The sequence below is a fragment of the Oncorhynchus keta genome, chromosome 34 (assembly GCF_023373465.1).
Source record: "Oncorhynchus keta strain PuntledgeMale-10-30-2019 chromosome 34, Oket_V2, whole genome shotgun sequence".
Classification (NCBI taxonomy): domain Eukaryota; kingdom Metazoa; phylum Chordata; class Actinopteri; order Salmoniformes; family Salmonidae; genus Oncorhynchus; species Oncorhynchus keta.
The window spans coordinates 41,698,125-41,820,020 of NC_068454.1; the positions used below are offsets into that span (position 1 = coordinate 41,698,125).

General features: G+C 41.4%; 6 protein-coding genes across 10 annotated transcripts; 2 read left to right on the forward strand and 4 right to left on the reverse strand.

The window, feature by feature from the left end:
- The first annotated feature begins 18,993 nt into the window (after positions 1–18,993).
- On the forward strand, positions 18,994–26,227 carry si:ch1073-416j23.1 (rac GTPase-activating protein 1). 2 transcript variants are annotated; one of them, XM_035750232.2, is made up of 18 exons: positions 18,994–19,034; positions 19,217–19,320; positions 19,436–19,527; positions 19,913–20,115; positions 20,374–20,510; positions 20,596–20,668; positions 20,805–20,858; positions 20,940–21,038; positions 22,165–22,309; positions 22,399–22,565; positions 22,688–22,843; positions 22,943–23,038; positions 23,139–23,337; positions 24,692–24,797; positions 25,064–25,196; positions 25,421–25,547; positions 25,727–25,829; positions 25,988–26,227. In XM_035750232.2, exons 2-18 carry the CDS (start codon positions 19,259–19,261, stop codon positions 26,040–26,042), a joined length of 2,007 nt encoding a protein of 668 aa, XP_035606125.1. In that variant the 5' UTR covers positions 18,994–19,034; positions 19,217–19,258; the 3' UTR covers positions 26,043–26,227. The 2 variants fall into 2 exon arrangements, with proteins under 2 accessions (XP_035606125.1, XP_035606127.1); XM_035750234.2 differs by lacking the exon at positions 18,994–19,034 and having other exon boundaries at positions 19,146–19,320.
- A 561-nt stretch (positions 26,228–26,788) lies between these two features.
- Positions 26,789–34,539, reverse strand: LOC118367148 (mannose-1-phosphate guanyltransferase alpha-A-like). Of its 3 annotated transcripts, XM_035750237.2 has the most exons (14): positions 34,377–34,539; positions 34,118–34,242; positions 33,521–33,618; positions 33,337–33,440; positions 32,805–32,997; positions 32,603–32,662; positions 29,908–30,038; positions 29,712–29,726; positions 28,809–28,949; positions 28,624–28,721; positions 28,501–28,547; positions 28,324–28,416; positions 27,985–28,153; positions 26,789–27,638 (listed from the first exon to the last, which is right to left on the reverse strand). In XM_035750237.2, exons 2-14 carry the CDS (start codon positions 34,155–34,157, stop codon positions 27,538–27,540), a joined length of 1,290 nt encoding a protein of 429 aa, XP_035606130.1. In that variant the 5' UTR covers positions 34,158–34,242; positions 34,377–34,539; the 3' UTR covers positions 26,789–27,537. The 3 variants fall into 3 exon arrangements, with proteins under 3 accessions (XP_035606130.1, XP_035606132.1, XP_035606131.1); XM_035750239.2 differs by lacking the exons at positions 28,501–28,547; positions 34,377–34,539 and having other exon boundaries at positions 28,324–28,394; positions 34,118–34,280; XM_035750238.2 differs by lacking the exons at positions 29,712–29,726; positions 34,377–34,539 and having other exon boundaries at positions 34,118–34,277.
- Positions 34,540–45,575: 11,036 nt separating this feature from the next.
- Positions 45,576–55,465, reverse strand: pnkd (PNKD metallo-beta-lactamase domain containing). Its single transcript, XM_035750240.2, has 9 exons — positions 55,272–55,465; positions 54,970–55,085; positions 54,740–54,852; positions 54,014–54,072; positions 53,648–53,740; positions 51,131–51,294; positions 50,841–50,927; positions 50,580–50,695; positions 45,576–46,784 (listed from the first exon to the last, which is right to left on the reverse strand). The coding sequence occupies exons 1-9, from the start codon at positions 55,427–55,429 to the stop codon at positions 46,611–46,613; spliced, it is 1,080 nt and encodes a 359-aa protein (XP_035606133.1). The 5' UTR covers positions 55,430–55,465; the 3' UTR covers positions 45,576–46,610.
- Positions 55,466–56,652: 1,187 nt separating this feature from the next.
- LOC118367150 (protein lifeguard 3-like) lies at positions 56,653–65,035 on the forward strand. 2 transcript variants are annotated; one of them, XM_035750243.2, is made up of 12 exons: positions 56,653–57,945; positions 59,218–59,403; positions 59,531–59,601; positions 59,705–59,769; positions 59,896–59,949; positions 60,073–60,123; positions 60,224–60,263; positions 61,857–61,894; positions 62,017–62,104; positions 64,426–64,521; positions 64,662–64,715; positions 64,836–65,035. In XM_035750243.2, the coding sequence occupies exons 2-12, from the start codon at positions 59,361–59,363 to the stop codon at positions 64,983–64,985; spliced, it is 750 nt and encodes a 249-aa protein (XP_035606136.1). In that variant the 5' UTR covers positions 56,653–57,945; positions 59,218–59,360; the 3' UTR covers positions 64,986–65,035. The 2 variants fall into 2 exon arrangements, with proteins under 2 accessions (XP_035606136.1, XP_035606134.1); XM_035750241.2 differs by having other exon boundaries at positions 56,654–57,945; positions 59,172–59,403.
- A 1,275-nt stretch (positions 65,036–66,310) lies between these two features.
- LOC118367151 (aspartate--tRNA ligase, cytoplasmic-like) lies at positions 66,311–98,721 on the reverse strand. The gene is made up of 18 exons (XM_035750244.2): positions 98,553–98,721; positions 89,322–89,424; positions 85,934–85,963; positions 85,690–85,747; positions 84,246–84,338; positions 83,024–83,126; positions 77,735–77,837; positions 77,370–77,450; positions 76,286–76,345; positions 70,570–70,681; positions 69,797–69,931; positions 68,922–69,069; positions 68,116–68,262; positions 67,794–67,836; positions 67,593–67,673; positions 67,353–67,464; positions 67,091–67,162; positions 66,311–66,909 (listed from the first exon to the last, which is right to left on the reverse strand). Exons 1-18 carry the CDS (start codon positions 98,573–98,575, stop codon positions 66,818–66,820), a joined length of 1,596 nt encoding a protein of 531 aa, XP_035606137.1. The 5' UTR covers positions 98,576–98,721; the 3' UTR covers positions 66,311–66,817.
- A 10,447-nt stretch (positions 98,722–109,168) lies between these two features.
- On the reverse strand, positions 109,169–111,243 carry LOC118367152 (C-X-C chemokine receptor type 4-like). The gene is made up of 2 exons (XM_035750245.2): positions 111,093–111,243; positions 109,169–110,768 (listed from the first exon to the last, which is right to left on the reverse strand). The coding sequence occupies exons 1-2, from the start codon at positions 111,114–111,116 to the stop codon at positions 109,704–109,706; spliced, it is 1,089 nt and encodes a 362-aa protein (XP_035606138.1). The 5' UTR covers positions 111,117–111,243; the 3' UTR covers positions 109,169–109,703.
- Positions 111,244–121,896: the final 10,653 nt, after the last annotated feature.

Consider the following 121,896-nt stretch of genomic DNA (forward strand, 5'->3'; position numbering starts at 1 on the left):
ATGCATGTGTATACTTCTTGTCTGATTCAGAGCAAACAGCAAACACTACATAATGCATATAATGCAAGCAACAAACAACTGCTGGGCCTACAAGCAGCCGCCCAGCTGGGAGACTATCCTCAGAAGTCATTATGACACAATTCCACTTGTGTCTTCATTCATTCGACAACCAAACAAAGAGGCATTCGAATCAACGCAACATGAATAAAGAATAAACGGGCTTCCTGCGATTGTAGAACAGAGATTCCTTCATTACGCCTGGTTTACTTTCAGTCCATTCCTGAATTCACTGTTTCCTCTTGTACCACTCTCTCCCTCCCGATTCACTCTGAATTCATATGGGCCCTGTTTTCACACTAATTGTGTGTGTGTGTGTGTGTGTGTGTTTTTGCAAGAAAAATTATGGTTGCTCTCGGGAGAAACATCATGAATGAAGAAAATAACTTGTAATAAATGAAACGAACATGTCCGATGGGAGCTGAGGGATGCCTCTCAACATTAAAAGTAATTTGACAGTCTTACTAAGTGAGCAGCTGCAGCGGGATGTGATGTTCAAATAGAAGATTTGGGAAACTGTGACATTTCCACTAAATCGACAAATGAAGTGCTCGGCCAAGTGTTCTATTTAAAGCTTGTCAGTAGTTCAACATGCTTGCTGATTCAACTAACATATCAGAGCATATAGTGTGGTTTGAAGTCACATAAAACATGACAAAAAAAAATCTAATTGGGACACTTAATTTCGCTAATACCAAACATCTCGGGAAGGCTTATGGGAAGCCTATGCTAGCGTCCTTTAGTTGAATGGAATGGCAACCAAAAGGTCAAATAGTGACATTTGTACTGAACATCTCCTACTCACTGGAAATAGCCAATGGAGAAAACCATTTTAAAAGGGCTGCGTATGAGACGGAACAAGATTTGCGTGTTCAAAGTTGACATTTCGCCCCCCCATTGTATGTTACCTTTCAAGCTTCCTTAGAATACATTAAAACATGGCAAAAAACCTCCTCTGTTGACAAACATTCCAATAATTTGCATCTATACAAAACCCATGAATTAATTTATGCATTGCTTTGCCACAGTCCAGTGAATAGTCACCTTTCATTGGCTTAACTGAGACAGAAACACACCTCAACAACTGTTTGAAGCTATCAGTATGCCACAAAGTATTTGGGGTCTTATTCTGACAACTAGCAACAAAAAAAAAGACCCAGGTTTAAATACTACTTGAAATCGTTCAAATACTTAGCCTCCCCAAGTCTGCCTGGAGTGTCATAACTCAGGCGATTATTCTATTGGTTCTATTAAGCCAGGCAAGCTCAATCAACCACAGATAAGTATTTGAAATAGTATTTAAACCCATGTCCTCCTGAGACATGGGCCGCCAGATTGTCAATTCCGAATGTCCACTCTCTGACCACTGCAGCTGACTGACATGCTTGTAAGCTGAGCATACTCAAAACCCCACTCTCGTTTTCATCGGATTCCAATGTCAACGATCCAATGTCTTGAATGCTTTCTACACTAAAGAACTGCTTCAATCGCTCTCCTTTGCCTTCTTATTGACAGTCCCAATGTCTCCCGCAGCTTTTTTTTTTAAAACAGCACTTGTAAACTTACCTGCTCCGACCTCCCCTGAGTGCAGTCTGTTAGTGGCCCATTTAAAACAAATTAATTATTCAAAGGTATTATTTTCAACATTGAATCTATTCCCTGCATCAGCGATTGCTGATAATGGATCCCAGAGGATCCCTTGTTTAGTACACACCTTGACCTTCATAACAGCACCACAGACAAAAATGCTACACACTAAAAATCAATGTTTCAGCAGCAGGCCCCGGCAGTGTTTAAGCAAAGTACGCCACTAAGTGAATGTTCTATCCGTAGCAGAGTGGCGGCTCTCGGTGTAGATGGCGTCATTCCAGTTGAAGAGATTTGACGTAGACTCTGGGGTGACCTCCGTTCCAGATTGACACAAGCAGGCCCGTCAGCTGCAGGCTTCAGTATCAAACAGTGATACTTCTTCTGATGGTAAAAAAAACTAAGACATTTACAGTACATAGCCTACCCGTGACCATGGACAAGAACCAATTGTCTTCGACTCAATGGATGCTTGCATAACAACCTTACTTAAGACATAAGACCTCAACCTAATACTACTCAACATGCGTCAGTCGTCTTGGCTAACCCTGAACTTGAACAAAATTATATTTTGTGCTAACAAAACTGCCTAGTGTAAGTGCATTGCCACTGATAGCTACTGGCTAAGAAGACAAAACAATATAGCACAAATTGATATATGAAAGGTATAATTTCCTTACAGATGGTTGAGATTGTGTTCATGTCTAGCCTTTAACGCTTCATCATACGAGATTCTATTAGGGACATATTCTTCCTTTTATTTAGACTCGTTGTGCTTTGGACTAGATGTGAAACCAGTTTAAATGAATTATGAGGACTCTGAGTGAGACAGAGGAGGTCAAGACTGTAGAATCACTGAGGCGAGAAACAGAAGCTGCCCAAATGGACTCTCATTACAAAAATCATCTTTAAAATGCGCAAGTGGCATCTTTTATTTTATTATATTTTTCGCCTTTATTTAACCACTTAGGCCACATAAATAGGCCATTGTGGCGAAATAATTACAATTTAGCAATTAAACACTGGAGTGATAGATGTGCAGAAGATGAATGTGCAAGTAGAGCTACTGGGGTGCAAAGGAGCAAAAAAAGAAATAACAATATGGGGATGAGGTAGTTGGGTGGGCTATTTACAGATGGGCTGTGTACAGGTGCAATAACCAGCTAGTGGCCGTACCGAGACTACAGAGTAGAGTAAAAATGGAAGCTAAACACGTGGCTCATTCTGAATACATTTGGGTTGATTTTTAGATGGTCATTTCAACTAAGTTTCATCTGTGTATAGTTTGTTACATAGTACATTTACATTGACATAGCATCCCTGATGTCCAATTTATACATTTGGCAGAAACCAATCAACAATAGTGGAACTCATACCACAATAGAAAACTAAGCTTTAAATGGTATGCTTATGATGACGCAAAAAAAACAATTTTCTCTCTACAAACATTAACAGCAGTAATGTGTGTTAATCCAAGGAAAATCATTTGCAATGTCAATTTCCCCAACAAATGAAGGCTTTCATGAATCAAATGTCTTATTATCACCAATTGATTATTTTTAGGGTTTTTTAGGGAATATACTCCAGAGAATAACAGATTTTGCATTCAACACAACACTCCCTATCAGAATTAAATTTTTATCAACATGGCACTGGGAGAGCATTTAATTTAGAGACCAAAACTCAATTTCTAAAATCACACTGGAATTATATGCCTGGGGTGAAGAGAGGGGGGCACAGAGAGAATAAAAGTGTGTGAGAAAGAGGGGACGAAGATAGAGAGGTGGGTGAAAGAGAAAGTTTAATAGAAATTGCTTCATACAAAGGATTCATTAAAATACCTCTAGTCTATTCTCGTTCAAATAGACATAGTGCAACTAAAATAGGGTAAGGGTGTGGGAGCGATGGCTCACCTGCAAGATTACACATTATCTTTCTCCTAGATGTAGTGTACCATATTTGCATCACAGAGAGTCAAAATGTAGATCTAATACTGCACCCTTTCTAAAAAATGTTCTTAAAAACATGGCAAATTCAGATTTGCTCTGCACTCAGACTTGTGTTTAGTATTCAAAAACATTTACACATGCACTTCTGCTAAGCGTTAGCCATAATATGAAGTGCTTATTACATGAGTTGTAGCCAGTGTACTTTCCTTATTTTAATTATTTGGAATGTTTGTGTTACAACTAACAGGCCATACACATTCTTGTGTAACAACGGAAAGCTTAAATTCAAAGGTAAAATCTCTACCAGTGTCACATGAAGGATCCACTGTAATTTAACTTTCAATTACTTTCCAATCTGTCTAATAATAGTGATATTGACTTTCAGTCAATAATCAAAAATCAGTATGAGTAGGAAGCTAATTGTGTTCAAACTCATTAAGAGCTTAACAACAGTGTCTGTGCTTACCTCAGAATGAATAAACGCTCAAGGCGAAGAGTAAAATCACAGTTTCACACCTGTGTCTCAAACTTGGAGCTAACCAAGCAGTGTTGCTTGTGAACTCGCGTTAGACTCAAGTGCCTCATTTCACGTCAAAATATGGGTCTCGAATTCAAGTGATTCCGAGCCAGCTAGAACTACTGTTTGTGTAATAGAGGCATTTCAACACTGAGAAAAAAAGGACTAACACCTTTGATATCAGCAGGGAGCATATTTTTTTCTTGTGAGTAGAGTAAAGCCAAACAAACACAACAAAGCTTTGCTCAAACATGGTCCTAATCACTGAGGCCACACAACCACAAACTTAAACGAGGTACTGGCTACTGGCCATCCTACAATGAACATCCACAGTGCCCTCTACTGGGGGAAAAAAACAATATCCCATATCACCTTGACACTACAGGAGCAGTACGCAAGTGTTATGTATGGAGCTATGCAAACACCATCTGAGGCCATTGATTAAATTAAAATACCACAAGTTAGTCTGTATTATTAGTCAAACAATAAACTCTCCTGTGGCCTTCTAGACCTTACAGCGATTAAAATAGCAGATGGGTTTGATTTGGTTGTCTATACGCCAATGTAGAGAATCAACAAACAATGCAGAAAAGGCCTTTTTGGCCTGTAAAATGCACCGTCAATGGCCATTATGTCATCACCCAAGGCTATCCCATGCAATCATTAGAGTGGTTGGTTTGGTCCGGAGTCAATAAAAAGGCTATAAGTAACTGAGTCAACGTCAGACTAGCCGGGCACACATTTATCAAAATAGTACATTATGGTTTGTTAAAAAAATATATATACTATCTGCAACTATTTCAAATGGCTCTTAAAACAATTAGCCTCACCAGTTTGTCTGTCTAACCAGGCTTATGCAACATATTTTTGCAAACATTTCTTCTTCTTCTGTAGATGAGGTAGGCCTATGAACAGTCAGGGTATAGTAAAAATGTAATGGGCACATTGCTGAAGATGTTATCCAGACTCCATGATTTCCAGTAAAACCTGAAACGCGTTGCTTATTGATAAAAACGTTCACAACTGTTTGATTTTGAACGCACCCCTTCTACTCATTCAGCTGAGATTTTGTTAGTGAACATAACTACAGTTTGACAACACATCAATGTAACACGTATTATCATGCAGAGGCTGTCTGACAGCTGCTGCAAGCAAAGCCGTAAAAGACATCCCCCGGAATGCCAAGTCCCAGATACACTTTCATCTTAAATGTACCGAATGTGCAAATATTATGATTTTATGGAAATAATGAAAATAACCACACAGCCATCTCCTGTAAATAAGTGACAGCATTACTTTCTCCAATCAAATGAATGATGTACCTTCTTCAGAATAATGTGTGAATGCATTGCAGCAGCATTCATTAACATCACGATGCTTATGAGAACATCCACCCTCTGCTTTCTGGAAACTGACAGTGCTTGATTTGATTTGATTCGATTATGCTCTTTTTTTTAGTCCTCAAACATTCAAATGCAATTTCCAATCCGATCACACATTCACTGTTACAAACAGACATAATACACTGACATATTGACCAGATAGTCAATGTGTCGGTCTGAAAAGATAGATTGATCCCTTCATCTACCATAGTCCCACACAACCTTCCAATTTATTGTAGTTAAATGGTTTTAAAGTATTGTTTGACTTTTATATATTCAAAGGTTTCTGGTTTGCTCAGAGAAATCATTCAATTTCTTTACCGCTCTAAATCGAAATGTCCTTTTGCCTATTTCTCTTTTCTGTCAGGGTAACACATAGATGGGGGACAATCTATTCCTAGTATTTACAGAACGTCTGTCTCTTACCAACTAAATACTGTTGTGAATAGAATTTGACCATTTTAAATGGTGTGCATAGTGAAATAAAATAACCAAAAGCATGACTACAAGAGAAGAACCATATCTCCACCTTAAAACAATCCTTGCTGCTTTGTTCTGTGTAATCTCCAGCCTCCTAATTTCACTTGACCACAGAACGACAGTTCACCTGACTCCCGATTAAGAATCTTTCCAGGTAAATATTTAGCTATCCTTCTGATTATGCATGCTGTTTTAATATTTTTTTTTTTACATAGATTAGTTATTTGAGCTGACCATGATAAGCAGTTGTCGAGCTGCACTCCTAGTAGTTTGGTTTCTGCCACTTCCTCAATTTGTGCTATGGATATGGAAGGGACTAAAGCCTCACAATAAAATCAACCTTAGACAAGGCCTACTCATAGGCCTACAGAGGTTTTCACAGCCAACCTACATAACTCACCCCTATATTTTCTTGCACTGCAATAATGTACATTACATTATTCATGTAGGCCTAGTAATCAAAAACAATGTAGCCTAGACATATGTTTTTGCATATTTCAATTCAACCTCACCTGATTTGTTGGCAGAAGAGTAGCAAGGTGTTTGCGAGGTGAAAGGTTCGATAATTTTCAATCCCAACTAGGCTATGCAATAAATGTTTGCTATGGAAGCTTGTTCCCACCCACCCCAAAAAAAACGTTTAGTTATGAGATATGAAGTCATAATTATGAGATAGTAAATCCTTATTATGAGATAGTAAGTCATAATTATGAGATAGTTAATCATTATTATGAGATAGTAAGTCATAATTATGAGATAGTAAATCCTTATTATGAGATAGTAAGTCATAATTATGAGATAGTTAATCATTATTATGAGATAGTAAGTCCTAATTATGAGATAGCATGTCGTTATTTTGAGATTGTAAGTCAGTAGGTCATGAGGGCATGAGGTGTATATCCTATAGCCAATCACACATTGTGTGTGTGTGTGTGTGTGTGTGTGTGTGTGTGTGTGTGTGTGTGTGTGTGTGTGTGTGTGTGTGTGTGTGTGTGTGTGTGTGTGTGTGTGTGTGTGTGTGTGTGTGTGTGTGTGTGTGTGTGTGTGTGTGTGTGTGTGTGTGTGTGTGTGTGTGTGTGTGTGTGTGTGTGTGTTCAAGAGAGATTGTTTGTGGTGATATTGTTAATGGATTGGAGAGATTTGTTGAGCTGAGTTGTTGATGATCTGGTTGACATCAGATTGATTGATTCAGCTTGTTTAACTCCATTGTTTGTAAATGATGTAATTGTAGACAAACACAGTATACACTGTGACCTACTATCTCATAATTATGACTTCTAGGTGGTGGGCCGAAACCAAAAAACGATTCCTGTCTAGGGAGGAGCAGATTTTTTTTACCAAAAAATGTATTGGCAATTCTTGCACATTTTCTCATAAAAGTATATTTCAACACTGTTTCTCAGGCAAATTTGCCAAAGTGCTAAACTTGGAACCAATCAGAACTCCCGTAATACGCCTTGGGATGAAGGCAGCCAATGGCCGACTTCTATTTAAGATGTAAACACAGACAGACAGTCATTGAAACACAGCCTCACATGAAAACTCTGGCTGCTGTCTGTGTGTTATGATTGAAGTAACAAAAATATCTGTTTGAGTGTACTTGAAATATACAGCATGCAATGAAAATTGTCTTGATCATATGAAGAGGTAACTCTGTTGACCAGTTAGCCAATGTTACAGTTTGACTAGCCTAGCTATTATAAATGTCAATTTTCCTGATCAAGAAGCTAGTGTTTCATTAGCTAGCACTCTGTCTGTGAATTACATTTTTTAATAATGTATTGGCATGGTTACATGTCTAATTTCAATTAACTCGCTGCAGGCTTAAATAAACATTCAATCATATAATTTGCATAGAAACACAATTAAAAGCATGTACTGTAAATGGAAAGACATGTGGTGTGTCATGTATGCTAAAAATGGAGGTTTAAAAACCAACGTTACAGATGCAAATGCATATTATCCAACACGGCATATCCTACAGTGTTTAAAAAAGGCTGGGCAAACTGTATACAATGTGCTCTGCGATAAGATGACCAGAGTTTGATTTCTATACTAGATGAGTCCGCAGCTGCCCAATACCATGGTGGACATGCACAATGTTGAATGCATTAGAATATAAGGTCGGGAGAATGATAAAGATCTTCTAGGATTTTAGAAAAAGCAGTTGGGGAATGTTTTGAGTTTCAAATACTAAATGTTCAGGGAATGTGAATATATTTAGGTGGTTTAAATGATTAGGCTAACACGGAACCCACACCGGCTGCGCGCGTGTGCCATCGTGCATAAATGTCTTTTGTCCCCATACACCAAACGTGATCACGACACACAGGTTAAAATATCAAAACAAACTCTGAACCAATTACATTAATTTTGGGACAGGTCAAAAAGCATTAAACATTTATGGCTAGTTAGCTTGTTAGCTAATTTGTCCTATTTAGCTAGCTTGCTGTTGCTAGCTAATTTGTCCTGGGATATAAACTTTTTTTTTAACAAGGAAAGTCAGTTAAGAACAAATTCTTATTTTCAATGACGGCCTAGGAACACTGGGTTAACTGCCTTGTCAGCTCGGTGATTTGATCTTGAAACCTTTCGGTTACTAGTCGAATGCTCTAACCACTAGGCTACCTGCCACCCCAATTGTTATTTTACCTGAAATGCACATAAAACGGTCATCCGAATCGTTTCTAATCATCTCTCCTCCTTCCAGGCTTTTTCATCTTTGAACTTATATGGTGATTGGCATCTAAACTTTTATAGCATTGCCACGACGACCGGCAACACAGTTTGTCTTTCAATCACCCACCTGGGTATAACCAATGAGGAGATGGCATGTGGGTACCTGCTTCTATAAACCAATGAGGAGATGGGAGAGGCAGGACTTGCAGCGCGATCTGCGTCAGAAATAGAAAGGACTTATATTTTAGCCCTTGGCAACGCAGACGCTCCTTGAGCACGAGCAGTGTGGGTGCAATAATTGAATAACATAGATTTCTACATTTATTTTTCAAAGTCAGGGTAGAACTTTCCGACTAACCTTTTAAAAGTTCACGGCCCCAAATGCTTGCCAATCCATTATTCTACTACTAACTTTGACTGAGTGTGAGGGATGTTTTCCATAATGTACAGTGGGGAGAACAAGTATTTGATACACTGCCGATTTTGCAGGTTTCCCTACTTACAAAGCAATTATTAGAAAATGGAAGAAGTTCAAGATGACGGTCAATCACCATCGGTCTGGGGCTCCATGCAAGATCTCACCTCGTGGGATATCAATGATCATGAGGAAGGTGAGGGATCAGCCCAGAACTACACGGCAGGACCTGGTCAATGACCTGAAGCTCCACAGTCTCAAAGAAAACCATTAGTAACACACTATGCGGTCATGGATTAAAATCCTGCAAAATCGGCAGTGTATCAAATACTTGTTCTCCCCACTCTGTTTCATGCATATACAGTTGAAGTCGGAAGTTTACATATACCATAGCCAAATACATTTAAACTCAGTTTTTATTCCTGACATTTAATCCTAGTAAAAATTCCCTGTATTAGGTCAGTTAGGATCACACTTTATTTTAAGAATTTGAAATGTCAGATTGTTAGTAGAGAGAATGACTTATTTCAGCTTTATTTCCTCATGATGCCATCTATTTTGTGAAGTGCACCAGTCTCTCCTGCAGCAAAGCACCCCCACAACATGATACTGCCATGTTTCACAGTTGGGATGCTGTTCTTTGGCTTGCAAGCCTCCACCTTTTTTCTTCCAAACATAACGATGGTCATTCTAGACAAACAGTTCTATTTTTGTTTCATCAGACCAGAGGACATTTCTCCAAAAAGCACGATATTTGTCCCCTTGTGCAGTTGCAAACCGTAGTCTGGCTTTTTATTGGCAGTTTTGGAGCAGTGGCTTCTTCCTTCCTGAGTGGCCTTTCAGGTTATGTCGATATAGAACTTGTTTTACTGTGGATATAGATACTTTTGTACCTGTTTCCTCCAGCATCTTCCCAAGGTCCTTTGTTGTTGTTCTGTGATTGATTTGCACTTTTCGCACCAAAGTACGTTCATCTCTAGGAGGCAGAAAGCGTCTCCTTCCTGAGCGGAATGGTGGCTGCGTGGTCCCATGGTGTTTATACTTGCGTACTATTGTTTGTACATATGAACGTGGTACCTTCAGGCATTTGGAAATGTCTCCCAAGGATGAACCAGACTTGTGGAGGTCTACTATTTTTTTTCTGAGGTCTTGGCTGATTTCTTTGGATTTTCCCATGATGTCAAACAAAGAAGCACTGAGTTTGAAGGATCCATGAAATAGATCCACAGGTACACCTACAATTGACTGAAATTATGTCTATTAGCCTATCAGAAGCTTCTAAAGCCATGCCGTCATTTTCTGGAATTTTCCAAGCTGTTTAAAGGCACAGTCAACTTAGTGTATGTAGACTTCTGACCCACTGGAATTGTGAAACAGTGAGTTATAAGTGAAATAATCTGTCTGTAAACAATTTATGGAAAAATATCTTACAATGCTGCAGTACAGAAATGTGATCTTTTACCATCTACAGTGCCAGTCAAAAGTTTGGACACACCTACTCATTCAAGGGTTTTTCTTTATTTTTTACTATCTTCTACATTGTAGAATAATAGTGAAGGAATGAAAACTATGAAATAACACATATGGAATCATGTAGTAACCAAAAAAGTGTGAAACAAATCGAAATATATTTTATCTTTGAGATTCTTCAAAGTAGCCACCATTTGCCTTGATGACAGCTTTGCACACTCTTGGCATTCTCTCAACCAGCTTCATGAGGTAGTCAACTGGAATGCATTTAAATTAACAGGTGTGTCTTGTTAAAAGTTAATATGTGGAATTTCTTTACTTCTTAATGCATTTGAGCAATCAGTTGTGTTGTGACAAGGTAGGAGTGGTATACAGAAGATAGCCCTATTTGGTAAAAGACCAAGTCCATATTATGGCAAGAACAGCTCAAATAAGCAAAGAGAAATTACAGTCCATCATTACTTTAAGACATGAAGTGCAGTCGCAAAAACCATCATGTGCAATGATGAAACTGACTCTCATTAGGACTGCCACAGGAAAGGAAAACACAGAGTTACAGATAAGTTCATTAAAGTTACCAACCAACCTCAGTAATCGGCAATTATTTGCACCTCAAAGTTTAAGTAACAGACACATCTCAACGTCAACTGTTCAGAGGAGACTGCATGAATCAGGCCTTCATGGTCGAATTGCTGCAAGGAAACCACTACTAAAGGACACCAATAAGAAGAAGAGACTTCCTTTGTCCAAGAAGCACGAACAATGGACATTAGACCAGTGGAAATCTGAATGTGCAGGTGTGTCCGAACTTTTGACTGGTACTGTATATAAATATATACACACTACCGTTCAAAAGTTTGGGGTCACATAGAAATGTCCTTGTTTTTCAAAGAAAAGCAAAAACAAATTGTCCATTAAAATATCATCAAATTGATCAGAAATACAGTGTAGACATTGTTAATGTTATAAATGGCTATTGTAGGTGGAAACGGCTGGATTCTAATGGAATATCTACATAGGTGCACAGAGGCCCATTATAAGCAACCATCACTCCTGTGTTCAGTTAAGTTAATCCAAATGGATCATTTTAAAGGGCTAATTGATCATTAGAAAACACTTTTGCAATTATGTTAGCACAACTGGAAACAATTCGTTCTTAGACTCGTTGAGTATCTGGAGCATCAGCATTTGTGGGTTCGATTCAGGCTCAAAATGGCTAGAAACAAATAACTTTCTTCTGAGACTCGTCAGACTATTCTTGTCCTGAGAAATGAAGGCTATTCCATGCAAGAAATGTCCAACAAACTGAAGCTCTTGTTCAACGCTGTGTACTACTCTCTTTACAGATCATCGCAAACTGTCTCTAACCAGAATAAAAAGAGGAGTGGGAGGCCCCTGTGCACAACTGAGCAAGAGGACATGTACATTAGAGTGTCAACTTTGAGAAACAGATGCCTCACAAGTCCTCAACTGGCAGATTCATTAAATAGTACTCACAAAACACCAGTCAACAGTGAAGAGGTGCCTCCGGGATGTTGGCCTTCTATGCAAAGAAAAAGCCATATATCAGACTGGCCAATAAAAGTACAAGTTTAAGATGGGCAAAAGAACACAGACACTGGACAGCGGAAGATTGGACAAAGATGTTATTGACATACAAATCTAAGTTTGAGGTGTTCAAATGACAAAGAAGAACATTCATGAAACACATAAAAATTCAAAGATGCTGGAGGAGTGCTTGACGCCATCTGTCAAGCATGGTGGAGGCAATGTGATGGTCTGGGGGTGCTTTAGTGTTGGTAAAGTGGGAGATTTGTACAGGGTAAAAGGGATCTTGAAGATGGAAGGCTTTCACTCCATTTTGCACTGCCATGCCATACCCTGTGGACGGCTCTTAATTGGAGCCAATTCCCTCCTACAGCAGGACAATGACCCAAAACACAACGAGAACTATTTAGTGAAGAAGCAGTCAGCTGGTATCCTGTCTATAATGGAGTGGCAGGCACAGTCACCGGATCTCAACCCTATTGAGCTGTTATGGGATAAGCTTGACCTACATAAAAAGTGCCCATCAAGCCAATCCAATTTGTGGGAGGTGTTTCAGGAAGCATAGGCTGAAATCTCTTCAGATTACCTCAACAAATTGACAACTAGAATGCCAAAGGTCTGCAAGGCTGTAATTGCTGCAAATGGAGGATTCTTTGACATAAGCAAAGTTTGAAGGATACAATTATTATTTCAATTAAAAAATCATTATTTATGACCTTGTCAACGTCTTGACTATATTTCCTATTCATTTTGCAACACATTTTATGTATGTTTTCATGGAAAACAAGGACATTTGTATGTGACCCCGAACTTTGGAACGGTAGTGTATATATATTTTTCATATAGTGTTTTAATTAAATCTACTATATTCACTGAGCATGTCTGATGCTTTAAGCACAATGTTTGATGAAATAATTAAGACACAAATGACTCATCCTGCTCCCGCTGCACAGATTCCCCTTTGCCGGCACACTCCTGAAGTTGTCGGTAATAGGCTAGAACCAGAGGTCGTATACCTTTTTCATGACAATGACAGATCTACTGATCTGCATGCTGGTTATGAATTTCATGTGCACATTTTCATTGAACAGTTCATTTCAATTATAATAATGTATTTGTATCTCAAAATCATTGTCATGTTGGTAATCTAAATTCCCTAAATATAAATGAAAATGATTACAACTCTAAAACTGAAAATGTATCTAATGCAAGAGCGCCTCCCTCTGCCAAATGGACACATTGTATGATAGCCTACACCGTGAGCAAATGGCAGCTAAAGAACTTAGCACAGAATGCAGAGATAGGCTTATAAACGCAGAGGCTCTTTGATTATCGAAAGGGGAGAGAGCTGTAAAGATTTTATAAATACACTGAACAAAAATATAAACGCATCATGTGTTGGTCCCTTGTTTCATGAGCACATGTGTAATGATCATGCTGTTTAATCAGCTTCTTAATATGCCACACCTATCAGGTGGACGGATTATCTTGTCAAAGGAGACAATAAAAGGCCCCACTAAAATGTGCAGTTTTGTCACACAACACAATGCCACAGATGTCTCAAGTTTTGAGGGAGTGTCCAATTGGCATGCTGACTGCAGGGATTTCCACCAGAGCTGTTGCCAGAGAATAGAATGTTCATTTTTCTACCATAAACCGCCTCCAACATCGTTCCAGAGGATTTGGCCTCACAACCGCAATGGCCTCACAACCGCAGACCACGTGTAACCATGCCAGCCCAGGACTTCCACATTCAGCTTCTTCACCTACAGGATTGTCTGAGACCAGCCACCCGGACAGCCGAAGATCTGTGGGTTTGCACAACCAAATAACTTCTGCACAAACTGTCAGAAACTGTCTCAGGGAAACTCATCTGCATCCTTGTCGTCCACACCAGGGTCTTGACCTGAATGCAGTTTGGTGTCATAACTGACTTCAGTGGGCAACGGCTCTCCTTCGATGACCACTGGCATGCTGGAGAAGTGTGCACTTCACAGATGAATCCCGGTTTCAACTGTACCGGGAGATGGCAGATACCGTGTATGGTGTTGTGTGGGCGAGAGGTTTGCTGATGTTAATGTTGTGAACAAGAGTGCCCCATAATGGCGGTGGAGTTATGGTATGGGCAGGCATAAGCTACGGACAACGAACACAATGGCATTTTATCGATGGCAATTTGAATGCACAGAGATACCGTGACGAGATCCTGAGGCTCATTGTTGTGCCATTCATCCGCCACCATTACTTCACGTTTCAGCATGATAATGCACAGCCTCATGTTGCAAGGATCTGTACACAATTCCTGGAATGTCCCAGTTCTTTCATGGCCTACATACTCAAAAGACATCTCACCCATTGAGCATGTTTGGGATGCTCTGGATTTAAGTGTACAACAGCGTGTTCCAGTTCCTGCGAATATACAGAAACTTTGCACAGCCATTGAAGCGGAGTGGGACAACATTCCACAGGCCACAGCTAACAGCCTGATCAACTCTATGCGAAGGACATGTGTCTCGCTCCATGAGGCAAATGTTGGTCACACCAGATACTGACTGCTCTTCTGATTCATGCCCTTACCTTTTTTAAGGTATTTGTGACCAACAGATGCATATCTGTATTCCCAGTCATGTGAAATCCATAGATTAGGGTCTAATGAATGTGTATCAATTGACTGATTTCCTTATATGAACTGAAACTCAGTAAAATCTTTGACATTCTTGCATGTTGCGTTTTATATTTATGTTCAGTGTACTTTGAGGAACTAGTGTAATTTTCAGAAAGTATTCAGACCCCTCGACTTTTTCCACATTTTGTTATGTTACATCCTTATTCTAAAATGTATAAAAGTTTTTGTTTACCCTCTTCAATCTATACACAATATCCCATAATGACAAATCAAAATCAGTTTTTTAGAAACCTTTACAAATGTATTAAAAAAATTTAAAAAATACCTTGTTTACATAAGTATTCAGACCCTCTGCTATGAGACTCGAAATTGAGCTCAGGTGCTTCCTGTTTCTGTTTATCATCCTTGAGATTTTTCTACAACCTGATTGGAGTCCACCTGTGGTAAATTCAATTGATTGGACATAATTTGGAAAGGCACACACCTGTCTATATAAGGTCCCACAGTTGACAGTGTATGTCAGAGCAAAAACCAAGCCATGAGGTCAAAGGAATTGTCTGTATAGCTCCGAGACAGGATTGTGTCGAGGCACAGATCTGGGGAAGTTTACCAAAAAGTTTCTGCAACATTGAAGGTCCCCAAGAACACAGTGGCCTCCATCATGTATTAAATGGAAGAAGTTTGGAACCACTAAGACTCTTCCTAGGGCTGGCTGCCCGGCCAAACTGAGCAATCGGGGGAGAAGGGCCTTTGTCAGGGAGGTGCCCAAGAACCCGATGGTCACTCTGACAGAGCTCCAGAGTTCCACTGTGGAGATGGGAGAACCATTCAGAAGGACAACCATCTCTGCAGCACTCCACCAATCAGGCCTTTATGGTAGATTGATTGTCCTGGCGGAAGACACTCCTCAGTAAAAGGCACGTAAAGGAGAAACAAGATTCTCTGGTCTGATGAAACCAAGATTGAACTCTTTGGCCTGAATGCCAAGTGTCACATCTGGAGGAAACCTGGCACCATCCCGACAGTGAAACATAGTGGTGGCAGCATCATTTTGTGAGGATGTTTTTCAGCGGCAGGGACTGGGAGAGTAGTCATGATAGAGGGAAAGATGAACGGAGCAAAGCACAACGAGATCTTTAATGAAAACCTGCTCCAGAGCTCTCAGGACCTCAGATGGGGTCGAACGTTCACCTTCCAACTGGACAATGACCCTAAGCACAGCCAAGACGATGTTGGAGTGGCTTCGGAACAAGTCTCGGAATGTCCTTGAGTGGCCCAGCCAGAGCCCGGACTTGAACCCGATCAAGCAACTCTGGATAGACCTGAAAATGTGATTATTTATGAATACCTTTGAAACGAGGTCTACTTGCGACCGCAACTGGACTAGATTGTGAAGGACTCTTAGAGGAATGCAATTGCTTGGCAGCCGCAAGGGAGATGAGCCCCCCCCCAAATTATTAGTTCTCCAGTTTGAGTGCTAAGCAGAAGCAGGCTGTGTATGTTTTGGTTCTACAAAGCTGTGTCCATCGATAACATTCAATAATCAATTAATTGCATTCATTATTGCACCATGCAATCATTTATCAGTACTAAACATGCCCTTTTCCTCTCTATGCTGCCTGCATGCATGATCAAATTTTCTGCGTGCACATGATAGACAGGTGGAGCTGCTGAGCCGGAGGAGCATGTATTAATCCTCCTGTATAAATCATTACTGCAAGTCAAATGAATGACTAAAATTAATGAGTCACTCTGAAAAACAGATCATGACTCTCAAGTAAGTAAAAAGAGTTGTTCAAAAAGAACACATCGTTCGCAAACTGCACATCATTAAGGCCCCCCCCAATATTAGAAACAGGTCAATTTGACCCCCCCTTTAACATCCTACCATTATTAGTTTGATTGATTGGAGAGAGAAAAAATCCCCACTGCAAAGTGCCAGGAAGCTACTGGCATTATGTGGCATCGCACCGCAGTGATTCAGTTCCTCATTTTATGATTGTATCCCTCCACAGGCAAATATGCTTTTAGTTGCGCAGCATCGTGCACATGGCAGTAGGCCTATAGGCTTCGTACAAATGTTCCAAAATGCAATTAGCGGTAACACGCTGTTCTAAAAAGCACACTGCACATTCAGGCGGTTTCATGTGACAGAGAGGAAAATATCAGTTTAAAATTTAGAAAGAGGGGAGATCCAAAGATGCAACATACCACCCTGCATCCCACTGCTGGCTTGCCTCCCACTGATGGCTTGTCTTTGAAGCTAAGCAGGGTTGGTCTTGGTCTGTCCCTGGATGGGAGATCAGAAGCTGCTGGAAGTGTTGTTGGAGGGCCGGTAGGTGGAACTCTTTCCTCAGGTCAAAACATATATATTACATATATATTCCACTGCCCTGGAATATATATTCCAGGGCAGTGACTGGGGACATTGCCCTGTGTAAGGTACCGTCTTTCGGATTAGACATTAAACCGGTGACTCTTTGTGGTCACTAAAGATCCTATGGCACTTATTGTAAAAGGTGTCCTGGCTAAATTCCCAATCTGGCCCTCATACCGTCATGGCCACCTAATCATCCCCAGCTTCCAATTGGCTTATTCATCTCTCCCCTGTAACTATTCCCAAGGTTGTTGCTGTAAATGAGAATGTGTTCTCAGTCAACTTACCTGGTAAAATAAGGGTAAAATACATTTTAAAAAACAAGCATGGGTTGATAATATAACTAGGATTGTGTCTTTGGCTGCTGGACAATGAAAAAAAGTTCATTTGAAATCCAACAGAACATGAGAGAAATGTTGGTTTCAATGGCAAAAAGAAGTGTTTATGAAATAATTCCCTCAACTAGGTCTGATTTTGCATAGGCTACTTTAAAACAAGTTAAGACATGCCTCATAAAATGGCATAACACCTCCAGGATTTAAACAATTAAGTTTATGATTAAATAGTTTCAAAATGCTGACGGCTTCTGCTCAGATTGCAAGGTGGGTGATGTGTGCTGGCCTTTCTCTCCACTCTTGTGACCATTTGATCTGAACGAACTGTTCCTCGAGTATGTCAACAAAATCAAGCTGATGTTAATGTTAATATAATCCTACATTATATTTGTCAAAGATGACTGGCGTTTAGCCTAAATGTTTGTAATTAAAAGTTTGGCTACACTTTCTGGTTCCTCCCTCATATCAGCATCAATGTGTACATATATCCTAGGCTACACTTTGAAATGTAGGCTAATTATTTATGTACAGGTCGGCCTAACTGACAAAATAAAGGGAACACCAACATAGTGTCATAATAGGGCGTTGAGCCACCAGAACAGCTTCAATTTGTGTCCGGAACTCTATTGGAGAAATTCCATAATATGGTGTTTTGTTGATGGTGGTTGTCTCAGGCCCTGCTCCAGAATCTCCCATAAGTGTTCAATTGGGTTGAGATCTGGTGACTGAGATGCACGCATGCACACCCTTTTAAACCCCCTATGCTCCTTTGAGACCCCTGAGCTCTCTTCTTTTGCCATGGTAGACAAAATAATGGGCAACCTGGCATTTTTATATCCTACATGTACAAAACCCTAAGCATTATGGGATGTTAATTGCTTAATTAACTCAGGAACCACACCTGTGTGGAAGTACCTGCTTTCAATATACTTTGTATACCTCATTTACACAAGTGTTCCCTTTATTTTGTCAGTTACCTGTACATTTATGCGAAATAGACTTGAATATTATTACAATGTTGGCCTTTTTAGAGGTGAATTTCTGGCTTAGTTGACAGCCCCGTTTATCTATTTCAGTAATACTCTTATTAGCCTTTAAAATCACTGTGAATGACCTACTGTAGGTCCTACAGTAGACCCATGTTGGCATATCATGAAGTATTTTATTTTGGGAAGGTTAAAATTGCACTTTGGGATGGTAATAAAATAAATGGTGATTGGGGTACATTGACCAAATTATCAGGACATTTTTGGATGTATTTTGCCTTTTGACACTGGAACACATTGACCCATACCCCCCCAATATCCAAAACAAAGTTATGCCCTTGACATCACTACAGTCTAATGGGGAAATTAATGGTAGCAAACTGGGCTAGACAGGAGACTCGTCATTCATCGTTGCCTCCTATGCAAGACCTACTGGTTCAGCGCCGACAGTTTTTGTAAGTGTGTGATGTTACTAGCGTGTAGGATAAAATGTTAACATCAAATAACATTGTTAAGAAGTTACATTATATTGCCGACCTGTAGGCCAGGTCTACTAAACACCATTGCTGTTTGTTGGACAGGCAACCGGATCCCGCTGGTGGTCACGTCCACATATCCAGCAGCAGGTGCGCGCGCTTTGTAATTAGAATGTTCTATGTTTAGGTGTGTATTCCTATTTTAGTCCTCAAATGTTAATGTGATATTATATCCCAAATTGTCGTAATGTATTATTTATTGGCTATTGATTTTGAAACTAGTGATACGTATTGATTATCGATTGATTTATTCATTTAAATCCATGAAATAGCCTACCTGTTTCGGTGCAGTTTGGATTATCCCAGTGATAGGTATGGGCTTTTATTTGGCTCCCGGCAAGCACGTTCATTTGACACCCTGCGTCCTACCTGAAAGGTAAGGAGGAGCTGTAGTGTAGGCCTATTGATTGTTTTCGATTTTTAGGCCATTGCTCTATGCGTCTCTGAATTTAGTCTCAATGTATTTAGATGCAAACTATTCTATCCATCAGTAAAATGGGCGAAGCCTTTATCAGGGAGCTTCTTTCTCTGTGCCTTCAACGGATTGCTGTGGAGGAAAATGCAATGAACAACACTGAACTTGGTAAGAATGCAATCTGAATAGCCATTGTGAACTTCTGGCTCTACACTATACATTTTGGTTTTGGCCAGAGTGTCTGTTTCACAGACTTAGAAGTCCATTCTGCAATACCATATTCCTTTTCAGATGTTTACATTCCATGGGCTTACCTGGGACTTATATAAGTGAATGTCCAGTCAAATCCATTTTTTTGTGTGTACATATTTTGTTTTTTTTTTCCGTTCAGGAAGTGTTACGGCTCCTAAATGTGAACAGACTGTTGAATGGTACACTACAGTATAGTCTCAGACATGTGACTTGAGAACCTTTTTCAAGGTGTATTCCACTAAAAGCGTTCAAATTGGTATCTGACCTAAGCCTCGTCGCTTTCGTCTTCTCTTTCTGCCAGAGTTTATTGAGGTAGTAAATAACTATGATGCCACAAGGAAGAAATGGTTACATGCAGAGCTGGAGCTGAAGAGGCACAAGGCGCTACTGTTGAAGTCCGACATAGCCCAGGCTGCCCTGGAGGTCAAACTAAAACACTGTCGCAACCAGGTCGATGTGGAGATCAAGAAGCGCTACAAGGCTGAGGCAGACTTTCAATACCTGGTATGGCTCCTTTTAACCTTGTTGCACTGTCCTATTGGAACTCGTGATTTACACTGTTCGAAGTCCTTGACTTTCACAATGTCATGGTCGGTGTCCTATTCATGGAAAATGTTATATTATATTATAATTATATTTTGCGTAAAACTTGTGAACTTATCAGTGATGCATTTCAACATTCATAAATGAATGCATGGCTTGATTCGTAATGAAGGCCGGACATGTCCTCCCTATTAACTGTCATATTGTATTCCTACGCAGCAGCGGCAGATGCAACTGATGTGTGACATACTGGTCCACGACAGCAAGTCCAATGCCTGTCTGAATGACGAGCAGAGATCTCTGCTGGCCAACTTCAACCACAGGGGAGCCAACGTCACCCAGCACAAGAGCAAACGGTATCGCACGTACAGCCGTTACTTTTTAGGTGACTTCACATTGTTTTTTTGTGTTTTTATTTTGTTTCTTCTGCTCTCTCATTAGATTATCTGTCATCGATGAGTCTTCATTCCTGTCTCACTCTGATATTAGTTACGATAGAACTGATGATGACATGGTAGGTGTTTAAAAAATCATTTTTACATTTTTTTGGTATTTATGACTGAACATCCACATAATTAAATGTCAACGCTGGATGTGGCTTGTCCATGTGTCACCTTTTACCGTGAATATTTTGTTTTCAATATGAACAGGACCTGGATGTGACAGCCGTGAAACCACTTAAGTCGAGAGCAAGGGAAAAAAGGGTAAGTGCGGACCTCTTTGCGGTTGAAGCTATGATTACGATGGTGCTTTGACCTATGTTCTGCACTTTTGGGCATTACCAGCGCTCCTCCATGGGACCGACTGTCGGTGCGCACGCAGGGAAGAGGGGAAGAGTAGGTGGCCGTTCAGACGATCTCCTTGAAAGAAGACCAATGGAAAAGGTAAGCAAAGGCTAAATACGAGTAATTTTTGACCAAACATTCTTTTCATCAACCTAAGGCTGCAACGTGGAGGTCCATGAATTTGTTAACTTTAATAAGAGAAATTCACTAGGGTTTCAGTTTCAACCACACAAAATGGACTCCGAATTGTTCATGTTGCAAATCGATGCTTATTCCTTTCTTTAAAAGTGGACGCCCTCTGGTTTTACACAATCATCTGCTAAAATGTATTTGGCTTCACAATGCAATGGCAGTCTAGTTTTTCTGGAAGTTATTTGAATCAGCTGGAGTGGAACTAAGGCCTTTTCACCGGGGAGACAGTGACTTGGTTCAGCCAGTCTATCTTAAGCCCTAAGCACAAAAATATGAAACAATTTCTTTTTTTTTCTTTTTTTCAAACATATACATTCATTTTATCAGCAGGTCATTAGAGCTTGTGTCTTTTTGAAAATAAATCATTGAACATTTTGTGGGATAGAAAGAACCTTTGCTGGATTAACAGAGAATTGTTAATTTGCACCCATGATGGTTTAGAATACAGTTAAGACATTAGCCGTTCCTGGTCATTGGGTCCCTGGACCTACCCACTCGGCAAGAACTCTTTGAATCAACGTTTTTTCCATTTCATTTCAACCAGATATCTGTGACTGAATTCACATGGAAAACTGATTGGATTTGAATTGGTCACCGCAAGGGAATTTCATATTTTTAACTTAAATCCAATGACATGGTGACATTTTGTTTGTTTCATTCGCGCTAGTTGACAACTCGGTCAACTAGGTGTTGGACTGACGTCTGTGCCCAGTGGGTTGTCACTTGCTATTAGGTGGCTCATTCGTCAGTCTCCGGGCCCTCTGCTCGGTGTCATCCTTTCAGTGCACAGGTGAAAATGTCACCCTATTTTCTATGGTGTACTACTTCAGTATATAAGAAATAGTGACATTTGGGATGTAAGTCTTTGTCTACCTCGGTCACATTCCTTCTCCTCCCACATGCGCTTTAGAGACCACTTCACTCTGTGAACAAAGACAATTCAGCACCGACTAACTCCGTTAGCATGGCATGATCAGATTAGTTAATGAAATACAAATTGTGACAATGGCAAGTGTTTCGCACTCTTATTCAGGAAGTTGAGACTACGATTGTGACCGCGTCCGTCACAACCCCAGAGAGCGGAGGTCAAATTCACATGGTGATCGACATCACCCAGGACACACCTGAGAAACTACCCAGGACTTACCGGAAGGAGCACCAGATTTCATCTGTTGGCGGTAAGGGAGATGTACTCCACGGTCGCTGTGGCTCAAGCGACGTTTCCTAATTCCCATTCAAATAAATTGTCAACATTTCTGTTCTTCAGAGCAAACGTCCGTGTGGACTCCCAATGATGAAACCACTGTTGATCATGATACTACCGTGGAGCCGGACACCATGACAGAAATGGAGTCCACCACAGAGCCAAGATTTAACCAGGTGTTCACTCCCACTGTTAGCAAAACTTTGCGACACTACTTCCTGTCTAAAACGGTAAGAACTGTTTCATGGATTCCCGTCTCATGTTAAAGAATGTATGGACTCTTGAATAGGAATTGTTAGTACTATTTAGAATGTGAATGCAACTTCTAGCCATCTGGGTGGGCCCTTTTCAGGTGATTCGTCCAGAAATGTGTGTTCCATGTGGGAAGAGGATCCGGTTTGGGAAGATGGCTGTGAAGTGCAGGGACTGCCGTGTGGTAGCTCATCCCGAATGTAAACCGAAGTGCCTAGAAAGCTGCTCTGCCTCATGTGGAGCTCATGGAGCTGAGGTACAGCAACTCAATATTCCCTAAGGTTCCAACCTTGCTTTGTTCTGTTTGATATATATATATATATATCAATCTATTTACATTCACTTTCACTTGCAGGACACGTTAGAGAGCTATGCCCCACCTACCCAGCCTAGAATCCCTCAGATTATTGTTCAGTGCGTGAATGAAATTGAGAAAAGAGGATTGGAGGAGGTATGTTATTCTCAATCTGGAATACTTTCCATTCAGATGTTTTTATATTTGCCTAGTTATCAACATGTATAAGTTTGACTTCCTCCTCCCTCTGTTTCAGAAAGGCATCTACCGTGTTCCTGGAGGTGAGCGTATGGTGAAGGCGCTGAGGGAGAGATACATTAATGGGAAAAGGCCGCTCATGCTCAGTAGAGTGGATGAGATCCACGTTGTCTGTGGACTTCTCAAGGACTTCCTGAGGAAACTGAAGGAGCCTCTCATCACCTTCAGGCTGCATAGAACCTTCATGGAGGCCTGTGGTATGTGTTCCCTGGTCAACAGTTGTACAGCAGTGCACTATATAGGGTGCCATTTGGGACTACTCCACTGTCACGAAGATGTCACACCACCAAATGGAAGGGACACTTGGGCTGCGTGCGTCTACAGACAGACAAATTCAGATTTTTTTTTCCCTCACACATTTTGACCAATCGGGATGAGCTCTGAAAGAGTTGATGTGAAGAGCTGACATGATTGGTCAAAAGACCAGTTAGTGGAAAAAAAGATCAGAAGTGGTTTGCCTGTCTAAATGCAGCCATAGTTTCTCAAGTGGAGGGTATACAATAGTCATACTCTCGAGGTGGTCTAAATTGCCTGTTGAGCAGCTGTGATTACAATTGTATTGGATTATTAACACCGAAGAGCACGAGGTTATAACCACTGTGCAGAACCAATACAATAGTAGTCTGTCTGCAATAGATTTTCAGACTACATAAATGGTACCGTAGAGCTGTCGTGACACAACGGGATGCATTCGTTCCGGTGCTTTGTATAAATCATGATTTTTGCAGGTGTTGGCATCTTTCAAATTTCAGAAGTGACATTTTGGCCCATAGACTTCCCCGTAACTTGAAAAGAGAAGTTTTCTCTGAACGCGTGGACCCAGAACTTAAAAGCAGGATCTGAGTGAACTCAGACTTTGCGATTTGGCCTCTGGTTTTAAGCCACGCAAGAGTATCTGCTCTATGTAATCTACATAAATGGAATGCTTGATAGAATGCATTTGGCAGTAACTCATGGATGGACTTTTAATGATCTCAATATCGCCTTGGAAAGCTTTAGGTATAAAGTGCTAGAGAGATGGAATGTGTTTCCCTAAGTTCATCCATTTAGGGCAGATGGTTATTTCGTTGTGATTCCTGACCAGCTCCCTGATGACTGTAAAACAATCAACGCTCAATATTTCTCCCAGCCCAGTTTGTCTACTTTCAGCATATTCGCTTCAATCTTGTATATGATCTTGAGTGAAGGGTAAGTGGTAATTTGTGCCGGGAATTATCCAATCTAAATCAGTCTTTCTCGCTGCCTCTTAGAAAAGCCGATTTGACTTTAGGACATAGGACCTCTCTTTTGTCAATTGCGTTGACGTCTGAGGGAGTTCAGGGTTGCTTTTGTCTAATTTCCTTGGCAGCCAATAATAGATATATGCTACAGAGAACTCTAATTTCCACACTCTCGAGGCCTTCTCGGTCATAATGAAGTGAGCGAATCAGCTGAAAGATTACAATCCGCCGAGGGGTTATAGATTTGAGGTGTACTGTATCTCTCGGCATTGTTACCTTTATCTTACGGTGTCCCAAGGGCCTCGCTGATGGGGTTGTGTATCAATTACAGAGATTCCAGATGATGACAACAGCGCAGCAATAATGTACCGGGCCATAGGGGATCTGCCTAAGCCCAACAGAGAGACACTGGCTTTCCTCATGCTTCATCTGCAGAGGTAACACCTACGGGTGATGGGATACCTCTGGCTTTAGTGATTTTATTGGGTTTCTCTCCATGATCGGGCACTGATTTGTGACGTTGACCCATTTTTCTCAACTTGCAGTTCCATAAATGTCGAGTTCCATAAGTCGTCACGATAATTGTAGTTAAGCAAAATTGGACCACTCGGCTGCAGTTTATTGCATGAGTAAACAGGAAGTCTATATTCAATAAGAGGTTTGTCTTAATAAAAACTGCACACTGCCTTCCCTCTCACTGTAGAGTCATGCAGAGCCCCCTCTGTCAGATGGACAAGAACAATTTGTCCAGAGTGTTTGGACCAACCATTGTTGGACATGGAATGGCAGAGCCCTCCCCAATGACCATTATGAGGGACACAAACATTCAGCCAATGGTGGGCACTGTCTTGTGCATGAATGTAATGTAATTGATATCACTATTCCAGAATTTAGCAGTGTTCATGAAGGTAAAAAAAAAAAGGTTAAGTGCCACAGTATTTCCAGTGATTTGGTGCTGAAACACTTGCACTGTCAATGTCACCCATAGAGATGGTAATACAATTTGAATTCGGCATGATGCCTCTATTTGTGAAACTGGTTTGTTGATTTAATCTCTAAGGTCATAGGCAGAATGCTGTCGTTCCCTGCCGAGTACTGGAAACGCCTCATCATGGTGGCGAGGGACCAAGTTATATCATCAGTTGTCGACGCCAACATCAATAGCGAGAGCCGCAGTACAGACCGAGGTAATCGCACAACTTGCCAGCAACACTAAGCTGCTGTGCTATTACATTCCCCCCCCCATCAATGGGGACTCAACAGCCCTCACCCAAATGTCACCGGTGTTACTTGTGTACATGATGCTGGACTATGACAAATGCTAAATCATCATGGTGCCTCTAACATGCATGTACCACCTCTTCAGATCGTCTGTTTAAACCGCTGACTTCCCCTGAGCTGAGTAAATACCCCAAGACTCCTACCAGTGGCTCTCTTAAGGGCAGAATGAAGAATGCCTTCAACAATACGTAAGACCACTTGATTTTTTTTCTTAAGCAAATTACAAAAAATGTTTTAATTTAACTATTGTAGATAGTATGACAATGATGTGCTAGCTCTTCATTGTTTCTTGTGACAATCTTGTCACTTGTGGTGTTTTTGTTTTTATTTTTTTATTTTTTTTCAGTAACAGGGCAAAGACTGACCCGGGCAAAAATAAGTTCTTCACATCCCCCAACTGATATCATTGTGGCATAGACTGTTGGTATATTCATGAGTAACTAAAGCACTTCACATTTGGCTATCTTTTCAGTGTTAAATGTTGTTTTGTATCATAACATGGAGTATAAGGGTTAGAATGGTGTACATTTTAGGAACCACACTAATGCATGATAAACTTTAAATAAACTACATTATGAAACTGTTATACTGTTTCTAAATGGAGAGATCTGTGAAATGAAACATTTCTGCATGAACGTGAGAATCGACACCTTTTCTCCTATACTTGGCGCACAGACCATTGCAATTTAGTTAAACGGTGGTTTTGTGTTTTTTAAACAAGGAGCGCTTTATTTGAAGAAAATTAGGCATGCAGCAACAATTTTATACTGGGTAACAATCTCCCATTTGATTGTCACATGTACAGAATCAATGGCTACTCATTACAGGAAATCTCTCCTACAGCCCTGAATCTAAGTTCCCTGCCATGTTCAAATTTAAAGCAAACATTTCTTGATTGCAATTGGTACATTCATTTTTGGACAAACACTAGCCTCAAGGTTAAACTTTATCTCATGGTTGGTCAGTCCTTGCATCCCTAGCGCTGTCTATGAATTTGAAGTGGTACAGTTCAACAGCCCCATCCCTCAGCTATTTACCAAAACAGGCAAGGTTGCCACTTTTATTTGGAACTACTGCTTGCCCCTTTAACCAAAAACAACATGAGGCATTCATTTCTTTCAGAGAAAGTAAACGCTTGCAATTAATGTGCAATTAATGTTCATGTTTTAATCAAAGCACATGTAAAAAGGCCCCCAAATTACCCCTCCAAATTAAACAGCAAACCAATTCCTTTCATTTTGCAATCTTACTAAATCAGCTGCAGACTTTCACTTTTTTCCAAGATGACATTTCAGTAACTAGGCTAGCACCAATGAATGGTAAGTACTGCTACCAAACCCTATGCCAAAATAACTATTGTTTTAATTTCCCTTACATGGTAGTGAATCCAGAGCTAATCATAGGGATAGTGCAGAAATGTAAAATTAGAATCCTTAGTTCCTACATCCATTTGACTTAATTGTGTGCACACACCCTTCTGATTCTTGAAGATCAACTTATACCTAGTGCTTAGCTCAACTGTCGTACCCCATCAGAATCCAAAATAAAAGCTTGTTTTACACCAATGTTTAAACACTGTCTAGCCTCAACATGGTTGCATCCATAGCTCTGAAATTGAGTGGTTTACATTTCTCCAGACTCATTCCTCAGCGTTTTACCAAAACGCAGGCGGGCGGCTGCTCAAAGTTACGGGATGACATTCATGTCGAGGTAATCTAACCGACCCACTATCATCCTCCAAACCATCTCATTACATCCTTTAATTTTAAAGGCTAAAACCTACAATCTTTCCAACACCTAGTGTCATCTTCTATACAATAACCCAGTGACATTGTTCTTCAAGCTACAATCCTTAATTAGTTTGACACTAAATGAACACAGAACGCAACAAATTAACTACAGTATAATTTGGTTTTTGAAACTCCTGTTGAGGTCTTTGTGTGGCAGAACAATTGAGTTGAGTATGATCACCTCCGATGGGATAGTCACATTACAACCTGGGGGGGGAACAAGAGCATATTAAAACATTGCCAATCCTGTCACACACTAAATATTGAAAAAGCGTGGACGGCGAGAAACAGAATGATGCAGTTTGAGGCCATGTGGCAGAATGTGATGAGTGGGGGGCAAGTGGATCTGGGCAGGTGATGTATGTAGTTTAACTTTTGTATAAAATTATTTCACATGATCTAAACACATATCCAATATCTTTTTCACACTAACGTCAGACTGTGCTAGCTCTGATATTGTAGTTTCTGAAACCGTGCTGGAAAGGACTATGGTGTATGCGTAACCAAGCCAGCTCAACTCGGTGTTTTAAATGTGAAAGTATACAAAACTTACCAAGAATGGTGATTGATGGTGTGAGTTTTCCATCTCTGAAGAGTGTTTCACTGTCTATTTTTGCATAGGGGTCATTTGGATTTGGGTCACTGGGAGTTCCTTCAACTCTGGCCCACTTGCCAATAGTGCTGTCCCACCCCACTATACAGTTCAACACACAACTGTGATCCTAAAAGAACCATATGACAAGGGAATTGGGTCACTCGATTATAAATCCTACTTTAAAACACTGACATTATCGTAAAAATAAGAGCTATCAAGGGAAGAGCCATTTCAGCATTTTTCGCCTGGGGAACTGGCAAATTTAAACAATGACATTTGCCACTGGCAACTGCTTGCCTGTAGGGTAGCCCCGTGGAGGATGATGGACTCTCTCACACGCACCCCAGCCCCGATGGTCACTCCTGTGCCTATTGAGACGTTGGGACCCAACTATAGAAAAACATTATTAGGAATATGTTTTTGTGTCTTGTGCTGTATGTGTAAGTAGTAATACTGAGGAGAAGAAGCACTTACCACCGCAGTAGGGTCAATATTGGCTGTTGGGTGAATGTAAACATTTCCTGGGACACAACAAAACCAAATCACTGGTGTGAACAAACTAGAAACTGCAAGGCTAAGAGTACTGGATTAGTTTACCACTTATTCTAGGCCCTCCATCCTCAGTTGTAGCCAGTCTTTCAGGATGTGTTTTATGGTACTGGTTAAGGTACAACCGACTGGCGTATATTGCAGACCTGTTAACAAAAATGAGACACAGCCGATTCATGACAGTACACTATGCCGACGTCTTCAGGTTGCACAGATGGAGACTACTTACTCACCCTGCAGATTTGATCTGGCTCCAGAAGGCAGGTGTTTTGTAGACGTAGAGCTTGCCCTGCCCAGCCAGGGCTGTGAAAATGTCCTGTTCTAACCGAATGGCCTCAGCCCGATGCCAGCCGTTGCCATTGGTCTGCTCATCTCTGAGGAAGAGATCAATGTATGAGACTATTCTGTAGTAAAAGGTGTTTACCAAAGGTAGACCACAACTATTTATGATTGAATTTTGAAAGGCAACAAGACAGTTAAGGGCTGTAAACAAAAGTGAGTAGAGGATTCACAAGTGCTTAAGGATACATGGAGTGTTAAGTTGACAAGCTCAATAGAATTAAAATGGATTGTGACAGGAACATTTATTTGACAGAAGAGGCAACATGGTTGACTTGAGTAATGGTACACATACTCAAAGAATCTTATTTGTATATTATCACAACCCCTTTGAATGTGTCCAAATGTTATTGAAATGATTGTACATGTGATTAATAACCAATTGTATAGATCAACTTAGATTGAAAAGTGATGAGGATGTGCAGTGTGTGGAAAGTTTGACAAAACAAGCAATCTAAACTGCTGTGAAATATATTTTCAATAACCAAAAATATTGTATTTTCAGCTGTTTGAAGCTGGTGTACAAAACACTTAAGCACAGGCGGCATAGAAATAGTGCACATAGAACATCTACCGCTTCTTAGACTTGCTTTCCATGAGAATGAAAGATCTATAACTCACAATTCTGTGAATTGTCAGGTCGCCCAAAAAGTGCTATATTGCAGCTTTAAGAATGATCTACTGTCATCACCCCACGTGCTGGTATTGACTCCATGAAGAAACATCTTTTTGTGTGACGTATTTTACTAATGCCCAGCTCTACAACCACACTGTGCAGCCTAGCTGTACCGACTTACCCCTCATATGGATATCTGGTGATGGGAAACGGAATGATGGCAGGAAAGGGGAAAGGAAAAAAAAGACATGAAGGACAACCAAGGATAGGAATTGATAAAAATACACATGCACCACTCCCACGCACAGAAATCCTAGAATCTTTATAGGATCTCTATGCTCCCAAGATAGGGTCCCCGAGGGATTCCTCCCACTTACAACAGCATGTCCTGCTGGTTCTTCTGGAAGACTGCCCCAATGTGTTGGAAGATCTCCGGGGTAAACAGGTATATTCCACAGTTGATGATGTCACTAACAAAAGTGCTAGGCTTCTCCACATAATGTAAAACCTGAAATAAGAGCAGGAGATTACGTTCTGAATCAAGTAAGAACTGTCCAATGTTCATAGAAAGGCACCAACATGAAGTGGATGGCAAGTAATCTAGCAGTTAAGAGCGTTGGGCCAGTAACCAAAGGGTTGCTGGTTGAAATCCCTGAGCCAACTAGATGAAAAATCTGTCCATGTGCCCTTGAAAGGCACGTAACCCTAATTGTTCTGGATAAGCATGTCTGCTAAATGACTAAAATGTCAATGTAAAGTTCATAGGAGCATGTCAAATGAAAGGTAAGTCTACTTTAGAAAAAAAATACATTTTTCAACCATTACAAATAAGCAAAGGCTTTGATTTTAGGTCAGATGGATAAGAGGTCATAGAATACATCTAGGAGAAAAAGTCTTAAGGTTTTTACATCAAAACACAATCATGAAGTAAAGACCCCTGCCAACTAATATCAACACATATTTAGTTTGAGAATTTGTTCTGCCTTCTGTAGGTTTAAAAAACATTGCCTTAAAATTCCATTACCAAAAACCCATATCATTAAGATATTTTCCCATTTCTCTCCCTAAAAATGAAAGTTCACAGAAGGTAGACCTATCAAGTAGTTAGTAATGATATCAATTTTGTTTATGAACTATTACGTGATTAACTCAATTCCATTACCAAATCGGTTAATGGAATTTCTGGAGCCAGTTTGTGCTGTTCTGTGAAGGGAGTAGTACGAGATCTTCAGTTTCTTGGCATTTTCTCACACGGAATAGTCTTCATTTTCTCAGAACAAGAATAGACTGACCAGTTTCAGGAGAAAGTTATTTTGTTTCTGGCCATTGAGCCTGTAATCAAACCCACAATTGCTGATGCTCAACTAGTCTAAAGGTGGCCAGTTTTATTGCTTCTTTAATCAGAACAGTTTTCAGCTGTGCTAACATAATTGCAAAAGGGTTTTCTAATGATCAATTAGCCTTTTAAAATGATAAACCTGGATTAGCTAACACAACGTGCCATTGGAACACAGGAGGGATGATTGCTGATAATGGGCCTCTGCAAGCCTATGTAGATATTCCATTCAAAAACACTTAAAACATTAGCCGTTTCCAACTACAATAGTAATTTACAACATTAACAATGTCTACACTGTATTTCTGATCTATTTTATTTTATTGGACTATTGTTTTTCAAAAACAAGGAAATTTCTGACAACTTTTGAATGTAAATAATGTGTGTGTGTAAATAAAAATCATCAGAAACAGAATTTCTGCAAATGAATTGGCTACAGTGGGAAATCATAGTAGTCACAGACCAGTTGGGCTCACAAGTTGGGACAACCCAGTACAGTAAAGAAAACTATAGTGGAGTTCAGTACAATACACAGTAGAGCACACTAGAGTTGAGTACACTAATGTACTGTATGTTAAAGTACTCTACTGAACTACAGTGTACAAAACATTCGGAACACCCTCCTAATATTGAGTTGCACCCCCGTTTGCCCTCAGAACAGCCTCAAGTCATCAGGGCATGGGACTCTACAAGGTGTCGAAAGCGTTCAACAGGGATGCTGGCTCATGTTAACTCCAATGCTTCCCACAGTTGTGTCAAGTTGGCTGGATGTCTTTTGGGTGGTGGACCATTCTTGATACACACAGGTAACTGTTGAGCGTGAAAAACCTAGCAGCGTTGCAGTTCTTGACACACAAAGCGACGCGCCTGGCACCTACTACCATACCCCGTTCAAAGGCACTTAATCTTTTGTCTTGCCCATTTACCCTCTGAATGGCACACATACACAATCAATTGTCTCAAGGCTTAAAAATCCTTCTTCAACATGTCTTCTCCCCTTCATCTACACTTAGTGAAGTGTATTTAACAAGTGACATCAATAAGGGATCATAGCTTTCACGCGGTCAGTCGAATGTTCCTAACATTTTGTACATCAGTGTATATTTTACTGAACTGTACTGAGATCTGTGATGTCCAAACTTGTGAAACATAAATGTCTATAATTGGTTCAGGTTTGGCCAGTTTGGAGGCAGAGCTCATTAAAATAATAACCAGTGTGTTGAATAATACCCAAATATGCTAAGGGGATATTGCATATTTAAACCTTTGTGTACCTATTTAGGATACATCACCATGAAGAGAATGACGTTCGTATCCTTAATTATGCATTTCTGTGTAGTAAAGATCAAGGACCCATGATACAATTCCATTTACTGGGTGTAAATCCACTTCACTTACTGTAGCTCAATAACAAAATAGATTTTTTTCAATGTCAATGTGTCATGTCATAGCTGACACCCCATTCTTTATGCAGACGTTGTTGAATCTAAATTTGGAGCAGATATTACAGTTTTGAAGACATGGAGATTTTATAGAAATTCCGTTACCTAACTTTGCATCTGCAAAATGTTCAGTGTAAATTGTTAAAAAGTAGTCCTTGTGCATAGAGTTGTATGGTTTGTTAAACTTTGAAATCAATGGTTTTTGTTTGGCATACATAAAGTGAAAGATTGAGTCTCAGCGCAAATTCTGTTACTGTGGAATTGTCCATGACTAAAAATGTGTTGCATCATCACCTCATTTGTTTGCTGGTTTTCCACAATACAGCCATAATTCATGGACTGCTTTCTGTTTGCCTGCAAAACAAAGAAAAATAGAAAAATAATGAAAGTCAAAGGAATTATACCCCAATGTCCCCATCAAACATACTCCCAACAATTAATTGTTAACTTTTCCCTGTATTGGTCATAGCCATAGAAATCATGGATGTCTCCTCACAGTTGTCCCCATGATGACGAAACTGCTTGGCTCTCCGTGTTCTTTCTGGAAGTTGAGCATCTCTGGTAGAGGAAACTCAGAGCACACGTCAGCATTCATGATGAAAAATGCCTCTGGGCCACCTGATAGAATCTGATCTCTGAAGTGGTAGATTCCACCCCCAGTGCCCAAAGCAGCATACTCCTGCAAATACCTACAGAGGTTCAACAAGTTTATCAATGATCCATCTCATATGTATATACTGTACTCGATACCATCTACTGCATCTTGCCTATGCTGTTCTGTACCATCACTCATTCATATATCTTTATGTACATATTCTTTATCCCTTTAGACTTGTGTGTATAAGGTAGTAGTTTTGGAATTGTTAGGTTAGATTACTCGTTGGTTATTACTGCATTGTCAGAACTAGAAGCACAAGCATTTCGCTACGCTCGCATTAACATCTGCTAACCATGTGTATGTGACAAATACATTTGATTTCATGTGCTCTGTTTGTTTTATGACATTTCTGTAAGATCCTCTTGTTTACCTGATTAAGATTTTGAATTCCTGCTGTGCGCTACAAATGAATCTGGTAAGTTCTTCATTTGGCTGGTAAAAGCCAACAAGCAAAATCTCCTTCATATTTGGCACCTATGAGGAAAATTAAAACCATGTTTCTTTCTACCAATGAAGATGTAGAAATTGATCATTTTTAATCAGTGCTAACCGACCTTGGCACATGCTTCAATGTGATGCTGTAGCATGGGCACACCAGCAACTGGAAACAAGGGTTTTGGGACCTCAAATGACAACGGTCGAAACCGTGTCCCTGTATGACAATGAAAGTCACCTGCTCAGTTGATCACATAACATTTTCAGACGTTACCTTAGGAAAAGTACAAACTGATTATTCCATTCTAGATACTGATGTAGTAAAAAGCACTCTAACCTATTATATTCTAAAGGAGTTGAACGCACCCAACTCGTTCAATTAAGTCCAATGCAAGTACTGGTAGCTAGCACAGAAAGTTTATGCCAGGCTATCAACTATCTTGATGGTAAACTGTCAGCCCATGCAATCGTTTGTTTGCTTGCTTTTTCGACCAAATGCTTATTGCTAAAATGTTTAGATATGCAAACTACACCGGAGGGTTTCGATGATCACTCCACGTCATTCATTACAACTAACGTTAGCGAGCTATCAACAAGCTAGCTAGCCCTTTAGAGCAAGGCTAGCTAGCTAACGTTAGCAAGATACATGGCTATATAGCAGTACTGGAGAATGAACATGTAGGCATTTGTAAAATAGTGATTTATTTAACACTTACCTTTCTGCGGGCCTCCAATGAGAATCACAGCCTTCAGCATTTTGAATGTGTAGGTAGCTGTCTAACCTGGATCAAATATATTCTTCCTGAGTTGTTTGTTATGCTCAATACGTCACCGCGTAAAACTGAGGATTATGGGAATGTGAGTTATTTTGCGGGTCAGAAAGAGAATCTTAAAACCTCAGTCATAGAACAATAAGCAAGAGATTTCAACGGATGTATAAATGTGAAGCAACCGGTAGTCGTTTCCACTTCCTACCAAATATGGTGATGAGAGGAAGCCCAGTGGCCGGTAGTGAGAGAAGGTGGAGAGGGATGGATTTTGGCCGGCATTCTGTTAAACTTCTAACCATGAAGCTTTTGATCTCCATACCTGAAACAAACAGAGAGGAATGCGTTTTTGTAGACTTTACCCTTTGTTAAAGTTTCCAAAATGTGTGTTGTTCAGGAGTACATGGACGAATTGAGTTATTGCACACCAGCACTTCAAAGAGCAGGTATTTATTCCCTAAAGGAAATATGCAAATAATTGCTAGAACGAGCCCATTTGTTCTCCCTAGCTTCTGCTTGGCTCTGCCCGCCTCCTTTGCTTGTTCTGCCCACTGTGAGTCATTTGCTACTATTCAAAATGACGGTGCTGCTCTATCTTGCATTAATTATAAAAAATATTTGCCACAGTGGCGTGAATGAATCAGAATGAATGGGTTGTGACTAGATAGAGTACAGCTACGACCGGAAGTGACTTTTCGTAGCAGGTTAACAGAACATTTTAGGTAACCCTAACCCTTTTACTAACCTTAGCCTAAAAATAAACAAGAGTAGGTGTGTCCAAAAGTTTGCACACACCTACTCATTCAAAGGTGTTTCTTTATTTTTTACTATTTTGTACATTGTATAATAACAGTAAAGAAATCAAAACTATGAAATAACACATATGTAGTAACCAAAAAAGTGTTAAACAAATAAAAAATATATTTTAGGTTCTTCAAAGTAGCCAGCCTTGATGACAGCTTTGCACACTCTTGGCATTCTCTCAAACAGCTTCACGAGGGACACTTTTCCACCATTCTTGAAGGAGTTCCTACATATGCTGAGCTCCCTTTCCTTCACTCTGCAGTCCAACTCATCCCAAACCATCTCAATTGGGTTGAGGTCGGGTGATTGTGGAGGCCAGGTCATCTGATGCAGCACTCCATCATTATCCTTCTTGGTCGAATAGCCCTTACACAGCTTGGAGGTGTGTTGGGTCATTGTCCTGTTGAAAAACAAATGATTGTCCCACTGAGCGCAAACCAGATGGGGTGGCGTATCGCTGCAGAATGTCGTGGTAGCCATTATGGCTAAGTCTCTTCTTATTATTGGTGTTCTTTAGTCGTGGTTACTTTGCAGAAGTGTGACGATGAATTGTTGCAAAGTCTCCTCTGAACAGTTGATGTTGAGATGTGTCTGTTACAATGAACTCTGTGAAGCATTTATTTCGGATGCAATTTCTGAGGCTGGTAACTCTAATGAACTTATCCTCTACAGCAGAGGTAACTCTGGGTCTTCCTTTCCTGTGGCGGTCCTCATGAGAGCCAGTTTCATCATAGTGCTTGATGATTTTTGCGACTGCACTTGAAGAAAGTTTCAAAGTTCTCGACATTTTCCCCACCTTAAACTAATGGACTGTCCTTTATCTTTGCTTATTTGAGCTGTTCTCACCATAATATGGTCTTTTACCAAATAGGGCTATCTTCTGTATACCACCCCTACCTTCTCACAACACAACTGATTGGCTCAAACACATTAAGAAGGAAAGAAATTCCACAAATTAACTTAACAAGGCACACCTGTTCATTTAAATGCATTCCAGGTGACTACCTCATGAAGCTGGTTGAGAGAATGCCAAGTGTGTGCAAAGCTGTCATCATATATGTTTGATTTGTTTAACACTTTTCTGGTTACCAAATGTGTTATTTCATAGTTTTGATGTCTAAACTATTATTCTACAATGTAGAAAATAGTCAAAATATAGAAAAACCCTTGAATGAGTAGGTGTCCAAACCTTTGACTAGTACTGTATATTTATAGCTCTGGAAAAAGTTAAGAGACCACTGCAAATTATCAGTTTCTCTGGTTTTACTATTTATAGGTATGTGTTTGGGTAAAATTACAATTTCTGTTTCTATAAACTACTGACAACATTTCTCCCAAATTCTAAATAAAAATTTAGAGCATTTATTTGCAGAAAATGACAACTGGTCAAAATAACAAAAAAGATGCGGTGTTGTCAGACGCCGAATAATACAAAGAAAATAAGTTAATATTCATTTTTAAACAACACAATACTAATGTTTTTACTTTGGAAGAGTTCAATATTTGGAAGAAATCAATATTTGGTGGAATAACCCTGATTTTCAGTCACAGCTTTCATGCTTCTTGGCATGCTCCCCACCAGTCTTTCACATTGATGTTGGGTGACTTTATGCCACTCCTGGCGCATAAATTCAAGTAGCTCGGCTTTGTTTGATGGCTTGTGACCATCCATCTTCCTCTTGATCACATTCCAGAGGTTTTCAATGGGGTTCAGGTCTGGAGATTGGGCTGGCCATGCCAGAGTCTTGATCTGGTGTTCCTCCATCCACACCTTGATTGACCTGGCTGTCTGGCTTGGAGCATTGTCCTGCTGGAAAAAAACAATCCTCGGAGTTGAGGAACATTGTCAGAGCAGAAGGAAGCAAGTTTTCCTCCAGGACATCCTTGTATGTGGCTTGATTCATGTGTCCTTCGCAAAGACAAATCTGCCCGATTCCAGCCTTGCTGAAGCACCCCCTGTAATGCTCCGGGTGTTGTGGGTGTGGAGTCAAACGCAGGAGACAGAGAGTGCAATGCTGTGCGCCTTTAATAGCACCAACGCACCACAGGGTGCTCACAATAGTAACGGCCCCAAACACAGGGAATGAAAATGTACAACGGAAAAATCACGACCAGGCACTAACACATACCTCTACAACAGAGCCGAAGGTTACACTGAAATAATCCCGCACAACAACCAGGCGGGCCGGCTGTCTAATAAAGACAAACTAATCATACATAAACAGGTGCTACCAATAAACATACAAGGAGGAAAGGCAATCAGTGGCAGCTAATAGGCCGGTGACGACGACCGCCACTCGTGACACCCCCAGATCATCACCGATCCTCCATCAAATTTCACAGTGGGTGCGAGACACTGTGGCTTGTAGGCCTCCAGGTCTCGCACCCACTGTAAAAATTGGTGGAGGATCGGTGATGATCTGGGGGAGTCAAGCAGATTTTTCCAGAGCTGTATATGGCACATAATAACGGCACAATTGCCAACAAATTCACATTCATTTTTTTATATTCTTCCAAGTGTTGCTTGCACAGAGATTTAGAGATCCTCTGTAAAACTTTTATCACTCAAATTCTCCTGTCGGATTTATCTATAGTTATGAAAATGTGAAAACAGGATTTATTTACAATTATAAACTTGGCGGTGTGAACCCTGAATGCTGATTGGTTGAAAGCCATGGTATATTAGACGTGTACCACGGGAATGACGAAAACATGCTTTTTACTGTTCTAATTACATTGATAACCAGTTTATAATAGCGATAAGGCACCTCAGGGGTTTGTAGTATATGTCCAATATACCACAGCTAAGGCGTGTTCTTTGTGGTATATGTCCAAGATACCACGGCTAAGGGCTTATGCCCTAAGAACAGCTCTTAGCCGTGGTATATTGGACATACACCACACCTCCTCGGGCCTTATTGCTTAATCATAGCAGTCAAAACAACTGAAATTTACATCCATTGATGAAAATGATCTGGAGAGTTTAATAAGGGCGATTTATATTTTTTCTTGCGACATTCTTAAACTCGCAAGAATTGTTATTTTGATGGAAAACTGAATTTTGCATCGTAGCCTACGTCGTTAAAAACGACGTCACTTTATTGGTTAATGTGGCAACTCCTCTCTTGCTGCACAAAACATTATTTGGGCTAGTTTTCAGGCCTTGTGGGTGGGTTTTCAGAGGTCACTGGACTAGACATTTTAGCTAGACCTTGGAACCCTGCCTGCTACGAAAAAGTAACTTCTGCTAAATATATTTTACCTTAATCCTCCCTGAACGCTTGAACCCTCCCCTATACCCAAAATAATAATTAAAACATAAAGTGGATAGCAGAGAACCTGTCTACCATTTACCTTCACTTATTGGACAGACCAGAGCCTTAGATATGCAGTTTTAGACACTATACTGTAAACATTGCATGGCAATGCAGGAACTTCGATAGCGCACAGGGTTGCAGGCCAGAAGGTTGTGGGTTTGCCCACCACCATGGACAAGAGTAGGGGTGGAAAGATCTCCTTTATAAGTAAAAGCATTGCATGAATCTATCCTCGTGTTTGCAGGTGTCGTGGAAAATTGCGAGATTATGTTATAGTGCTTGTAAAATTATATTATAATCTTTGTATTGCATTAGAATGGTTGTTTTATTCTGTCGACTATTGTGTGTTCAGTGTTCCACTGAGGATGGACCTCTATGAGATAGCACTGACAGAGGAGATTTACGATGTCTTTTGCCAATAAAGCCTAAAGAGCATTCCAGATAGTGAGGTAACGTTTTTGTACTATGAAGTACCAGGAACGAGATTAGAACCTCGTCTTAGAGACCAAACGGAACGATAATTTATAGCTAATGCTATCTGGCTATGGGATACTCCTTTCTCAAGTAAAATGCCCTTTGTGAAGTTTCCTAAGATCTGTGGTTCGTCATGTAAGTTGAGAGGGGTGTATCTTTGCTACAAAAGATCTCAGTTGCCATTATGTTGAGGCTAGTGAATTGTGAATAGTTGAGAGTCAAATGCTATTGCAAAATCTTTATTATTATTAAAGGTGAAGTTTAAGTAGAACTCTGACTGGTGTGTGGTTTGTAACTCTCCTCATTTGGTAATACAGGAAATTGCCACGACATTTGGTGACAGATGGGATGTGAATCTTCACTCGGTGACCGCTCCTGACGACCTAGGTAAATCGTGCACGAGGGATCCCTTAAACTTGGGATCCCAGGGAAACCACTTCGGGAACGAAGCAGATGGACCCACCTTTGATCTGAGAGGCAGCGAGCCGAGTGGATACCACATCTCAAACGTAGTTTTTTTAAAGAAAGAGGTGAGCGAAGAAGTCAAGTTTTTAGAGTGTGTATTATTTTGTGAGGAGGATACCTTGGAGGCGTAAACAGGGCCGAGTCAGAGGAGAGTAATCTGAGAGTTTGCGGACTCAAAAATACTCTGCTATTGGTTGGTTGCGGGCGACCTAGAGCCGTTCTGACACTGAATTGATCACAGTGGGGATTGGTGCGGTCTGTGGGGGTCAGGGGCCAGGGTGACGATGTGTTCTGTGTGAAACATGGTACTTGGTGAAGCCCTATTGGAGAAGGACCTCGTTCTGGAAGTGTCTGTGTGACTGTCTAAGTGACCCTCAGAGGTGGTGAATTCCAATTATTTTAAATGTGCTAGCCAGGTATGCCCTGGGTTACTCTGTGTGAGTATTTTGTTATGGGATCACTAGGTAATCTTTGTAGGAGCGTTCTGTGTGAGCGGGGTAGGTTGACTCTGTGTGGGTAACCTTTTCATTATATTCTAATGTTCTGTGTGAACATCTGACCAGTTCTGTGTGAACATCGGACCAATCCTGTGTGGTTGATCCTTAAAGTTCTGTGTGAGTACCTAAGAATTTCTTACGTTTTATATGGATTCTGTGAATATAGGAAAACATGATCAATTGTATGTGTGTATAATCGATTACTAGAGATTTGATAAAGTAATGCTGAGAATATAATTAGATACAATTTAAACCACCCATTCGTAGACGTACGTAGGTTTTGAGTTGGTATCTTTGATGGATCATTTGATAAAGATTCAGTTTTAAGCACTATTAAACTAGTCTACAAAATCTGGGAATTTGAGCTCTAGAAACTGATTAGAGTGTGTCCACTTTTGGTTATCTTACCCTAACGATGTAACTATAAATGCTTATTGGATTATCTCCGTCTGGGTACAACATTTGAAATAAAACTGCCCTTAAGGTCTGAAATTGTTTTATTTTTCTTCCCAGTATGAGAGGAGTTGCGGGATTTATTGAATAAACCGTTTTCCATAAAGTTAGAGCGAATTAAAGAAGGATTCTCGACGTCATTTATAATGTCATACAAAGCCTAAGGTATCCATCAAACGAATTATCATTGCGTGATTAATGTGATGTAGTAAAGTAATTGAAATACGTTGCATGAGAAAACATAATCTACTTTTATTAAAAGGCGCAAGATCTGTTTCCTAGTCTATGAATGTCGATTTGACTCTTTAACTGCTAATCTATTCATTTGGCATGTGAGAATCATCGCCGGAGTAACGCTTGGACCTTTAAATTAGGGCTATTTTACGACTACAGACAATTGTAAAGTTTGTTTATTTGCGGGGAGTCTTACTCATTCAAGTAGCGTTGGTGGTATAGTAGTGAGCATAGCTGCCTTCCAAGCTGGGGACCTGAGTTCGGTTCCCAGCCAATGCACTGACTAAAATATTTTGACTAGAGTTTTTTGATTGCAATTCAACTATTGGTATGTTTTGCCTGGAAAGATACGGTCGCTAGTCGCTAAGATATAAACTGAAAGTTTTAATAGCTTGTTTGGCTCAAATTGAAAGAAGGGATGAATTGGACTTTTTAATAGATTGTTTCAAAATAATAGCGAAGCGAATTTTGATGCAAGACGGTGTCTGTTGCCTAAATGATCTGCTGGAATAACGTATTGAGAATGGATTGACTGACATATGTTAGAAATTTGGCGCTGTGCGTGTTATTTTTAAAGTCTTGTGAGGAAAGAGAAGAGAAAGTTGTATAGTTTGGTTTTAATCTTTTTTCTTTCTTTAAATTGTTTTTTTTACCCCCAATTTCGTGGTATCCAATTGTTAGTAGCTACTATCTTGTCTCATCGCTACAACTCCCGTACGGGCTCGGGAGAGACGAAGGTCGAAAGCCATGCGTCCCCCGAAACACAACCCAACCAAGCCACACTGCTTCTTAACACAGCGCGCATCCAACCTGGAAGCCAACCGCACCAATGTGTCGGAGGAAACACCGTGCCCGGCCTGGCCCGCCACAGGAGTCGCTGGTGCACGATGAGACAAGGATATCCCTACCGGCCAAACCCTCCCTAACCCGGACGACGCTAGGCCAATTGTGCATCGCCCCACGCAGCCGGTTGCGACAGAGCCTGGGCGCGAATCCAGAGTCTCTGGTGGCACAGCTATTTTGTTTTTTCCAATGGGCAGAAATATAACCCCTCTCCTCTCAACGTTTTGCCCTTAACCACTGCGCCACCCGGGAGGCCCGAGTTTGTTTTTAACCTTACGATAGAGGTAGGGAAGAACGTTGAGAGGGATTATATTTTTGCCCACTGGAAAAAAAAAAAATAGGATATGTTAAGCTGAAAGTGATTCAGGTGTGAATAAGGAAACATTGTGATAATGTATTCTGATGGTTATTGATTCTTGGTGTGATTGCTTAGGTAACACCAGTGAATTTGAGCAGGAAGAAATGTATTACAACATTGTAATCTGTTTCCATTACATGGAACAATGTCAGGTCATTAAAGTTGATTGCAGTTTGAGTAATTTTTATTTTTACAGGGACAGTGCACATTAATCACAGTTGTGTGTGTCTAATGGCAGGGTATTCCAGACATGGGAAGCTCTTACACTGAAAGCAGATTGACTAAAGGTACTTTTCTTTAAGGGAACTATACAGTCATCTCTCATGGTGGATCTGCTGCCATAAGGTTTGGGTTTTCTGCTTAACAAAAGTACTGAGTAGAGGGGGAGCCTGGACATTTAGAATCTTGAATACAAGATAGGCATCAGTGTATTGCATAAGATTTTTTCCAACTCAGTAGTTTATGCTTTCTATAGCTATTGGGTTTCCTGTCAATTACTTTGAGAGCCTGTTTGCAGACAGACTGAATGGGTTTTAATGTTGTAAAGCAAGCTTGGGCCAAACTAGTAAGGTAGTATGTTAAGTGGGGGAGCATCATAGATTTGAATTATAGTTTGGTTACCTCTGTAGTCAAAACAATGTCATATGTTTTGGAAAATTAGCTAGGTTGAATTTGGTTATTTTAGTTATTTTTTTAATTTTCTTTTTAAAAGTGAGGATGCAATCAAGTATGATGCCGTGGTACGTAAAATCAGATACCACCTGGAGCTTTTCCCCTGATACATAGACATCTGTCTCAGGGGCATCAGTTGTTTTCTTTGTGAGGAACATGCAGAGACTGTGTTTGTTTTTTAAAATTGAGATGCAAACATGAGTCTCTCAGCAATTTTGTCATCTGAACCATTACAGTAGTGAGTTCTTGTGTAGCTTGTTGTTTGCTATTTGCATGCATTTATCACTGTATCATCTGCATACATTGGGACTTCAGACCCTGTACAGACAGAAGGAAGATCATTAATGTACGAGCTGAACAGTATTGACCTTTGGGGAATGCAAACCTTGTAGATATGAGTGGAAAAAAAGTTAGTTTTGATTTTTACGCTGATGAGACAGCACCAACTTTTGAAAGATTTTAGATTTGTGTTTTGTGTTTTTTTCTGGGAAAATGGGGGTGTCATTGTCTCTCTTTGAAATGTTTCCTGGGACTATAATCTTGGGGAGAGTGAGTGAGATTGAGGCCATAAACTATCAAATTGAAAGGGCCTGGAAGTTTTTGTGTGTTTTTGCATTAAGGTTTGCAAATACACACACAGGTCAGAGACCTGGCCGGGGTTGTGCCAGAATGACAACCTTTCCATCGACGTAACCGAGACTAAGGAGATGATTGTGGACTACAGGAAAAGGAGGACCGAGCACGCCCCCATTCTCATCGACGGGGCTGTAGTGGAGCAGGTTGAGAGCTTCAAGTTCCTTGGTGTCCACATCAACAACAAACTAGAATGGTCCAAACACACCAAGACAGTCGTGAAGAGGGCACGACAAAGCCTATTCCCCCTCAGGAAACTAAAACGATTTGGCATGGGTCCTGAGATCCTCAAAAGGTTCTACAGCTGCAACATCGAGAGCATCCTGACTGGTTGCGTCACTGCCTGGTACGGCAATTGCTCGGCCTCTGACCGCAAGGCACTACAGAGGGTAGTGCGTACGGCCCAGTACATCACTGGGGCTAAGATGCCTGCCATCCAGGACCTCTACACCAGGCGGTGTCAGAGGAAGGCCATAATAATTGTTAAAGACCCCAGCCACCCCAGTCATAGACTGTTCTCTCTACTACCGCATGGAAAGCGGTACCGGAGTGCCAAGTCTAGGACAAAAATTATTCTCAACAGTTTTTACCCCCAAGCCATAAGACTCCTGAACAGGTAATCAAATGGCTACCCGGACTATTTGCATTGTGTACCCCCCACCCCCTCTTTTACACTGCTGCTATTCTGTTCATTATATATGCAGTCACTAACTATACGTTCATGTACATACTACCTCAATTAGCCCGACCAACCAGTGGCCCCACACATTGGCTAACCGGGCATTCTGCATTGTGTCCCGCCACCCCCTCTTTTACACTACTGTTACTCTCTGTTCATCATACAGTGCCGTGCGAAAGTATTCGGCCCCCTTGAACTTTGCGACCTTTTGCCACATTTCAGGCTTCAAACATAAAGATATAAAACTGTATTTTTTTGTGAAGAATCAACAACAAGTGGGACACAATCATGAAGTAGAACGACATTTATTGGATATTTCAAACTTTTTAAACAAATCAAAAACTGAAAAATTGGGCATGCAAAATTATTCAGCCCCCTTAAGTTAATACTTTGTAGCGTCACCTTTTGCTGCGATTACAGCTGTAAGTCGCTTGGGGTGTCTCTCTATCAGTTTTGCACATCGAGAGACTGAAATGTTTTCCCAGTCCTCCTTGCAAAACAGCTCGAGCTCAGTGAGGTTGGATGGAGAGCATTTGTGAACAGCAGTTTTCAGTTCTTTCCACAGATTCTCGATTGGATTCAGGTCTGGACTTTGACTTGGCCATTCTAACACCTGGATATGTTTATTTTTGAACCATTCCATTGTAGATTTTGCTTTATGTTTTGGATCATTGTCTTGTTGGAAGACAAATATCTGTCCCAGTCTCAGGTCTTTTGCAGACTCCATCAGGTTTTCTTCCAGAATGGTCCTGTATTTGGCTCCATCCATCTTCCCATCAATTTTACCCATCTTCCCTGTCCCTGCTGAAGAAAAGCAGGCCCAAACCATGATGCTGCCACCACCATGTTTGACAGTGGGGATGGTGTGTTCAGGGTGATGAGCTGTGTTGCTTTTACGCCAAACATAACGTTTTGCATTGTTGCCAAAACGTTCAATTTTGGTTTCATCTGACCAGAGCACCTTCTTCCACATGTTTGGTGTGTCTCCCAGGTGGCATGTGGCAAACTTTAAACGACACTTTTTATGTATATCTTTAAGAAATGGCTTTCTTCTTGCCACTCTTCCATAAAGATTTGTGCAATATACGACTGATTGTTGTCCTATGGACAGAGTCTCCCACCTCAGCTGTAGATCTCTGCAGTTCATCCAGAGTGATCATGGGCCTCTTGGCTGCATCTCTGATCAGTCTTCTCCTTGTGTGAGCTGAAAGTTTAGAGGGACGGCCAGGTCTTGGTAGATTTGCAGTGGTCGGATACTCCTTCCATTTCAATATTATCGCTTGCACAGTGCTCCTTGGGATGTTTAAAGCTTGGGAAATCTTTTGTATCCAAATCCGGCATTAAACTTCTTCACAACAGTATCTCGGACCTGACTGGTGTGTTCCTTGTTCTTCATGATGCTCTCTGCGCTTTTAACGGACTTCTGAGACCATCACAGTGCAGGTGCATTTATACGGAGACTTGATTACACACAGGTGGATTGTATTTATCATCATTAGTCATTTAGGTCAACATTGGATCATTCAGAGATCCTCACTGAACTTCTGGAGAGTTTGCTGCACTGAAAGTAAAGGGGCTGAATAATTTTGCACGCAATTTTTCAGTTTTTGATTTGTTAAAAAAGTTTGAAATATCCAATAAATGTCATTCCACTTCATGATTGTGTCCCACTTGTTTTTGATTCTTCACAAAAAAATACAGTTTTATATCTTTATGTTTGAAGCCTGAAATGTGGCAAAAGGTCGCAAAGTTCAAGGGGGCCGAATACTTTCGCAAGGCACTGTACATACTACCTTAATCAGCCTGACTAACCGGTGTCTGTATGTAGCCTCGCTACTTTTATAGCCTCACTATACAGCCTATTTCTTTACTTACCTATTGTTCACCTAACACCTCTATTGGTTAAAGCCTGTAAGTAAGCATTTCACTGTAAGGTCTACACCGGTTGTATTCGGCGCATGTGACAAATAAACTTGGATTTGATTTGAAAATCTTTATTGCAATAAAATCCAATTCATTTTTCATCAAATAACCAGTGCTCTCAATCTTCTACCAAATATCAAACTTACTGATGACTTGTAATCGTCTCCTTCAGTGCAGTATGAAGGATATCTAACTTGTTAATTAACACGTTCAAGAAAAGTGGTTATAAAAAAATAAAATTAAACTTTTCAGAAGTCAGTCACCTATAAACTAGAGGGTTTCTTTAATTCATTTCTGCACATAACAATAACTTAATCTACAGCCATTTGAAAAAAAAAATGAAAAAAAAAACTTTTAATTCTTAATAATTTTATCACAGCATACAATGTGGAGATACAGTATCAATTCAGCCAAAATACAAGATAGAAACATGTGCCCATTGACTGAAGTGGTATCAACATGGTCCAGTAAAACTGAGTTAACACCCATGTACCTGCCGGAAGTTTGTCATTTAACCGTAAAAAATATAATTCAGGTTTTCCAATATCAATCTGTTCACTCCTATTACACCGCGTGTCAAATAGAAAACAAACCTATAATAGCAGCTAACTAACAGTACCTATCCTTTGATCTTTATTGTTCAATATGAATTAAATCTGACAACAAATAACATGAATGTGCAAACAAGTCTTTTTAGACACCGTGTCTAGTTTGAGTACCAGAAATGGTACAATTGTTTGAAAAGACTGCTGCATTACAGTAATACATTTGTTGACCATGTCAACTTTTAGAATCACACACACACACAAGGTCAACTTTACAGTGAGATACTACAACTAGTGTCCTGAACTAAACTTTTCTGTGCGCATATTTCAAGCAATGGGTTTCATATTTGTCACCTGCAATATTAGAGCTGGAAGGTCAGAACAACCAACATGGAATGGAACGGAACACGGCATTCTTAAAAAAGAAGAAAAAAAAAAAAAAAGACATCTGCCTGTATTTATTTTGAACCTCACATTACATCAATATAGAGTTCCCAATTGGCTTAATTCACCTCAAGGCATTTTGTTCAAATGTATTCTCATCGCTATCTGCCCTTGTAAATATCCTTGCGCCTTCGCAGCTCCTCCAACACCCGAGCCCGGAACAGTGTCCAGTCCTCATCCTGGTCCTGCTGGAGGCCCAAAGCCTGGTGCAGCTCAGAGGAGTGGATGCGCAGGAATGGGTTGTACTCCTTTTCCTCTCCAATGGTGGAGGGACTCTGAAACCACATGATTATGGAAACAATGTATGAAGAACAAAAGCGTAATAGTAATTCTCTCAACTCAACATACTATAGGTAGTTTTTGCCTTAGCTTTTCCAAGTAGAGGTCTGAAAGGTTTCTTCAGTTAATGGTTTGATAGAAATGATCTGCATGTGCTGTATGTAAAGACAGAGGGGTATGCTCGTGTAAGCACATGGGAATGTGGAAAACGTACTCCTCAGCCTGAAGGGTCACCACTTGCGGTAGCGGATAGCTAGCTTTACGCCTGGCCCGATTGGTAAGACGCTTCAGGAGGGTGACCACGTGTCCTGGCAAGGCAGAGGTCCTGGGTTTGAGCCGCAGTGTGAGCCGAATCAGGAGGAAGCGGTAATGGCTAAGCAAGCAGCGTGACGTCCTTTACACTAGCTGGTAGTCACAATAGGTTTCTACCTGGGGGGTAACTTGTTAGCTGGCTAACTTGTTAGCTGGCTTTTGGCCGTCAAAAAAATAGAAAAGCCAATAAAATTGGAACAGGGCAACAAAATATCTGCCAAAATAATCCCATTGTGAAATAACGCTTTTTAGCCTGTTCATTGTTGGAAACACATTTGCGCCATCGTGCCGTAAATGTGCATATTTTTGTGGAATTAAATTGCCACTTGTGTATATTCGTTATGCATCTCATCTATCTGACGGGCCGCCCCCAGGTGGTGAGGGTAGATAACAACATCTCCACCCCGCTGATCCTCAACACTGGGGCCCCACAAGGGTGCGTTCTCAGCCCTCTCCTGTACTCCCTGTTCACCCATGACTACGTGGCCATGCACGCCTCCAACTCAATCATCAAGTTTGCAGATGACACTACAGTGGTAGGCTTGATTACCAACAACGACAAGACGGCCGACAGGGAGGAGGTGAGGGCCCTCGGAGTGTGGTGTCAGGAAAACAACCTCACACTCAACGTCAACAAAACAAAGGAGATGATCGTGGACTTCAGGAAACAGCAGAGGGAGCACCCCGCTATCCACATTGACGGGACAGTAGTGGAGAAGGTGGAAAGTTTTAAGTTCCTCGGCGTACACATCATGGACAAACTGAAATCGTCCACCCACACGCCTCTTCAACCTCAAGAGGCTGAAGAAATTTGGCTTGTCACCAAAAACCTGCATCACCGCCTGGCACGGCAACTGCTCCGCCCACAACCACAAGGCTCTCCAGAGGGTAGTGAGGTCTGCACAACGCATCACCGGGAGCAAACTACCTGCCCTCCAGGACACCTACACCATCCGATGTCACAGGAAGGCCAAAAAGATCATCAAGGACACCAACCACCCAAGCCACTGCCTGTTCACCCCATCCATCACCCAGCAGGCGAGGTCAGTACAGGTGCATCAAAGCTGGGACCGAGACTGAAAAACAGCTTCTATCTCAAGGCCATCAGACTGTTAAACAGCCATCACTAACATTGAGTGGCTGTTGCCAACATACTGACTCAAATCTCAAGCCACTTTAATAATTAAAAATTGGATGCAATAAATGTATCACTAGTTACTTTAAAACAATACCACTTTATATAATGTTTACATACCCTACATTACTCATCTCATATGTATATACTGTACTCTATACCATCTACTGTATCTTGCCTATGCTGCTCGGCCATCGCTCATCCATATATTTATATGTACATATTCTTATTCATTCCTTTACACTTGGGTGTATAAGGTAGTTGTTGTGAAATTGTTAGATGACTTGTTAGATATTACTGCATGGTCAGAACTAGAAGAACAAGCATTTCGCTACACTCGCATTAACATCTGCATGTGACCAATTTGATTTGCTTCTAAATGTTTTTTTTTTAAATGTAGCTTAAACCTACTGGTTTTGTGAATTTGGGATCTATCGTCCCACAACTGTCCCAGAGTCTGTTGTTTGGGCTATTTCTTTCTCGAAAAGCTGACCAATAGAACAGGTCAACTTTTCTACTATGGGGGATAGTAGATTGACATAGCCTTATGAACACGCCACCTATGAGCCTACGTACATTGAATTAAATTGCCAGAATGATATAGCCGAATTAGCCTACTCCTGTCTATACAGAAATAAATAAAGTCATTCAAAATAGGCTTCTAAAGTATGACCTGGCAACAGAGGATCATTAGCTCACCCTTACAACAACAACAAAAAAAGTTGTGGATTGTTTTAAAATCGTATTGCCTACAGTTTGTTTTTTTACCTTTATTTAACAGTTGGAAGGAAAGGCAGAGTGCAATTTATGCAGTGCGCTCGGCAAATACCAAATACATGATTGTTGAGTAATGAGGCCCAGCCAGGCATATCGCAATACGTCAACATTAAATTGTCCGTAAAGAAAATGGCTATTGCTGTAAAGAGAAGACAATGAAAAGACCAATCTGTCTTTTAGTTATCAAAAGTCTCAATTTAATTTACCCGAACAACAATAGGCCTATTAGCCTACCTTATTGGCACTAGCGAAGAGCATCGGCCATATCACCAGGTGAGTGCGCACTGCACATATTCACTCTTTATCACTGTTGGCTCAGTGCCACTTAAAACGTTTTTATTTTATTTTTTTTGGGGGACAATGATTTCCTCCTCCAGTTTAGACAGACGTCATATTATATGCGTCTCCCCTTCTCATAGGCCTATTGTATGGACAACGTCATTTTGATTGATCTGCTTGTCGGTGTCAGCAGAGTAGGCTAACCTGGTTTTTGTCGTATCAAAAAAAATATTCTGCTAATGTCTCCTGTCATATAAAGTGCTGTAGAATTGCATTAAAATGTGTTTTTCCCGCGCAAAGAAAGAAACGTACCTCTCCGCTATACACGCTCAGCCATGCATTGAACAGCCTTTTTTTTTTGATCGAGTTATATTATTAGCCTAAATGATGACTATCCAATCTACTCATCGCATAAATCGGCAAATACAATGATGCATCGAATGCTTTATTACAAAAGGTTAATTTTTATGCGCTTCCCCAAACTTGAAACTCGCGCACCGTCCATCCATAGACTAGTGATTTGGCGGTTCTTTACTCGTCTTGTTGGCTGAGGACGTGGACCGTTGCTCTAACATCTTCAAAGTGCGCGGTGAGGACACACGCCATTGCATTCTCAACTTGCATGTTCTGTTTTAACTACCATAATCTAAATGCGATTTCTAACATAACACTCCGTTAGTGGACGTCCTAATTAGGTTACGCCCCCCCAATGCATACGGATCCGGTACATTTCTCAAAACGTCCGGTCGAATAAAATGCTGCCAGTCAAATTTTCAGAACAGACAGACACCCTGCTTGTTAGTAAAGCATCTCCTGAGGGCAGAGGCATCAGACCCACACCCTGATCCCAGCAGCTCAGATTAGTCAAATCCACAGCAAAGACCGGGTATTATCCTCCTGACCAAATTAAAATCCCACCCACAGCTCTAGTCTGGCATGCATTCCACCGTTGGAATCTGCATCCACTAACGTCAAAGACACTAGGAGGATGCGATCACTGATGGTAGGGCTATTTCTAGTCTCCTACATATAAAAGTTTCATAGACATGAGGTTATGAGAATTGATTCACGCTGTTTTTAACACGTTCGGCATAGATACACTAACCGATTTACCGCCGAAGACGGGAGCATTCAGTGAGAGGAGAGAGAGAGTGCAAAGGCATTCCGACAAAAGACGGTCCTGTGGGCCCCCTTGACAAGCCTCTCTTCCACACAGCCCGGGATAGTGACTACCTTTGGGATTTGATGCCAGTAAGGAATAACAACGAGGATGGATTATTCTCCGTACCGTACACAGCTTTTGACCTCTCTGTTGTAGGACCCACTGGTATTTGTTTTCCCTGGCAGCGTTGTGGGGCTCCACCTCGGCAGCAAACATCAGGTTGTCCTCTGCATACTCATGGCCTGGGAAATACAAGTCCGTGCACACGGAACACAGACATCAATACATGTCTTACAGAAGGGACTGGCGCTGAAATATTGTGTTTGTCATTCTAATGCATACAGTTGCACTTAATGCAAACAGACAAGGAGGAGGTCATTTCCCTACCAGGCCATAAGAGGGTTTCATCACTCAAGGAGCCGACCGTGTCTAGTGACGACAGCATTGTTAAGGCACTGCCTTCAAACATCCTCCCTGCAGACAAAAATAGATGATCTGCCGCAATTACCGAGTTATATACGTGCACGCGACGCAGTGGATGACACTCTAAGCAAACATAGTGCATTACAGCTACAGAAGCCGAACAACTGTGAACCTGCTTTTCAATACGTGCCCATTGCTCACTAAGTGCATCAAAAAATAACTAACTACAGAGCTGATTTTGGAGCTGGACTTACCGCATCCAGAGAGGAACACCAGGTCACCTGAGAACAGGCTGGAGGGGGCTCCTATGGTACGACCATCCAGGAGGTAGATCATATGACCCACTGTGTGTCCAGGTGTGAACAGTGCCTTGAAGTGCATACGGCCCACGTCTATGGAGTCTTTGTCTGTCAGTGGGCTGGAAAACCAAGCAAAAGACAATAGGCTTCATGCATGCGGTCATCAGATAAGTTCATGTGACCACCTGGACAGTTGATGTGCATATTAAGAGTCACGCACCACTGCTTTCTTCTTCACACCACTCAGATAACAGTGAGATGCTTCAAAGTACAAATAAGTCGCCTTGCACGAGCCTTGGTTTGTGCACGTCTTCTGTTTCTGTAGCGTGAGTCAGCTGGATGCACAAGTACATCCCCTGGACAGGACGCTAGTCTACCACAGTGCTGTACCCCCAGTGTATTATATACCGTGCTTGACTTGGACTTGGAGGGGGGTTTGCGTACTGACTGCTCTAGAAAAACAAAGTAGCCTATCGCTGGCCCAGATTCACACGCAGAGGCAAAAAAGTTTGACCAAGGCGGAATGAAGGTGTGATCTTCATTGATTAGCAATGGAGGTTGGGCATTCATTTCCCATTTCCGCTTTGTTGAAGAAGCTTATTTGCCGCTAGTCTGTGAATCTGAGCATGACATTAGGCTGTTCCAAGATTGAGACAGATTGAACATGTGCCAGCCTGTATGGCATGACGCGCTGTTTCAAGTTGTCAAATGAGGGTTTGTAAGGTCATGAAAAGTCATGGAAATTAGTTTCCTAATTGTTGTTAATGTAATTCAGGAAAGCACACTTAAATATGATCAATCAATTAAGAAAACGACATATCAGCCATTATCGGATTGACCTTTCAGTGCGCGTCTGTGGTGCTGCGAGTGCCAGTGCGTGTGGCCCGTTTCCCCCTGGAGGGAGAGCGTGACACTTCAGCAGCAGATGTAAAATAATGACAGAGTAAATAGATCACTAATTCACAAACACAACTAGCGAGATAACTGCTACACATTAACTATAGCTAACTAAGCATTCACGTTGTTGTTGCCTTTGCACCGGCACGGTGTAGCCTAAGTAAATCTGCGCAGTTGGAAAACTGTAATTCCCCTCTATTAAACAGTAGCCATGTAATTGCAATGTTAAAAATATTCCCAAAAAAATAGCCTAATTGACAAATAACTTGCTGTGCATAGATCTTCTCCGAAACAGGAATATTTTAGCCTTATAAAACTATGCAAAAAAAGAAACGTCCTCTCACTGTCAACTGCGTTTATTTTCAGCAAACGTAACGTGTAAATATTTGTATGAACATAAGGTTCAACAACTGAGACATAAACTGAACAAGTTCCACAGACATGTGACTAACAGAAATTGAATAATGTGTCCCTGAACAAAAGGGGGAGGGGGGTCAAAATCAAAAGTAACAGTCAACGACCGTTCCACAGGTGCATGTTCATTAATTGTTTATGGTTCATTGAACAAGCATGGGAAACAGTGTTTAAACCCTTTACAATGAAGATCTGTGAAGTTATGTGGATCTTTACGAATGATCTTTGAAGGACAGGGTCCTGAAAAAGGGATGTTTCTTTTTTTGCTGAGTTTATATAAGCATGTCTAGTTAGATACCTTGCTTCGCAGTAGCCTACCTTATCCATTTGATCCCTGATTTATTGAATGAGGGAATCATTTTATAAAGACAAAAGTATTTGGTTGTAATGTTGAAAAAGACAAGCCTGCACACCCAGGAGCTCTCCAGATGGAGGGTTGACCACTTGCGACTAACAGTGCAGTTCTATATGGGGGGGGGGATAAGTGCCTTGATCAAGGGCACAACGGCAGGAGGTGGTAGGTCTACATGGGATCAGACGCAGTAGCTTTCCAGTGTCAATAATGTTTACTTTTTCATGTAGGCTATAATAATCGCCGTGAAAATTTGGTTCAAAGTCATGAAGAAGTCGTGGAAAATGTGTAAGAACTGTTAAGAGACTAATCAGAGATCTGAAAATGGAAAAAGACACTTCCAGTACTTCTTCCATCCCAAGTCAAGCACTGACGATATATGAATATATGAATTACTGATTAACATGCTAAATACAAGCCAATAATAGTGAGAAGCTGTGATGTCACAGTGAATCATTTGACCTTTTCTGATTTTCTGTAATCTGAGACTGAGGAGATAATTCTCCACCAATCCATAGTCGACAAATCAACGGACAGTGCCATGGGAACTACTGGTGACATTCTGTTTAGCAAGTGAAATGCATGTTTGCCCTGTGGATCAATATCTTCAATGATACATACCAATCTCGTCTATGACTTTGAATCACAGAATTGTGCAAATAACATGCAATTTCCCCTATAATGTTTGCCATAACGACAATTTTCACGAGAACATAATGACGAAAGATGGGGGCTGAAATTCCAAACACAACGGAAAAGCTGTCAAAGATAGGACCGTGACTTACTACGCAGCTGTAGCCTAGACTTACTGTGTGAGGCCAGGAATGTTATCAGTTGCATTTCCATAAACACGACATGAGCTGTACAGCTTTTTAAGTCCTTTGTTACCCCCACTGTGGTCCCTAGGGATAAAAACAAAATATGTCTATTACATTTTTTTTTATTTTTTTAAAGCAGCTACTTAATATCACATTATAAAAAGTGTGTAGATGAACAACACAGAACATGGCAACATAATATCACACTGCAATGCGACCTATAACATTTGGATGTCGCATCAACGACAAAATATTGAACAGGTCCATTGATATGTATGACATCTACAACCCAGTTCATCTAATCCTCTATCTACAAGTAATTTTGGCATTCAAAGTAATGACGCTCTCGGTTCTCACCAGTGTTTGTGTGTGCAGAGGATCGCTTCTAACGTCACCCCTTCTTCCTCGAGGACTGCCTGAAACGATTACAGACAGTGGCTTCAATTATCGTCGACAGGGTATAAAACATTCCTATCACGACCGTGGCTAAAAACCCACCACGTTAAAGCACTAGATATAGGCTACACTAGATGGAGGCGAAACACAGACTGGAACTGAAAAGTGCTGTTTGTATTATATATATATATTAACTAGAGATAATATAACACGTTTGAAGTCATTGGGGCGAAAATGTTACATGCTGTGGATATATCGAGGACACCATAAACCACAGTGTGGCCTACTCCAGACTGAGCAATCATTGTATGTGTATGGGACAGAGGCCAGACTGGCACCAGAGTCAGCTACATCCAATCAAAGAGGGTCTTATTGAGGCCAAGAGGAAGTGCCACAGATGAGATGAGGCATTATGACAGTCAGCCCTTTCAGAGGCTCCTCCATATTTACATTTAATAGTGTATTGTTCTGTGTTGCAATCACTCAGTGTCCCAAATTATCTTGTGAACGCTGACTTATATATTGAATGTCCACTGTAAGCATAGGCCGATGAAATGCCAAGCTCACCAGATGCTTTGTTACGTTTACACGACAGTCTTCATAGTGCCCCAACTATTTCAAGAGAGAGTATTAAAATGGTCAGAAAGTAGATCTACAAAGAAGGCATAACCATGACCCGTCACCCACCTGAACTGTCTGTGGGTCTGCAGGGTCTACCACCACTGCAACGCTCGAGGCCATGTCAATGACAAGGTAGCTGTAGTTATCAGACAGCACTGAAATGGGCATGATTTTAATACCTGTAGATAGATGAGTGACAGGAGACGTGTAAGTGATGCACTGATCTTTATGCTAGCCCACATTATTAACTGACTAAACATGAGTAAGTAGCCTGTTGGAACCACAGCTAACGTTACCATTTAATTCCATGGGCTGTGCTCTGGAATGTCCAGTGGGGAACTGCTCGCGTGCCTTCCTCATCTGCCTCTTGTAGTACATGTAACCAAGTTTGGTTCTTGTGTACAATGTATACCTAAAGTGTAACAGCCTGTGTTATTTCAGTTATTTTCATAGTTACATTATTTGCAGGCAAAATAATGACAGATGTAACTAGTTCGCTAGCTAACCGAAGCATCGCTTCATTTTGTAAGAAGTGAGAAACGACAATGGGGAAAAATACATTTTGATTCGGAAAATACTGAAGCTTCAACCAACTTACGCGATCCGAAACAGGGGTTTCTCAGTGCGTGCCATTATTTGACCAAAAAAGCTTTTCCAAATGGTACGTCCTGTGCGCCTAAAACGAAGACATAAACATAACACGCTGCAAAATGATGCAGTTGCAATGAGGGTTACCGACCAGTCAGGAGGCGCCATATTGCGTGGGCGGTGCAATTTATGACCCAATTTTCGTCACATTTCGCGGAAGTGTTTTCACCAGTGTGTTGTGACCAACATTAGCGTGAGCAACACTAGTGGAATCTTCGACTCTCCTTCAAAATAAAATTATCCCATTGAAACTAAAACTGTTGAAAACATGCAACAGTCAGTCTATTGTGTGTTTTGGACATTCATATTGCACTGTACAGCCTAACATATGGATTATGCACCTATGAAATGGGGGTATCAGTGACAACCACAGAACACAACTATGTAGCTATGTAGACGCTAATAATTGTATAAACTCTACATAGTTGTGTTCTGTGGGTGTCACTGAGTAGGCTGATACCTAATTTCACAGTTGCACAATCAATGCTTGATGGTGAGCTGAGTACCAGCACTTCAAATGTTCTACTGCTACCTATTACCATGCTCAGTTCAAGGGAACTTAAATATTTTGTCTTGCCCATTCACTCTCTGAATGGCACACAATCCATGGCTCAATTGTCTCAAGGCTTAAAAATCCTCCTTTAACCTGTCTCCGCTCCTTCATCTACACTGATTTGAAGTGGATTTGACATCAACAAAGGATCATAGCTATTATCTAGATTCACCTGGTCAGTCTATCTTTGTCATGGAAAGAGCAGGTGTTTTGTAAACTCAGTGTATTTCAGTCCAAGTCAAGCACTGTGCATAATCCATGGGATAGGCTGTACAGTGCATATGAGTATGCCCCCAATGCAATTCTGAATTAAAAATATATCCACAAATCAAAATCCAATAAAAGTTTATTGGTCATGTACACAGTTTAGCAGGTATTATAACGGTGCAGCGAAATGCTTATGTCACTAGCTTCTAACAATGCAAGTGAATGTCAAACAAACATTTTAAGAAAAATGTAAGAAAACAAGAATAGGGATACAATATTTAAATACAGTTTGAAACATTTTTTGGGGTCAAATTAACTAATAAATATATTTTGTTAAATGTATGTAACACCATTCAAAACGTGTTCAGCGCTATCTAGTCAAATTGTGGGATGTTTTCACTATTTGTATCCGTTTGGTTGGTGGTTTTAATTTGGGACTTTTATTTTGAAGGCGAACAGCCGATTCCACCATTGTTTCTCACGCTAATGTTGTTCACGACACACGTGTTAGGCTACGTTTCTCCTCCTCCCCCTCCTCCTCCAGGGTGTTGTGGGAGAGACTATTGCCGCGTTCAAAACAACGGGGAGCTCGGAACTGAGAAATCTCTGACTTCCAAATTCAGTGCGTTCAAGACAACTGGGAACTCGGGAAAAAACGAGCTCCGACTGGGAAAATCTTTTGAACAGTCATCAAACTCTGAATTCAAGTCCGGAACTGGCGCCTCTTACTAGAGCTCCGAACTGAAAATCACTGGCGTCATGATTTGACCGCGTTTTTCCCAGTTGCCTTGAAAGCACCATTAGGATACAGCTGGCGCTTAAACCAAGTAGCGAAAACTAAAACGGACCCTTACCTTAACCAAACCCTTAAACATAACACTAACCTATACATTCTGAAATATCGGGTTGGGCGTCAGGCGTGTCCTAAAAGGTGTTTTCATGTGTTGTCCATGTCATTGCGAACCATATAGCCAAGTCTGAATGTAGTTTCTAGTCAGTAATATTAATTTAATATTGATAACACATACAGTCTACACCCGACAAATCAAGAGCCTACAAAAAAGTAAAGAAAGTGACAACTAAATCCAAAGGTCTATAGTCTAGACATCCGAGTTCCCACAATTTTCAAATGCTTCGGGTCTGGTTTTCGAGACTAGTGGTGTTGGGTGATTATGGGCCCAGTCACTTTTCGGTCACTATCGCCTAATTGTTATTTCCACTTCTGCAGTAAGTATCTGAAACGATGTGGATGCAATACATATTGTGATGTTTACAAGACTACCAGTTAATAGAACAGTTAGTGGAACTTTGGCCATAATGTGTACGTTGTTTTCCTTTAAAATATAAATTTACCATGAGAGTAGGAATTGGGCCTGTGTCGCACTTTGTTCCCAAACAGCGATGCCTAGTGACGCCTACTAAGTATGACATGTGAACTAATATCGAACTATGAAACATTGTTGACACATTGTTACAGTGTAACTTCAGCGGAAATGTTGCTATTTGGTCGTGCCTATTGGAAAGTATCTAGTAATCCTGCGTTATTCGGATAGGTATTAAAATAATTTCTCCAGCAAATGGTCTCAAAATAATGTCTTAATAAAGGTGAATAAATAATGGTTTTAATGACAGGCCTTAAAATTTAAACAATTGTTCATTTGGAACTAAACAAAAATAACCACAATTGTTTTCTTACAAATGTATGCATCAGCCGGGGGGCATGTTGGGTAAGGATCTCATTACAACTCCGTGAATTGTAGGCGACACAGGAACAGTGTCCCAGACTTGACCAAGCTAAATGATCAAACCATTTAACCGTTAGGTGTTTAACATCGCAGATCGACATCTCATCAGAATCCACTTGGTGAGTATACATGCGTCTTTATGTTTTTGCAAAGCTTTATTCGAAACTACGTTATGAAATTTAATTCAGACTTTGTTATAACAATCTGGATGGCTATTTTGTACTCACATTTTGTACGATTATTATGCTGTTATACACGCCTCTATACAGTTCATGCTAGAAGGCTTGTCATGCCAGACAGTGTGGTCTGCGGGGTATTTGTGGTAAATGTGATGTCATCATTAACATCAAACATGTCATCTGAATCATGCAGGAGTCCCTATCTGAAGTTACTGAGACTGTATATGTTAAACCTTAAATACCCTGCTAGTCATAGTGTATTTCCAAAACGCAATACCCCCCCTCCCAAATAAATGTACATTTGCGTTTTTTTCTTCAGAAATGATTGCTTATGGGTACCTTCATGTGTATGTAAAATATTACTGTTCTCAGATTTTACATTCATAGATTTGAGATGGGTATGAGCCTGTGTTTCTTTGCACAATAGAGGCCTATCCATAGTTTAGCTGGAATGACATGTTCTTATCCTATACATTTGACTGTGATGTGTGGTTGTCTTACCTAGCTATCTTAAGATGAATGCATTTACTGTAAGTCGCTCTGGGAGAGCATCTGCTAAATGACTCAAATGTAAATGTTTTACATACAGATATTACTGTATACAATATTGAAAACATTTGTATTTTATTTTTAATATTAATGTCACAAATGTATCATCTGTACAGTTCTTTATACATTGTTTTTTGTTATTTGTTACATTGGACTGTGCAAAATCTAGCAGGAGGCTACTACCTATTTCTCTGAGTGAGACTGACATATTGCATTTAGCAAAAAAAACATGATTATTGGTCTCTGAGAAATGAACCCATCAGGTGATAGATTCTTAACAAATACAGCACACGGGCTATATGACATTGAACATCATGTCATGATTAGATAGTGAGAAAACACACAACTCTTTCATAATTTATTTAAACAACGAAAGCTAATTTACCAACATTTCTGAAAATGGATATATAGCGTTGTGGGACGACTGGGAACTCTGGGGGGGTGACAACCCCAGTTGTCTTGAACGCACTGAATTCGGAGTTAGTTCGCAGTTGTTTTGAACGCACTGAATTCGGAGATAGTTCGCAGTTGTTTTGAACGCACTGAATTCGGAGGTAGTTCGCAGCTGTTTTGAACGAGGCATAATGTTTCCCTCTTACCCCCCTCTGTCTTATAAGGTGCCCATATCGCATGTCATAATGTCAAAGTCGGATTTCCCTCCAGCCTATGAAGATGCACTACATGGCCCCAGGCCCCGGCATGGGAACTACCCACAGCCCCCACCAGCGTATGGACCATACCCTGCTCAGTCCTCAGCTCAATACCCAGGACAAGCAGGGTACCCTCTGGGCTACCCTCCTTCTGGGATGCCTTATTCCATTCCTCTGGGAATGCCCACCTCCAACCCAGGTTCTGAAGCTATTTTACTGTACAGTATAATATATTAAATGTGAAAAAAGATATACTGTTAATATCCGAAGTTTGTCAAAATAGTTTTACTTGGTCATTATTGACTTTGTGTCTTTCTTTAATGCAGTGGAAGACGATGAATTTCCATATTCTACAGCATGGGAAAGCATTTCTATTCGACATGCGTTCATCCGAAAAGTATGGGATCTTATACCTTTTACACATCGACTTCCTAATCACTCAGTCCACTTCTACTGGCTGTGATCATGACAGAATTCACCTTTTTTTTGTCTTGGGACAGGTGTACTTAATATTGGCTGCTCAGCTCATCGTCACTGTATCAATTGTGGCTGTGTTTACATTTGTGTAAGTGTCAACAGTGTGACATTGTATTATCTCTGTCATACCATGCAATATCAATGTGAGCTCTTTTCTGTTTTAGTTTTCTGTTTGTGCAATGCTAGCGTTTTTAGCATTTTATCTATATTACAGTGAGGAAGTACGTGCATTTGTCATTAGGAACCCAGCCGTGTATTGGACATCATTGTAAGTACTTCATATTCCATTAAGGTTCCTTACTACATGTATTGCTCATTCATTATTTCTGAATTAGATATTATAATAAAACACGAGCAATATTTTTGACCTAATGGCGTCTTTGTCTTCCAGCGCTGTTTATTTAGTCACTTATTGCATTCTTGTCTGCTGCGAAGGGCCAAGGTAAGATGATCCATGCCCTCTTTATACTCTGCAAACAACAGTACACCGTTAAACAACAGATAATGACATTTATCTTTTGATCTTAATCATCTTTGTTTAGGAGACGCTTTCCTTGGAACTTTGTGCTGCTGGCCATTTTTGTAAGTAACGCTTGCAAAAAAAAATAATCTCTATATCATGTCTTAACACATAATGGAACTAAACTCAGCAAAAAAAAAGAAACGCCCCTTTTTCAGGACCCCCGTCTTTCACAGATCATTCTTAGAAATCCAAACAACTTCACAGATCTTCATGGTAAAGGGTTTAAACACTGTTTCCCATGCTTGTTCAATGAACCATAAACAACTAATGAACTTGCACCTGTGGAACGGTCGTTAAGACACTAACAGCTTACAGACGGTAGACAATTATGGTCACAGTTATGAAAACCTAGGATACTAAAGAGGCCTTTCTACTGACTCTGAAAAACACCAAAAGAAAGATGCCCAGGGTCCCTGCTCATCTGCGTGAACATGCCTTAGGCATGAGGACTGCAGATGTGGCCAGGGCAATAAATTGCAATGTCCGTACTGAGACGCCTAAGACTTCGCGACAGGGAGACAGGACGGACAGCTGATCGTCCTCGCAGTGGCAGACCACAGCAACACCTACACAGGATCGGAACATCCGAACACCACAACTGCAGGACAGGTACAGCATGGCAACAAAAACTGCCTAAGCTACACCGGGAACGCACAATCCCTCCATCTGTGCTCAGACTGTCCGCAAAAGGCTGAGAGAGGCTGGACTGAGGGCTTGTAGGCCCGTTGTAAGGCAGGTCCTCACCAGACATCACCAGCAACAACGTCGCCTATGGGCACAAACCCACCGTTGCTGGACCAGACAGGACTGGCAAAAAGTGCACTTCACTGACGAGTCATGGTTTTGTCTCACCAGGGTTGATGGTTGGATTCGTGTTTATCATCGAAGGAATGAGTGTTACGCCGAGAACTGTTCTCTGGAGCGGGATCGATTTGGAGGTGGAGGGTCCGTCATGGTCTGGGGCGGTGTGTCACACCATCATCGGACTGAGCTTGTTGTCATTGCAGGCAATCTCAATGCTGTGTGTAACAAGGAAGACATCCTCCTCCCTCATGTGGTACCCTTCCTGCAGGCTCATCCTGACATGGCCCTCCAGCATGACAATGCCACCACGAACAGAACGAGCAGTATGGCTGATTTCCTGCAAGACAGGAATGTCAGCGTTCTGCCATGGCCAGCGAAGAGCCCAGATCTCAATCCCATTGAGCACTTCTGGGACCTGTTGGATCGGAGGGTGAGAGCTAGGGCCATTCCCCCCCAGAAATGTCCGGGAACTTGCAGGTGCCTTGGTGGAAGAGTGGGGTAACATCTCACAGCAAGAACTGGCAAATCTGGTGCAGTCCATGAGGAGGAGATGCACTGCAGTACTTAATGCAGCTGGTGGCCACACCAGATACTGACTGTTACTTTTGATTTTGACCCCCCTTTGTTCAGGGATACATTATTCCATTTCTGTTAGTCACATGTCTTGGAACTTGTTCCGTTTGTCTCAGCTGTTGAATCTTTTGTTCATACAGATATTTGCACATATTCAGTTTGCTGAAAATAAATGCAGTTGACAGTGAAAGGACATTTCCTTTTTTGCTGACTTTACATCTACAATATAGATATGTTATGATTGTATTGTTATTGTTTTATGTGTCATATTCTAGACACTGGCCATGTCCTACATGACAGGAACAATATCAAGGTTTGCTATAGAATTTTCATATATTTTTTTCTTTTCTTTTACATAATACTACTACAAATACTAATGTAAGGTGAAGTAGAAATGTTTGTTTTGTGACTCAATCTACTTTGCATTTCTTGCAGTTACTATGACACAAAAGCAGTGTTACTGACCATTGGAATAACAGCAATAGTGTGCATAATTGTCACCATCTTCTGCTTTCAAACTAAGGTACGTGGATAAAAAAAAACTGCCTCTTTAGAACCTACAGCCTGTAGCTTGTGAGAGTGTCTTTGTTGTCAGTATCAAATGACTCTTTTGTCTAGGATTACAATGGGCGACTGTCTTTTAAATATTCATGACATTTTGGGTAAGATCTTGTGCAATTCCTCCTTATGTAATCGATTGTCTAAATAAATAGCATACATTGATTCCCTGGGTTTATTGTGCACATTCCATGGTTGTTCATTTTTGTAGACCTTTCATATGAAGTTATTGGGGCGGCAGGTAGCCTAGTGGTTAGAGGTTAGAGCGTTGGTTAGAGCGAAAGGTTACTGGCCCCAAGCTGACAAAGTAAAAATCCCCAAGCTGACCATCCCCAAGCTGACAAGGTAAAAATCTGTCAGTTAACCCACTGTTCCCTGGTAGGCCATCATTGTAAATAAAAATTTGTTCTTAACTGACTTGCCTAGTTAAATAAAGATGAAATACATTTTTTTTTAAATGCCCATTCATGTGACATCCTATGAAACATTCCAACTATTGAGTCATTTGTGTACCGTAATGTTTGTCGTTTGACCAATGTTGTGAAGAACATGTACAGTTGAAGTCAGAAGTTTACATACACTTAAAAGTTGGAGTCATTAAAAATGTTTTTTCAACCACTCCACAAATTTCTTGTTAACAAACTAGTTTTGGCAAGTCGGTTAGGACATCTTCTTTGAGCATGACACAAGTAATTTTTCCAACAATTGTTTACAGACAGATTAATTAACTTATAATTCACTGTATCACAATTCCAGTGGGTCAGAAGTTTACAAACACAAAGTTGACTGTGCCTTTAAGCAGCTTGGATTCCAGAAAATTATGGTCATTGCTTTAGAAGCTTCTGATGGGCTAATTGACATCATTTGAGTCAATTGGAGGTGTACATGTGGATGTATTTCAAGGCCTACCTTCCAACTCAGTGCCTCTTTGCTTGACATCATGGGAAATTCAAAAGAAATCAGCCAAGACCTCAGAAAAAAAAATTGTAGACCTCCACAAGTCTGGTTCATCCTTGGGAGCAATTTGCAAATGCCTGAAGGTACCACGTTTATCTGTATATACAATAGTACGCAAGTATAAACACCATGGGACAATGCAGCCATCATACCGCTCAGGAAGGAGACGCGTTCTGTCTCCTAGAGATGAGCGTACTTTGGTGCAAAAAGTGCAAATCAATCCCAGAACAACAGCAAGAGACCTTGTGAAAATGCTAGAGGAAACAGGTGCAAAAGTATCTATATCTACAGTGAAATGAGTCCTATATAGACATCATTTGAAAGGCTGCTCAGCAAGGAAGAAGCCACTGCTCCAAAACCGCCATTAATATATATATATGCCATTTAGCAGACGCTTTTATCCAAAGCGACTTACAGTCATGTGTGCATACATTCTACGTATGGGTGGTCCCGGGGATCGAACCCACTACCCTGGCGTTACAAGCGCCATGCTCTACCAACTGAGCTACAGAAGGACCCGACTACGGTTTGCAACTGCACATGGGGATCAAATATCGTACTTTTTGGAGAAATGTCCTCTGGTCTGATGAAACAAAAATAGAACTGTTTTCCATAATGACCATTGTTATGTTTGGAGGAAAAAGGGGGAGGCTTGCAAGCCAAAGAACACCAACCTCAACCGTGAAGCAAGGGGGTAGCAGCATCATGTCGAGGGGGTGCTGTGCTGCAAGAGGGACTGGTGCACTTCACAAAATAGATGGCATCATGAGGAAAATCATGTGGATATATTGAAGCAACATCTCAAGACATCAGGAAGTTAAAGCTTGCTTGCAATGACCCAAGCATACTTCCAAAGTTGTGGCAAAATGGCTTAAGGACAACAAAGTCAAGGTATTGGAGTGGCAATTACAAAACCCTGACCTCACTCCTATAGAAAACATGTGGGCAGAAATTAAAAGGTGTGTGTGAGCAAGGAGGCCTACAAACCTGATTCAGTTACACTAGCTCTGTCAGGAGGAATGGACAAAAATTCACCCAACTTACTGTGAGGTGCTTGTGGAAGGCTACCCGGAACGTTTGACCCAAGTTAAACAATTTAAAGGCAATGCTACCAAATACTAATTGAGTGCATGCCAATTTCTGACCCACTGGGAATGTGATGAAAGAAATAAAAGCTGAAATAAATCACTCTACTATTCTTCTGACATTTCACATTCTTAAAATTAAGTGGTGGATTGAATGTCAGGAATTGTGAAACTGAGTTTAAATGTATTTGGCTAAGGTGTATGTAAACTTCCGACTTCAATTGTATGTCTATGCTTATGACAGGTGGATTTTACATCTTGTGGGGGACTTTTCAGTATTCTTGCCATCGTAGTCTTGGTTACTGGGATCATTACAGCCATCGTACTATCCTTTAAATATGTAAGTGCCTCAGTTTGGTCAAAAGTTGAACTGCTTTAATGCATTTTTTCACATTTTAATGCACTTTGTCTCTATTTGCACAAATCTGAGAAATGAAGGCCTATACATACAAAATGTCCTGTGTTTTCTTCCACTCACAGGTCCCATGGCTTCATATGCTCTATGCTGCAATTGGAGCTGTCATTTACACCCTGGTGAGTTTTTTTTTCTTTTTCTTGAAAAGCCTCAGTATATCAAAGGGAATAGAATGGTGACTTTATTAATTTCTCTTGAACCAACCTGTATGAATGAAATTAACCATGTTTATTTTGTAGTTTTTAGCATACAACACCCAGCTTCTCATTGGAAACCGCAAGCTTTCCATCAGCCCAGAGGAGTATGTTTTTGGAGCACTTTCACTTTATGTTGACATTGTCCAGATCTTCATTTTCCTCCTGCAACTAGTTGGGGCTTCCACAGATTAAAGGCAGGAGGATGACATACGACCTAGTGTGGATGGATCCTACTTATATTGTATTTTTTTCACCTCAAACTGTTGCTGCTCATACAGGACTGTCAATTATAGTTTTTTTCTTCTTGTAATTCCATTAACATATTCCATATAACCCTATGAGAGTGCTGCAAACTTTCAATTAAGATCGTTATATATTTACTTATTCCCAGAATGGATGTTGGTTATGTGATGATTTGGTAAGTTATGAATGCAATATGCATACATGATTGTCTGAATCACATTTGATTTGACCTACATATTTGTTTAAAATACATTTGTCCTCATGTTGCCATTTTCCTTAAATCGTAAAAATGTCAAACAGAATTAATTCATTGTCAAAATGGCTCAAACTGTCTCTGTATGCATCCATTGGTGGTGTTACAGTTCAGCAACAAGGCCAGAGGGGGTGTGGTATATGGCCAATATACAACGGCTAAGGGCTGTTCTTAGCGTGACGCAACGCAGAGTGCCTGGACAGAGCCCTTAGCTGTGGTATGTTGGCCATATATCATAAACCACCAAGGTGCCTTGTTTCAATTATAAAATTGTTACTGATGTAATTAGAGCAGTAAAAATGTGTTTTGTCACACCCATAGCATACACGACTGTCAGCCAATCAGCACTCGAACCACCCAGTTTATTATAACATCGCTTCCATTTCCCTCAATTGTATATGTGATAACCGTAGAAAAGTTTACTTTTCTTGATATACATTTCTGATTATCAGAACCAATAATTAAAGACAATGATATCTCAGAAGATTCTGTTTGTCATGCAGTTTTTCTGTGAGAAAGCAATTATTGCATGGGGACTTTTTCAACCCAACTGAATCTGGATGGCATAGAGATGGGAAGTCATGAAAAGGGCATCTTCTCTTATACAGATTATTAGTGTGTGAGCTTTTCCAATTATGAGTTGATTTCATACACGATTCCTTTCAGGTGCCAGTTCACTATGGTTATTTTCCTTACAAAAAGCACTTCATGTCCACCAATTTCATAATGTAACAAACATGACAGCATTCCTCCTGAAAGGTAATAAAGACTTCTATGTGAATGTTTCTCAAGTGACTGGGCTTATAGTGATGAACAAAACAAGCTCCTTAGCAAAGAAAGTGTAGAATATGAAAGGGGTTGTCCCCTTCCCATTGTTTTCAATGACTTGGTTAGTGGCTCCTACTTGAGCGATCGAGATATCATATATCCGAGGGGCTCCAGTAACCCAATACAGATTGTATGCACCCCGAAACTAAGGATTTTCTTTTTGAAATAAGAGAGCAAAGATGGAAAGCGAAACCAGCTTTTGGAAGTACTTTTATTAATTTTTTCCTCCAATTACTTTAAAAACAGCTGCAATAATTAAAAATTCTGTCACCAGACCAAGACTATTTATTAGTCATACCTCTGTACTCTGACAAAGACTGGTATCAAAGTTGATAAGGTATTAGACATAAAACACAGGTTTATTATCCCCATTGGTGAGCCTAGGGAAGCCTGGAAACTGTTTGTACGTTTGCCTACTCAATTATCATTGTCAAGCCAAACATGGCAAAGCGGCAGAAACAGACAGGTACTCGAGCTAAGCCTAAGTTATTACATTTCGATAATGTCTTCAAATTATTTAACCCTTATATTATGATTATATTTCTGAATGCTGGTAACCGTAGTAGCGTGGCTTGGTTATCTATTATTCTCTTGTTAATCACAGTGGCACTTCAGTGTTGTGCCACTCATGTCTCCTCTGTCTGGTGTGTTGGAGATTAAAATGTAGTTGCATCTGTGTCCAATGGCGATCGATGGCCGCTCAGGGGGTCAGGCGTTTGGGATCACGGGGGAACATGGAGGTCTGGCGGACATTATGAAGACCCAAGTAGAGCATGCAGACTCTCTCAAGACCTGAGGGAAACAACTCACATATCAGCACTACAGTGCACTTACAATGAATAGATTTAGAGTACCTTGAACATACCTTTCATGCTGAGTATATTTACAATGAGTATATTTAGAATATATGTACAATGGATTTCTTATGGAGAGGGTATGGGCCAAGGTTTAGAGTTAGTATTTTATTTCTTACCAATGCCACCACCTCCATGTGGGGGAGCTCCGTATCGGAAGGAGTCAATATAGGACTTGATCTTCTCCAGGTCTGCAGCAACACAAATCATTGTAATATTTTATACTAGCATCACCACTTTACATATTAGCACCAGTGTATTCGTAACATAGTAATAATATATGCAGATTCTCTAGCAATCGCTTAAGAGAAGAAAATAAGCTTGAGTTACTGATTGACCAATATGGCTGCCCTGAATAACAATGCAGAGTTGTTTCATTACCAATGTTGTGGTGCATGGCCCTCTCAGTGAGCAGCTGGGCATCGTGGATCCTCTGGGCTCCAGAGAGGATCTCCTCTCCTCTCATGAACATGTCGTAGGAGTTGGAGTATTTCTGGGAGGAAACATCAGTCAAGTCAGTTACACCTCTGGTATAACACTGCCAATGTCCTGTCACAATGGTGTCGTGATCAACCTGTTGAAGTGTGGTGTGTGTATGTCTGTGTTTAGTGACTTGCATACTTTGTCATTGGGGTCAGGCATGGTGTAGAAGGGCCTCACTGCCAGGGGGTACTTGTCCAGCACGTAGAAGTCAGTGTCATACTAACAGAAAGGCGATAAAGAGGTGCGTTAGTCTGCTTTGGAAGCCTAAAATGCTCAGCACGTACCATCTAGAGTAACATAAAATCTGTTGACATCCCAAAGAAACTGAATGTAACATACTTTTTCTTTCACCAGACGACCAAGCAACTTCTCATTGGGAGTGCTATGAAAAAACGTTTTGAAAAAATTGTTATTTTCAGTAGAAAAACAGTCTTTATTTGCTCTTTACAGTTTAGTCATGAAGCAGACGCTCTTATCCAGAGCGACTTACAGGACCAATTACGGTTAAGTGCCTTGTTTAAGGGCAGGCACATTGTCAGATTCTTCACCTGGTCGGCTCTGGGATTCGAACCAGCAACCATTTGGTTACTGGCCCAATGCTCTTAGCCGCTGTGCTACTTGCCGACCCATTTTAATGTCTTATGTTGGACCTGCTACTGACCTGAGGTCCTCCTCGTCTCCCATCTCCACCCCGGCTTCCCGGAGCATGGCCACGCCTTCCGAGTACTCCAGCCTAAGAGTGGGCTCCAGGAACTTGAATGGCTCACTGGGGTACTGCTTCCCCACCGTCTGGATCTCTGTCTGGAACCTGGCCAACACACACACACCACATACAAAAAAGGTAATTCAGCAACTCTTGGAGGACAGTAGAAGTTGATAAGTGCCTCGATTGTTAAAAGGAAAACCTTCCCTTAAAACACACAGGCACACAAAACTGTGTCACTCAAATACTAATCTTGGTTAACCAAGAACTAAAGTCTTGCATAATTGGCCAGATACTGGATTAAGTTCTGGGTCCATACGTGTTAAGAGACGAGATCGAATGAGGATCGGAACTGGAACGAAGCACTCCACCCTCTCTCTTTGTAAATTACTGGCAAGTCTATGAGCCAAATGTCCCCTCCCCTTCCGAAATTCAAAAGATGCTAACACCTGCGAAATCGAGATTTGCCTAAAGCGCCGGAATGAAAGCTGCTCGTTATCTCACGCATCCCGTTGTATCATGACAGATCTACGGCACCATTTCTGTTTAAGTAGTATGTCCACGAGATTACCCAAATACCATCTGCTCCCTCATCACAGATGCAATGCCCTTTCATACCAGGAGATGGCGGTGGAGGCACGCATTTACTCAATATGGGGCTCATCCACTTGCTCAGTTACAGCCCTGAAATAGGCCCTCGAAAGTTTAAACCAGAATAACTAACTTTATTCGCAAACATGGGTTCAAAGTGAATCCCAGCTTACTTGTCTCGGAGTCCTTTAAAGATCTGAACCATGGTGTCGGTGATGGACTCGATCACTTCGTGGTAGTGGTAGTTGAACGCCAACTCAATATCCAGGCCCACGAACTCTGTCAGATGACGGTGGGTGTTGGAGTCTTCTGCTCTGAACACTGGAACGGAGAACATCTTCAGTTAGTATCAGCGACGTCGTATTTCAGTGTGAAGATTAGATCCATCAATCCAGAGATAAACTAGAGGCACCCTATTCCCTTTATATTGCACTACATTTGACCAGGGAATAGGGCACCATTTGGGACACATGTGTAAGGGCTATTTGTGACATGTGAGACTGCAGGGGGGGGGGTCAATACTCCTCTGGTTACATGTGGATCCGGCCAGGTGCTAGCCGTGTTGACCTACCTCACAAAGAGACATTGTGCGACCAAGCACAAGTCAGTCAGATACATTATGTTTCCTATTGCTCAACGTGAGCCCTATCACAACACCGTCTATGTGTAGAAATGCGTTGTGTTTGCAGTTATCTGCCCAGGTTTAATATTGTGTAAGCCACTGTTTGTTTGTTTGTTGACTACATAACTAGAGTGACTGATGTATTCAACCAAATAGTCCAAATTAATTCCCATTATTGGATACAGGGGAGATAGGTGAACGGCTAAGAGATGTGGTATTATATATAGATTAATATTATTATATATTTTTTTTAAACTTTATCCAGACAGTTGGAAACAAAGGGGGAGACAGACCAGAGGGAACACCATAAGTAAGGGTGGACACAGGGATTGAAACCCGGTCTCCGGTGGCGAGTAGCGTACACGTGCCTGACTAGTAGCATTCCCGCTAGACCATTGGTTCTTCACAAGGTGCAGCTTGCCTTACCTGGTCCCACACAGAACACCTTGTCAAAGTCAGCACAGATACACATCTGCTTGTAGAGCTGGGGAGACTGGGCCAGGTAGGCGCTGGTTTTGAAGTAGGACACAGTGAAGACGTTCGCCCCGCCCTCACTGGCAGCTAGAGAGGAGAAAGATACCTTTTAGTCAACTGTCCCAGGAGAGAAGCAACACATGGCACAAAAATCATCTGTCTGTAGTGAACAGCCTTTTTTCAAGTCGTCTATGTGATGACACCATTTCCTAACAGCGCCATTAGCTTATTTACGCACTTGTTAGACGTTCCTGTCATATAGTAGATTGTCTGATGTGTTTTCCTTAACAGAAGGGTGAACATTTTGTACAGGGTACATGTGATGGGTGTTGGCAGAGGTGAATGCGGTTTTTAGATTATAGTGCACATTGTTGATCCGCAGCTGCTCTCACCAAAAAGGCGGCAATTTTAAATGCGTCAATGCCAGGCTGCGTTGAATGCCATTGGCTCCTACCGAAGATGAGGAAGTGAAAGCAACACTTCTTTCACCACAGCTCAGTAAAAAAAAAAAAAAAAATAGCACATTTGGGGTTGTGGTAGCAAGTACTGTAGTAAACAACACTGTTGTGTTACACATTTCTATGGCTACAAAACGTGACACATGGTCACACATTGTCTATGTACTCACGCTTGTGAAGTGCAATTGAGTCAGCTCATCAAAGAGCACAAATGACCAGATAGTCAAGAGTTGAGCATGCACTGCTTTATGAGCTCAGTGCTGGTACCTGATATGATTTTGGGGGTCTGGATCTCCACAAAGCCCTTGTTGGTCAGGGTGTCTCTAAAGAGCTGGCACACTCCGGATTGCAGGCGGAAGATGGCCTGGCTGGTCGTTGTCTACCAGAGGAGAAACAAGCAGAAACACACACAAAAACAAAAGTACAGTCAATTAAAATCAACTTGTATTTCCTGAGGGAGAACTTCATGTGTGGTGACGGATTGCGACACAAGACACAACATAAAACATGTACAGTATAAAGAACTGGAAGTATTCTATGCAATCGCAGGCGATATAAATATACAGTACCAGTCAAATGTTGTTTGGACACACCTACTCATTAAAGGGTTTTTCTTATTTTTTTTACATTGTAGAATAAAAGTAAAGACATCAAAACTATGAAATAACACAGATGGAATGTAACCAAAAGGGTGTTAAACAAATCAAAATATATTTGAGATTCTTTAAAGTAGCCACCATTTGCATTGATGACAGCTTTGCACACTCGCAACCAGCTTCACCTGGAATGCTTTTTCAAGTAAAGCCCACATATGCTGAGCACTTGGCTGCTTTTCCTTCACTCTGCGGTCCAACTCATCCCAAACCATCTCAATTGGGTTGAGGTTCGGGTGATTGTGGAGGCCAAGTTATCTGATGCAGCACTCCATTCCTCTCTTTCTTGGTCAAATAGCCCTTACACAGTCTGGAGTTGTGTTTTGGGTCATTGTCCTGTTTTAAAACAAATGATAGTGGGACTAAGCGCAAAACAGATGGAATGGCGTATCGCTGCAGAATGCTGTGGTAGCCATGCTGGTTAAGTGGGCCTTGAATTCTAAATAAATCACAGACCGTGTCACCAGCAAAGCACGCCCACACAATCACACCTCTTCCTCCATGCTTCACGGTGGGAACCACACATGCGGAGATCATCCGTTCACCTACTCTGCGTCTCACAAAGATACAGCAGTTGGAACCAAAAATCTCAAATTTGGTCTCATCAGACTAAAGGAAAGATTTTCACCGGTCTAATGTCCATTGCTCGTGTCTCTTGGCCCAAGCAAGTCTCTTCTTCTTATTGTTGTCCTTTAGTAGTGTTTTCCATGCAGCAATTCGACCATGAAGGCCTGATTCACGCAGTCTCCTCTGAACAGTTGATGTTGAGATGTGTCTGTTACTTTAACTCTGAAGCATTTATTTGGGCTGCAATTTCTGAGGCTGGTGACTCTAATGACCTTATCCTCTGCAGCAGAGGTAACTCTGGGTCTTCCTTTCCTGTGGCGGTCCTCATGAGACAGTTTCATCATAGAGCTTGATGGTTTTTGCGACTGCACTTTTTTTCCCGATCGACTGACATATTTTAAAGTAATGATGACCTGTCGTTTTTCTTTGCTTATTTGAGCTGTTCTTGACATAATATGGCCTTGGTCTTTTACCAAATAGGGCTATCTTCTGTATACCACCCCTACCTTGTCACAAACCCAAATGTTTGGTTCAAATGCATGGTTGGTTCAAATTGAAAGAAATTCCAAAAATTAACTTAAGGCACACCTGTTAATTGAAATGCATTCCAGGTGACTACCTCATGAAGCTGGTTGAGAAAATGCCAAGAGTGTGCAAACAAAGGGTGGCTACTTTAAAGAATCAAAAATATATTTTGATATATTTTGAAATGTCAGATCAATAGCAGATAGAATGATTGATTTCAGCTTTTATTCCTTTAATCACATTCCCAGTGGGTCAGAAGTTTACATACACTTAGAATTTGGTGGCATTGCCTTTAAATTGTTTAACTTGGGTCAAACGTTTCCGGTAGCCTTCCACAAGCATCCCACAATAAGTTGGGTGAATTTGGCCCATCCCTCCTGACAGAGCTGGTGTAACTGAGTCAGGTTTGAGTCCTCCTTGCTCGTTCACACATTTTCTATAGGATTGAGGTCAGGGCTTTGTGATGCCCACTCCAATACCTTGACTTTGTTGTCCTTTTTGCCATTTTGCCACAACTTTGGAAGTGTGCTTAGGGTCATTGTACATTTTTGTTTCATCAGACCAGCGGACATTTCTCCAAAAAAGTATGATATTTGATCCCCATGTTTTTGATCCCCATCTTTTGATTTTTCCATGATGTCAAACAAAGAGGCACTGAGTTTAAAGGTTGGCCTTGAAATACATCCACAGGTACAACTCCAATTGACTCAAATGATAGTTAGCCTATAAGAAGCTTCTAAATCCATTAAATAATTTCAGGAATTTTCCAAGCTGTTTAAAGGCACAGCCAACGTATACCATGACTACACCGCTCACGTCGCTAGCGTAAGCATTGCAAAATAAATTTAGGAATATATGTTATTCATGTATTGCCCCCACACTGCTCGTGCGCGCCAACGAGCGTCTGCGTTGCCACGGGCTAAAACAGTCGTTCCTATTTCTGACGCATATCACTCCGCAAGTCCTGCCTCTTTCATCTCCTCATTGGTTTATAGAAGCAGGTACCCACGTGCCATTGAAAGACAAACTGTTTTGCCGGTTGTCGTGGTAATACTATGAAAGTGTAGATGCCAATCACCATATAAGTTCAAAGATGAAAAAGCCTGGAAGGAGGAGAGATGACTAGAAACGATTGGTTGACCATTTTATGTGACCATTTTATGTGTGGATTAATTGTCAGAGTAGAAGACCTTGTGCATTTCAGATAAAATAACAACTCAATGTTTATATCAGTGGACAAATTAGCTTGCAACAGCAAGCTAGCTAAATTGGACAAATTAGATAGCAAGTGCAAACTAACTAGCTAAATTGCCATACATGTTTAATGTTTTTCGACCTGTCCCCAAATTAATGTCATTGGTTCAGAGTTTGACTTGATATTTTAACCTGCGTGTCGTGATCGCGTTTGGTGTAGGGGGACAATATACCGTTATGCACAATTGCGCACAGACAGTTTGGGTTCCGTGTTAGTGTTTGTAAACTTCTGACCCACTGGAATTGTGATAGAGTGAATAAGTTAAATAAATCTGTCTGTAAACAATTGTTGGACAAATTACTTGTGTCTAGAAAAGTAGATGTCCTAACCGACACCAGTCTCAACATTAACAGTGAAGAGGCGACTCCAGGATGCTGGCCTTCTAGGCAAAGTTCCTCTGTCCAGTGTCTGTGTTCTTTTGCCCATCTTAATCTTTTCTTTTTATTGGCCAGTGTGATATGGCTTTTTCTTTGCAAATCTGCCTAGAAAGCCAGCATCCCGGAGTCGCTTCTTCACTGTTGACGTTGAGACTGGTGTTTTGCAGGTACTATTTAATGAAGCTGCCAGTTGAGGACTTGTGAGGCGTCTGTTTCTCAAACTAGACACTTGAATGTACTTGTCCTCTTGCTCAGTTGTGCACCAGGGCCACCCACTCCTCTTTATATTCTGGTTTGAGCCAGTTTGCGTTGTTCTGTGAAGGGAGTAGTACACAGCGTTGTACGAGACTTCAGTTTCTTGGCAATTTCTCGCATGGAATAGCCTTCATTTCTCAGAACAAGAATCTGACGAAACTGATGAGTTTCAGGAGAAAGTTATTTGTTTCTAGCCATTTTGAGCCTGTAATCAAACCCCAAAATGTTGATGCTCCAGATACTCAACTAAAGAAGGCCAGTTTTATTGCTGCTTTAAATCAGAACAACAGTTTATCTGTGCAAACATAATTGCGAAAGGGTTTTCGGATGATCAATTAGCCTTCTAAAAACAAGGAGATTTCTAAGTGACCCCAAATGTTTAACCGGTAATGTACATAAATACAATAAAGAAAAACTGAGCAATTTGATGTTGGCACAAAACTAGAAGGTCCCCCCCCACACACACACTTCATTTTTCAAAAGGTTGCAAATCAATGGAACACTGGTTTTAAACTTTGAAGTTTCAAAGTGGGATGCAGTCGTTGCAGCTTCTATGATATGAAGACTGACGTACAGCATATAGAAAAGGTTCCTCTGAAAAAAACGTGTGGAGTAGATAATGACCCACACAGAGATATTACGCGATGCCAAAAAAAACAAAAAGAGTGAACAGACAACACTGCTTGCGTCACATCTTGCCTTGTACAGTCTCGACACCTTTCATTTCATAAGAGGGAGTGGAGACAGGGTGCAATTCACATTAATCTAAGCCTTTAGAAAATAAACATGAGATAGAGCTCTGTCATATTTTCAAAACCGAACATTGGCAATTCATTCTAGTTGTATACAGAGGTCAACTTAGTGGTGTAGAAAATAACCCAGTCATCAAAATGACTCGTGATGAGGCACGTCAATAAGCTGGGTATTACACATAACGTCTGGGAACGAGCAGAGGAACAGCCAAAATCCCCAAACCCTTTGACTGTAAGGCTACTAAGAGCCAATAGGAGTGTTCTTCTCACTTAGTTCTCAGTTGATCAGATTACTAATTTCCTAATATGACTGGTGTTATTACTGAGGATTTATTCAAACAGTTCTATCTGGTTTCATCTCTGGTTTTAGTCATCTACACAAAGAGTTTAATTACAAAAAGCTCTGAGCGTCCTGATTGAACACTGAAAGCTGAAGGCTCACATTTCTATCTTCTAAACATTCCCAAATGCCTGAACGGGAGTTTTCACGGGAGTTTTCGGACTCTCTCATTGTCAGAGAATGAATCTGCAGACAATGACTCTGGTCCAGTCTGGCCCCAGTTGAAATGGTAAATTGATATGTAGCCTGTAGTTGACTGTGGTTGGAAAATAACTCCTGCTCTGATGAATAACTGCCACTTCTGGATAACACTAGATAAAACTGCTAAGCAGATACCTAGTGAGCAAACCAAACTGACATGAAAGCCTGGTTAGATAAGGACTTATACAAATAAGTTACATAATTCCTGTGCAAAATAAACACTTCTCTCTATTGTGAGGAGGGGTCCGTTATCTTTCTATGTCCTCACACCAGGGCGTGAGGTATAAAAGAGAGTGAGAGCGAAATAACTCAGTGCGTCACTCTCGTTGACATGCAAGCTCTCAAAACAATCGTGCCTAACAGCCCATGCCTTGTGGTTTTGGTCACACGCCACCACCGCCACTCATATTGTGCCTAACGGATAGTTCCGTATTTCCCTAGAGAGCATCAACCACTTATTTTCAACAAAATGGCTGGCCTGTACACTGTGGAAAAAAGGGGAAGTTATTTGTGAAATAAACCTTTTATTTTCACTGAAACGGTTCTTGGTTGGTAGGTGCCTTTTCATTATGGTTGCCCTTTATTGTTGACTGGGGTTAGGGATAGGGGTCGGTCTGTGTGAAACCCTGTTTATGGGTTTACCCTTCATTTAAGTGTGGTTGTGATAACAGGCCCAAGTCCTCAAGCTCAAAGAGATATTTTGTAGAAACAGGTGTTGTGACAAAGCCAGGGTGAGTCGAGCGGTATAGGGCTGTTTTCCTGCTGCCACATCACTAGTGTGGGTACGCCTCAGAACAGAACAATGAGGCCTCTAGCAGAGTCTGGTTTAGCACCCCTCTCCTAAAACCTCTGAACCCATGCACAGTTCTATACTCCACTCTACCAGCAGGCTAACTCACGGGCCTGCAAAGTGGGATACATACCACGATGCGGCCATTTTACATCTCATCATCACAATATTTTGTTGCTACAAATTTCAAACCCAATTTGAATCTAGAATAACTCATTATATGTCTTTGGAAAGAATGTAACACTGGTTGAAGTGTGATAGAACTTACCCTGAGATCAATGACTCGGTTGTCCAGTCTGGTGTCCTGGTTGACCGTCGCTCTTCCATCCTGAGTAAACGCATAATGCCAACATCATTTGACCACATTACAAAACATTTAAAAGTATTAAACACATCTGAAGTATATGGGAACAAACTATTGGACATGTGTGAAAACACAGTAGGACATTGAAATATAATGTGCGACATGATCTATGTGTTCTAATGTTTGTTTATTTCCCCCCCTGGAAATTAATTACTATCCTGTTGTATTTTTAAACCTTATTAACCTGTTTTTCTTTTATTTAAATAAACTCATACAACCAATTTACAATCCAATAAAGCAGTAAAAGAGCACCGAAGCTCCTAAAATGTTACATCACAGGTTGTCAGGCTTTACTGGAGCTTCCGTGGCGTTAAAACAAGCTGTGAACAAGCTCCACACATCCAGCTCATATTGAATCAGAACATGAAGACGGAGACACAGACCGAGCCCAGTCCAGAGCCTCCTCCCCAACGGTAGTTCCTGTAACTGACAGACAGAGAGACTTCCCCAAAGACAAAAACCTTAAGACACAACTGCTGTTGGGGTTGGCTTACTGCATAAACACTGACACACTTCAGCTGTCTCTGAATTACACTGGAGAGTAGACCCTTAATACAGATACGGACTGACAACATGGCTCCCGAGTGGCGCAGCGGTCTACAGCACTGACTCTCAGTGCTAGAGGCGTCACTACAGACCTTGGTTCGATTCCACGCTGTATCACAACCGCACGTGATTGGGAGTCCCATAGAGTAGCGCACAATTGGCCCAGCGCCATCCGGGTAAGGGTTTGAACGGGGTAGGCCGTCATTATAAATAAGAATTTGTTCTTAACTGACTTGCCTAATTAAATAAAGGTTCAATCAAATAAATGCCAGTATAGAACCAATACTATTCAAAAACAACAGCGGAAGGCCTTGAGGGCGTGTACATATTTTTCACCAAGCATCAGGATGCAGGAAGTTCTCTGGATGAAATTAGTTTGACCTTTGATCAGCTAAGAAGAGCTGCCTGCACGAGGCCCAAGAGCCCTGGCCCTCATTCTCACCTCATCCCCCTCTCCTTCCGGCCTCACGCAATCCTCCAGTTGCAGGGGCAGACGAGGCTCGGCCTGGCTGACGACAAAAATCTGAAACAGGAAAAGAAGGTGAGATTTTTCTTTCGAAGGGAGACATTGGTTCAACTAGATTCACAGTTAGAAAGTTGCTCTAAACTCACAGTACTTTCCAGGTTCAACTGCTAGGCGGAACGGAAAGTACCACAATTCCAAAAAGAAAAAGCAGTCAAGAGAAGTCGTAGACTGATCTCTTTGAACTAGTAGCTCCTCTGATTCACGGCTGTCCTCCCTCCGTGTGCATGTCTGTCGGTCTGTTTGTCTGTGGTGTGGTCAGACAGAGCAGAAGACAGACCTACCCTCTCAATGTGCAACTCCACATCCTGCTGAGAGCAGCTCTCGATCGTCTGCTCCACCTTCTTCACCACCGCCTCCACGTCCACAATGCTCTCCTTGTTGATGCTGCAGACGGGGGGGGTGTAAAAGAGGCACAGCCCTTATCAGTCTACACAGATCAATTGAAGTCAGACGAGTGGGAGTCAGAGCAGTTGGTATACACGATATAAAGAAACAAAATACAAAAATGATGGCTACATAAATTCACCTGATGCTACTCTTCCTGAGGCAAAATGTCACAGGATAATGTTGCTTTGATCCACGGTTACCGTGGTGTCAGACATTCTTATACTCTTTTCATTTAATCATCCGATTGCGACAACGTGCAAACACCAAACATCACAGCTATGAACTACAGTAAAACACCGTTGGCCACACAACTATAAGACTGAGGTTAAACAACCCTCTGAAAGACATGCTGAGTGACTACCAGAGCAGGCCACTGCTATCCTATCCCACTGTTCCCAGGAACCCCCAGGAGAGCCTCATAGAAATATGAAGAACTGTCAATACCAACTGTCACATAGCACGGGGCCAAATGGAGCAAGCCCGGTGTGATCCTTCACCTCTTCTCATTAAAAAGCAGTAATGAGAGACAGGAGCGTTGTGAATGGTGAACCCAGTCAGTCCACTGCAGCTGCCTCGGTCAGACGTTTCACACTATGGGGGGGGGGGAGATCAGCTAGACAAATAAAAAGCCCACATTAATAAGCTCCTCCCTCTAACACCTGGCCAGCCTGCCCAGGGACAATGAACACTGGCCATCAACTAATATGAGTAAGTCATACAAGTAAGTATTTTGATTACCTAGACTAGTGTCATGTACAAGTACACCCCATGGACATCAAGATGACTCACACCACAGGAGATCCTATGGTCTGTTCTGGCTCAGACAAGGCAACTGACCGGGCTGTGTCTTATATAAAGATATGTGAAATCGATTGTGTAATATTATGTTCTAGTAAGAGAAAGTTAACCAAGATACTTTGGTGCAGAGGATACCCTAACCCTAATTTAACTCGGCATGAGGAAGTGGAAATACTATACGTGACACAAGCATTACACGCTCTTCCCTATAGGTCACCACTGGCCTGGCTTAACCTCTTGATGATTACGAAAGGACCCATGTGACCCAGAAGCTTACTCAGCTTCCCCAGAATTCAATCAACATAGAACATGTCCAACAGCTAGAGTTCATTAACCGTTTAAGGCCAATAGTTGTGATTATTTTATTTTTTTAATAGCTGGGAAAAGTACAATATGCATTGTGTGGATTGAAAAGATTGGGGAGCAGGATGTTTAGATATCTGCGGAAGCTGCAGGCCTCAACCCGATCTGTATCTCAAATGGCACCCTATTCCCTATGGGCTCTGGTCAAAAGTAGTGCACTTTATAGGGAATAGGGTGACATTTGGGACACAACCCGACTATACATTTGTCTTGAGTGTGTTTTGATGTAAGCTGGTTCATGACAGACGTTTCATCATGGATTTGGTGGTTGTGTGCAATAACTGCAATACAATAAAGTGCTGAATCAAAACACCTATTTACACAAGCAAAGTAAAAACAAAAATTATTTTGGAGCAATCGAGCCACAGGATTTAAAAAAAAATACATGATCTGATAGTCTCGATCGAGCCAAATTGTGAGGAAGGGTGTTTGAAGGTACAGGTGAATGAGTGGTAGCAATGTAGAGCACAAACAGGGACCATTATTGTCCTTAAACTAGAAAGAAAAAATGCAATAGGAACTAAACAGGCAGAAACTACGAGGGGCCTACCTGAATTTGTCTAATAACAAATGATTGAAAACAAAACCAGTTGCAAAACGTTTTGCTACAGCGCACACCAGCTCTGAAGCAACCTCCTGATTGTATCACAGACACGGGGATTGAGAGGAAACAGTGAGCGGTCAAACCACTGACACAACTTACAAGGTCAGAGGGTCCTGTCAATGAGGTGAATGTTTTGACCATGTGACCTTGGCCTAGATAACATGTGTTGCCTTTACTACTGGAGACACTGTCATTTTTAGAGACATGTTATTGACACGGAAGCACTACTGTAGCTAGCAATAAAGTGTAGGAGCAATTGCTAACTAACTGTAATCAATTTTAATTATGGGCGGAACAATTCACTGATTTACCGTTAATTAGTCTCTAAAACGTCTCCAGTAATGTTAACTTTTTGACGTTACCACCTTCCAAGCATATTGGACTGACCCTACTGATCATACAAGAAGTGGCGTTGGGCCTATATAGTCTTTCCATTTATACTTCATTCAGCGTTTTTCATTGAAGGGTTTTAAGAGGCATTCATTAAGTGTAATCATGTCAACTTAGAGATTAGAAAGTGTTTGACAAACCTGGCTTGGAAAAGTGCAGTATCCTTATGCTGTTATGCTTTTCATAAAGGCCTCCAGTAGAAGACGAAGTTGAGTCTGACCCATCGGTGAAAGCAACACGCTGACCCCACCGCTTGTGTCACGTGCGCAGAGCGGTGCAAAATAAATTTATGCATGTCTGTTATTCAATCATTATGCGTGGCCAGGCGCTAAAATAGATTCTATTTGTGACGCTCAACGAGCTGCAAGTCCGGCCTCTCCCATCTCCTCATTGGTTTTTAAGAGCATATACCCACGTGGGTGATTGAAAGATGAACTGGTGTTCACACTCCAGTCAGTTGTAGTCTTGGACACAAGTTGAGAATGACACAAATATTAATTTCCACAAAGTTTGCTGCTTCAGTGTCTTTAGATATTTTTGTCAGATGTTACTATGGAATAATGAAGTATAATTACAAGCATTTCATAAGTTTAAAAGGCTTTCATTGACAACTACATGAAGTTGATGTAAAGAGTCAATCTTTGCAGTGTTGACCCTTCTTGTTCAAGACCTCTGCAATCCGCCCTGGCATGCTGTCAATTAACTTCTGGGCCACATCCTGACTGATGGCAGGCCATTCTTGCATAATCAATTATTGGAGTTTGTCAGAATTTGTGGTTTTTTGTTTGTCCACAAGTTCTCAGTGGGATTAAGGTCTGGGGAGTTTCCTGGCCATGGACCCAAAATATCTATGTTTTGTTCCCCGAGCCACTTCGTTATCACGTTTGCCTTATGGCAAGGTGCTCCATCGTGCTGGAAAAGGCATTGTTCGTCACCAAACTGTTCCTGGATGGTTGGGAGAAGTTGCTCTCGGAGGATGTGTTGGTACCATTCTTTATTCATGGCTGTGTTCTTAGGCAAAATTGTGAGTGAGCCCACTCCCTTGGCTGAGAAGCAACCCCACACATGAATGGTCTCAGGATGCTTTACTGTTGGCATGACACACGACTGATAGCACTCACCCAGTCTTCACTGGACAAGCTTTTTTCCAGATGCCCCAAACCACCAGAAAGGTAATTCAGAGAAAATTACTTTACCCCAGTCCTCAGCAGTCCAATCCCTGTACCTTTTGCAGAATATCAGTCTGTCCCTGATGTTTTTCATGGAGAAAAGTGGCTTCTTTGCTGCCCTTCTTGACACCAGGCCATCCTCCAAAAGTCTTGCCTGCTGCCATTCCTGAGCAAGCTCTGTACTGGTGGTGCCCCGGGCCCACAGCTGAATCAACTTTAGGAGACGGTCCTGGCGCTTGCTGGACTCTTGGCCGCCCTGAAGCCTTCTTCACAACAATTGAACCACTCTCCTTGAAGTTCTTGATGATCCGATAAATGGTTTATATAGGTAATCTTACTGGCAGCAATATCCTTGCCTGTGAAGCCCTTTTTGTGCAAAGCAATGATGACGGCACGTTTTTCCTTGCAGGTAACAATGGTTGACAGAGGAAGAACAATGATTCCGAGCACCACCCTCCTTTTGAAGCTTTCAGTCTGTTATTCGAACTCAATCAGCATGACAGAGTGATCTCCAGCCTTGTCCTTGTCAACACTCGCACCTGTGTTAACGAGAGAATCACTGATATGTCAGCTGGTCCTTTTGTGGCAGGGCTGAAATGCAGTGGAAATGTTTATGGGGGGATTTAGTTAATTTGCATGGCAAAGATGGATTTTGCAATTAATTGCAATTCATCTGATCACTCTTCATAATATTCTGGAGTATATGCAAATTGCCATCAATTTGCAGCAGACTTTGTGAAAATTAATATTTGTGTCAAAACCTTTGGCCACGACTGTAGTAATGCATCGTAAAGTTGGTTTCCAACCGCCATATAAAGTCCAAAGAAGTAAAAAAGAAGCCTGAGGAAGGAGGAGAGATGACGAGAAAGGAATATGGTTTACCATTTTATCTGTGGATTAATTGTCTGAGTAGAGGACCTTGTGTATTTCAGGCATAATAACAACCAAATGTTTATATCCCAGGACAAAATAACTAGCAACAGCAAGCTAGCTAGCTAAATTGCCATACATGCTTTTCGACCTGTCCCCCTATTAATATAATTGGTTCAAAGTTTGTTTTGAAATTTCAACCTGCTTGTCCTGATCTTGTCTGATCGTGTCCGGTTTGGTCAGCATGTAAGTCATAAGGGTAAATAATAAAATAGTAGGGCTACACTGTACCGGTTGAATATGTCACAATAATTCAAATAAAGATGTCAAGAAAAATAGATTTAGACCCTACAGTTATCATTACCGCAAGTCACCCGCAAGAAACATGTGCGAAGGGACTTGAAATCATGTGGAATACTCTCAGAATGCGGTGTGGTTCGACGATAACGGTGACATTTTTCAAAGGCAGAGATGAGTGGCTGAGATGCGCCGACAGTGGACGCTTTAATTCAGGTTTCAAGTGATAGGCAATTGTCATTCAATAAACTTTTGGGTGTTTTATTAGTTTGCAGTGATTGTATGGCAATCAGATGAAAACAGCGTGAGTGGTTACGTTAATGTCACATTAAAAGTGAATACTTTTAAAAATGGTAAACAAACTTTCAGACCCATAGATATCCTATTATATTAATAGGGATTCTACATGTAATTCTGTGTTTCTGCTCCCCCAGAAACTCCAAATTGGAGGACCCAAGATTGATTAATGATGCTCAGGCTCTTCCCATCTGATCTACTGTATTTACTCTTATCTGGGCAGGAATGGCTCCATTAAACACTGCTGTATCCCATCTGAAAGTGGCCGCTTTTGTCATGAGGTGAAAAATGATTGATTCCTTCAGAATGTGTGAAAATGGATTGGGCCCATTAGGAGGCAGCTTTTCCCACCATTGTTTGTCGGGGGCCTACAGGATATTCAGTCTTGTACTCACTTGGCGGCAAACTTGACCATCTGCTTGCTGGCACGCTCCCCCACGGCGACCAGGGCCTGCACGTTAAACTGCTGCTGACGCAGGACCAAGAAGCACTGCTTCCCTAAAACGATGACAACAATACAATAGGCATCAGCAGGGGCCCTCTCATTTGGGCTAGCAACTCCTAACTCACTTGTCAAAACAGGTGCCACGGTGGTTCTATACAATGCCATGTCACTCTCTCAGGCCAACACGTCATACCTGTTTCAGATTCCACCTCTCACCCATTAAAACGCTTTTCACAGCATTTCCAGGTAACTGTCAGAACCGTGAACAGACGACCCTTTGAAGAAAGGTGTATGGAAGGAGGCTGAGAGCTTATTCCCAACCAAACACCTTGAGACTGTGTAAACCAGGTTTGTCTACCATCAGACACAACCCAAGTGCTTTGATGTGGTGTCCTCTGTTCATTGACTGGGGGGGGGGGGCTGTAATCCCCAAAAAGCAGTCACTTCATCCCAGTGTAAATCAGGATGTTATTCTGCTCTTAAGGACATCCTTCACTGTGGAGCTGAATGAAGGTTGAGGAAAATGGATTTTGACACGGAAGTTGTCCTGGAAGGAAGCCGTAACGATATCATCATAACACGATGGTTTATTTATTAGTATATTGTTAGCACAGTTGTGTACGTGCTGGATGTTTCGAATAATTTTGGATGGAATCCGACAGTTAGCCAAGGCTCAATGAGTTCATTGTATTATAGCCTCAAGCTCTGACAAGTTTGGAAAATAACAAATTAACCCAAATTTGAGGTTCCATTTAAATAACTGAGCTTTGGTTGGAGTTTTCAAACTTCTCAAAAAGAGACTTGCATGTGCTTGTATAATGAATCTATAATAGCAAAAACATCGCACTCCACAACCCCCATCCCCTATGTCCCACATCACCAGCAAATAAGGTAAAAACTTCAAGTCTGGTGTCATTCTGTGATTTTCCAAGATTGTGCACAATTCTTTTAGCTTTTTGACCTTCCATATTTGCCAACCTGAGGAGAGTTGACTGAAAAAAACAAAGCTCTTCTCTGAATAGTGACTATTTGGCCCAAGGACAGTTGGTAATCTTTTTGGTAAACCCCAAGGTTCAGTTACGGCGCCATTTAGATTAGAAGGCTGGCTGTGTCCTGAGGACTAAAGGGAAAATATGAGTGATTGGGAGCTGGACAAAGATGGAGAATCTCACCTTTAGCTCTGCTGGTGTGAATCCGGGCACGCACCCAGATCAGCTGGCCTGCCTTCTCAGGTGTCAGCTCATGGACACGCACCAACCCTCTGTCTGGCTCACAGGGGAAGAAAAGTGTGCCTTTCAAGAAAACTTCAAAGTCCATATACCTCCTTCCCCCTTCTGCCCACACACACATTCACACAAAGAAGCTCATGGGTTGTTCCACCAATTCGGTGCCTTTTGAGAAGTGTAACTTAGTTGTTGTTTTTTAAAGTCAGTCATAAAAAGCACATATTCAACTTCACAAAAACACGTTTTTCCATCTCAAGTGGTTAAATAAAAAAATTACTATAGTAGGCCTAAGTGCCAAATAAAGTAACGGCCATAAATCCCCTCTTGACAGGGGGAGTGGAAACTTGTGTGCTACAAGGAGCAGCAATTGAATGTAGTTTTCCACCACAAAACTGAAAGAAAGGAGAAAAAAAAGGCACAAAAAAAAAAGAGTAGAACCAGCACACCTGGTTTTACACTATGATTTGACTATTAGATGTTCAATGTTCCTTTTGAAAAACATTTGAAAAAGGAATAGTTTCACCATATTAAAACGAGAGTTCAGTTCACGTAACAGGGTGACCTTAAAATGAGGGACAGATGTAAACGAATCACAGTAAATAAAATAATCATCTTTAAAATGGAGTGTCAAAGCAACAAAATAACAAGGGCTTTACAATGATGGTGAAACTTGAAGACATTTTGGGATTAAGGGATTACTTTAGCAAACATTTGTTCATAGGAAAAAATGGATTGATTAAATTATCCATGTGGTCTATATTAAAAGGGCACCTAATTTAATATAACAGGCTTTTAAAATGCAATATCGGTGTGCAATTTCTCCTTAAAATATCAAAGGGACGCAAAAGGCACCCTATTCATGGAAAGACACTCATATTACAAGGAGAGCAGAAGTCACAAATATGAAACACTCTGCGGCCCTGCGTAGAAGTCGCCCCATTCTCTGTCTTATGAGAAATGAACTCCACTTTGCCCTATGTCACTGATGCATGCTTAACGTTACATGCACCCCGGTGGCAGTGAGCCACCCATTTGGTTGAACCTGATTCCACCCACATGTAAGGCAGGCTGTCTCGCGCCATCTTTCCTCATCCCTGTGGACAAGCATGCAGGTGGGAAGGCAACTTTGTTGTATGCCATTGGAGCTGAAAGAGCAGGCAGACAACCCATCCGTCACATTTATCTGGGAGTTATGGCACGCCACAATCATCTTTGATATCTACGCCGTCTTTACTACTGCCACTACTGGCGCCATGTCACTGAGTCACTCCGATATAATCACGTTATCTATATTACCTAACAGTAGGGGCTGTCGAAAATGGGGATATCCTCTGTAAATAATATGTTGGAACAAAGAAGAGAGGAGTTAGTTGTTGACTGTACTACTGACCCAGTTTCTGCTGGGACTGTACCATCGGAGGGACACCGTACCGATCCTTGGCAAAATCCTGATGAATAAGAGAAGAGTTCATTTGCTAAGCATTTGAATACACTAGCTTCATAGGAAACATCACTAGAGGTGCATACGTTTTGATTTTAATTTGGTATTGCGCCATATAGAAAAAGGTGTAAATAAATACTTCATATCTGAAACTAATTGAAACATGGAAGAATTGATCCTCAAGGATACTTACATCGTCATCTGTGCTTTGTTGGTCAGCAGACTGAAAAGAAAAGGCAAATCAATACAGTGGGACATAGGCCTAACATTGCATTTAAATAGTGGTAAACTGCCTTTATTAGGAACAGCAAGTGGACTGATTATCTGTGCAACAACTTCTTGGCGACCTTCATGCAAAATCCCCATACTATGAAAGTCAGTATTAACGGTTAGGCTACCATTTCATTTCCCATGCAAGTTGATATGTCTACGGTATTGGCTGGTGGAATAGAGGGAGAATGAGTGGAATGGCCATGTAAGTGAATGGATGCTTTCGCAGTTTCTAAGATTCAAGGGAGAACATATTCCATCTGAAATATAGGTTACTTTAAGTGTTTCACCTAAGACATTTTTCAGCAGCGGCGGCTGACACCATCTGAAATAACTGATGCGTGGCACTGCACTGTAGGGAGATGAGGAGCAAGCGGTGGCTGTGCACTCATGGGTCTTATCTGCGCAACTGCTCACCCTGTTTGCAACTAATATAAGTTGTAACTTGTTACTATAATCTTAGGGTAGGTAGCATAAACGTAATCACATAAAATACGGATTTGCATTCGTATACGCATCAGAAGTTGCAATGCAAAGTTACACCTCACTTTTACATAAAAAATAAAAAATAACATTTTTTAGTCAATACATAAAAATTATCCAAATTCAGAAGAAATGCCCAAAAAATGCAGTTCCGGGGGAGGTGATGTAATATGGACCCGGTAAGCCAGCCTATTCCCTATAATGTAAACTCCAACAGAAATAATTTCAAAATGTATAACTTCAAATTAAACCAAATCATTTGCACTCACGACTGGTCGATTACATTTTATTTTCAGACAACTTACAAGCAAATACCTTATTAAATTTGTTGTTACAAATCAACTTGCAAGGTTGCTAGCCAACTAGCCTGCTAACGTCAGCCCTACTAGCCTGCTAATGTTAGCACTACCAGGCTGCTTACATTACGTTAGCAACTTGCTGACTCATGTAGTGCTATCAAATGATCTTACAGACACATTCAAGAAAACCAAATACATTAAATCATCTAAACAGTTATCAAAGAACATTAGCTATATGTAGTTGTCTTAGCCAGCAAGCTAGCCAGCCTACTAGCATGATCTATTTTGCCAACTAGCTATTAGCCTAGCCAGCCAAGCCTCACAATTATAGTCGGAATGCTAGAGCCCAATTACTGGAGACCAGCTAGAACACCGCTAACACAACTAAAACTCAAAGCAAAGAAAAAGAAAAGACTTACAGATTGATAGCTGGGGCCATCCGAAGGGAAAAATTGTAAAAGTGTGCAGGTGTAAAAGTGTCCGATTTATTCCAGGGGTTATCTTTATTTGTACTATTTTCTACATTGTAGGATAATAGTGAAGAAATTAAAACTAATTAAATAACACACATGGAATCATGTAGCTACCAAAAAAAAAGAAATCTAAATATAATTTTAGATTCTTCAAAGTAGCCACCATTTGCCTTGACAGCTTTGCACACTCTTGGCCTTCACTCAACCATCTTCATAAGGTAGTCTGGAATGCATTGCAATTAACAAGTTAATTTGTGGATTTTTTTTCCTTTTGAATGCATTTGAGCCAGTCAGTTGTGTTGTGACAAGGTAGCGGTGGTATACAGAAGATAGCCCTATTTGGTAAAAGACCAAGTCCATATCATGGCAAGAACAGCTCAAAAAGCAAAGAGAAACGACAGTCCATCATTCCGTTAAGACATGAAGGTCAGTCAATCCGGAAAATGGCAAGAACTTTGAAAGTTTCTTAAAGTGCAGTTGCAAAAACCATCAAGCGCTATGATGAAACTGGCTCTCATAAGGACCGCCACAAGGAAGGAAGACGCAGAGTTCTCATCTGTAGAGGATGAATTCATTAGAGTTAACTGCACCTCAGATTGCAGTCCAAGTAAATGCTTCACAGAGTACAAGTAAGACATCTCAACATCAACTGTTCAGAGGAGACTGGGTGAATCAGGCCTTCATGGTCGACTTGCTGCGAAGACACCACTACTAAAAGGACACCAATAATAAGAAGAGACTTGCTCGGGCCAAAAAATACAAGCAATGGGCGTTAGACCAAAGGTAAGATTTCCACTGGTCTGAGTCCAAATTTGAGATTTTTGGTTCCAACCGCCCGGTCTTTGTGAGACGCAGAGTCGGAGGATCTCAGCAATGTGTGGTTCCCACTGTTAAGCATGGAGGAGGTGGGATGGTGTGGGGGTGTTATGGTGACACGGTCAGTGATTTTTTTTTAATTCATGAAACACTTAACCGGCATGGCTACAACAGCATTCTGCAGAAATACGCCATCCCATCTGGTTTGCGCTTAGTGGGACTATCATTTGTTTTTCAACAGGACAATGACACAACACACCTCCAGGTTGTGTAAGAGCTATTTGACCAAGAAGGAGAGTAATGGAGTGATGCATCACAGTGATGCAACCCAATTGAGATGGTTTGGGATGTGTTGGACCGCAGAGTGAAGGAAAAGCAGCCAACAAGTGCTCGGCATATGTGGAAAATCCTTCAGGACTATTGGAAAAGCATTCCAGGTGAAGCTGTTTGAGAGAATGCCAAGAGTGTGTAAAACTCATCAAGGCAAAGGGTGGCTACTTTGAAGGATCTCAAATATATGTTGCTATGTTTAACACTTTTTTGGTTACTAGATGACTCCATGTGTTATTCCATTGTTTTGATGTCTTCACTTTTATTCTACAATGCAGAAAATAGTAACAAAGAAAACCCTTGAATAAGTAGGTGTTTCCAAACTGGCGGCAAAGATTTAGGGGAAACACTGCTACTTCATGAAAGCATCTGAACTGAGATTGTCCCTAATGAGACAATGACCCTGTCAACTGGGTTAGGGCAGGGATGTCCTTGTCCCATCGTGCTCTAGCGACTCCTGTGGCAGGCCGGGCGCATGCACGCTGACACGGTCGCCAGAGGTACGGTATTTCCTCCGACACATTGGTGTGGCTGGCTTCCTGGGTAAGCGGGCATTATGTCAAGGAAGCAGTGCGGCTTGGCTGGGTCGTGTTTCGGAGGACGCGCGGCTCTCGACCTTCGCCTCTCCCAAATCCGTACGGGAGTTGCAGCGATGGGACAAGATTGTAACTACCAATTGGATACCACTAACTTGGGTAGAAAAAGGGGTAAAAAAAAAAAACATAAAAACAGTTTAACTTTCTCTCACTTGCTTACGATGCAACACTGATACCCGACTTAAGAAAATGGCTCTTTGTTTGAGTGGACAAAAACAAACCAAAGACAGGAATTGCAAAACAATGGACCCCCCCGCCCAATTGTGTCAAGTCAATAGCACTGAGGGGCAGGGAGGCATACAAAACCCACTGACCAGTTTGGCCTGCTTCTCAGCCTTCTTAGCAGCTTTCTCCGCTTCCTTCTGCTGTTTCTTCAGGCCTTTCTTCGACGGGGCCTGGTCCGCCTCCTCCACGACCCTGCAACAGGAAGTCCAGACCAATGCAAAACATAAGTCAACTAGCTACCTACATTTTGGGGGGCTTCCTGTAGGAAGTTTTTGACCGCTGGGTAAATGTATTCCAGCCATCACCACCATCTCTGAATGTGGCTAATGGCACAGGTTGATGAGCCATGTTTCTGTCCAGGCTAACAATAAACACAGCTACTGGGGAAAAATGGATCACTTAAAATTCTAGGTCAATATGATTCATACGGACTACAAGGGTGTCTAGACTTTGTTATGACTACAGGAAGCACCAGGGAGCGGTAGGCATAGGAGATTTGTCTCCAGACAGAGATCAAAGATTCCATGAAAAATAAGAACTTTGCACCTCCTCAATAATATTACTACGCATGTTGCACATCCACAGCAGGAGGTATTTTTCTCATCCACAACCTGTGATCGTGCCGGGTTGTGTCATTGTACTCCCTGACAGTAAGCGTCTACAGGAAATAACACTGATCAAAAGGAGAATAGTGACATAAATAGCAATATAAACAACAATCACAACAGCAACAGATGGCGTTAAGCAATGACTTCAAAAGAAGGACCTGCCAGTGTTTTTACAATGTTTTCCCTTCCACTTGTTTCCTGTCACAAAGGAAATCATAATAGGCATTAGGCAAAGGCAATTCTTCACCAAAACTCAAAATTCTTGATGTTGAATCTTGAACATTTTCAAAAAATACCATCCTTACCTCCTGTAATACTATAAAAGCAACCCCTGGGAACCATACAGGTATGTCAACAGAGTCAGGATGAGTGAGGGCAATTAAGCACATTCACACCTATATACATATCCAGTGGCATTAACACACAATGAGGAGAGGAGGAAATGGTGGTAGGACCCCTGACCAGGCTGCAACTGATTTAATGGCATCTAGCATTACTGATAGGCCGTTTTTCACAATGAAGATAGAAAAAGGGACATTTGAGAGGTTGTCGAAAGGCATTGATGCTGGAGAGACAATACTGTTTGTGTAAACTTGATCACATTCCAAGTGCTAGAACAGATGTCGCATTGGGCCATGTTTTTGAAACAGCTGAAATGTAGCCATTATCCTTATATTTGAGACTTGTTTAATTGAGGTTTTACCTGAAATTACACTAACAGTCTGTTACATTATGAAATTGGCACAATAGCTGCCGCCTGCCAGCTGCACTGAGCCACGGAAGACTCTAGAAAACCATTTCCGCCACCATTTCTTTAAAAACTGTTGATACGATCTTAAAATGTTGACATAAGCAAGTCATTTGTGATTTCAGAGTTGGCACCACAGGTACCAGAGTGCTGCTGGGGGGACGGGGACGATGACGACATTGTTTTCCTGAGGACCAGAGTTTCCCCTGATCTGGTCTAACCTAACCAGGTAAAACTCCAGGTGTAACATAGTAATAATTCAGCAGATGCAACAACCCAAAAATTGTTTTATATAAACTATGATGGGACTCGTTTTTTTAAAAATAATTAGGTAATATAGAGAGGAAAAAATTAAAACATATGGAAAAACTCCTGGCCCTAGGGAGGATGAAAACATTAAAATCCTGTCAAACAAATCATGAGGTGAATCAGTCTAAAAAAAAAACAGCAATTTGTCCTTCTTTCCAATGGTTCTGGCAATATTTTTTTATTAAACCAAATCAAAATTGCCGGTGCAAATGGCAGCTTGCCACACGTTTGCCGGCGGCCCTGCTGTGCTGATCCCTGCAACGTGGATAGATTGAAATCTCCACACAATGATGCAAATTAAGAAACAACCTGTACGACTTATATGCATTTTCTTTTTGGGTGGCGAGAATGAGTTTCCATGTACAGTGCATTCGAAAAGTATTCAGACCCGTTGACTTTTTCCACATTTTGTTATGTTACAGCCTTTTTCTAAAATGTTTTCAATTGTTTTTCCCCCCTCATCTACACACAATACCTCATAATGAAAAATCAAAAACAGATTTTTAGAAATAGTTGCTCCCAAGCGACGTCAGGTTGGATGGGGAGCGATGCTGCACAGCTATTTTCAGGTCTCTCAAGAGATGTTCGATCGGGTTCAAGTCCAGGCTCTGGCTGTGCCACTGAAGGACATTCAGAGACTTGTCCCGAAGCCACTCCTGCATTGTCTTGGCTGCGTGCTTAGGGTTATTGTCCTGATGGAAGGTGAACCTTCACCCCAGGCTGAAGTCCTGAGCGCTCTGCAGCAGGTTTTCATCAAGGACCTCTCTGTACTTTGCCTCGATCCCAACTAGTCTCCCAGTCCCTGCCGCTGAAATACATCCCCACAGCACGATGGTCACCACCATGCTTCACCATAGGGATGGTGCCAGGTTTCCTCCAGACGTGATGCTTGGCATTCAGGCTAAATAGTTCAATCTTGGCTTCATTAGACCAGAGAATCGTGTTTCTCATGGTCAGAGTTGTTTCGGTGCATTTGTGCATACTCCAAGTGGGCTGTCATGTGCCTTTTACTGAGGAGTGGCTTCAGTCTGGCCACTCTACCATAAAGACCTGATTGCTGGAGTGCTGCAGAGATGGTTGTCCTTCTGGAAGGTTCTCCCTTCTTCACAGAGGAACTCCAGAGCTCTGTCAGAGTGAACTTCAGGTTCTTGGTCACCTACCTGACCAAGGCCCTTCTCCCCTGATTGCTCAGTTTGGCCAAACAGCGAGCTCTAGGAAGCATCTTGGTGGTTCCAAACTTCTTCCATTTTATAGTGATGGAGGCCACTGTGTTCTCAGGGACCTTCAATGCTGCAGAAATGTTGTACCCTTCCCCAGATCTGTGCCTCCAAACAAGCCTGTCTCCGAGCTCTCCTTTGACCTCATGGCTTAGTTTTTGCTCTGACATGCACTGCCAACTGTGAGACCTTCTAGACAGGTGTGTGCCTTTCCAAATCATGTCCAATGAATTGAATTTACCACAGGTGGACTCCAATCAAGTTATAGAAACATCTCAAGGATGATCAATGGAAACAGGATGCACTTGAGCTCAATTTTCAAGTTTCATAGTTTTCAAACATTCTCAAAACCTGTTTTCACTGTCATTATGCGGTATTGTGTGTAGATTGATGAGGATTTTCCCCCATCCATTTTAAAACAAGTCTGTAACTTAACAAAAATGTGGAAAAAGACAAAGGGTCTGAATAAGTTAGCTTATAACAGTGAACCTTTTTTGTTGGATACACATAAGGCAATGCTAGGTCTTGTAGCATATTTTGGTTAAACTATCCCCAAGTCAATGGAATTGCAAGCCTCTGCATGCACAGTGCATTACTCCATCACATGTACAGCTGATTCTCAAGATTTTCAGCCCACACTACTACACTGTCTGAGCCAAGGACTACATGCTTTCTGATAACGATATTGTAATGTATTGTTGTATTGTTATCAGAAAGCACGTAGTCCTTGGCTGACAGTGTAGTAGTGTGGGCTCAAGATCTTGAGAATCAGCTATACGTGATGGAAGAATGCACTGTGCATGCAGAGGCTTGCAATTCCATTAACTTGGGGATAGTTGTAAGGTGAATATAATTTATATGACATGTTTTGCTAACTAGTAAATAGTAGCCTACAGCAAAGTGTATTTAAAACATTTCCAACTTGTTAATTTCTGCTCATTAGTTTTTGCTACCATGTGGGTTTTAGCTTGCTTGAGCCTGCTAACTGAGTGTTAATTTACCTGTTTCCATACGTTTCATTTTAAAACATTTATCTTACAAAGGAGTTGTTTAATTTAACTGCTTAACTATTTATCTGTACATGGAATTTTATTATTTTTCATCTAATCTTTACAGGAAAGGGCACTATCTGATGTGTGGAGACAATTCACTGCAGCTAATGTAGAAGGAAAAGCTGTCTACATTTGCAAATACTGTGCCAAATCATATGTGACGAATGCAACAAAGATGTAAAATCATCTGGCCAAGTGCATAAACTTCCCTCAGGGCTCACAACAAGCAACCTCTGACAAAAGTCCCTCTACTTCTATTCGAGGTGAAAATGAAATCCGAAATCCCACGTTTTTTTTGACTCAATGGAGGAGCATAGTCAGAGAAATGCTGATATATATTTTTTTACCCCCTTTTTTTCTCTCGTGGTATCCAATTGTTGTCTCATTGCTACAACTCCCGTACAGGCGAAGGTTGAAAGTCATACGTCCTCCAATAAACAACACAACCAGCCGTACGTTCTTAACACAGCCAGCCGCACCAATGTGTCGGAGGGTGCACCTGGCAACCTTGGTTAGCGCTCACTGGAGTCGCTGGTGCGCGATGAGACAAGGACATCCCTACCGACCAAGCCCTCCCTAACCCGGACGACGCTAGGCCAATTGTGCGTCGCCCCACGGACCTCCCGGAGCCTGGGCGCGAACCCAGGGACTCTGATGGCACAGCTGGCGCTGCAGTACAGCGCCCTTAACCACTGCGCCACCCGGGAGGCCTAGAGAAATGCTGATTAATGTCTTGCTCGAGCTGTGTATGCAACTGGTTCCCCTCTGATGCTCACAGGCAATGTGTATTGAAAGAGATTTCTGAATGTTCTTCGTCCAGCATTCACCCCTCCAACCAGACATGCTTTATCTACTCATTTGCTGGATGCAGAGTTCAGAGTTCAAGTGAAGATCAAGCAAATCATAGAGAAAGCAGACTGTATTGCAATGATCTCTGATGGGTGGTCAAATATTTATGTGCAAGGAATAATTAACTACATCATCTCCACCCCTCAACCAGTATTCTACAAGAGCACAGACACAAGGGACAACAGACACACCGTTCTCTACATTGCAGATGAGCTGAAGGCAGTCATCAATAACCTTGGACCACAAAAGGTATTTGCACTGGTGACAGACAATGCTGCGAACATGAAGGCTGCTTGGTCTAAAATGGAGGGGTCCTACTCTCACATCACACCCATTGGCTGTGCTGCTCGTGTATTGAATCTGCTTCTCAAGGACATCATGGCACTGAAAACAATGGATACACTCTACAAGAGAGCCAAGGAAATGTGCTTAGATTGTTGGACTAGTAACCGAAAGGTTGTAAGATCGAATCCCCTAGCTGACAAGGTAAAAAAAAAAGAAATTGTTCTCTGCCCCTGAACAACGCAGTTAACCCACTGGGGTATTTCATATACCTAACTATTTTTAAAATGTTTACTAAGTTGGGGTCATCTAGCAGCAATCTACCTCACCAAGCAAAGTGAGAAGAATAAGAGCACCACATTGAAGCTGACCAGCAATACCAGTTGGGGTGGTGGTGTTGTCATCATGTTTGAGTCTCCTGGAGGGGAAGGAGTCTCTCCAAGAAATGGCCATATCACAGTCTGCCGATATGGACAGACCCATCAAAAGGATACTCCTGGATGATGTATTTTGGGAGGGAGTGGTAAGCAGCCTGAAACCTATAGCAGTAGCCATTGCATGGATTGAGGGAGACAATGCTATCCTGTCTGATGTTCAGACTCTGCTTGCAGATGTAATAGAAGAAATCCATACTGCCCTAACCACTTCATTGTTGCTCCAAGCAGAGGAAACTGCAGTTCTGAAATACATCCAAAAGCGTGAAGACTTCTGCCTGAAGCCCATATCCGCCCCAGCGTACACGTTGGACTCCAAGTATGCTGGCAAGAGCATCCTGTCTGGTGCAGAGATCAACAGGGCCTATGGTGTCATCACTACTGTGCCTCGCCATCTTGGCCTGGATGAGGGCAAGGTTCTTGGCAGTCCGGCGAAGTACACTTCCAAGCAAGGGCTTTGGGATGGAGATGCAATATGGCAGACATGCCAATATATCTCCTTAGCCACCTGGTGGAAGGGACTTCTGTGGATCTGAGGCTCTTTCCCCTGTTGCCTCCATCATCCTCCAAATCACCCCAACATCAGCCGCCTCAGAGTGCAATTGGTCCTTGTTTGGGAAAACACACACCAAAGCACGCAACAGGCTGACCAATACAAGGCAAATGTGAGGCTTTTTGAGCCTGACAACTAGCCATCCTCAACCAGGTTGGAAAGTGACAGTGAAGATGAGGCCTCAGTCTGACGTTCAAGATGTGGACATTGAAGAGGTCCAGAGAGAAGACATGGACGGCTGAGAGGAAGACAACCAAAGCTTTGGTTTATAGACGATCATTTTACAGATGTATGTTGAAACCATTTTTGCGAGATGCAGTGGATCATTCAATATTCCCTTTCTTTTGTTGTTCAGTGAAATCATCCCATGTGAAGAGTCAACTCATTTAATTAAAGTTAATTTCGTAACAAAATTGTTTTTTATTATTTATTTATATTGGAAGGATTTAATCATTTGCAAATACGTCTACTTATGATAAGGTAAAATGTTTATGTTTCTGTCTCCATATGATATGGTAAATATATCCAATGCAAAAAACATCTACATTTAAATGGTATTCATATTAATTTGCATATATTTCCATTAATTCCCATATATTCCCACAGAAAGTTTCCACCTCTGAATATTCCCCAAAATGTGCAACCCTATTCCCATGCGTAGCCTCCTGGCTAGTGGCTGGCTATTGTGACATTTATGGTACTTTTGAGTTGCTAAGCAAGAAAGTCAACCGAACCTTCTAAGTGTATATTATGTAAATAAAATGTTCTTCCCGACAACTCGATTCAGTGAGAATATGCCCATATTCCTCCAAATGAAAGAGTCAGTGTGACTACTTCAACATGTGCCATCATGTAGAGACTATGGGTTATTTTACAGAAAACAAAGGAAGAAATTTGATGACTGATTATGCCACCCTACTCATTTCGGATTTTCATCATATATAGGCCTATTTTAACATTTTTGTCAACACTTTTTGGGACACCTGGGCCACATTCAGTTACAAAAACCTTGCAGATATATTAATGGAATTTCTCTCATATATATATATATATATATATATATATATATTTAACCTTTTATTTAACTAGGCAAGTCAAATTCGTATTTACAATGACTGCCTACCCTGGCCAAAACCTAAACCGGACGACACTGGGACAATTATGCGCCGCCCTATGGGACACACAATCACAGCTGTTTGTGATACAGCGTGGAATCGAACCAGGGTCTGTCGTGACACCTCTAGCACTGAGATGCAGTGCCTTAGACTGCTGCGCCACTCGGGAGCCCCTAAATAGAGCAGACATGATTCCTTATTCTTCAGGCATGTTTGTTATACTGTAGCATATTTCTATCTGAACATTCCAAAACGTTGCGTCTTGCTGAACATCCCCCTGCCCTCATGTAAAATCAGTCTTGGGCTTCACCTGCTGTGAACACAGCAGCGCTTGACAGTAAAAAAACAAATTGTCACTTGTCCATAGGACAAATAGGACAGATCATTTTTACTTGTCCAAAACTTCAAGTCCCTTACAAGTGAAGAAACATCTGGAACACCATGGGCCAAAACAGTGCTTGTGTTGCATCATGCAAGGAACCACTTCAAAAGATAAAAAGCATTATTATTACTAGTATTGACAATGGAAGGCTGCTGGTCTCTGATCCCATGTATTATATCTCCTGCCTTTGTTGCCTTGAGAAAGGCACTAACCCCCCTCTCCCAAAGTAAAATACTGCACTGATAGGCTACTGTATAAAACATGTGGTCAACCCTCTATCTGGAGAGCTACTGGGCATGTAGGCTTTTGATCCAACCCTGCTCAAACACAGTCAGCTTATCAAGGGACTGCTGAGCAGCTGTTTTTTTGTCTTTATAAAAATAATTCCCTCATTCAATTACATGGGATCAAATGGCTATGGTGGGCGACTTCAAAGCAAGGTAGCTAACTAAGACACGTTTCTCTCTGTTTTCTCTGTTACTTGTCAATTAGGCTATTTTAATCATTTTTTTCAACATTTTTAGAATTATATGGCCAGTATTGAATAGAGGAGAATCCCAGCTTTCCAACGGTGTCAGAATTATTTCAACACCCTATTTTGAGCACTTGAGAGACGTTTTATAACCGGAGTACTCAGCATTGGTTTCAAACTGTGCACCCATATTTGCAGTTGTACACGAGTGCCGGGTGGGAAAGTTATTTAGGACATTGGACATGACATTAATACATGCTAATACGGAAATAGTTAACCAGCCAAACTACACAATGTGTTTTGAATTGGCCATCTAGTTAAAATAATGATATACAATAGACTATCTGCTGCTGCAACGTCTCTCTCGCCTCTGGCAAAAGCCCACTCGCACTGGCATGCATGCAGGTGATGCAAACACCATGACCTTTTACAGCTATAATTGGGGAAATAACTAACTAGCAAGTGGACAAGCGTTAATGTATGCTATACAATGTTCAACACTGGCTGTCAAACAGTGATCTAGACTTGTCAGTTTATTTCTGTCCCAAAATCAATTGTAATGCTTCCCCTACACTTGCCTAACTGTTAAGGAAAACACTGCACTTTATGACATGGTTGTGCACTCTGACCCGAGCAGAAAACTGCCACTGGTCAAACAACTTGGGGAATGTGTATGGATGGACAGGTTATGACAAGTTCCCTTTTGCAGAGCCTTTACAATCACACTCAATAATGAATGGCACATGTCATGCTACCTTTCTCACAAATAGGTTTTATACGATATACCGGTAGTTAGCTATGTACATCGTTTATTTTGAGTACAGAGACATGCAAATTGCAAAATGAAAGTTCAACCACTAAATCAAGGCTTTGTTTTAACTAGCAAGCTAGCTACCGAACTAACTACTAAGTTCGGCACGCATGAAAAGCAGCTGTTAGCCAGCTAAATTAAGTGGCATGTATTATCGAGCATGATGGCACGGTCAGAGAGCATTGGCATGTAATGGTGCTTAGCTTGCTACTGTTAAGATACTAGCAAGTTAACTCGCTGTCAAACTTTAGCTGTAGAAGCCAGCAGAAAGAAACGTGGACTTCACGGCTGTAGCTGCTATTCGTGACATTTTCTGTTTTAAACAGGCTAGCTAGCAAACTAGTTTGCTATGTTGATGGAAAACTGATACATTAAATTGCTGATGCAATCACCTGAAAATACAACAGGCTTTAGCTAGCCAGCTAACGTTACAGTATCTAACGTTAGCGTTTAAAACATTCTGAGACACGAGAAAGCATTTCTCTTACCCTTGGACTCCATCTTTAGTCATGACAGCTATTATTCTTTTGAGATGGTAGTTTCTTGACAGTTACTTCTGAGACAGAGTCAGCTGTTCAGAGAGCATTCATAGGCGGTAGAAGACAGGCCTATTTCCCTGATGCACAGAAAAATAGTTTCTCAATCCGGGCTGAAACTAGGTCAAAGAACAATAGTTCCGCAAGAGCTGTTGAAATCTCATTCTGTCATATTTCAAATCAAGAGTTTACTTACAAGCCCTTAACCAACAATGCAGAGTAAGAAAATATGAGCTAAAAATAAAATAACATTAACGAGGCTAAATACAGGGGGTAAATAAATCCAAGTTAAAAAAAGTAACACTATAAAATAACAGTAAGGAGGCTATATACAGGAGGTACTGAGTCAATGTGGGGGTTAGTGGTTAGTCGAGGTAATTGAGGTACTATGTACATGTAGGTAGGGGTAAAGTGACTATGCATAGATAATAAACATTGAGTAGCAGCAGCGTAAAAAAGGGGGTCAATGCAAATAGTCCAGGTAGCCATTTGATTAACTGTTCTTATGGCTTGGGGGTAGAAGCTGTTAAGGAGCCTTTTGGACCTAGACTTGGTGCTCTGGTACCGCTTGCCATGCAGTAGCAGAGAGAACAGTCTGTATCTTGGGTGGCTGGAGTCTTTGACCATTTCTAGGGCCTTCCTCTGACACTGCCTGGTATAGAGGTTCTGGATGGCAGGAAGCTTGGCCCCAGTGATGTACTGGGCCATACGCACTACCCTCAGTAGCGCTTTGCGATCGGATGCCGACCAGTTGCAATACCAGGCGGTGATGCAACCAGTCAGGATGCTCTCAATGGTGCAGCTGTATAACTTTTTGAGGATCTGAGGACCCATGCCAAATCTTTTCAGTCTCTTGAGGGGGAATAAGTGTTGTCGTGCCCTCTTCACAACTGTCTTAGTGTGTTTAGACCATGATCGTTTTTTGGTAATGTGGACACCAAGTAACTTGAAGCTCTCGACCCGCTCCACTACAGCCCGGTCAATGTGAATGAGGGTGTGCTCATTCCTCCTTTTCCTGTAGTCCACGAACAGCTCCTTTGTCTTGTTCACATTGAGGGAGAGGTTGTTTTTCCTGGCACCACACTGCCAGTCTCTGACCTCCCTATAGGCTGTCTCATTGTTGTCGGTAGCAGGCCTACCAACATTATGTCGTCGGGAGACTTAATAATGGTGTTGGGGCCGTGCTTGGTCATGCGGTTGTGGGTGAACAGGGATTATAGGAGGGGCTCCTGTGTTGAGGATCAGCGTGGTAGATGTGTTGTTGACTACCCTTACCAACTGCGGGTGGGCCGTCAGGAAGTCCAGGATCCAGTTGCAGAGGGAAGTGTTCTCACGTAGGTGTTCCTTTTATCCAGGTGGGAAAGAACAGTGTGGAGTGCAATAGAGATTGCGTCATCGGTGGATCGATTGGAGCGGTATGCAAATTGGAGTGGGTCTAGTGTTAATGGGATGATGGTGTTGATGTGATCCATGACCAGCCTTTTAAAGCACTTCGTGGCTACAGATGAGGTGTGCTATGGGTCGGTAGTCATTTAGGCAGGTTTCCATGGCGTTCTTGGACACAGAGACTATGGTGGTCTGCTTGAAACATGTAGGTATTACAGACTCAGTCAGGGAGAAGTTGAAATGTCAATGTAGACACTTGCCAGTTGGTCAGCGCATGCTCTGAGTACACGCCCTGGTAATCCGTCTGGTCCTGCGGCTTTACGAATGTTGACCTGTTTTAAAGTTCTTACTTACATCGACTAAGGAGAGTGGGATCACACAGTCGTCTCAAACTGCTGGTGCTCTCATGCATGCTTCAGTGTTGCTTGCCCTTGAAGCTCTTCTGGTAGGCTTGTGTCACTGGGCAGCTCGCAGCTGCCCTTTGTAATTCGTAATAGTTTGTAAGCCCTGCCACATCCAAAGAGCGTCAAAGTCGGTGTAGTAGGATTAAATCTTAGTCCTGTATTGGCACTCTGCCTGTTTGATGGTTCGCCGGAGGGCATAGCGTGATTTCTTATACGTGTGTCCAGCTCCTTGAAAGCGGCAGCTCTAACCTTTAGCTCAGTGCAGATGTTGCCTGTAATTCATGGCTTCTGGTTGGGATATGTACGTACAGTCACTGTGTGGATGATGTCATCAATGCACTTATTGACGTATGCCTCAATGCACATATTGGCGTATGCCTCATGACTAACGAGACATGGTGTGATGAAAGAAACATACAGGAACTCAAATCCTTCTGTTCACCTGATTTAGAATCACAATCAAATGTAGACCGCATTATCTACCAAGAGAATTCTCTTCGATTATAATCACAGCCGTATATATCCCCCCCCAAGCATACACATCGATGGCTCTGAACAAACTTTATTTAACTCTTTGCAAACTGGAAACCATTTATCCGGAGGCTGCATTCATTGTAGCTGGGGATTTTAACAAAGCTAATCTGAAAACAAGACTCCCTAAATTTTATCAGCATATCGATTGCGCAACCAGGGTTGGTAAAACCTTGGATCATTGTTACTCTAACTTCCGCGACGCATATAAGGCCCTGCCCCGCCCCCCTTTCGGAAAAGCTGACCACGACTCAATTTTGTTGATCCCTGCCTACAGACAGAAACTTAAACAAGAGGCTCCCACGCTGAGGTCTGTCCAACGCTGGTCCGACCAAGCTGACTCCACACTCCAAGACTGCTTCCATCACGTGGACTGGGACATGTTTCGTATTGCATCAGATAAAAATATTGACGAATACGCTGATTCGGTGTGCGAGATCATTAGAACGTGCGTTGAAGATGTCGTTCCCATAGCAACGATAAAAACATTCCCTAACCAGAAACTGTGGATTGATGGCAGCATTCGCGTGAAACTGAAAGCGCGAACCACTGCTTTTAATCAGGGCAAGGTGTCTGGTAACATGACCGAATATAAACAATGCAGCTATTCCCTCCGCAAGGCTATTAAACAAGCTAAGCATCAGTACAGAGACAAAGTAGAATCTCAATTCAACGGCTCAGACACAAGAGGCATGTGGCAGGGTCTACAGTCAATCACGGACTACAAGAAGAAACCCAGCCCAGTCACGGACCAGGATGTCTTGCTCCCAGGCAGACTAAATAACTTTTTTGCCCGCTTTGAGGACAATACAGTGCCACTGACACGGCCTGCAACGAAAACATGCGGTCTCTCCTTCACTGCAGCCGAGGTGAGTAAGACATTGCTTTGAGAGACTAGTCAAGGACCATATCACCTCCACCCTACCTGACACCCTAGACCCACTCCAATTTGCTTACCGCCCAAATAGGTCCACAGACGACGCAATCTCAACCACACTGCACACTGCCCTAACCCACCTGGACAAGAGGAATACCTATGTGAGAATGCTGTTCATCGACTACAGCTCGGCATTCAACACCATAGTACCCTCCAAGCTCGTCATCAAGCTCGAGACAAGAACTTGTTTCGAATTTTCCAAGTCTACGCAGGTCCACAAACAGACTTTTCCACCGATATACTATGTTCTCTATGCCTCACCTCAACTGCGGTAGGAACAAAAATAATGACTTGTTATTACTAGGGCAGTCTTGCGTTTTATTGTAAAAGCTTGTTTTAAAAACAAGACACAACATGGATGTGGAAATGTGAGAGAAAACAAAAGAAAAACCTAAGAGTCCCCAATCACAGCCTCTTTTTTTTTTTTTTAAGGAACATGTAAGGAATAAGTCTTTAGTGCTTGGGCACCCAATCATTTAGAACCATCTCAGGGTGTCAGGGGTTTAAAAACCAAAGAGGAACAGCCCCATCGACAATGCATTTTTGACTTTGGAAAGCGGTGTGTAAGAAGAGAGATTGTAAAACAAAGTATAAACCGAATTTGTGCTAGCAAACATACAATACAAATGAAATACAAAACTCGACAGACATATACTTTTGAGAAGATCAGGGTGTTTTTGGATGAAGAAGCCAAGGACATCACATGCCCTGCATCGAAGTCGAGGGCAGGACAGAAACAGGCTCTCAGAATGTAGATTCCCTTGTTGAAGCACAAGACAGAATCACAAACATCAAGTATTGCTGTTTGAGATTTGAATAACTTTATTTATTTATGAAAAGACATTGTCAGCGTAACCATTTTTGTTTTCTCTTTTTATTTTATTTGTCTATTTATTTATTTGTTTATTTGTCAGGAACTGAACAGACTATGTTAAATAACAATACATTTTTATTTTTATACATTTTATCATTTTTTTAAGATGCCTTGCGTGTTAGTACATTACATTTGAATGGTTTATTGCGTTCTCTGGCATTGTGTTGCCCCTTTATACATTGAAATGTTCAGTCTTTTTTTGTTAGCAAGTTTTAAGTTCCTCGGCATACACATCACAGACAAACTGAATTGGTCCACTCACACTGACAGCGTCATGAAGAAGGCGCAGCAGCACCTCTTCAACCTCAGGAGGCTGAAGAAATTCGGCTTGTCACCAAAAGCACTCACAAACTTCTACAGATGCACAATCGAGAGCATCCTGGCGGGCATACGTATATACTGTACTCTATATCATCGACTGCATCCTTATGTAATACATGTATCACTAGCCACTTTAACTATACCACTTTGTTTACTTTGTCTACATACTCATCTCATATGTATATACTGTACTCGATACCATCTACTGTATGCTGCCCTGTACCATCACTCATTCATATATCCTTATGTACATATTCTTTATCCCCTTACACTGTGTATAAGACAGTAGTTTTGGAATTGTTAGTTAGATTACTTGTTGGTTATCACTGCATTGTCGGAACTAGAAGCACAAGCATTTCGCTACACTCGCATTAACATCTGCTAACCATGTGTATGTGACAAATAACATTTTATTTGATTTGAAGCCGGTGATTGATGTGGTATACTCCTCAATGCCATCGGATGAATCCCGGAACATATTCCATTCTGTGCTAGCAAAATAGTCCTGTAGCTTAGCATCTGCGTCATCTGACCACTTCCGCATTGAGCGAGTCACTGGTACTTCCTGCTTTTGTTTAGCTTGTAAGCAGGAATCAGGAGAATAGAATTATGGTCAGATTTGCCAAATGGAGGGTGAGGGAGAGCTTTGTACCCGTCTCTGTGTGTGTAAGATCATGCAAGATATGGACGTTTTGCTTACACTCTTAGAAATAAGGCATGCGGGAGTGTGGTATATGGTCAACATACCATGGCTAGGGGCTGTTCTTAGGCACGACGCAAACTGGAGTGCCTGGATACAGCCCTTAGCCATGGTATATTGGCCATATACTACAAACCTCTGAGTTGCCTTATTGCTATTATAAACTTGTTACCAATGTAATTAGAGCAGTAAAAATAAATGTTTTGCCATACATGTGATATACGGTCTGATATACCACGGCTGTCAGCCAATCAGCATTTACGGAGCAAACCACCCAGTTTATAATTGTATACTGTATATATAATATATTTGGGGCAACAGGTAGCCTAGTGGTTGGGCCAGTAACCGAAAGGTTGCTAGATCGAATCCTAGAGCTGATAAGGTGAAAATCTGTCGTTCTGCCCCTGAATAAGGCAGTTAACCCACTGTTCCTAGGCTGTCAATGTAAATAAGAATTTTCTCTTAACTAACTTGTGTGGTTAAATAAAGGTCAAAAATATACAGTACCAGTCAAAAGTTTGGACACACCTACTCATTCAAGGGTTTTTCTTTATTATTATTTTCTACATTGCAGAATAATAATGAAGACATCCAAACAATGAAATAATAATATATGCCATTTAGCAGACGCTTTTATCCAAAGCGACTTGCAGTCATGTGTGAATACATTCTACGTATGGGTGATCCCGGGGATCGAACCCACTACCCTGGCGTTACAAGCGCCATGCTCTACCAACTGAGCTACAGAAGGACCTGTTTAAAATTACTGTTTAAAATGACAGATGAAGGGTAGTTTAGATTTTTTAAATTATTATTATTATATTAAAAAATGAAATAACACATATGGAATCATGTAGTACCCAAAAAAGTGTTTAAAAAAGTAGATTATTCAAAGTAGCCACCATTTGCCTTGATGACGACTATGACGACTATTGGCATTCTCTCAACCAGCTTCATGAGGTAATCACCTGGAATGCTTTTCAATTAACAGGTGTGCCTTGTTACAAGTAAATGTGTGGAATTGATTTCCTTCTTCATGCAATTCTTCTGATTTCCTTCTTGAGCCAATCAGTTGTGTTGTGACAAGGTAGGGGTGGTATACAGAAGATAGCCCTATTTGGTAAAATACCAAGTCCATATTATGGCAAGAACAGCTCAAATGAGCAAAGAGAAATGACAGTCCATCATTACTTTACTTTAAGACATGAAGGTCAGACAATCTTGAAAATGGCAAGAACATTGAAAGTTTCTTAAAGTGCAGTTGCAAAAACCATCAAGCGCTATGATGAAACTGGCTCTCATGAGGTCCGCCACAGGAAAGGAAGACCCAGAGTTACCTCTGCTGCAGAGGATAAGTTAATTAGAGTTACCAGCCTTAGAAATTGCAGCCCAAATAAATGCTTCACAGAGTTCAAGTAACAGAGACAGCGTGAATCAGGCCTTCATGGTCGAATTGCTGCAAAGAAACCACTACTAAAGGACACAAATAAGAAGAGACTTGCTTGGCCCAAGAAACACCAGCAATGGACATTAGACCGGTGGAAATCTGTCCTTTGGTCTGATGAGTCCAAGTTTGAGATTTTTGGTTCCAACCACTGTGTCTTTGTGAGACACAGAGTAGGTGAACGGATGATCTCCACGTGTGAGGTTCCCACCGTGAAGCATGGAGGAGGAGATGTGATGGTGTGGTGCTGTTTACACTGTCTGTGTTTTTTTTTATGATTCAAGGCACACTTAACCAGCATGGCTACCACAGCATTCTGCAGCGATACACCATCTCATTTGGTTTGCGCTTAGTGGGACAGTCATTTGTTTTTCAACAGGACAATGGCCCAACACACCTCAAAGCTGTGTAAGGGCTATTTGACCAAGAAGGAGAGTGATGGAGTGCTGCATCAGATGACCTGGCCTCCACAATTACCCGACCTCAACCCAATTGAGATGGTTTGGGATGAGTTGGACCTCAGAGTGAAGGAAAAGCGGCCAACACGTGCTCAACGCAGGAGGGAACTCCTTCAAGTCTGTTGGAAAATCAGCATCATGTTGTGGGGGTGCTTTCGCTGCAGGAAGGACTGGTGCACTTTACAACATAGATGGCATCATGAGGGGGGAAATTATGTGGATATATTGAAGCAACATCTGAAGACATCAGTCAGGAAGTTAAAGCTTGGTTGCAAATGGGTCTTCCAAATGGACAATGACCCCAAGCATACTTCCAAAGTTGTGGCAAAATGGCTTAAGGACAACAAAGTCAAGGTATTGGAGTGGCCATCACAAAGCCCTGACTTCAATTCTATGGAAAATGTGTGGGCAAAACTGAAAAAGCGTGTGTGAGCAAGGAGGCCTACAAATCTGACCCAGTTACACCAGCTCTGTCAGGAGGAATGGGCCAAAATTCACCCAAATTATTATGGGAAGCTTGTGGGAAAGCTACCGGAAACGTTTGACCCAAGTTAAACAATTTAAAGGCAATGCTACCAAATACTAATTGAGTGTATGTAAGCTTCTGACCCACTGGGAATGTGATGAAAGAAATAAAAGCTTAAATAAATCATTCTCTCTGCTGTTGATCTGACATTTCACATTCTTAAAATAAAGTGGTGATCCTAACGGATTTAAGACAGGGAAGTTTTACTGTGAAAAAATGTCAGGAATTGTGAAAAACTGAGTTTAAATGTATTTGGCTAAGGTGTATGTAAACTTCAGACTTCAACTGTTTAAAGCTATATAATATCAAGGACTTCATTGAGGGCCTAACTACTTTATAACTACTTTTAGGTGGTTCAACTTCCAAACAGTAAGTTGAGTAAATAATAATACACAGAAAATACCTGAATTTATAGGTAATGTCAAAATGTTTTCAAAACCGTGTAAGCTTTTGAAGTGCGGTCGATTTTTGGAGGCGTTTGCACTTTTGGGACTATTCCATTTGTTGCCTTGTATCGGTCAAACTAAATCCCCAGTGTGTTGCCCCACTGACATTTTTATTTTACATGAATGGTCTTTGCGACGAAATGGCTTTGGCACCCTGCTCTTAAATGCATCTAGTGGTCCATTGGGAGGGTTGAATAGCGTCGGGGGGGCCTAAGTATTTTCACAGGCTGTTGGCCACAGAAGCTCCTGATGCAGGAAACAGTCTTCCTGCTGGTCACTTCCCAAACAAAACAATGTAACCGTTAATAATAGGTTACTGTCCCAGAGGAACCTTGTCTATTTTACTTTAGCCTCCAACTAATAACACTTCCATCAGGTTAATATGAAGGAGATCTCTAATACCCTATACTTTCATCTCCCATAAATGTAATCTTAGCTCAGTTAGTTGAGTCAAATATTGTAGTAGAAGTAATCTTTATCTCCCTCGATCGGAACCTCCAAACAGTTGAATGCACATTGCTAATGAACCCAGGTTAGAAACAATTTCCTGTGCATGTCAACAGCTTTAGCCTTTAACCTCTCGAAATGAAAAAAACATCCTATCCAAACCAGTGAATCACCACGGAACATTTTTGACTCAAAATGTGTTGACCATTTTCTTCCTGAAAACACACGAGTTTTGAGTTTGAAACCATTGGTTTGTGTGATAATCAAGACGGATCTAAATGATTCAGTCTAAATTAGAGCATAATGATGATTATGATGATTGCATTCAACTGAATTGTGCTTCGGTCATACTAAACAAATAATTTCTGTATCATTTCAATATAATACATCGCTGATGCAATATCAAAGACATTGACTTTCAGATGGAGTATAAACATTAGTCTTTGATCAGTTGTATATAATCTCATATAGAGGTTTCCAAGTGGCAGTTAAGAAGCAGAAGTAGTGAGCCCAGCTGAACTCAATGGAGTGTGAATGGCCCAGTTCTCCCTCAGCTGAGTGGGACAATTAGCTCTTATGCTAATAGGTGGACCATTCCAATACAAGTCCAGCAGGAAAAGCACTTCTTATTTCATCCTGTTTTATTGTGAGTCAACTGTGAGAACCTAGACTAAAAAATAACCATAAACTTATGGGGGTGATTTACACCTTTTTTAAAGGTAAAGTTCATGGTAATGCCTCCTTGTTGGACTCTGGTGCAATGACTGTAACCACAACAATGCAGTGAAGCCCATTCAACATCTTAATTTACTACGGCATCCATTGTTGTTGGCTTCCTCCAGTCTCCAACTTGATCATCAGCCTTTCATCATTTCAAATGGATACATTCACTGTTCACATTTACCAATGGCTTACTATCAGTTAATGAGTCTGTCTGCTTATTTGTTCTGTTTCACTATCCATAGGCCTACATACTGTACATGAGCCATACTCAACAAGTGGACCACGGACTGGATCTGGACCCAGAACGGTGTCAATACGGCCCCGGGTCTCAAAAAAAAAAAAATGTTATACAGTATTTGATTTGTAATAGTAGAGGTGCAATGTCAACATTTGGTAGTGCATGAGTAGTTTTCCATTTGTCATCTCATTCACTGACAGACCTTAGAGATATTTATAACCTGTCAGAAATGTCCTGTTGATAAACTAGCCCATGTTAGCTAGCTAGGTAAATTAGTCTAGCCAGCTATCTAAATCTTGTAGTTATCAGACCAGATGACATGCCCTGGGGCCTTGACCCCATGGGGGCACCCATTGATTTTTGTGGAGTCACTCAGGTATCATATGAACACACATAAGAATTTGCAAAATGTGTGAAATTGCAGTAAATTAGCTTATAAAATGGCACATTTTCTCTGCCCCAAGACAAATGTGTAGAATTGCAGGAAATTAGCTTTAAAACTGCAAAATGCTATCTCCGCCCACAAGAGGGGTGTTAACAGTTTCGGGATAAATGCATTGTGAGGTGGGTGTTTGTTACTACGCCGATAAATGACAATATTCATCCGGACCTTTTGCCACCTAGGGAATGTGTGACTGGGCCTTCTTAAATAACAGTTGATCACCCCTGCTGTACATCTTCTTTTTTAAGTCCATGAAATGGAAATCATGTGTTCCCTATTGTATTATCATCACCAATATTGGATTGGAACGAAGACATCGGTCAGTCAGCATCTCTATTTGTGTACTCGTCCAGATAGATTGCTTTAAAATTTTGTAATTAAGTTGAAACACACTGGATCATTACAAAGCCACTACATTATTGGGGGAGGGGTTCAGTTTGTCTACCTAAACTAAACATACATTCTTTTCTTACTCCAGAACCAGCCATATGGGTGCTCGTCCTTCTGACTCGACCTCAAGAGCTTTTGTAGTGCCGCGGCTGCTTAAGATATAAAAGTGCACAGATGTTCTTGCAATTACAAGACTCTCTGGTCGGTCCTCCTCTTCAGTCAGATAAGGCCCCCGGGGGGACATTAGTCACTCATTTAGAGAGAAAAGGTTGAGAAAGCAATGAACACCATGGCCGTTACATGTAATTTATCCACATTTTATTTTAGAACACTTGAACAAAATAGCATTGACATTGAAATGATACAAACACTTAACAAAATAGTGAAATAATGATACAAAACATTCAGTGTGAGCGACAGCAATAAATAATATAACTTCTAATCACACAAGTTAAGTGCGAATGGGAAAAAGGCAAACGACTATCTACAAATATTTTAAACGAACAAATAGTATCCCTAAGCAGACATGATGAAGTATGACATGTCCCGTATTAGAACAATGTATCTTCTATGACAGTTCGCAAGGAATTGCGTCTGTAGCAGGATTGATATATACAGTTGACCAGTCAATGGACATCAGGCTCTGCCTGTAGATTAAATCTCCTTTGTACATAAAATTATTTTCTTGACAAGAACAAAAAAAAATGTAAGTGGCAACTACAAATAGAAAGAGCGTCTTTTTTGTTTTGGTGTCAAAACTGTACAAAATGTAGTTTGTCCCTGAAAAAGAAAGCTTAGTTTCAACCTGAGATTTAAAAGTCAAAGGATGGTGACTTTTAACTGCACAAGACACTTGAAGACTCGGATTCAGTGGATACAGATGAAATGGCTCCTCTTTTTTTAGTCAGTACTTTATGACTTGACCTACTGCTGACAGTCAGTGCATCTCGGGCAGATTTCTTGAACTTAACGCCCAGGAAAGCATAAAGGATGGGGTTGAGACAGCAATGAAAGTATGCCAGAGCCTCTGTGATTAAGAGCCAGGTCTGCAGACTCTGCTCCAGGGCACAGCTATGGGAGATCACATTGAGCAACATTAGGGTGTCCAGAAAGATCCCCACACAGTACGGCAGCCAGCAGCTGAAGAAGCACAGGATGAGGATTACGGTGGTCTTGAGAGCCTTCCTCTTCAACACTTGACCCTTGGCTCCCTGGGACAGCTTGGCAATGATGATGCAGTAGCAGGTGAGGATGACCAAACCAGGCAGGACAAAGCCCACCAGAATGTGCTGGAAACGGAACCCAGCCATCCAGTAGAAGCTATTCTTCTGGGGGTAGATGCGCTGGCAAATGGTTCTGGAGCCTCCATCCAGAGCTGTGGCAAACACTATGTCAGGCACAGTGAGAACAGCAGCAGGTAGCCATACTGCCACATAGATCCATCTTTCTGCAAGCAGCTTCCTCTTCCTGGTGGTTTGGCTGTTGGTGGCATGCACCACTGCCAGGTACCTGTCCACGCTGATGAAAGCCAGAATCAGAACACTGCTATACAGGTTGATGGTGTAGATCACATGCACAGTGGTACAGAGGAAGCCACCAAAGTACCAACTGCTGGCCGCATCCACTGCCCAGAAAGGTAGCGTGAAGACGAGTAGGAGGTCAGCCACAGAAAGATGGAGCCTGTATTTATCAGTCATCGTTTTGACCTTTTTCTGGTAGCCCATCACTGTCACTACCAGTCCATTTCCGACGATTCCAAGCAGAAAGATTATTCCATAAACTGTCGGTAAGAAGATCCTTTGAAAATCATCACCTCCGACTCTGTTGCACGGCTCCTCGAAACCCAACTCCAAGTCAAAATCCCCTGATTCTTCATAGCTTGTGTTGTCTAAAAATATGTGCTGCAAAAAAGAATTATAATAATTATAATATTATAATCGTTTACAATAAGTCTATTAAAAATAATAATTGGCTCTTTGTGAACATAATTAAAACTAAGTTAGTTATGACGGAATAGTTTAGGCCTATTATAAGTTTATATTTGTGTTATTTGAGAAACATTGATAAATTACTTCGAGAAAATAAAATGCATACCAAAATTGCGGCGAGTATACAGAAGTAATTTGAGAAACATAGCCCCGTTTGTTATATAGAACAATGTCTATATTAAAGCTATAGATACAATTTACTATAATTTTAAATAATGACTGAAATGGTAAACTCACTTCGACCTCGTAAAAAGTAGACATCGTGGCAACGCAGTGATGATGCAGGTTATCTCCGCGGGTCTGAATAACTTTAGTAACCTGAGAATTGAAATGCACCTAAATAGCTTACCCTCTTTGCGCTCCTCCGAAAGGCTCCTCCCAAACGCCTTGGCCGCGTGTGACACAATGTCGTTTTTAGGGTTCTCACAGAAGTGGCCGACGTAACTTGAATGCATAGATTAGTAACCTGAGGCTTGAAATGCACCTATAGACTAGGCTATGAGAAATCGACGCAGTAGCCCTTTTGCAATATTTAAACATTGGACAGATTGTACACATGGAGTGTTGAATGAGCCGTTAATTGGTATTGGAATCTCCGTGCACTTCAGTGGCGATTTTTAGCATGTACATCTTGGTGGGGTAAACTCGCAAACATGTTTTTTAGATGAATGCCAGCAAAACCTACTACACAACACAACACTAAATAATACATTAATTGGACTATAATGGTGACAAACGGTAGCCATAAACTGTACATAAAGCTGCCCCAACACCTTACCACTGCTACACCTTGCTACCAGCAAACAGTTAATTCAACCTCATTTACTGCCATTAAAAAAAACATAGCTGATATGACTGACTTGCTTAAACTAATGTGGTTTCTCTTGACAATTGAGATGTACAAACTATGGCATAAGGGGACGACGAGCGGATAAGAGGCGATCCGTAATTTCGTTTAAGGCATTAATGACCGAGCTAGGACGGACATAGTCAATATATATTACTATTTGTTCAGCACTTTTGAAATGTACAGCTACATAATTCAGAACATGGGCCGTTCTTACAGTATTCTCCCTGTACACCAAGTCAGAACCATATCACAAATAAAAGGGGGCTTTAAGCAGACAATGAAAGCACTTACAATATTTGATGATGACATTTCTCTAAAACAGCCTATAGGCTACATGTGCCCCACCAAATCAGAACAGTATGCTAAATTATGAGGGGAAAAGGGAGTACGCAAATTATTTGGGTGAGGCACATGGGCTACTAACAGCTTACTAGGCAACATACACTTAGTATTACTTTCTTAGCTACAGCAAACATATCTCCCTGGCATATTACATCATTTCTGCAGCAGCATACAATACATTTTTGGACTCATCTTCTTGTGCTGTGCTCACTTGAACAGTGGCACGGCGGTCCTTCATGGGCAAATTTTGTCATCGAATGTTGTCATCAAAGTCTGGCCTTCTCTGGACTTATGGTGCTCTCAAGACAACTGGGAACTCAGAAAAAAACAAGGTTGAATCATGACGTTAGTGATCCTCAGGTCGGAGCTCTAAAAAAAGAGGCCGGAGTTCCTGACTTGGAATTCTGAGTTGCATGACCGTTCAAAAAGGGGCTTGAATTTTCGAGCTCTCCCCGTAGATTTTGCTGTGACGTAGTGTCCCCATGAGTGACAGAACACTGAGCCAATCACAGCGCAACTAGAGAACATTACCAACCCCTATTCTCCGTATTTTCTCTTATTTCAGTTGAAGTAATCCCCAGCTAGTGTTGGGTAATGATGGGGAAGGTCACTATGATCTTTAGGTTAAAAAAGGGTTACTCAGTAACCAAGTAGCTGCAGCCTGTAGCATGCAGTTATCCTCCTTGAAATCTGAAATGACTGACCGATTGAATGAATCCACCCACTTTATCAGTTCAACGTATATTTGTGTTGTAAAGCAAGTGTTTTTATGTACCACACCAATTCCATCAGATGCAGAGTACAGACCAGCAGTTGATGTGAATAAGAGGAGATGAGGTAGCAGTATTGTTAGGAACTCAACTCTTTTAACTAACACATTTTTGGGCTCTGTTTCCTGTAGATCCTGAGGAGAGGGGCCAGAGAGAGAGAGAATGCCCACTGTAAAGGATTGGATGGAGTCCTCTTATCAAAGCCAGCCACTGGCAAACAGTTGTTTTTCTGTCCCTGTGGTTGAAGTGTGTGCTGATGGATTAAATGTAGAGTCAGTGACTTACTACATGTTAAGTAAAAAAAAAAAAAGCGATTGACTCCACTCAATGATGAATAAAGATTTAATTACAAAAGTATACCTTCATAAAATAACATTTATTGATTTAGAATACTCTTGGGGCCAATGCTGAGTTCAAAAACAATTTCTAGGGCTAATAGAGGGTAAATAAGACTGTTATAAAGACCTTTTGTGACTTCCGTACAAATGTTTACCCAACTATTCATTGCATTTTGTGCTCACTATCATGTTTTAGTAGATAATTCACTAATCTATGCATGGAACAAGATAAATTACTGTGAAATACATTAGTGTTGCTCACATTGTTTCGAGTGCATTTAAGAGACATTGAAACCATTTTCGTGAAGACCTTTTAAATGAGATCAATGTTCCTAAAGGTTATAGGAAAAAGTCTGCAGACCCCAGTGTAAGCAGCAGGAGCTTGCAGATAGCATTTAACAATCAGAATACAAAAGATCTGAGCTATTTAGAATACAAATCAGAAGTGTAAAGAGCAGTAAGAGGACTCTTTGGTCATGAATGGGTATTAAAATGAAGTAAGAATGAAGGAGAGATAAAGAGAAGAATGAGCCATGCCTTGGAGAGGTTGAGTCAACAATGGTTGTTTTCCAGTCAGAACTCATCCATGGCCCACAGCAAGTGAGCAAAGAGAACATTTTTATCATTGTTGAAGTGCTCAAATTATCACCTTCACTTTTTTATTACCGCATAGAAAATAAGATACCCCCTTTGTTGTTGAATCTGACTTTTGGGTTACCCCCTTCAGCCCAAAATAAAGGGTTTAAGTTAGCAAATATGATTTTTATCTCCCATCTGTTGGGCTCCTGAATGGTGCAGCGGTCTAAGGCACTGTATTTCAGTGCTAGAGGCGCCACTACAGACACCCTGGTTCAAATCCAGGCTGTATCACAATCGTCTGTGATTGGGAGTCCCATAAGGCGGCGCACAATTGGCCGGTGTAGGCCGTTATTGTAAATAAGAATTTGTTCTTAACTGACTTCCCCAGTTAAATAAAGAAAAATCTGAAAGGAATGCCAACTTGTTTCAGCATATTTAAATTTTAAAAAATCTACATTTTATTCATTGCACAAGATGGTTGTTCAATGGATATTTGTCTTGAATGCATAGTAGGCCCATTTGATTGCTACAAAAAATGAGTTGGAATGCAGTCTGGTTTACAGAGCATTTCATTTTCTCTCAGTGTATTATGTTCCCTTTGCCAACAGGTTGATTTAGCAACATAAAACATATTTCAAAGAGTTTTGTCGATTTTAATTTAAAATTTCACAGTCCAAGTCCTGATATTTGCATTGCCATACCTAAACAAAGAATCAAAGGAAGGCGAGCCCATCAATCTTCCTGTTGTCATGTGATTAAGCCTACAATAGTACGCATTTTGGATTGTTTTGTGCATAAATCTCAGTTGCATTGTTTGTTCCAATATGTCTGAACATAAAGGTATTCTCAGTATTCATATTAGAATGCACAACACCATTATCTGAAGTGATTTTACAGGGGTACTACTGCTCTTCGTCTGTGGAGTCTTGGGGGAAGGGAAGCTTTTTTTGCCAGCTTGTAGGAGGTAGTCAGGTTGAGCGATCCCTCATGCTTGTTTTTACCTGCTGCCTGTGCTTTTGTGCAAAGTTTGTCTCCTGTGAAGAGAGATACGGTGCATTATGGGGTTGCATCAATAGAACATGACACCTATGGAGAGAGGTTCAAATCTGGGACTTATCACTGCATGTCAACCATAAACAGTGGTGATGTAGACAATTAGTCATAAAAACAAACAGGTTTTGCTTTACATAACACTAAGTAGCTGGAGTTCATCAGAATTCATTCAATTCCTCATGAAATTGGCATTATTAAAAATCTTATCAAGCCTTTTCACACTCCATATTCTTAGCCCAAGACAAGACTGACCCTGGGATAGCTTAGCCTGTGTACACACAAACATTTGTTAACCATGGACTTAGTTTTTTGCCTGGCTACCCAAGGCCTTTTCACACTGCATTGTTCTTAGCCCAATGCTATCCTAGCCCCATGCTAGACAAGACCTGGAATAGTTTAGCCTGTGTTCACACAACCATTTGTTAACCCTGGGCTAAGGATTCACACTTTTATTCCAAAGACCTGGGCAAACGTGAACAAACACAACATGCGACCAACAAGCATTTCGCTACACTCGCATTAACATCTGCTAACCCACGTGTATGTGACCAATAACATTTGATTGGATTATATCTCTGACACGTGACCAATGTTATAAGTAATGAGACATGAGTTAGTAACACATTGCCTTTCGCTTCGAGCCTAGCATTTGATTTCCAACCCTGATGGTTTGTATAAACATTGCCGCCTCTGTCTGACCTCACAAACAATTGTTTCACTTTTGAAATTCAATTTCGCCCTACATCAGATAATTATGTGCACGAACGAGACAACTTCTCCGATTAAGGCGGAATCATGAAGCAATGTTATTATAATGGATATATCCAATAAAATGTCAATACAAAAGCTATGAAAACAGATGAAAATTGAGTGTTTGCCAGCCTGCACAGCAACCAATGTTTTTGCAAGGATGAAAGTATTTAGTTTTTTTGTCCTCAGATGGAAGGATGAAATCACGACTTGTTCGGGCGGCGTTCGGCGATCGACGTCACCGGCTTTCTAGCCGTCGCCGCTCCATTTTCAAGCATCCATTCGTTTTGTCTTGTTCCCTGCACACCTGGTTTTCATTCCCCAATCACACTACATGTATTTATTCCTCTGTTCCCCCCCCCCCTCATGTCTTTGTGTGAGATTGTTTCGTGTTACGTGGACACGCTAGTGCTGGTTTGCGGTTATTCCGTGTTGTATATTCACGAGGTATGTTTATTTGTCTGTACTTTATTATTATTGTGACTGTTTGCGAGTTTTTGCACTTTGGCATATTGGATGGAGGTTTCGACGCAATGGCGTCAGTCTGTTGGTTTTTTCCTGCCTAAATAAAACGTGCGCCTGTTCACAACTCTCTGCTCTCCTGCACCTGACTCCGCTCCCAGTACCCACTCCATTGACAAATAGTATGAATTTGCTTACCAAACTAACGTATAGAGCACATTACAGACATCACGAGCAAATGTTAATTAAGTGACAGTGCAGCTTGTTGTGATTGGACAGTGAACATTCAAGGCATTGTTTTTGACCTTGTTTCACACTTGCTATTTTGTGTTTCTGGGGCTAACCCCGAAAAGTCCGTGCTAACCCTGCACCGGAACAGGTCCAGCTAACCCTGGGCTAAGGGGGATGCTAGACCACTTTAGAATGTGCAAGTGTGAACACATGCTTAGCCCCAGGCTAAACTCTCCCTTAACCCTGAGCTGTGAATGAGCCTAATTATTCTTGTGTAGAAAAGTATTTCAGTACGCTTCCAGAAGGCATGTTTAAATACTTATGATTAAAGAAAGTCCTAAAAATGTGAACAATAGACCCACTATAGCGACAAAGGGTGTCCTTATCTTAGGAAGGCACCTTCAGAAACGTCCTACTTGGGGTGTGGGGTGACTGATTGGCTTTAGGAAAGTTCATCCAGGGGCATCATTGGTCATGATATCCTGGTTAGCAGGACTGTTGCAGTATCTGAATCACCTGTCAGGGGGAAAAAACTCTTGTGACGTTATGTTTTATCTTATTAAAGAAACATGTTAAGTGTACTTTATTCAGACAGTTGTACCACACCAAGTGGAGGCAGACAGGTGGAAGAAAAGGTAGGAAGGAAAGGCCTGGGGATTGAAGCCAGGGCTCCGGTGGGGAGAAGCATATGGGGAGTGTTCACTGCTCCACCGCAGGCTCCACATGTGAAGTTCAGGCTTGTCAATTGAGCAGATCACCCCCCCAAAAAAAAGAAACAATAAAAATCTAATCAAATGTTATTTGCCACTGGCGTCCGAATACAACAGGTGTAGACTTGCTTGCTTACGAGCCCTTCCCAACAAAGCAGTTAAAAAATAATGGTAAGAATACTAACACGAGGAATAAAATGCACAAGAATGGAGTGTTACAGGGGGTACCAGTACCAGATCAACGTGCAGAGGTATGAGGTATTTGAGGTAGGTATTACATGAAGGCAGGGCAAAAGGACTAGGCATCAGGATAGATTATAATACAGTGGCTTGCGAAAGAATTCACCCCTCTTGGCATTTTTCCTATTTTGCTGCCTTACAACCTGGGATTAAAATATATTTTTGGTGGGTTTCTCATTTGATTTAAACATGCTTACCACTTTGAAAATGCAAATTGTTTTGTGAAAAACAAGACCCCCCAAAAAAAAAAAAAAAAAAATTGAATGTGCATAACTATTCAACCCCCCAAAGTCAATACTTTGTAGAGCCACTTCTTACAGCAATTACAGCTGCAAGTTTCTTGGGGTGTGTCTCTATAAGCTTGGCACATCTAGCCACTGGGACTTTTGCCCATTCTTCAAGGCAAAACTGCTACAACGTCTTCAAGTTGGAATGGGTTCCGCTGGTGTACAGCAATTAAGTCATACCACAGATTATCAATTAGATTGAGTTCTGGGCTTTGACGAGGCCGTTCAAAGACATGTAAATGTTTCCCCTTAAACCACTCGAGTGTTGCTTTAGCAGTATGCTTAGGGTCACTGTCCTGCTGGAAGGTGAACCTCCATCCCAGTCTCAAATCTCTGGAAGACTGAAACATGTTTCCCTGTATTTAGCATCATCCATTCCTTCAATTCTGACCAGTTTCCCAGTCCCTGCTGATGGAAAAACATCCCCACAGCATGATGGTGTTCTCGGGTGATGAGAGGTGTTGGGTTTTTGCCAGACAGCGTTTTCCTTGATGGCCAAAAAGCAGAATTTTTGTCTCATCTGACCACTGGCCTTCTTCCGTTTGTTTGGGGAATCTCCCACATGCCTTTTGGCAAACACCAAACGTGTTTGCTTATTTTTTTCTTTAAGCAATAGCTTTTTTTCTGGCCACTCTTCTGTAAAGCCCAGCTCTGTGGAGTGTGGGCTTAAAGTGGTCCTATGGACAGATATAGGGGCCTTTCAGAACAGGTGTATATATACTGAGATCATGTGACACTTAAATTGCACACAAGTGGACTTTATTTAACTAATTATGTGACTTCTGAAGGTAATTGGTTGCACCAGATCTTATTTAGGGGCTCCATAGCAAAGGGGGTGAATACATAATGTGTGCAAGCACCATTTTTCCATGTTTTTTTTTTGTTGCATTTTTTTAAACAAGTTATTTTTTTAACTTCACTTCACCAATTTGGGCTATTTTGTGTATGTCTATTACAGGAAATCCCCCCAAAAATCAATTTAAATTACAGGTTGTAATGCAACAAAATAGGAAAAATGCAAAGGGGGATTCATATTTTTGCAAGGCACTGTATTAGTAAAATAAAGAACAGAGTAGCAGCAGTATATGATGTCTGTATGTGTATGTGTGTGGGTTTTGTGTGAGAGTGTCAGTGTAGTGTGTGTGAGTGTGTACATAGTGTGTATATATAGTATTTTGAGTGTGCATCGAATCAGTGCAAGATAGGGTCAATGCAGATAGTTTGGGTAACCATTAATGAACTATTTAGAAGTCTTATGGCTTGGGGGTAGAAGCTGTCTCTGAGCCTGTTGGTCCGAGAGTTGATGCTCCAGTACCGTTTGCTGGATGATAGCAGAGTGAACAATCTATTGCTTGGGTGGCTGGAGTCTTTGGAAATTATTCGGGGCTTTCCTCTGCAGTGGTGTAAAATACTTAAGTAAAAGTACAATAAAGTACTACTTAAGACGTTTTTTTGGGGTATCTGTACTTTACTTTACTATTTATATTGTTGGCAACTTTTACTGTTACTCCAATACATTCCTATAGAAAATAATGTACTTTTACTCCATACATTTTCCCTGACACCAAAAAGTAGGCCTACTTGTTACTTTTTGAATGCTTAGCAGGACAGGACAATAGTCCAATTCATGCACTTATCAAGAGAACATCCCTGTCATCCCTACAGACTCTGATCTAGCGGACTCATTAAACACAAATACTTCATTTTTTATTATGTTACAGTGTGCCCCTGGCTATACTTTAAATAATTTAACTGTTGATGTGGATGGGACCGTGCTCTCCCCTCTTGCTCCTGTAGTCCATGATCAGTTCTTTGGTCTGACTGACGTTGAGGGAGAGGTTGTTGTCATGGCACCACACGGCCAAGACTCTGACCTCCTCCCTGTAGGCTGTCTCATCGCCGTTGGTGATCAGGCTTATCACCATCGTGTCGTCAGCAAACTTGATGATGGTGTTGAAGTCATGCGTGGCCATGCAGTTGTGTATGAACAGGGAGTAGAGGAGGGGACTAAACAGTGGGGCCCCCGTGTTGAGGGTCAGGTTGTCGCAGGTGTTGTTGCCCACCCTCAGCACCTGGGGCTGTCCCGTCAGGGAGTCCAGAGTCCAGTTACAGAATGCAGTGTGGAGCGTAATAGTGATTGCGTCATCTGTGGATCTATTGGGGCGGTATTCAAATTGGAGTGGGTCCAGGGTATCTGAGATGATGGTGTTGATGTGAGCCATGACTAGCCTTTCAAAGCATTTCATGGCTACAGATGTGAGTGCTACGGGGCGACAGTCATTAAAACAGGTTACTTTGGCGTCCTTGGGAACAGGGACTATGGTAGTCTGCTTGAAACATGTAGGTATGACAGACTGTGTCAGGGAGAAGAAAAAAATGTCAGTGAAGACACTTGCTAGCTGGTTAGTGGATGCTCTGAGTACTCGTCCTGGTAATCCGTCGGCCTTGTGAATGTTAACCTGTTTAAAGGTCTTACTCACATGATTATGGGGGGCGTAATCACACAGTCGTCCGGTATAGCTGGTGCTTTAATGCATGATTCAGTGTTGCTTGCCTCGAAGCAAGCATAGAAGAAATTTAGCTCATCTGGTAGGATTGCGTCACTGGGCAGCTCGCGGCTGGGTTTCCCTTTGTAATCCATAATAGTTTGCACGCCTTGCCACATCCAACGAGCATCAGAGCCAGTGTAGTATGATTCGATCTTAGCCCTGTATTGACTCTTTGCCTGTTATGGTTCATCGCAGGGCGTAGCAAGGATTTCTTATAAGCTTCCGGATTAGAGTCCCGCTCGATCAAAGCGGCAGCTCTAGCCTTTAGCGCAGTGCAGATGTTGCCTGTAATCCATGACTTCTGGTTGGAACATGTGCGTACTGTTACTGTGGGGACGACCTCGTCGATGAACTTATTAATGAAGCCCGTGACTGATGTGGTAAACTCCTCAATGCCATCGAATGAATCCCAGAACATATTCCAGTCTGTGCTAGCGAAACAGTCCTGTAGTTTAGCATCCAATTGAGATTGCGTCATCAGCGGATCTGTTGGGGCAGTATGCGAATTGGAGTGGGTCCAGGGTGTCTGGGATGATGGTGTTGATTGTGTGTCATGACCAGCCTTTCAAAGCACTTCATAATCACAGATGTGAGTGCTACAGGGCGATAGTCATTTAGGCAGGTTACCTTTGAGTTCTTGGGTACAGGAACAATGGTGGTACAGCTTGAAACATGTTGGGATTACAGACTGGTACACGGAGAGATTGAAAATGTCTGTGAAGACGCTTGCCAGATAGTCTGCATATGTTTTAAGAACACTGTATTCTGCTGTTTTATGAACAACACCCTTTTTGTGTAAGATCTCTACATAGAGTAATGCCACTCAAACTTGTGTAAACAAAAATAGATTTTTGGTTACACCACCTGTTTAGGGTGAGGCCTGTCTATATAATGCTTACAAGCCAATTCCTTGTTGCTGCTGGCTCTGGAACAGCCAGACAGACTCTTGGGTGATATTTACAGCTCATTGGTAATAAACCTAACACACGCGGAGTAACTCATTGTTGAAAAGTATTTTATTATTGTATTTTTCTGTGCTAGCAGTTGCCTACATCAGAACAGGCAGTGAACGTACAAGTGATGACTGTCCATCCTTTACTACATGCTTATATAAGCGGTCATTAGCTCTTCTCATACAGAAATATAAAGAGACCTGTATAAAGTCAGCAAACACAACTTTCTCTCTAAAGGCGGGTGAAACAGGAAGTGGTAGGTTTTGGAACATCTCTACCCTGCTGACGTGTGCCCTGACACGGGTTCACTCAGTAGTAGAAATTTGAAAAAAGACACAAGCCAATAAAAATGTAAATGGGTGAAACTTCCCTTGGGGCTGTTGGGGAAATGCATATCCAATTGGCTCAGAGCCCAAGTACAAGCCACAAGAGTGGGTGAGAAACACAATGTTATGTTGTACAAGGGAAGGGTGTTTTTTTCTGTGTGTCCATGATAAATGCAACACGGGTTCCCTTTCCTTTGCTCCTAACGGCTAAATTGTGGTTTGCTGTGTGCAATAGCCTTAACAATAATTCAGAGAAGGCGCCAAGTCTTTTTTTTTGGAGATCTCTGATACTGTATGTACAGTTTATACTATTTACACAGACCTGATGCGCTAACCGTTTTTCATGCAGGCCTACACTTTTCGATGTAATCAGAAGTTTCAGTGGTTGATACAATCATTCTAAATGTGGATCTTTTTTTTGTGAGAACTGTTTTGTGTGTCAATGTTCAATGAAAGACAGGTGATTTAGCATATCATTCAATAGATCCCATTCAGTCGGAATGCTCCTCCTTCAGTGCTCCTCTTTCCATGGGCAGGAGGAGAGCTCTTTGCGGCACCTATTCATGACAGAAGGCACTGAAAGGGATCACCACAGGCTGCC

Coding starts and splice junctions, on each gene's coding strand:
- pnkd (XM_035750240.2), bottom strand. CDS start 55,429: ATGGCGCCTCCTGACTGGTCGGTAACCCTCATTGCAACTGCATCATTT. Junction 54,853..54,969: donor ACAGCCCATGGAATTAAATG/GTAACGTTAGCT, acceptor ATCTATCTACAG/GTATTAAAATCATGCCCATT. Junction 50,928..51,130: donor GGTGTTCCTCTCTGGATGCG/GTAAGTCCAGCT, acceptor TTTTGTCTGCAG/GGAGGATGTTTGAAGGCAGT.
- si:ch1073-416j23.1 (XM_035750232.2), top strand. CDS start 19,259: ATGGGCTTTTATTTGGCTCCCGGCAAGCACGTTCATTTGACACCCTGC. Junction 22,310..22,398: donor CCAGATTTCATCTGTTGGCG/GTAAGGGAGATG, acceptor TCTGTTCTTCAG/AGCAAACGTCCGTGTGGACT. Junction 25,548..25,726: donor GAGCCGCAGTACAGACCGAG/GTAATCGCACAA, acceptor CCACCTCTTCAG/ATCGTCTGTTTAAACCGCTG.
- LOC118367148 (XM_035750237.2), bottom strand. CDS start 34,157: ATGCTGAAGGCTGTGATTCTCATTGGAGGCCCGCAGAAAG. Junction 28,548..28,623: donor TGGAGGGCCTAGAATAAGTG/GTAAACTAATCC, acceptor GTTGTGTCCCAG/GAAATGTTTACATTCACCCA. Junction 28,417..28,500: donor ATATTGACCCTACTGCGGTG/GTAAGTGCTTCT, acceptor GTTTTTCTATAG/TTGGGTCCCAACGTCTCAAT.
- LOC118367150 (XM_035750241.2), top strand. CDS start 59,193: ATGTCAAAGTCGGATTTCCCTCCAGCCTATGAAGATGCACTACATGGC. Junction 59,602..59,704: donor GACATGCGTTCATCCGAAAA/GTATGGGATCTT, acceptor GTCTTGGGACAG/GTGTACTTAATATTGGCTGC. Junction 59,770..59,895: donor GTGGCTGTGTTTACATTTGT/GTAAGTGTCAAC, acceptor TCTATATTACAG/TGAGGAAGTACGTGCATTTG.
- LOC118367151 (XM_035750244.2), bottom strand. CDS start 98,575: ATGACTAAAGATGGAGTCCAAGG. Junction 77,838..83,023: donor ATGGTCAAGTTTGCCGCCAA/GTGAGTACAAGA, acceptor CCCCGTCTGCAG/CATCAACAAGGAGAGCATTG. Junction 77,451..77,734: donor TGGAGTTGCACATTGAGAGG/GTAGGTCTGTCT, acceptor TTCCTGTTTCAG/ATTTTTGTCGTCAGCCAGGC.
- LOC118367152 (XM_035750245.2), bottom strand. CDS start 111,116: ATGTCTACTTTTTACGAGGTCGAA. Junction 110,769..111,092: donor CTACTTTTTACGAGGTCGAA/GTGAGTTTACCA, acceptor TCTTTTTTGCAG/CACATATTTTTAGACAACAC.